This window comes from Astyanax mexicanus, chromosome 20, assembly GCF_023375975.1.
Source record: "Astyanax mexicanus isolate ESR-SI-001 chromosome 20, AstMex3_surface, whole genome shotgun sequence".
Classification (NCBI taxonomy): domain Eukaryota; kingdom Metazoa; phylum Chordata; class Actinopteri; order Characiformes; family Acestrorhamphidae; genus Astyanax; species Astyanax mexicanus.
This window is the reverse complement of record NC_064427.1, coordinates 19,053,058-19,189,621: the sequence shown is the minus strand read 5'-3', so window position 1 is coordinate 19,189,621 and position 136,564 is coordinate 19,053,058. Positions and strand designations below refer to the sequence as shown.

The window sequence follows — 136,564 nt, the reverse complement described above, 5'->3', positions numbered from 1 at the left end:
GTTTAAAGCAGTTTCTTAACCCTGGTCACTGCCCTAAAACGGATCAGCTAATTAACAATAGCAGTGTATTAAATCACCACTTACTTTATTAAGTGCCTTTAAAGCAGAGAAAGCTCTAGAATATGCAGAACAGTGGGAATATTCATGAACAGATTTGAGAAACACTGCTGTATCATGTCTTCTGTTCATTTGGGGGACATGCTGTCATGTCAGTAGTTTATAGAATGAAAAAAAAGGGTAATTACAATTGTAAACATGTAAATCATAAACATATAAATTCTATTATATACCTATAAATAGTACAATCTGAGAAATCAGATTTCTTACTTTGAATCGGTCTCTAATTTTATTTTTCGGAACTCTGGGTATGTAAACAACACATTTGGAAAATATTATTGGCATATAAATCAGCTAAAAAGTCAGTGTGTATTATTACATAGGTATATGTATTTAATGCAGACATATTAACCCTATATACCATTTAACACTTACTCTAACACCTGTGCACTGGTACATTTCTGTTTCTTGCAAATGGAGCCAAATATTATATACAGTTACATAGGAATGTGCCATATTGTATCGTATTGTACGGAATAATATTAAAATAATTTGGAATATGTTGAACGATATTATACCCTGAAATATCGAGCCCTATCACCCACCCCTAATTATCACATCAGGGTGCTACTTTTTTGCTGTTTTTATAAAAAAAAAATCACGCTGTTCTCATTTCCCATTATATATCTACTAGATATAGATTATATCTGTCCAGTATCATTTGCTTTACTTTAATACTGTATATATGGAGATATTTGGAGTGTGTAATTAGTTTTATTAGTATCATTACATTCTGGATCATTGACTTCTGTTACAAATCTGATCAAATTCTTGTATTTTATATTTATATTTTTTGTCCTGTATCATATTGTATGCAATAATAAAAGTACATTTTCATTTTGTTGCAGTGTTTTATAGCCATATCGCCCACCCCTACAGTTACCTACAGATGGTGTGTGTGTGTGTGTGTGTGTGTGTGTGTGTGCGCTCGCTATGCTGCGGTACCTGAACGCAGTGTTTTTTTGCAGATTTAAGGAGCAGCGCATCTTTAATTCATCAGCAGCACTTCAGCAGATTAGGCTGTTTTAAAGTGGGCCGCTCTGAAGAGTGGGAGCACGTAATGAATAGGAAAGGCATCAGGCTGGACGCTGAGAGGAGGATGGCGTGATGATGGAGTGATGATAGAGGAGAAGAACAGACAGGAGAGGCTTTCGTCTCATACGATTATCACTTAAGGCGGAGGTTAATAGTGTTTACGGTAAGAGGCAGCATCCCTATCATTACTGCAGCTCTTCCCACAATCATCAGCTCTACACTACTCACTACTACTCACTACTACTCACTACTACCACTACTACTGCTCTCACAAAACTTTCAGTACTTTCAGAGACTTACAGCTACAAAATACAGCCATGAAGAGTAACCATAGCAACCACCTAGCAACACCAAACACCAGCAACTACTTAGTAATAAGAGAGAAATAGTTTGGCATATCATAGTAACCACTTAGCAATGCCGACCACCTAGCAACCACTTTGTAATAAGAGTGAAACAAACTGGCATGTCATAGAAACCACCTAGCAACCAATTAGTAACAAGAAAGAAACTGCCTGACATATCTTAGCAACCATCTAGCAACACAAACCACCAGCAACTACTTAGTAATAAAACAGACATAGTTTGGCATATCATAGTAACCACTTAGCAACACTGTAGCAACCAACTAGCAATGCCAACCACCTAGCAACCACTTATTAACCAGAAAGAAACTGCTTGGCATGTCATAGAATCCACCTAGCAATGCCAACCACCTAGCAACCACTTTGTTATAAGAAACAAACAAACTGGCATGTCATAGAAACCATCTAGCAACCAATTAGTAACAAGAAAGAAACTGCCTGACATATCTTAGCAACCACCTAGCAACATTAACCACATAGAAACCACTTAATAAAAAGAAGGAAACAGCCTGACATATCATAGCAACCACCTGACAACCACTTAATAACAAGAGGGAAACAGCCTGGCATATCATATCAACCACCTAGCAACTACCTAATACCAAAAGGGAAACAGCCTGACATATCATAGCAACCACCTGCCAACTTTTCCAAACATCTAGCAACACCAATCATATATCAACCATGCAATAAAAAGAGGGAAACAGCCTGACATACAGTATTATATAAACCACCTAGCAACCACTTAATAACAAGAGGGAAACAGCCTGACATATCATAGCAACCACCTGCCAACTTTTCCAAACATCTAGCAACACCAATCGCATGTCAACCATGTAATACAAAGAGGGAAACAGCCAGACATATCATAAAAAACACCTAGCAACCACTTAATAACAAGAGGGAAATAGCCTGACACAGACATCACAAGTTGCAAAAGTTGATTTCAGGGAGGTTACCCCCCATTGCACAAACACCAGAGGATAAAGAAACTTTACTTTTATATTAATTAATTTTACTTTTTTTTAATTAAATTTAGAGTATTCAGAGGTGAAAAGATTTTTTTAAAAAGAGTTTTATCTTTTTTCTTTTAGGAAGGCCCTGCCTCTGCTTTCCTTTTTTTTGGGGGAAAAAAAACCTTTGACAAAAATTGACAGTTATAATATAAAAAAAAATTGCACAACATCAAAAACATTTCATACCATATTACAATATTTATTAATAATGCTTCCACCATGATCTGCTTTCTCTCACTCACTGAACAAATCCCGTTCGGGAAGGGGGGGAAACACTGCCCGCCCACACTAAAAACTGATTGGCTGTCTCACAGACTCTTTGCAGAGAACAGGCCAATCAGAACCCTCTCTGTTTTCTCTCTCTCCTTCCCACACGCGATTAGAGAAAAAAAGTCTGTGGCCCATGTGCGCTCGTTCTGAATTCCGGGAGATTATATGTGACTCGTGGACATCAGGGAGCCACTACCGAAATGCGTGAGACTCCCGCAGCTTCAGGGAGACTTGGTTTGTCTGCTGACACATCATAGCAACCACCCAGCAACCACTTAATAACAAGCAGGAAACAGCCTGACATATCATAGCAACCACCTGACAACTCTTCCAACTATCTAGCAACACCAACCACACAGCAACCACTTAATAAAAAAGGGAAACAGCCTGACATATTATAGAAACCACCTAAGAACCACCTAATTTCAAAGGGGAAACAGCCTGACATATCATAGCAACCACCTGGTAACTCTTCCAACCATCTAGCAACACCATAGCAACCACTTAGAAACACAAATCACATAGAAACCACTCAGTAACAAAAGAGAAACAACCTGCAATATCTGAGCAACCACTTAAAAACACCAGCCACCTGCCAATACTGCAGCCACTGGCTGGTAAAAAACCCTTTTACCCAGTTTTTAGATAATTCAGCATTTTGAGCTCACTTTCATCCCTTTAATGTTTTATTATAATATACTGACCACATTACAGACTGCCCACGGCGCTCCAGAGCCAGTCAGTGCAATAAATAAACCCAAACCGTCCAATCGGTTTAATTAAAACAGCTGGCCATGCTGCGTTAAAGTGGTGCTGACTCCTTCCTACACGCTGTAATGGATGTCTGCGGTCCAGACTGTGGAGTTATGTGTTGGTGTAGCTTTTGCTCCATAAGCAAACACTCTTAATAAATCCTACAAAAAGCCCGAAGCCTCCGGTTCAGTTCTCCTCCGTTCACACTCGTCTATCGGGTCCGGGCCTCGGCCGGGCGGAGACATGATGAAGCAGCAGATGGATTGTAGTGGGTTTCCTGGCGTCGGCTCTATAAACGGCTCTACACACAGGCGTAAATGAAACACGTCGACAGATTGAAGTGGGGTGAAGCCGAACGCGAGGGGGTCCGGCGGCTCCTGCAGACACAATCCACTGCCTTCAGAATCCACTGCCTTTAAAAATGACCTCTGAAATGAATCTGTGTTCAATAGTAACTTAGAACTGAATCTCTGAACGTAGTTCTGTTATACAGTTGCAATAAAAAGTATGTGAACCCTTTGGGATTGGATTCACTCTACTATAAAATGTCCAAAAGAAACTAGAAAAAAAATAAAATAAGAAACAAAATATGGTAGTGCAAGTGCTAATCTAAATAATGAGCTCAGACACTATAGCTCGAAAATGTCTGAAAATAAAGAAAAGTATGAAAGATAGCAGAGATAGCAGAGCTAAGCAGAGAAGCGTCTGAACGGCACAGAAGCAGGAAGCAGAATACAAACACAGTCTGCTTAAACTAATATCACACAAAAAAATATATATGTTTGCATGGTTTTATTGAACACAACATGTGAACATTTACAGTGAGGGAAAAACGTATGTGAAGCTTTGGATTTAATAACCGGTTGATCCTCTTTTGGCAGCAAAAACCTCGACCAAACCAAACGTTTCCTGTAGCTGCAGATCTTGCAGACTTGTGGTGTGAATTGATCGCTCTTTTGAGGTCATGATGCCATGGCATCTCGATTGGGTTGAAGTCAGGACTCTCCAGAAGGTGCTGTGTTTATTTTCTTCTGTTGAAGATGTTCAGTTGTTGATTTAATTCTATGTTTTGGGTTGTTGTCCTGTTGCATCATCCATCCTCTGTTGAGCTTCAGCTGGAGGACAGAAGGTCGTAATTTTTCCTGCAAAATGTCTTGGTAATCTTGGGAATTAAGTTTTCCATTAATGACGGCAATCCGTCCAGACCCTGAGGCAGCAAAGCAGCCCCAAACCATGATGCCCCCTCCACCATGTTTCACAGTTGGGATGAGGTTTTGATGATGGTGTGCTGTGCCTTTTTTCTCCATACATAGCTTTGTGTGTTCCTTCCAAACAACTCAATTTTGATTTCATCTGTCCACAGTATATTTAGCCAGTAGTGCTGTGTTTGTCTATTGTTGTGACTTAGATGAAGATCAGAACAAATTTAATGACCAATTTATGCAGAAATCCAAGTAATCCCAAACAATAAAGCAGATCAATCATACTGTTTTAATGAATGCAGCGTGTGGTTTAGCATTGTCTTGCTGAAATATGTAAAGCCTTGTCTGGATGGCAGCAAATGTTGCCCTTAAACCACTGTATGCTGTTTAGCATTTGCAAATATGCAAAATATGCTAACAGTTTTCCGTTTTTTCCATTTTGAGTTTTGGCACAGACACGGCAATGCTAGTACTGGATAGTGTTGACATATGGCTTCCTCTTTGCAAGATACAGATTCCACCTGCTTTAGTAAAATTGTTCCAGAAGTGTCTTACAGTACAGAATCAGTTCAGCCTGTTTTTGATGCAGTGCCACCTGAGGACGTGAAGAAGTTTTCTCAATTTTACAATTGTTCCACAATTTTTAGACACAGTTTTTTGCAGATTAGTGAACTTTTACCCTAAACATTTTATTCACATGATTTTCTGTCGATTTTCTCTCAATTTTGATGCTAAAGTTTTTTGCTTCCAAAATCACTTGTTTGCTTCTATTTGTGTACAATCTGCAAATTGGATTGCAGATTTTATATTTTTGTGTAAAAATATCAGTTTTACATGCATTTTATTGTACATAGACAAAATACATTTAACCACATAAAGCATGTGAGAGAATCCAGCATTTTATTATACTTATTTATCTAGTCCCCACACATTAGGTTCTCTTTGCCATGCCTTAATAAGTTGTGGCCTAGCCTTAGGATCTCATTCCCCTGCCCTTATAAGTCTTTGCCACGCATCAGGATCTTGTTTTGATGCCTTAATAAGTCATGGCCTAGTCTTAGGATCTCATTCCCACACCTTAATAAGTTATAGCCATGATTTAGGATCTCATTCCCATTCCTCAATAAGTCGTGGCCATGGTTTAGGATCTCATTCCCACACCTCAATAAGTCATGGCCATGATTTAGGATCTCATTTCCATGCTTTAATAAGTCGTGGCCTAGCCTTAGGATCTCATTCCCACGCCTTAATAAGTCATGGCCATGCCTTAGGAGCTCATTCTCACACCTTAATAAGTCGTGGCCCAGCTTTAGGATCTCATTCTCATGCCCTAATACGTCATGGACATGCTTTAGGATCTCATTCCCACACCTTAATAAGTCATGGCCCAGCCTTAGGATCTCATTCCCATGCCTTAATAAGTCATGGCCTAGCCTTAGGATCTCATTTCCACGCCTTAATAAGTCATGGCCATGCATTAGGATCTCATTCCCACACCTTAATAAGTCATGTTTATGCATTAGGATCTTGTTCCCACACCTTAATAAGTCATTACCATTCATTAGGATCTTGTTCCCTTGCATTAATAAGTCTTGGTCACGCATATTTTTTTTTTTAGCATGACGTCACCTTAGGGGCTACGTATATACAGCTCTGAAGAAAAATGTGAGTTTCTTTGATTTTACCAAATTGAAAACCTCTGGAATATAATCAAGAGGGAAATGGATGATCACAAACCATCAAACCAAGCTGAACTACTTGAATTTTTGCACCGGGAGAAAAGGCATAAAGTTATCTAAAAGCAGTGTGTAAGACTGGTGGAGGAGAACATGATGCCAAGATGCATAAAAACATTGATTAAAAATCATATTATTCAACCAAATATTGACTTCTTTCTGCATTATTTGAGGTCTGAACGCTTTGCAACGTTTTTTTTATTTCAGCCATTTTGTCATGTCTTGGCCCTGTCTCGTGTCTTTGTGTGCATTCCCCACGTGACCTGTGCTACCCTGTGTCTTCCGTCTCAGTACTTTTCCATGTGTTTCTCATTTGTAGCTCCGCCCCTGCCCCAGGTGTTTCTAATTATAGTGTTTCCTGTTTCCTTATATAGCCCTGGTCTACCACTTTGTCTCTGTCGGTCTTTGCACCTTCCACTGTTGTCTGTCTCTCTGCGTTTCTGTGTTTCTAAAGCCCTTATTCCGTGTTATTTCCTAGTTTGTTTCCCTTGCCCTGCTTAGTTTAGTTTCACCTTGTCTAGTTTAGCTTCTTGTTTATTTCCTTGTTTATTTATTATTATTATTATCTCTTGTTCGTTTATGTACTCTAGTTTCACTCGTTTGTTTTGATTTATGATTATTCGTTTATCTTTGTTACGTGTTTACTTGTTTCATTGTTTATTTGTTATTTATTTATTAAATCATTCATTTTTCCCTTACCTGCACCTGTGTCCGCCTCCTCGTCTCCGTGCCTGGGTCAATTCGTGACAGAAAGACCGACCGAACATGGACACAGCAGGTTCTGCCTGGGTGGGCACCAGGATGGCGATTCGCCGTGCTCCTTGCGGGACCCCGGCGCAGGACACCTCGAGGCCTCAAGGACGCCGCAGGCCTCGGGGTAGGCGCTCTAAGGGGTCCCGCCAGCCGGAAGAAGACCCCTTTTCCGGGGAGGATTTTCTTGGGGGGGCGATGAGGGTTGGTGCTTTGAGCCTCGGTACCTCCGTGTACCCGAGGCTCAAGGAGCGGGACCCGTGGGACTTTCTCGGGTGCGCTCCCAGCAGCTCAGAGGACGAAGAGGAGCTCTACCCCGCACCGGCCCGTGCTCCGTTACCGTTCCCCCCAGGGGCGGTGCTCTACCCGGCTCTCGGCCGCACAGCTCCAGAGGCCGTCCCGACTCACGTCCGTTCCCCTGCAGCCAAGGTGCGCTCCTCACCGGCGGTTCCAGAGCTAGCTTCCCCGGTGGCTAAGGCGTTAGCTTCCCCGGCGCCTCCAAAGCTAGCTCCTCCCGCGGCCAAGACACTCTCCTCTCCCGCGGCAAAGGCGCAAGCTGTGAAACCGCGCTCCGGGACTTCCGCGATGGCAGTCGAACCGCGCTCCGTGTTCCCCGCGGTTGCTGCCGAACCGCGTTATAGGACCTCCAACCCGGTGAGCCAGCCGCGAGCAGAGACTTTCCACGCGCTGGACTCAGCCGGAGAGAGTAAAAATCCGGTCCGGGTTTTTGCTCCACCCGCACTCTCAAGCCCTGCAGTTGCAGTGCCAGCACCTCAGGCTGAGGAGCTGGCTTTCATGGCGGCTGCAGAGCTGGATTTCGCCGCTGCAGTCCAGCCTCTCTCTGGGACTATCTCCGCGGCAACCCAGCCGTGCTCCGGGACTGTTTTGGAGACTTTTCCCGCGCCGGTTTCTACCGGCGGCCCCGCGCTGTTTGCAGTGGACTTTACCGGCGAGGCTGCAGATCCAGTCCGGGTTTTCGTTTCACCCGCAGTCTCAAGCCCTGCTGCTGCTCCGCTGGATCTGCACACACCCAGCTCTGAAATTCTCTCGGCGGCCACGCCCAGCTCCGAGGTGTCTTCGGCTGCTGAGCCACGCCCCCGGACTCCTGCCGTGTCTGCAGAAGCTGCTCCAGCCTCCGTCTCTGCAGAAGCTGCTCCAGCCTCAGTCTCTGCTCCAGTCTCCGTGTCTGCTGAAGCTGCTGAAGCCTCCGTGTCTGCAGAAGCTGCTCCAGCCTCCGTCTCTGCAGAAGCTGCTCCAGCCTCAGTCTCTGCTCCAGTCTCCGTGTCTGCTGAAGCTGCTGAAGCCTCCGTGTCTGCAGAAGCTGCTCCAGCCTCCGTCTCTGCTGAAGCTGTTGAAGCCTCCAAGTCTGCTCCAGCTGTTCAAGCCTTCAAGTCTGCCCCAGCTGTTCAAGCCTTCAAGTCTGCTCCAGCTGTTCCAGTCTCAGTGTCTGCTCCAGCAGTTCCAGTCTCCGTGCCAGAGCCAGCTGCCCAAGTCTCCGTGCCAGAGCCAGCTGCCCAAGTCTCCGTGCCAGAGCCAGCTGCCCAAGTCTCCGTGCCAGAGCCAGCTGCCCAAGTCTCCGTGCCAGAGCCAGCTGCCCAAGTCTCCGTGCCAGAGCCAGCTGCCCAAGTCTCCGTGCCAGAGCCAGCTGCCCAAGTCTCCGTGCCAGAGCCAGCTGCCCAAGTCTCCGTGCCAGCTCCCGCTGCCAGAGTCGCCGCGCCGCCAGCGCCAGCTCCCGCTGCCAGAGTCGCCGCGCCGCCAGCGCCAGCTCCCGCTGCCAGAGTCGCCGCGCCGCCAGCGCCAGCTCCCGCTGCCAGAGTCGCCGCGCCGCCAGCGCCAGCTCCCGCTGCCAGAGTCGCCGCGCCGCCAGCGCCAGCTCCCGCTGCCAGAGTCGCCGCGCCGCCAGCGCCAGCTCACGCTGCCAGAGTCGCCGCGCCGCCAGCGCCAGCTCCCGCTGCCCGAGTCGTCACCCCACCGGTTCCTACTCCCAGGACTTTGTTTCGTCCCAGGCCCCACGTACCCAGGCAGGCACCGAGGCCCCCGGACTTTCACCCCAGTACTGTGCCCAGGCTGGCTCCGTGGACTTCCCCTCAGACATTTGCCAGTCCTGGGCACCCACCCGTGTTTTTGGTCCCCATATCTCTCCCTGTTTTGGTCCCTGTCTCTGTTTACGTCCCTGTACCCGTGTCTGTCTCTGTCTCTGTTCCCGTCCCAGTTACTGTGTTCGTGTCAGTCCCTGTTAATGTCCTCGTCCCTGTTCCCATGTCTAGTCCTGTCCAGTCTCCGTCTCCTGTCCAGTCTCACGTCCAGTCTCCGTCTCCTGTCCAGTCTCACGTCCAGTCTCCGTCTCCTGTCCAGTTCCCTGCCCAGCCTGCGTCCCCTGTTCTGTCTCCGTCCACCGTCCAGTTCCCTGTCCAGTCTCCGTTCCCCGTCCAGTCTCCGTTCCCCGTCCAGTCTCCGTCTCCTGTCCGGTTCCCCGTCCAGTCTCCGTCTTCTGTCCAGTTCCCCGTCCAGTCTCCGTCTCCCGTTCAGTCTCCCGTCCAGTCTCTGTCCTCTGTCCTGTCTCCGTTTCAATCCCCGGTCTCGACTCCTGTTTTCCCTGGCCTCTCCCTGCCGCCAGCCCCCGGGATTCGTTTTTCCGCGCCTCGGGAGCTGCGCGTTTAGGGGGAGGCTTCTGTCATGTCTTGGCCCTGTCTCGTGTCTTTGTGTGCATTCCCCACGTGACCTGTGCTACCCTGTGTCTTCCGTCTCAGTACTTTTCCATGTGTTTCTCATTTGTAGCTCCGCCCCTGCCCCAGGTGTTTCTAATTATAGTGTTTCCTGTTTCCTTATATAGCCCTGGTCTACCACTTTGTCTCTGTCGGTCTTTGCACCTTCCACTGTTGTCTGTCTCTCTGCGTTTCTGTGTTTCTAAAGCCCTTATTCCGTGTTATTTCCTAGTTTGTTTCCCTTGCCCTGCTTAGTTTAGTTTCACCTTGTCTAGTTTAGCTTCTTGTTTATTTCCTTGTTTATTTATTATTATTATTATCTCTTGTTCGTTTATGTACTCTAGTTTCACTCGTTTGTTTTGATTTATGATTATTCGTTTATCTTTGTTACGTGTTTACTTGTTTCATTGTTTATTTGTTATTTATTTATTAAATCATTCATTTTTCCCTTACCTGCACCTGTGTCCGCCTCCTCGTCTCCGTGCCTGGGTCAATTCGTGACACATTTCTTATTTCCTGCAAACAAATGCTCTAAATGACAATACTTTTATTTGGAAATTGGGAGAAATGTTGTTTGTAGTTTATAGAATAAAACAACAATGTTCATTTTACTCAAACATAAACCTATAAATAGCAAAATCAGAGAAACTGATTTAGAAATTGATGTGGTCTCTTATTTTTTTGACTGTTGTTCTTTGGGTTAAATCTGGTTGGTTCGTAACTGCTGTGTTTATTCTGTCTGGTTTGGTCCAGATTAACCCAGAATTTACAGCCTTTTTTGCTAAACTAAAGGCTAGTGAAACCTCAGGCAGTAAGCATGTTTTGTCTGGTCGACTACGTTTTGGAATAAGGTTTTTTTTTAGGCTAAAGCATTCCATTAAATACTTCTGTGTCCTGCTTAAACTCGATTTTCCGACGAGCATCACTCACCCTGTCAGCCTGCACTCCTGCTGCCGCTTCACAAATGGACAGGAGATGTTTTATTTATCGGGCTGGAGCCCAAAGACGAGCGGATGCGAGCTCAGCCCGGTTTTTCCTTCAAATTACAAAGAATAACTTTATTCTCCAAAACAAACTCCGAGCTCTTTGTTATGTCTAATGTGAGTCAGAATGAGACGCCCACGCAGAGCAGAGTTCAACCTCCAGACAGTTTCTGAATTACCAGCAAAACAAAACCCTGCGCAGTAATAATACTGTAGAACTGTAGAGAGATAGAGAGTAATGCATTCTAATTCATTTGAGCTTATTACAATCAAATTTACACAGCAATTATTCTCCACAATCTGTGAACCAGTGGATGAGCAGGTATCCCAATACTGTTTCCATACAGTATACTGTATCTACATAAAGTGCCTTTTTATCATTGGATCATTCAGCTTGGGACCACAGCAACCACCTGGTACACCCTGCCAACCACTTAGCAATACCACAGCAACCTCCTAGGACAACATTTGACCCACCTAGCAACACCATATGAACCACCTAGCAGCCACTTAGCAACACCACAGCATCTAGTATAGCATTTGCCTATATTTTTCCATATATTAAATCTACATACAGTGCCTTGCATAAAATATTTAACCCTTTTTATCATCAGATCGTCCAGCTAGCGACAACAGCAACCACGTGGTATACCCTGCCAACCACTTAGCAACCACCTAGCAATACCACAGCAACCTTGTAGGAAAACATTTGACCCACCAACCTTGTAGGAGAACATTTGACCCACCTAGCAACACCATATGAACCACCTAGCAACCATTTATCAACACCACAGCATCTGGGATAGCATTCTTCATCTAGTTACATCACATCAACCACCTAGCAAGCTCCACCTAGCAACGCCATAGCAACCACTAAGCAACCTCATGGCAAATGCCTGACGTTTCATGGTCATCACTTTTCCATACTGTAGCATTGTAGCATTAATGTCCATTAAGCAACACCATGGCAGCCACCTAGGATACATTAGCAAGCACTTAGCAATATCACAACAGCCCACTTGGAAACAACACCATATAGTATAATCTAACAGAACAGCATCGGGCTTAGTGCATAGTGGCCACCTAGCAACACCACAACAACCACCTTGCATCCACCTAGAAACACCACATCATCTGGGTTAGTGCATACTGACCATCTAGTAACACCATATCTACAACTTAGCAACTTAGCATTTGGGATACCATAAAATGCTTTTAGTGATCACCTGGTAACACCACAGCTACCACTTGGGCAACCATATCAACCACCTAGCAATACCATATCAACCATTTAGCAAGCACTAAGCAATGCCACAGCATCCAGGACACATTTGACCATCTAGCAACAGTATTATATATATAGTATATAGCAACCCCCTAGAAACCACTTAGCAACACCATGGCAACCACTTAGGATGCCATAGCAATCACCAAACAATTGCCCTTTCTGTTTTTTGTTACTCTTTCATCTTAATCTTATTCCTGGATTTCTACAAAGCTCATTTTTGCTGCATCAGTAGTATAAAGTGTTATATTAGTATATTTTATTTGATTTTATATATTTTTTTCTCAGAATCTAATAAAATAAAACACTGTGTTTTTGTGTGCTGTCATCAGCGCACATATAAGATGCTCCTTGACCTTTTTTTCAGACAATAAAAAGTGCTAATATGAGTCAATAGACTAACGACGCTGTAATCACGCTGTCATTACTGGAGCGATGCTCTCTGAAAGACGTGATTAACGGATTTTCAGGAAAAGCTGAATACTGGTATTATTAGCGCGGGTTTTTTCAGGATATTACGCGGCTGTAGAGCGCGGTGCTGTTAAGGCCGGCTGAATCTGCAGTGGAGATCAGGAGATGATGAAAATGAGGAGTGATTGTAGTGCTCTCTATCAGATTTCAGCATTACTGGCCTTAACGCAATTACACATCCATTCTATTATGTGGAGCTGAGAAGCATTTTCTTTTCATATCCTGCCTCTGCGGATGCAGGGCGTGGCTCTGGCCTACTTACAACATGTTAGCTACGCTGAAGAACACGGAAAAAGCAGTGCACGCTCTGTATTGCATCTCAAAAAAAATAGATTATTATTTAAAAGTTCTTTTATTTCAGTAATTCAGTTCAAAATGTGAATCTCATATATTATATAGAGGTAATACACACAGAGTTATCTATTTTAAGCATTTATTTATTGTATTGTTGATAATTATGGCTTACAGCCAATGAAAAAAACAAAAATCAGTGTCTTGAATAAAAAAAATTGGAATATTATATAAGACCAATTGGTACTTTTCGCAGTCTTGGCAGTGTGCCAAGTCCTGCTGGAAAATGAAATCTGCATTTCTATAAAAGTTGTCACAAGTTGGACCAACACCAGCAGATGACATGTCTCTCCAAACCATCTCTGATTGTGGAAAACACTAGACATCAAGCAACCTAATATATATACTGTATATACCAAGCTGAACTGCTTAAATTTTTGCACCAGGAGTAAAGGCATAAATTATCCAAAAGCAGTGTGTAAGACTGGTGGAGGAGAACATGATGCTAAGATGTACGAAAACTGTGATTAAAAACCAGGGAAATTGCACCAAATATTGATTTCTGAACTCTTAAAACTTTATGAATATGAACTTGTTTTCTTTGCATTATTTGAGGTCTGAAACATTTTGGGAAAATCAAAGGATTTTAAGTGCACCTTATTGTCCGAAAAAAACAGTATACATATAAAGTTTTAATACAGATGACAAGGAGGACCAAGGACTTGTAGATATGCACAAGAGATATGTCAATAGTGGGAGATACTGGCACTTACAGTATAGCTTTTTTTTAGCCAATCACATTGCACAGCTATGCAATCACAAGAGATTTATCCTTTTCCTGCCCAGTTGTCCATTCCTGCTTTAACTGCTTTTTTCAGATAAGCAAAACAATGGGCAGCTAAAGCATCACTGCATGAAAAATGCGAAATAAATGAATGAAATTACACCAACAGAAGACTAACAGAAAATAATGGCACCACAGCTGCGGTATAAATGACGGACAGTCAGCCGTGCACCACTGCTCACTATTCACAGCCCTCAAACGAGCCTGAATGAAGCCTGAAGAAAGTGAGGCCACACCCACTGAGATTAAACACCCATTAAACAGCGCCATCTCCGTCGCTTTCACCACCGCCAACGAAAAAACAACACCAGCTCCTACTGAGAGGAAGAAGAGCAACAATCACACCATTTCTTTATGCCAAAAGCGTTGCCTAGCAACCGCATCCCTGTCTGATTTTAGCTCTGTCCCATTTGCAAAGCACTGTGAACTTCCAGCACCACGAACACTAACAACCACCTTCTACATCCTCCATACACCAATCTGCCATAACATTACAACCACCTTGTACATCCTCCATACAGCAATCAGCCATAACATTACAACCACCTTCTACATCCTCCATACACCAATCAGCCATAACATTACAACCACCTTCTACATCCTCCATACACCAATCAGCCATAACATTACAACCACCTTCTACATCCTCCATACACCAATCAGCCATAACATTACAACCACCTTCTACATCCTCCATACACCAATCAGCCATAACATTATAACCACCTTGTACATCCTCCATACACCAATCAGCCATAACATTACAACCACCTTCTACATCCTCCATACACCAATCAGCTATATCATTACAACCACCTTCTACATCCTCCATACACCAATCAGCCATAACATTACAACCACCTGCTACCTTCTACCATAGACTAATCAGCCATAACATTATAACCACCTTCTACATCCTCCATACACCAATCAGCCATAACATTATAACCACTTTCTACATCCTCCATACACCAATCAGCCATAACATTACAACCACCTTCTACATCCTCCATACACCAATCAGCCATAACATTATAGCCATCTTCTACATCCTCCATACATACAGCAATCAACCATAGCATTACAACCACCTTCTACATCCTCCATACACCAATCAGCCATAACATTACAACCACCTTCTACATCCTCCATACACCAATCAGCCATAACATTATAACTACCTTCTACATCCTCCATACACCAATCAGCCATAACATTATAGCCATCTTCTACATCCTCCATACATACAGCAATCAACCATAACATTACAACCACCTTCTACATCCTCCATACACCAATCAGCCATAACATTACAACCACCTTCTACATCCTCCATACACCAATCAGCCATAACATTACAACCACCTGCTACCTTCTACCATAGACTAATCAGCCATAACATTATAACCACCTTCTACATCCTCCATACACCAATCAGCCATAACATTATAACCACTTTCTACATCCTCCATACAGCAATCAGCCGTAACATTACAACCACCTTCTACATCCTCCATACATACAGCAATCAGCCATAACATTACAACCACCTTCTACATCCTCCATACACCAATCAGCCATAACATTACAACCACCTTCTACATCCTACATACACCAATCAGCCATAACATTATAACCACTTTCTACATCCTCCATACACCAATCAGCCATAACATTACAACCACCTTCTACATCCTCCATACACCAATCAGCCATAACATTACAACCACCTTCTACATCCTCCATACATACAGCAATCAGCCATAACATTACAACCACCTTCTACATCCTCCATACACCAATCAGCCATAACATTACAACCACCTTCTACATCCTCCATACACCAATCAGCCATAACATTATAACCACTTTTTACATCCTCCATACACCAATCAGCCATAACATTACAACCACCTTCTACATCCTCCATACACCAATCAGCCATAACATTACAACCACCTTCTACATCCTCCATACATACAGCAATCAGCCATAACATTACAACCACCTTCTACATCCTCCATACACCAATAAGCCATAACATTACAACCACCTTCTACATCCTCCATACACCAATCAGCCATAACATTATAACCACTTTTTACATCCTCCATACACCAATCAGCCATAACATTACAACCACCTTCTACATCCTCCATACACCAATCAGCCATAACATTACAACCACCTTCTACATCCTCCATACATACAGCAATCAGCCATAACATTACAACCACCTTCTACATCCTCCATACACCAATCAGCCATAACATTACAACCACCTTCTACATCCTCCATACAGCAATCAGCCGTAACATTACAACCACCTTCTACATCCTCCATACACCAATCAGCCATAACATTATAACCACCTTCTACGTCCTCCATACACCAATCAGCCATAACATTACAACCACCTTCTACCGTAGACTGTTTAGCGTCTTAGTTTTGAAAAATTTATACATTTGAGGCAAAGAATTAACTAAACAAATGATTTGAGTAGACTAAACTTATTGTTGTTTACAGTGCACATGAGTCCAAAATACTTAAATAAACTAACAATTACACTGTGAACAGGGTTAGCGCCTGTAAATAAGCATGAATAAGCATGAAGTTTGAAGAGTTCAGAAATTAATATTTAGTGGAATAACCCTGGATTTTAATCACAGTTTTTTATGCATCTTGGCATCATGTTCTCCTCCACCAGTTTTACACACTGCTTTTGGATAACTTTATGCTGCTTTACTCCTGGTGCAAAGATTCAAGCAGTTCAGTTTGGTTTGATGGCTTGTGATCATCCATCTTCCTCTTGATTATATTCCAGAGGTTTTCAATTTGGTAAGATTAAAGAAACTCATAATTTATTAGTGCTCTCTTATTTTTTGTAAGAGCTGTATATATAGTTTTAATACAGGTGACAAGGTGTACCAAAACATGCAGAAGAAAATAGAAAAGAATAGCTTTTTATCCAATCACATTGCACAGTTATGCAATCACAAGAGATTTTTCCCAGATAAGCAAAACAATGGGCAGCTAAACCATTACTGCATGAAAAAAGCAACATTTTAGAATCTAATTACAGAAACTGATGCACTTTTGCTATAAAAGCTATTGCACATTTCATTTTAAGGTGGATTTAGATTATTTTAATCTGATATTTATGAGCAATCATGCATATAGATATGATGCCTTATGTAAGCTGATGTGTAATCAGTACACAGGCTGAACAGGAGCTGCAGTATTACGGGCTCAGAGTCACTGGGCATCACCCGCTGAGCTCTACACTCACCCACCGATTCCCAGCAGCTTACCGTCTTCACCTCACCGCGCTACCGTTTACTCATCCAGCAGGTTTAGATATTCAAATCAACCAGACCTGGACTCCTCCTGAGATCATTGCCAGCAAATTGGATACAATCAGCTTGGAAAGCAGAGTAAAGACGCGGCTACATTCAGTTCACATTCAATACATTTCTTTATACTGTGGAACAGAAAGGTTTTTTTCCTATCAGACAGGGTGTTATACACTGAAAAAAATGATGAGTAAAATTTACTTTCTGCATTTGCTTTTTTTAAGTAAATTTAATAACTCGGTTTAAAGACTTAGAGTAACCTTTACTTCATTTCTGCATACAATATTACCTAGTTACAATTACTTAATTTATACAATATTACTCAAATAATTTATGATACATAATATATTATAATTCCTAAAGAAAATCCTAAAAATATTTTTGCTTAAAACACACATATTACACAGTCTCAACACATGGATGGCATGTATTATAGTATTTTAGTATACTGTAAAGAATGTATTACACGCCATCCATGTGTTGAGACAGTGAGGCTTGGTCTATTTACAAAATAAAGCTTTGCGATTATGTAAATATTTTAATGTGTGTTTTAACTAAAATTATTAAAATTTCAGGAATTATAATATATTATGTATCATAAATTATTTGAGTAATATTGTATAAATGAAGTAATTGTAATTAGGTAATATTGTATGCAGAAATGAAGTAAAGTTTACTAAAAGAAAGGATTGACTGAAGTTCAATTCAATTATTTACTGAAATTTACTATTTTATGTAACATTTAAGTCTTGAAACCGAGTTGAAGTTACTTAAATTTATCTGAAATTAAATGTACTTATAAAAAGCAAATGCAGAAAGTTGCTAAACTTTTTTTTTAAGTAAGTTTTACTCATCATTTTTTTTGTGTATAGTACTGAAAATGGCTTTTAAATTAAAATCCTGACACAACAACTGTCCAGTGTTGTTTGGTGCAACTGTATGTAGAACAATTGTTTCTACAAAGCAGTGGTTCTAAGTGGTTAATTAATAATTTATAGTGGTTACAGAATCATTCAGAGTTAGTCCTGAATAATTTATAGTGTATACAAAATAATTCATAATGGTTCATACTACTGAATCATTCAGACTTACTACTGAATCATTCATTCACTGTGGACACTGCATGTTTCAGTGCTAAAAAGCTAGTAGACATTGAATAATTCATAGTAGTATATACAGTATATGGAATCATTCATAGTACTTTCTGAATATTGTATAGTGTTTATTGAATCATTTGTAGCAAATCCTGAATCATTAATTACATACACTAAAAATATATATTTATTGTAATTATTGATTCATTGATAGTAGTTATTCATAGTAGTAATTCATAGTCATTTCTGAATAATTCATAATGGCCACTGAATCATTTCTAGCAGGTGTTAAATAGTCTTTAGTAATTACAGAGTAATTCATAATGGTTGCTAGGTGTTTAATAACATTTACTAAATTATTTATTTATAGAAGACTCTGAATCATTCATAGTAGATACAGACTACATTTAAAGCAGATACTGTATCATTAGTAGGAGATACAGAATAATTCATATTAGTATCATAATATTCATAATAATATTTTTGAGTAAAATTATTTGTTGCTGTTTTATTTTATAAGCTATGGACAACATTTCTCCCGAATTCCCCCAAAAAATTGTCATTTAGAGCATTTATTTGCAAAAAAATGAATTTAATAAGAGTTTAAATAAGAGCTCAGAAATCAATATTTGGTGGAATAGCCCTGGTTTTTAATCACAGTTTGTATGCATCTTGGCATCATGTTCTCCTCCACCAGTCTTACACACTGCTTTTGGATAACTTTACGCCTTTACTCCTGGTGCAAAAATTCAAGCAGTTCAGCTTCATTATTTTGATGGCTTGTGATCATCCATCTTCCTCTTGATTATATTCCAGAGGTTTTCACTTTGTTAAAACCAAAGAAACTCATCATTTTTAGGTGGTCTCTTATTTTGTTTTCAGAGCTGTATAATATTACAATAATTCATAATGTCGGCTTGATAATTCACTGTAATTACTGAGTTGTTTTTAATAGTTACTGAATAACTGAAAATAGATGCAGAACCAATCATAATGTTTCCTGGAAAATGAACAGTAGTTGCTCATTTGTAGCTGTCAGGGCCAGACAGGAAGGAGACTGGTGCAGATACAATAAAATAACTTTTATTAAAGTTATAGAGTAAACAGGGGTAGTCAACAGAAACAGGGTCAATACCAAAAATGCACAGTGTAGAGAAACCATACCATAAACGGAGGACAGTCCAGAGTTCATACACGGAAAGGCAGTATCACAGGTTAGGCAAAAATCCAAAGTACAATAAACAGTCCAGGTAATACACGGTAATCCAACACAAGGGAGCAGGCAAAAATCAAAGTCGGTAGAAAACAAAAACAGGATCATACACGGAAAATAGCAAGGGCAAGAGAAACGCTTTGTATTGTAGGATTTACCAAACAGATACTCGGCGAGGTGTGAGTGTGAGCATGGCCCTTAAATACACTGAGTAATCAGTACTCGGGACTTCCTGGTGGCGTCATGTGACGTGTCATGTGATCGGGAGTGTGTGTTGTGTCATGGAGTGGTGCGTTCTGGGTATTGTAGTTGTTATTGTGAGAATCGCAGATAGAGCTGGATGTGGGAGACACAGACGTGCTTTCAGCACCAGACATGACAGTACCCTCCCCCTGAGGGACCGGAGCGGAGGCAGAACGGGGCCGACCCCGGCGACGACCACCCGGCGGACAGGGAGTACCGGCGGGAGGTGCAGGTGTCGGAGCGGAGGTGCCAGACAGACGGGGCTCACCAGAGCGAGAAACCCGACGAGTTGGAGCAGAGGAGGTCGGAGGACGCTTGGGACGTCCACGGGGCCTAGGAGCAGGCTTACCAGGAAAACGAGCATGAAACTCCACGAGCAAGGCAGGGTCCAGCACGTCTTTGGCAGCCACCCAACAACGCTCCTCCGGACCATACCCCTCCCAATCGATAAGGTATTGGAGTACACCCCCACGTCTGCGTGAATCCAGCACCTCCCGGACAGCATACGTGGACGACCCCTCCCCCTCCACAGCCGCGGGTGGAACATCAGCCGGTGCAGCGTCAGCGAGCGGACCCGGGACCATAGGCTTGAGGAGAGATACATGAAAAGAATTATTAATACGATACTGAGGGGGTAACTCCACCTTGTAAGTAACTTCATTAATACGTGACAAAATCTTAAGAGGACCAATAAACTTAGGCAGGAGTTTTCTACAACTACCCTCAAACCTAAAGTCCCGGGTAGAAAGCCACACCCGATCTCCTGGTTGGTAGTCTGGGCTGTCACCACGGTGCTTGTCCGCACGCTCCTTGTACACGCGCAGTACCTCAGAGACTTTACGATGCGTGTCTTCCCACACCCGCTCACTGCGCTTCATCCATTCATCCACAGCCGGCACATCAGTGGACACCGCTGTCCAAGGAGCTAGAGGAGGCTGAAAACCCAGAACACACTGAAAGGGGGTGAGGCCAGAGGTAGTGTTAACTAGGGAGTTTTGTGCTATTTCAGCCCAGACGAGGTATTGTGACCAATCAGTGGGATGTTTGAAGCAGTATGTGCGGAGGAATTTCCCGAGTTCCTGATTAACCCTCTCACATTGACCGTTACATGTAGGGTGGAACCCAGAAGTGAGACTGACATGTACACCGAGATGTTCAAAAAATGCCTTCCACACACGAGAAGTAAATTGAGGACCACGGTCAGACAAAATATCTTCGGGGATACCAAAGTGTCTAAATACATGCATATAAATAGCTTGAGCAGTTTGGAAGGCAGTAGGCAGAGCTGGGAATGGAATAAATTTAACCCCTCTAGAGAAACGATCAACAATAGTGAGAACTGTAGTATAACCCTCAGATACAGGCAGATCAGTAACAAAATCAACCGCTATATGCGACCAAGGTCTCTCAGGTACAGGGAGAGGTAGTAGCTTACCGGCTGGAAGGGTTTTAGGCGTTTTACATTGCGCACAGACAGAGCAGGAGGTAACGAAAGAGTGAACATCAGCACGCATAGAATCCCACCAGTAACGGGCAGAGAGTAATTGTAACGTGCGTGTGACGCCAGGATGACCAGAGGTTAAAGCGGAATGAGCCCAGGTGATGAGCCTGTCTCGAAACTGAACGGGTACGAACGTTTTACCCTGAGGACAGTCCTCAGAATTGGGCTGATTAGCGTTACTTTGGCGAATCTGATCGTCTAACTCCCATTGAATGGTTGCGATCTGAACAGAGGGAGGAAGAATGCGTTCAGCCTCCTGGGGCTGGGATGCGCTGTCCACAGTGCTGTAAACCCTGGACAGCGCATCAGCTTTAGTATTACGGTTTCCCGGACGGAACGAGATCGAGAAGTTAAATCTAGAGAAAAAAAGAGACCAACGTGCTTGTCTCGGATTAAGTCGTTTAGCCGTGCGGAGGTATTCCAAATTCTTGTGATCAGTATACACAGTGAACGGATGAACGGACCCCTCCAGCCAGTGACGCCATTCTTCTAGAGCTAATTTCACAGCAAGAAGTTCCCTATCCCCTATCCCATAGTTACGCTCCGCAGGGGAAAGCTTGCGTGAGAAGAAGGCTACAGGAAACAATTTGGGTGGCGACCCACTACGCTGAGAGAGAACCGCGCCAACACCCGATTCGGAAGCGTCCACTTCCACTACGAAGGGAAACTCGGGATTAGGGTGCCTAAGTACAGGGGCTGAAGTGAACGCAGCTTTCAGCTCACTGAAAGCGCGATCTGCTTCGGTTGACCACTTCAGGATTTTAGCAGCCCCCTTAGTGAGAGCAGTCAGGGGCGCAGCAATGGAGCTAAAGTTACGGATGAACCGCCTATAAAAATTAGCGAAGCCAAGGAATCGCTGGAGTTCTTTAATGGTCTGGGGCACTGGCCAATTAGTAACGGCAGTTACTTTCTCATCGTCCATAAGGACACCGGAGGAACTGATAACGTAGCCGAGAAATGTGACCCTTTGAGTGTGGAACTCACATTTCTCGGCTTTGGCAAACAGACTATGTTCTCTCAGGCGTTGGAGAACTTGGCGGACATGCTGAATGTGTGTGGGGAGATCTGGTGAATAGATAAGGATATCGTCTATAAAAAGGACAACAGAGTGATTAATGAGATCGCGAAATATGTCATTCATAAACGACTGGAATATAGCTGGGGCGTTAGCGAGACCGTAGCTCATGACCAGGTATTCATAGTGGCCGTTGGTGGTGGAAAACGCCGTTTTCCATTCGTCACCTTCCCTGATGCGAATGAGATTATAAGCGCTACGGAGATCGAGTTTGGTGAAGTACACGGCATTACGTAACTGTTCGAGAGCTGCTGGGATTAACGGGAGCGGGTAAGCGAACTTTTTAGTAATGTCGTTTAAGCCTCTGTAATCTATGCAGGGTCTCAAACCCCCATCCTTCTTCTTCACGAAGAAGAAACCTGAACCAACTGGGGATTTGGATGGGCGAATGAAACCCTGCGCAAGAGCTTCACTAACATACTCTTCCATAGCCTTCTCCTCATCACGAGACAATGGGTACACACGAGCTTTAGGCAGTACAGAACCCTCTATTAAATCAATAGAGCAATCATAGGGGCGATGCGGAGGTAACTCAGTAGCTTTAGCTTTACTAAACACATCAGAAAAATCATAGTACTCGGAGGGAATATCAGGGGTATCTACAGAATTAGGGCTTTCGACAGAGGTAGATTGCAAAGAGAGTGAAATTAAAGATAAACAGTTCTCACGACAGAAAGGAGACCAGGCAGTGATGTCTCCCAGGCTCCATGAAATGACGGGGTCGTGTGTCTTTAGCCATGGCGCTCCCAAAACCAGTGGATGTTCTGTGCGTGGGAGCACATAGAGAGAGAGCTGTTCCACATGTAGAGCGCTGGCTTGAAGGGTGAGAGGAAGAGTCTGCAGGGTCACAGGTTTGGAGCGTACAGTCTCTCCATCGATGGCATGGATGGAGATCGACTTGGAGAGAACTTTCGTGGGTATGGCGTGCTCCTCCACCAAATCCAGGCTGATAAAGTTCCCCTCCGACCCAGAATCTACAAGCGCTGAGACACAAAAAACATCCGTTGGAGTGGTAATAATAACAGGCAACACGAAACATTTTTCTTTAAGTTTAGAAACGGGGGTACATACCACGTTAGCGCGTGGAGTACTCTCCACGCGCTGTCCCAGAGCAGACGCCTGAGCAGAATTGGGCCGGAGTTCACAGTTAGCCCTTAGATGATCTGGACCACCACAATAGAGGCACAGGTGAAGGCGTATGCGACGCTGCCTCTCAGCGACGGATAGTCTGGATCGTGTGATGTCCATGGGCTCAGGGCTGGGTGCAGGCGCAAATTCCGGAACTGGATTCCCGGACTGGAGTAGTGCAGGGCGAACCGCAGGAGTGTGGCTAACAGCTTTGGGCTTACGGGAAAGGAGCTGATCCAGACGGATAGACAGAGCGATCAGCTGATCCAGGGTGAGTGAGTCGTCCTTGCATGCAAGTTCTCTTTGAATCTCAGGGTTAAGTCCGTGTCGAAACATGGAGATGAGAGCAGGGTCGTTCCAACCGCTGCTAGCAGCTAACGTACGGAACTCCAGAGCAAAGGCTGCCACAGATAGTTTACCTTGCTTCAAGGTAATCAGAAGCTCTCCACTAGATTGCCCATAGCGTGTATGATCAAAAACGCTGCGAAAAATAGACAAAAAAGTGTCGTAGCTGGATTCAGAAATGTTCTCCCAAATAGCTGTAGCCCAGTACAAAGCCTTGCCAGACAGTCGAGAAATTATAAACCCGATTTTAGCTTTATCAGAAGCAGGAGGTGAGTTGCTAAAAAACACGGAGCACTGGAGCAGAAACCCATTACATTTCTCAGTGTTTCCGTCATAGACTTCGGGTTTACACACAGCGAAAAAGGGAGTAGTGGTTTTGTTAGGGCTGGCTACAGGACTAACCACTGGGCTAGGGTTCTGGGTGGACAAACCCCGGAGGTGACTCATAATCTCGGCTAGCTGCTGCTGTTGGTTAACCTGGTGGCGTGCTAGCTCGTCAACAGCTTGGGTCACACCAGCGAGCGTTTGCTGGTGCTGACCTAAAAGCCGACCCTGGTTAGCCAAACCAGACTTAATAGACTCTGTATCCGCAGTCTCTGTCATTACGGCCGAGTATCTTGTCAGGGCCAGACAGGAAGGAGACTGGTGCAGATACAATAAAATAACTTTTATTAAAGTTATAGAGTAAACAGGGGTAGTCAACAGAAACAGGGTCAATACCAAAAATGCACAGTGTAGAGAAACCATACCATAAACGGAGGACAGTCCAGAGTTCATACACGGAAAGGCAGTATCACAGGTTAGGCAAAAATCCAAAGTACAATAAACAGTCCAGGTAATACACGGTAATCCAACACAAGGGAGCAGGCAAAAATCAAAGTCGGTAGAAAACAAAAACAGGATCATACACGGAAAATAGCAAGGGCAAGAGAAACGCTTTGTATTGTAGGATTTACCAAACAGATACTCGGCGAGGTGTGAGTGTGAGCATGGCCCTTAAATACACTGAGTAATCAGTACTCGGGACTTCCTGGTGGCGTCATGTGACGTGTCATGTGATCGGGAGTGTGTGTTGTGTCATGGAGTGGTGCGTTCTGGGTATTGTAGTTGTTATTGTGAGAATCGCAGATAGAGCTGGATGTGGGAGACACAGACGTGCTTTCAGCACCAGACATGACAGTAGCAGATACTGAGTAATTTGTAATTAACTAACTAATTAATTCATAAAACTACTGAAAATTAATAATATAATAACTTAAAATTAAAATAATTACGGAAGTAAGTTATTTACTAGCACTTTTATACAGTTAATACTAAACTGATCTATAGTCAGTATTAACTTATTAGTGTCCACATTGAGAAGTTCAAATTGAGGGCTCTGAGTAGTCCATGACAGGGAGATTTCTGGTTTGAATTCCGGTTATGCAGCTTGCCATCAGTTGCCAGAGCCCTGAGAGAGCACAGTTGCCCTTCCTCTCACTGGGTGGGTACAGTAGATGGCACTCCTTCCCCTCATCACTCCTAGGGTGATGTGGATCAGCACAAGGCTGCGTCTGTGAGCTGATGTATCAGAACCGAGTCGCTGCGCTTTCCTCCGAGCGTTAGCGCTGTGATGCTACTCGGTCATGCTACAGCATCAGCAGCAGTTCAAAAAGAGGCGGAGTCTAACCTCACATTTGCATGTGCTGCACCCTCCTTGTGTTGTGGAAGTCAATAGAAGTCAGTGTATAAATGCATATATATATATATATATATATATATATATATATATATACAACCCCTGGCAAAAAGTATGGAATCACCAGTCTTGGATGAGCACTCCTTCAGACATTTCATTCTGTAAAACAAACTCTGATCAAAAACATGATACAATAATAAGGTCATTCCAAAGTGCAACTTGTTGGCTTTCAGGAACACTCAAAGAAATGAAGAAAAAACATTGTGGAAGTCAGTGAATGTTACTTTTATTGACCAACCACAGGGAAAAAAATATGGAATCACTCAATTCTGAGGAAAAAAGTATGGAATCACTCAAATTGAAGGTAGAAAATAAGGACACACCCAGTCAATTTCCTTTCCCTAAATGGACACCTGCCTCAGATTAGATCTGCTCGTTAGTCTGCAGTTAAAAACACCTGCAGTCATGACACCTTGGAGGGCTGCTGGACGAATTAGAGTGGCAAGAACCATGGCTCCAACAAGAGAAATGTCTCTTGAAACAAAAGAGAGGATTGTGAAACTTCTTGAAGAAGGTAACTCTTCACGCATGGTTGCTAAAGATGTGGGCTGTTCACAGTCAGCTGTATCCAAGACATGGACCAAATACAAACAGCATGGAATGGTTGTTAAAACCAAGCGTACTGGTAGACCGAGAAAGACATCAAAGCGTCAAGACAAGCAACTTAAGGCCATTTGTCTTGAATATCGAAAAAGTACAACTAAACAGATGAAGCATAAATGGGAAGAAGCTGGAGCCAATGTATGTGACCGAACCGTAAGAAATCGCCTAAAGGAAATGGGATTTCAATACAGGAAAGCTAAAAGAAAACCATCATTGACACCTAAACATAAAAGAACAAGACTGCAGTGGGCTAAGGAGAGGCAATCATGGACTGTGGATGACTGGATGAAAGTTATCTTCAGTGATGAGTCAAGAATCTGCATTGGACAAGGTGATGATGCTGGAACTTTTGTTTGGTGCCGTTCCAGTGAGATTTATGAAGAGGCCTGCCTGAAGAAAACAACCAAATTTCCACAGTCCTTGATGATATGGGGCTGCATGTCAGGCAAAGGCACTGGGGAGATGACTGTGGTTAATTCTTCTATCAATGCACAAGTTTACATTGACATTTTGGACAGTTTTCTCATCCCTTCAATTGAACAGATGTTTGGAGATAATGAAATAATTTTCCAAGATGACAATGCATCGTGCCATAGGGCAAAAACAGTGAAGGCATTCCTTGGAGAAAGACACATTCAGTCGATGTCATGGCCTGCAAATAGTCCATATCTCAACCCAATTGAAAACCTGTGGTGGAAATTGAAAAAAATGGTCCACAAGAAGGCTCCGACCTGCAAAGCTGATCTGGCAACTGCTATCAAAGAGAGTTGGCACCAAATTGATGCAGAATACTGTTTGTCACTCATCAAGTCCATGCCTCAGAGACTGAAAGCCGTTATAAAAGCCAAAGGTGGTGCAACTAAATACTAGTGATGTATTTTGAATCATCTTTTGTTTATCTGTTTTTCATGATTCCATACTTTTTTCCTCAGAATTGAGTGATTCCATATTTTTTTCCCTGTGGTTGGTCAATAAAAGTAACATTCACTGACTTCCACAATGTTTTTTTCTTCATTTCTTTGAGTGTTCCTGAAAGCCAACAAGTTGCACTTTGGAATGACCTTATTATTGTATCATGTTTTTGATCAGAGTTTGTTTTACAGAATGAAATGTCTGAAGGAGTGCTCATCCAAGACTGGTGATTCCATACTTTTTGCCAGGGGTTGTATATATATATATATGAAAATATATATTCTGAGTCAATTCTATTGGTTCATACATCAAATTATGATGTAATGTGAAATGATGAAAGTTGTGATCGTTCGGCGATTACAGTATTAGTACTGTAAGTAGTTGAGCAGAGTTATTGGCAGTAGTGGTGTAATAATAAGTGTACAGACTAACTGCAGGACTGTACAGTGTTGCTGCAGGTTGAGTGGAGGTCTGGCTCTGAAAGTCACGGTGCCTCCATCACCATTAGAGCTCCATCAGCCCAGCAAGAGCTCCACCATTAGTGTTCATTTGACCAAACCCAGGGGAGGAGGCAGAGCACATCAACCACTCTGTCCAGCCCTGTGATGAATGGGTGTGTTTCAGGGCCAGACACACACACACACACACACACACACGCGCACATTACACTCTAATCACACACACACCACTCCCGCTGTCACTGGCCAGGGGTTATACCAGGCTAAAGGATCCTCAACAACAAAAAAGTGATGAGTCACGTGCATGCATTGTTTTAACATGTCCACTGAAAGATAAACAAAGCTACACTGTGCTGTGGGAGCATTATCCTGCTGAAAACTCCCAGTTAAAAAACACCAAAGTTAAAAAGTCCAAAGCTTTGCCCAGTTTCAAAGGCCGCTTTTCCACAGCAGGACCAAACAATTACAGTTCTGTATCATTGTAAACTAGTCCACTTGGCCTTGGATTCTGTTTTCTTTTGTGGCATTACTTAATCAGGACCAAGAAGTGACGCTGATGCTGTGTTAGCAATGCCAGTGTCTGGGCTCATCCGACACTGCTAATGCCATGTCGGCCAATGCAGGACACCGGGCTCTTCCAACTTTACTAACGCAGTTTTGAAAATGTTGGCTACCAGGTTCATCTAATGGTGCTAACCCAGCCTTGGTAATGCCAGTGACCGGGCTCGTCCAATGTCACTAATTGCGTGTTAGGAATGTCAATGACTTGGCTTGTCCAAAGTCGCTAATGCCGTGCTAGCACACTGCCAATGCCAGTGACTGGGCTCATCCAACATCGCTAATCACATGTTACAAATGCCAGTAACCAGGCTCATCCAAAGTAACTAATGTTGTGTTAGCAATTCTGAGGACCACGCTCATCCAACAACCCTAATGTCGTGTTCAAACTTTGCTGTTTTAAAAACGCTGTTTTAAAAAATGTTGGCTACCTGGTTTATCTAATGGTGCTAACCCAGCCTTGGTGATGCCAGTGACCAGTCTCGTCCAATATCACTAATGCCCTGCTAGCACACTGCTAATGCTGGTGTCCGGCTCATCCCACATCACTAACGCCATATTACCAATGCCAGTGACCAGCCTTGTTCAACCATATGTTAGCAATGCTGGAGACAATGCAGGCTCATCGGATATTGCTAATGCTGCATTATTAATGTTGGTGACCGGGCTTATCCAACATCGTTAATGGCATGTTACCAATGCTAGTGACCAGCCTCGTATGTTAGCAGTTATGGAGACCAGGCTGTCGTGTTGGCTTCCAACTTTGCTTACGCGTTTTTGTCAGCTACCAGGTTCATCCAACATTGCTAATACAATGTGCTGGGGCTCTTGCAACATCACTAACACCATGTTAGTAATGCCAATGACCAGACTTGTCATTGACAAGTTAGTGACAAAGTCACTAACGCCATGTTACCAATGCCAGTGACTGAGGTTCCCCAAAGTCACTACTGCCCTGTTATCAATCCCAGTGACCAGGCCTGTCTAAAGTCACTAACGCCATGTTACCAATGCCAGTGACTGAGGTTCCCCAAAGTCACTACTGCCCTGTTACCAATCCCAGTGACCAGGCCTGTCTAAAGTCACTAACACCATGTTACCAATGCCAGCGACTAAGCTCGTCCAAATTCACTACTACCCTGTTACCAATGCCAGTGACCGGGCTTGTCCAAAGTCACTAATGCCATGCTAGCACACTGCCAATGCTGGTGTCCGGGCTCATCCCACACTGCTACCGATATGTTACCAATGCCAGTAACCAGACTCATCCAACATCTCCAATGACATGTTAGCAATGCCAGTGACCAGCCTCGTCCCACGACATGTTTCCTATCGTGATGAGACCCAGTGTCCAATCAGACACTTTGCAGCTATGTGGAATGTATTATTGTTTTAAATATGTTTCTATACCTAGAACGATGCTGCACTGAATGTACCTGAAGACAGAACTGTGTGTAAGATGGTAATGTAGCGTACATTATTCATGAATGTACAAACGCACTCAATACACCCACCCCTCACAGCAATCCTGAAATAATGCACTTCTAAATCAATATTATATATTATACCGCAAACCTCGCAGTGATACACTCCTCATCACAGCCTCTGCAGGAAGTTAGCAGCGGGTCGCATCCTGTTTCTGCGCTCGGGCCTCGTCCTGTGCTTTACTAATGCATGAAGGCGGTGTGGAAGCAGGGAATTAGAACAGAATCAACTCTAACTGCTGCTGACAGGCCTGCCGACAGCACCGAGGAGCACGCCCAGCGTCGTGGTGAGGACAGCCTGAGGACAGCAGATCAGCAGCATCTTCTGAACCTCAGCAGCTTAAGCAGCAGGCCTGTTAGCAGTGCGTACTGCACTGAAAAAAAATGATGAGTAAAATTTGCTTTTAAAAGATTTCGCAACTTTCTGCATTTGCTTTTTTTTTAAGTAAATTTGATTTAAGATAAATTGAAGTAACTTAAACTCTGTTACAAGACTTAAATGTTACATAGAGTAAATAAGTGAACTGAACTTCAGTCAATCCTTTCTTTTAGTAAACTTTACTTCATTTCTGCATTCAATTTTACCTAATTACAATTACTTAATTTATGCAATATTACTCAAATAATTTATGCTACATAATATATTATAATTCCTGAAATGTAAATATTTTTTTGTTAAAACACGCATATTACACTGTCTCAACACATGGATGACATGTAATACATTCCTTATACTAGTATACTAAAAAAAATGTATTACATACCATCCATGTGTTGAGACAGTGAGACTTGGTCTGTTTACAAAATAAATCTTTAAGATTATGTAAATATTTAAATGTGTGTTTTAACTAAAAATATGTAAATTTCAGTAGTGTTGCATAAATGAAGTAATTGTAATTAGGTAATATTGTATGCAGAAATTCGCATTGGCGAGCAAGAAAAACTGTGAATTCAAAAGGGATAAAAAAAACTCCTGAGAGGAGAAAAATGAAGCTCGAGAGCGATATTCTGTTCAGCTCACACATGATTGCCCTTTTTTTGCTTGCGAGCTTCACATTTTGTTCACATCGTGCAGATCACTAGAGCTGTATTAACATCCTGAAAAGCTTCTAGTGAACCCACTGTCTATTACCAGTGAGTAAGTTCGAGTTGAAATCCAATGAACAGTCCGACATCATCGCCTTACTTTTGACAGTAACTGGTGATGTGATATATTTTATTCATGTGGATATGACTTACGCATCTAAAACGAGTATGAATGGCAGAATCCAGGTCATATGTATGCAGAATGATGTGGATATCTGGTTTAAATTTAAAGCTAGTGTGGTAGGACTTTAAATTAACTTTTTAATTCAACTTTACTGTACACAACAGAAGCTTTATGTTCACCATGCTCCGCCCACTTCTTGGTCTCAGAGGAATCTGGAATGAACTCAACAGAAATAAGCAATGTTTCATTTCCAAAGACAAAACCAAAGACGAAAAAGACCATCCAGACTGTTATCAGCAACAAGTAAAACATTAGCATTATTGCAGAAAATTACAGTGCCTTGCAAAAGTTTTTGTCCCCCTTGAACTTTTCAACCTTTGGCCACATTTCAGGCTTCAAACATAAAGATATGAAACTGTAATTTTTTTTTTTAAAAATAAACAACAAGTGGGACACAATCGTGAAGTGGACCGAAATTTATTGGATATTTTAAACTTTTTTAAGACATAAAAAACTGCCTGGTGTGTTTTTCTTTGGTCTTAATGATACTCTCTGCGCTTTAAACAGAACTCTGAGACTCTGATCACAGAGCAGGTGCATTTATACGGAGACTTGATCACACACAGGTGGATGAATCTATTCGTCATCATCAGTCATTTAGATCAACATTGGATCATTCAGAGACCCTCACTGAACTTCTGGAGTGAGTTTGCTGCACTGAAAGTAAAGGGGCTGAATAATATTGCACGCCCCAATTTTTATATTTTTTATTTCTAAAAAAAGTTTAAAATATCCAATAAATTTCGTTCCACTTCACCATTGTGTCCCACTTGCTTTTGATTCTTCACAAAAATTTATTTAATTTAAATATCTTTATGTTTAAAGCCTGAAATGTATACTTTTGCAAGGCACTGTACATCTTTTGATATGCTTTAAGCAACATATGCTACCTTTAAGATGACACTGACCTTTTCAGGGGGCGTCTTTGTCATTTTTTTATAAAAGACAACGCAAAACCACATGCTGCACACTTTACAAAGGCATGGCTTTGGAATGAAAAAGGGTACAAATAGCGGACTGGCCTTGAAAAAGAGGTGAGGTCAAGGTCAGTCTCTGTAAAATGAGTGTACAGTCACTAAGCACAATTACCTGCAGACAATAAAGTGCTTTAACACAGAACCAGCCGAGATCATCTCAGGGTCATGTTAGTGATGTTTTTTCCTTTTTCCTTCAGAAACGGAATAATTGAAACAATAACAGCAGCCAGTAGCGAAGCAGAGGTCAACTGAAGTCAATGACATTCAGCAAAACAGCGTTCTTATTTAATTTCATTTCCAAAATGAAGTCCTCAATAACCCGAGAGGCGGAAACACAGAAAAAACGCTGGTGGAAACTCTATACAGATTTATAAGGTGCAAATTGATTCAGAGCTAACTCAATTCCCCCGTGCAGCGAAGCTCTTACCTCTGACACCTTCCCAGTAAAGTGAACTCTGTGATGAACCCTCCCCACAACCAGCATGACCTCATTCCAGTCCCAGTACACTCTCCCCCATAAGCCCTTAACCCACTGACCTGCACCAGCTGTCAGAAGAGAAATGGCAAAAATCTAATATTAAAGAGTATTAGACTTTTTTCGTTTCGTTCAAACCACAGTCTGAGCTTTATGGTGTAGCCAGGTGGTGAATTGAGTATACACCTTTAAAATGTGTGTCTGTAACTTTAAGAAACACAATCAGAAGTGTTGTCACCCTGAGAGAGGAAAGGGAGGAGCTAAGAGCATGGTAGAGAAGGAGGCTCAAGCTGCAGTGAATGGTGGTGCTCCATTTTAGGATCCATCCAGATCCATCCTAATGAAATAAGAGGTGAAAATCAGGAAATACTGAACAATATAAGGTTTAGTTGGCCTATAACAGTAGTAGATGCCTATATTGCCTTTCTAAACATGTATTTTGAATGAATCACAACCAGATGCGGGCAGATGGCATTGTTTCAGTGGGGTAGTGTGCTCCTTGTGTTCAAGCCTTGTATTTTTCTTGGTTACAGAAGCTGTTTATCCAAGTTCTCTTAAAGAAATGCTCAAATCTTGTTGAGTAAAGCTGAGTAAATCGAGGTGAGCTTAAAAACAAATATAAAAAGAGCTCTGTTAATGGTATTTATCTATTTTCTGTAATTAGTGCCACTACCAAATATGTACTGTGTTCTAAGTTAGGGTTTTACAGTGTATTAATTTTATTTTTATTGTTTTAAATTCATAAAAATCAGAATAAAATACCCGGAAAAAAAATTCTTTTGTCATTTGGTGTGCGTCCTTTCCCCGGTGACAATGGATTTGTATATTATGTTATTTTCAATAAAGTTTTATTGTAAGATGTCTCTGAATTGGTATGTTGGTCCCCAACTCACCCCATTGCCAACTCCTTAACTCATCTCAAACTCCTTAACTCTTCCCAAACTCCCCAACTCTTCGCAAACTCAACTCATCCCCAACCCCCTAAACTCATCTCAAACTCCCCAACTCATCCCCAACCCAGCTAACTCAATACAAACTCCCAACTGATCCCCATTATATATCAATCTCCCCAACTCATGTCCAACTCATCTCAAGCTCCTCAACTCATCCCAAGCTCCCCAACTCATCACAAGTTCCCCAACTCATCCCAAACTCCACAACTCATTCCAAACTCCTTAACTCATCCCAAACTCCCCAACCATGTCTCTGAGAGTGTTATAGAAGAACATCTTGCAGTTAATTACTGTATCTCTCACCAAACTCAGCAACTCATCCCAAAGTCCGAAACTCATCCCAAGGTCCCCAAATTATCCCAAACTCTGCAACTCAACCCCAACTCCCCATCTCATATCAAACTCCCCAACTCATCCCAAACTCCCCAACTCATCCCAAAGTCCCCAACTCCCCAACTCATCTAAAAACCCCAATTCCCCAACTCATCTCTGTCTAATCTTAAATTCCCCAAATTATTCCTAACTCCCTAACCCATCTCCATCTTATCTCAAACTCCTTAACTCATCTCAAACTGCCCAACCTATCCTCATCTCATCTTAACCTCCCTAACTCATCTCAAACTCCCCAACACTTCCCTAACTTCCCAACCCATTCCTATGTCATCTCAAACTCCCCACCCTTCCGTAACTTCCCAACTGATCCCAACCCCCCCAACCCCAACTCCCCAACTCTTCTCAAGACCCCATTTCCCCAACCAATTCCCATTTTATGTCAAACTCCATAACTAATCCCCAACTCATCCCCAAAATAAATGAAACATTTAATGAGTATTTTGTAAAACTATCACAAAAACTAATCAGAAAACACTGTAACATTCACATGATAGATTGCATTATTTAGATATCATTTTGATTGCATTATTAACTTCAGGATGTTGGATGATCTTCACCTCGCCTTCATTCAGTAAGTTTAGGGTAATGTACAGTATTTCCCTTTGACTTGCTTCATCACTTTTGGTACATTTGCTGTATAGTGAAGGTAACAGTAGAGAGCGTCAGTGTGAACAGGTTTTATTCTCGGCTCTGAACACCTGAACTCACTTTACGCTGTATGTGATTGAATAAATGGGCCTAGAGGACTGTTACTGTGTTTAGACCAGTTTAAACCACTCTGGTCTCACCAGTATATCCACTCGCTTAGGATGAGAGGCTCTTTATGAGAGCAGCTCTCCTGTACTCTTTTTATCTCTTATTAACATGTTCTGTTTTGAGCAGATTCTCTACTGACCTGATAATGCGTTCATACTGCAGCGTAGGACTAATGTGAATGCAGGTGATTATTTAAATAGGAACACTTTTCATCATCTGAACTGTTGAAATTTACGAAATACTATTAGCTGTTAATATGTTTTAATTATGTCAAGAATTATTACTAGATTTTAAAACATTGCTGTAAAGATTTGGTTGCATTCAGTGACAAGAGCTTTGGTGAGGTCAGGATATTGGATGGTCACCAAACTACCAACCAAAACTCATCCCAAACTCATCTCAAACTCCCCAATTCATCCCAAACTTTCCAACTCATCACAAACTCCTCAACTCATCCTAAAATCCCCAACTCATCCCAGACTACCAAAACTCATCCCAAACTTCCAAAACTCATCTCAAACTACCCAAACTCATCTCAAACTACACAACTCACCCCAAACTTCCCAAACTCATCTCAAACTACCCAAACTCATCTCAAACTCCCCAAACTCATTTCAAACTCCCCAACCCATCCCAAACTTTCCAACTCATCACAATCTCCCAAACTCATCCTAAAATCCCCAACTCATCCCAAACTACCCAAACTCATCCCAAACTTCCCAAACTCCTCTCAAACTACCCAAACTCATCTCAAACTCTCCAACTCATCCCAAACTTTCCAACTCATCACAAACTCCCCAACTCATCCTAAAATCCCTAACTCACCTCGAACTCCCCAACTCATTCCAAACTCACCAACTTATCTCAAAGTCCCCAACTCAACTCAAACTCCTCAAACTCATCTCAAACTCCCCAACTCATCTTAAACTCCCCAGATTATCTCAAACTCCTTAACTCATCCCAAACTTCCCAACTCATCCCAAAGTCCCTATCCCTAACTCATCCCAACCCCTTAACTCACGTTCAAACTCCCCAGCAAATGTCTACTACATTACTAACACTACTTAAGTACTAAAAATACTACAGCAAAAAAATATAATTTTAATTACAATTATTGATTATTACTCTTAGTCTCTCTCTCTGTCTTGAGAGACTGAATCTCTCTTTCATTCTTTCTTTCTTTCTTTTTTACTTTCTTTTCTTCTTCAAATGTCTCTCTTGCTCTCAATTTCCATCTTGCTCTTTGAATCACCTTCTTTCTTTCTTTCTTTCTTTCTTTCTTTCTTTCTTTCTTTCTTTCTTTCTTTCTTTCAATTTCCATATTGCTCTTTTCTCTGAACACCCCCCCCCCCTTCACCATCCCACACCAGCCAGCAGTCCATTAAGCCATTTGTCTTTACCATGAATGTGATGAAGATGATAATGACGATGAAGATGATGTTTACAAGCCTACAAGAAAGACAACTCCGCTGCTTCTTAACTCATCTCCTTTCTCAGATCAAGGCCATTGGCTGACGTTCACCAATGACGTTCAAGAGCCAATAGGAATGCGAAGCTTCTGCAAACGTCGATCAGAGTGGGAGGAGCCTCAATTTGTGCAGGTTGGTGAGTAGCCACGCCCCCAAGCCCCCTCCTCCGAACGGAAGGAGCTGAAAGAGCTCGGTGCCCCGCGAGGCGCGGCAATTAGAGGCAGAGGCGACTGCTGTCCATACAACTTTTACCGCGTTTTTCAGCACTGGCGCTGTCCAACATCTACTGACCTGGATGGACGGTCCACTTTGAAGTTCTCGCGCGTAGGCTACTGGTGGGACTGTAGTGCACTGTCACGACCAGCTACACACACGCATACACACACTCAGGGACTCGTGCACACACACACACACACACACACACACACACACACATCCCATTGCAAAAGGGAGCCTTGCAATGCTGGGCTACAACAACGCCTGATCGATCCAGCGAACACGAGGAGCACGCGCGACCAGCATCGCAAGACCACGATCTAGAACTGCTAGAACCCACTACTGGATCCACTAAATCCAGATCCACTGCAGGTACGTACCTCGCAACTCTTACGCAACTGGAAGCAATGTTTTTTGTGTTTGGGGTCCGGATTGGTGAAACTGTGCGCGTGCAAAAGCATGCACAAAAAAGGCGTTTTTTGTTGCAACCCTATTCCACTGCAAACTCGCAGGCAAACTCTCGCGCATTAAAGGTGGCGTTTAGAGGACGAAACTATGCAGGAGCTGCACGAGCGTCACGGTGACCGTGTGCAATCAGCGTGCATCCTCAATTCTTAGACATCTTAGATTTTTTTGTTTTGTTTATGGAATGACATTATTATACTGATAGCTTATGTTGTAATTATGTAATTATAAAGGGAATTATTAATTATTATGAGAAAGTGCTTTGTTATTATGAGATAGTATGTTTTATCTCATAATTACAACATAAAATGTAATTACTACAACATAATATCTTATAATAGATATAATGATACTTTCTAATAATTACAAGATACTGTATGTCATAATTACAATGTATGTCACGTTTATAACACAATATCTCATTATTATGATGCCTTTCTAGAATTATGAGATGTACTTAAAAATTAAAAAATGTTTTAAGACAAAGGATCTCAAATACAAAATACTTTCTCATAATTACAAAATATAGTATGAATCGGAAGCTTGCCAAATATATATTTTTTAAATCCTTAGCGTACTATTACTATCTGATGTCATGAAAAATTACATTGTACATTGTAATTATGCAAAAACATCTCATTATTGTAAAAATGTATGTCATTATTATGAGACCTGAGACATGACATGTAGTTTTATGGCATATTTCACTATTTTGAGAAGTTATTTCGTAAATAAAATACTATCGTCCTGTAATTTATAGTACTATAATTTAATAAAATCCTTAGTGTGTCATTATTATGACATATTACATCATATAAATGACATTGTATGTTGTAATTATAAAATCATGAGACATACATATTGTTTTATGACAAATCTTGATGTTATTACGTAATTTCTACGTTTTTCTGTTGTAAATATAAAATAAACATCTAGTTATTATGTGAAAGTACCTCATTATTATTGAGCTATTATTTTGTAAAATTACATTTTATGTCGTAGTTCTGAAAAAAATATTTTTTTTTCATTTAAACAATGATTTATGATATACAGCATCTACTTATTGTGCAAAAATGTAAAATGCCAAAGCGTTTATATTATCTTTAAATGTCACTTTTTTATTTCTCATTATTACAAGATACTTTTTCAAAATATTGACATGGTATGTCATATTATCATATTATGTATTTTTTTAGTTAGGTCCTGCCAAGTGTAATTAAAAAAAATCCTTAGTGTCATTATTATGACATATTACATTATGACAAATGACATGGTATGTTGTAATTAGGAAATAATGAGACACTATTACATAATTACACAGAACATATTGTTTTATGACAAATCTTGATGTTATTTAGTAATTTCTATGTTTTTCTGTTGTAAATATAAAATCAACACCTACTTATTATGTGAAAGTATCTCATTATTATGAGATATTATTTCCTAAACATTATTTCCTAAAAATATATTTTATGTTGTAGTTGTATATTTTTTCATTTAAACAATGATTTATGATATACAGCATCTTGTAATTATGTAAAAATAATGACATGTTATCTCTAAATGTAATTTTTTTTTACATCTCATTATTACAAAGTTACTTTCTAGAAAATTTACATATTATACATCAAATTACTATATTATGTCGATTTTAATGATATTTTTTAGTTTCTCATAGTTAAGTGATGTTTATATCTTGATTATAACATATGGACACAAGCCGTTTTTATGACATAATGCCTCATAATAATGAGCTTCTTATTGAGATGTTAATATCTCATTATTACGAGATGCTGTCATAATAATAATGATATAAAATCTCATAATAACAAGATATTTGTCAGCAATATAGAGTGGGGAGTTTTATTGGTTTGCATAAGTCTTAAAGCTGTGCAAATCTGTATTCTTTTTATGCAGCGAGGCAGCGAGTGTGTGTTAGTGTGTGTTTGTGTGTGTGTGCGCGTGTGAATTACTCATTTTCCTGCTTGTCCCACACTCGAGCGATGTAGGTCAGCATGCAGGCTTGAAGGGTGTGGATGAGACTGGTGCATTTTTTAGTGAAGAAAAAAAGGGAAATCGGCTCGTGCTTCACCTCCTCCTGCAGGAACACCTCACTAACTGAGTTACTGAACTACTTCTGCATGAACTCTAATATTGATTTGATGTTTTCTGGTGTTGTTGATCTTGCAGGGAAACACAGCTCAGGGACAGTTTCTGCTGGATCTGGAGGGTTTTTAAGCTGTTTTGTGGTGATGCAGGTGTTTGAAAAGATGTTGCATTTGATGTTGGTCATGCTTGGCCATGGTGCTCCACCATCTCAGTCTTGTTGACATGATGGTCGACCTGCTTGGTCATGCTGGTTTTGCTGGTCATGCTGGTTGGCCGGCTTTATCTTGCTGGTCATGCTTTTCATACTGGTGGTCTAGCTTGATCAGGCTGATCGTGGTTGTAGACCATATAATACAAAAATGTATGTTTAAGCTACTCAATCAGCTTGATTTTTCAGCTCATGCTGGTCAACAGTGTAGAACAGTCAGTCTATAGTGTAGCACAGTTAGTGGAAAGTGATGTAGAGCGGCCATTGTGTAATGTGGATCAGTGAGTCCGGAGTGTAGAACATGGTATGTTATGTAGAGCAGCCAGTATGTTATGTGAAGCAGTCATTCTGCCATATAGAGCAGTCATTCTAAGGCAGTCAGTGTGCAGTGTGGAGCAACCAGTCTGCATAGCAAGGCAGTCAGTGTTTAGTGTAGAGCAGCCATTGCAGGGTAGAGCACTGAGTCTATAGTGTACAGCAATCAGAAGTGTTGAGCAGTCATTGTGTAGTGCAGAACAGTCTGCAGTGTAAAGCACTGAATCTATAGAGTAGAGCAGTCAGTGTGTAGTGTACAGCAGTCAGTGTGTAGTTTGAGCAGTTACTGTGTAGTGTAGAGCCGTCAGTCTTGAGTATAGAGCAGTCATTATGCAGAGTAGGGCAGTCAGTGTGCAGTGTAGAGCAACCAGTCTGCAGAGAAGGGCAGTCATAGTGTAGTATAGAGCCGTCAGTCTGCAGTGTAGAACAGAGTCTAGAACAGAGTGTAGTGTAGAGCAGTCAGTGTATAGTGTAGAGCAGTCAGTATATAGTGTAGAGCAGTCAGTGTGTAGTGTAGAAGAGTGCAGTGTATAGTGTAGAGAAGCCAGTGTGTAGTGTAGAGCAGCCAGCGTGTAGTGTAGTGTAGTCTGCAGTGTATTATAGAATGGCCTGCAGTATAGAGCTGTTACTGTGTATTGTAAAGCAGTTATCGTGTAGTATAGAACAGTCTGCAGTGTATAGCAGTTGGTCTGTAATGTAGAGCAGTCATAAGTCATTTTGCAGCATAGAGCAGTCAGAACTATAGAGCAGTCTGCAGTGTTGTGTAGACTGCAGTGTAAAGCAGTTGGTCTGTAGTGTAGAGCAGACATTATGTTTTGTATTTCAGTCATTCTGCAGCATAGAGCAGTCTGAACTATAGAGCAGTCAGTGTGCAGAGTAGATCAGTCTTTCTGCAGTGTAAATCAATCTGCAGTATAGCAGCCTTTGTGTAGTGTAGGAAAGTTTGACGTTTTGAGCAGTTGGCCTGTAGTTTACAGCAATCAGTGTTTGTGTAGAGCAGACCTTTGTTATAGTGTAGAGTTGTCAGGGTGTACTATAGAGCAGTCAGTGTGTAGTGTAGAGCCGTTACTGTGTATTGTAGAACAGTCTGCAGTGTAGTGTAGAGCAGTCAGAATATTGTGTAGATCAGTCAGTGTGTAGTGTAGAGCAGTCAGTCTATAGTGTATAGCAGTTGGTCTGTAGTGTAGAGAAGTTGGTATATATTATAGAACAGTCTGCAGTATAGAGCAGTTAGTGTGTACTGTAGACCAGTCAGTGTGTAGTATAGAGCAGTCAGTGTATAGTGTACAGCGTAGAGACTCACAAATAAATACGGTTGAGATTAGGGCTGCAACGATTAATCGATTTGATCAACAATATCAATTATTTTAATTTGTCGACTACAAATTTCATTGTTGATTAATTGCTAACTTGTAACAGTACAGCATAACGTGGAAGAAAAGTCCCCAAACACAACGGATTATATATTTATTCACTAATTAATTTTTTAAAATCTTATGTCAAACTGTTTCTACTGTTCTGAGAGATGAAAGACATGGCAGAAATTGTCACTGACTAATCGACTAATCGTTGAAAAAATAATCATCAGATTAGTTGCAGCTCTAATTGAGATACAAGAATAATAGAGATACAATGATTTTTCTATCAGAATATATAGTATACAGTATATGGTGTATAATATATTGTATATGCATTGCATTGCATGCATTGCAATGGTTGGTTACAACGTAGACCTTCCATGTGTTAAACTGGGATTCAGTTCTCTGGTTGTGAAAAACTACTGCTATAATCCACTCAGAAAATACATTATTCATCCACACATCATACATGCACTGGAATGACCACTGCCTGACCAGCACCGGCTGCTCTATGAGTTCTTACTGGAATTGGAGTGTGTCCATTAAAGGTCCTGTGGGGTTTACTGGGTTTAAATGGCATCTGAAGCCCAGGGTGTCCTATATGGTCCACTGTGGTCAGTGATGTGCTATTAATATCTGGCTGTATGGTAAATGATACGGTGAACAGCAGGCTCTATTATTGTACAGTTGTATATTAATGTAAATAGGCTCCATCAGGTTGGACTATTTTTGTAAAATATGTGTACATTAGTGGCTCTAACACGTTTAAGCCTGTAAATCATGTGGGATCTGTAATTTCTAAGGGCTACTGAGCATCCTGATGGGGTTAGGAGAATAAAAAACAGTGTATATTGCCTACAGAAATATATTATGGGTTAATTTTAGCTCACAGTATCAGTGTTTATTAAGAACCCCCCTGGAGAATATCTGAATCTCTGTGTTCAGTGATGTGGCGTTAATGTTGATTAACTGATGAGAGGTGCAGTAAACCGTAGTGTATTATACAGCTCTGGAAAATATATAAATATATATAATAAGAGACCACTTAAAAATAACGATGAGTTTCTTTTATTTTACCAAATTGAAAACCTCTGGAATATAATCAAGAGGAAGATGGATGACCACGAGCCATCAAACCAAGCTGAACTGCTATAAATTTTTGCACCAGGAATAAATATATAAAGTTATCCAAAAGCAGTGTGTAAAACTGGTGGAGGAGAACATGATGCCAAGATGCATGAAAACTGTGATTAAAAACCAGGGTTATTCCACCAAATATTGATTTCGGAACTCTTAAAACTTGATGCAGACAATCAGAAATATAATGCATTTCTGCATTATGAGGGTCTCAGAAGATTAAAAAAGTAAAATAAATTGATGTGTGAGATGTGAGCATTCTATATAACCATAATCTACACTGAGGGACACTTTTATTAGGCTGGTTAAAAGGCAAGAATTGCAAAAAGATATATATTACAACAGATATCATAGTTAGATAATAAATACCTATCTGGATTAAAAGGCATTTCTACCCACACTGGACAGCCCAGTGGGAAATAGTGATAGTGATTGTGACCGGCAATGTCTGGCTGGAATTGCCCAAGCATCAGTGTATAGCATTATTATTACAGTACTGTATTGTTTTCTTGTTTATTTTCAAAGCTGTCAAATTTGCATTTAAAGGTCGTCTATAAACTTGTTGCCCAATTAATGTTTTCCTATTATGCTAATCTCAATTTTCTGACAGGGGATTTTTATTCAGGTTTATTCTGCTCACAGTTTAAATCTGTACGTTTCTTATGTTCCGGTTCCTTTTTAACGAGAGGTGACCTTCAGCTGGACGTCTGTTCTGTCATGTGGAGGTCAGATCCCCTGACCGTCTCCCTGCAGTAATCACCAGTTGTTGGCAGTGTTCCTGTACCAGTTCTCTCTTTTGCTCTCTCTCTCTCTCTCTCTCTCTCTCTCTCTCTCGTAACACTTCTTTTTCATGAAGAAATGACGTTCCGTGCGAGGCTCCCCTTTTTCGGCCTTCTGTTTGCTGACCATAAACCCAGGCTGTGTCGGTGTGTCTTTGGTATCATGAGGGCACAAAAAACCCATCTTGCACAGCTCGAAACGTGCAATAGGCATGTACTAATTCTCCTAATTATTCATGGGTTTGGTTAATTTTGGGCGTAACGTGAAGTAAACCAGTCAGTGTTTCTCTTGCTCATCATTCCCTTTAAGAGTCGGGTGAGCTCTGACTTTGGCGCATTCGTATCTTAACAGTGCGGCACTTTTGTGCTTCACAGCAGAAGATACTGACCTGCTCGTTCACACTGTGTTATTTTATTCTTTATTCTGTTTATTATTGAGTTAAAAGCTGACTGTTGACGGTTGTCAGGGTTTTAATCAGTCCGTGACGCACCTGATTTTCCTGTTTTCCGATGCCAAGATAGATACATGCCAGACATTGACCTAAACACACGTCACTTCCAGACCACCACAAATATCAACGTAAATATGTTCCTAAATTCCGATGCTATTTTAATGCAAGGCGTGACAACAGACTCTTGACGGGGTGTAAGATAGCAAAGAACATCATGACGCACCTTGCGCAGGGTGTACAATACGATAGAGCGCAAAGTGTTTTTTCTTCGTTATAGATCAGAAGTATCTCAGACTCACAAGTATCCTCACATATGTGGGGAATGTGAGCGGTTCTGCAGATTAAGGGGATGTCACTATGATCCTAGGATTGCTACTGTACATCAGCAGCTGGAGTCTGAGAGAACAGTATAGCTCATGCTGTTCTTTCTGAGTGGATACTGTAGGTTAAGATCTCTCCCCTCATCACTACTAGTGCAATGTTGGCAGGTACAGAGGTCTGTTAGGTTGGTTACACTTTTTTTTTTGGATGATCTATTTTAGATACGTCACAGATGCACTCCCAATGATGGGAGCATTACTACCAATAGGGTGAGTCTTAGAGAGTGAGGAACTTGCCACAGAGGTAGTTCTTGGTCTTGCTTTTCTGGGTCGGTCCAGATGAGGGTCGGATTCTGGTCTGAGTATTTCAGAAACTGCTGATCTACTGGGATTTTCACAATTTTCACACAACTCTAGAGTTTACAGAGAATGATCTGAAAAAGAGAAAATATCCAGTGAGCTGCAGTTCAGTTCTGTGGGAGCAAACGTGATGCCAGAGGTCAGAGGAGAACGGCCAGACTGGTTGCAGCTGATAGAACAACAGTAACTCAAATAATCTCTCGTTACAACCGAGGTCTGCAGAAGAGCATCTCTGAACAACAGCACAACACGTCCAACCTTGAGGCGGATGATCTACAGCAGCAGAAGATCACACTGGGTACAGCTTCTGCAGCTAAGAACAGGAAACTGAGGCTACAATTCACACAGAATCACAAAAACTGGACAATAGAAGATTATAGAAGAAAAACATTACCTCGTCTGATGAGTCTCTGGTGATTTCTGCTGCTACATTCGGACGGTAGGGTCAGAATTTGGCATCAACAACATGAAAGCATGGATCCATCCTGCCTTGTATCAGCGGTTCAGGGTAGTGGTGGTGGTGCTGAAATGGTTTGGGGGAGATTTTCCTGCCACACTTTGGGCTCATTAGTACCAATTGAGCATCGTGTCAACGCCACAGCCTACCTAAGTATTGCTGCTGACCATGTCCTCCATCCCTTTATAACCACAGTGTACCTGTATCTTCTGATGCTACTTCCAGCAGGATAATGCTCCATGTCATAAAGCGATAAAGAATCATCTCAGACTGCTTTCTTCAACACGACAATGAGAGAGTTCACTGTACTGGAATGTCCTCAACAGTCACCAGATCTCAGTTCAATAGAGCAGCTTTGGGATGTGGTGGAACTGGAGATTCACATCATGGATGTGCAGCTGATAAATCTGCAGTAACTGCGCGATGCTCTCATGTTTATATGGACCAGAGTTTTTGAGGAATGTTTCCAGTACCTTGTTGAATCTGTGCAATGAAGGATTAAGGCAGTTCTGAAGGTAAAAGGGGGTCTGACCTGGTACTAATAAAGTGGCCAGTGAGTGTATATTTATATTAGATTTTTGAACATTAGTGAGGTCAGGGTGTTGGATGATCACCACCCCAACACAGTTCCACTTCTGCACAATCTCGAAAATGGGAGCTTTAAAGCATGATACCCATTGGTTCATGTTTGATTGTTTAAACTTTCTGTGCAGCTTAAGGTAGCTGATTATTGCATTTTTAGAAGGGGTGTCCGCAAATATTTGGACAAATTCAATGAGAAAATTTGTTTTAGCCTAATTTTCAGTTTAGCATAGCATAATGCTAATTCCTGGCTGCTCACTTCCCATCACAGGTAGCAACACCAGCTATTCTGAGGGAGCTCTTCTGTAACGTTGGTTGAGCATCGCTCCTTTACCTCCATCTCTCTCTCTCTCTCCCTCTCTCTCTCTCTCTCTCTCTCTTTCTCTTTCTCTCGCTCTCATAATCTCTCTGATCTGCCTTCTGCCTCTAGAGCCCGACACACTCATCCTGTATTCACTTCTACAGCCAAGTGATCTGTTCACTTCTGCTGCTGGAGCTGCAGACTGCTCAATACACAGACAGACAGACAGACAAACAGACAGAGAGACAGATCATTTTCACAATAAAAAACAGTATATTTTTAATTTTCTTATTTTAATTTTGCATTTATTACAATATAATAGCAGAGATTTCATATAGTTTCTCAGTTCATCATGTAATTACTAAGGGTGGGAATCATCTCACAATACGATCAATCAATCAATCAATCAACCTTTATTTCCACTCGGAATACAATAATTGTAAAAGAGAATAAGTAGATGCCTGCATTTTGAACCATGCAAGGTGTACTTTTCCTGTGGTTATGAAAGCAAAGCCTAAATCAAGCTGCATGGTGCAGAGTTGACTGCTCCTCTATATATCACTAAAATGGGGACCTAGGTACTTCTATGTAACTCAAGTATTAGGTAAACATTCCTTTTTTAAAAAATCGCTACAAATTATCTTAATTGCTTAATTATTTAAGCAAATTTTGCAGATCCAGGCATACAGTATAGGCCTTTTTGCCTTTTGTATTCAGGTCTTCTATTACAGGATGAGATATTCACACTAACCCATATGTGACCAGGGGGTGTCTAAACTTTTGAATGGCACTGCAGGTGAATAATTAACATATTCTGGCACAGGAAGTGGGTCAGGTTAAAACTCTGTACAGCTTCTTTAGCCCAAGAACAGCTGCTGTGATGAGGGAGCAAATTTTTTTCTTTTCTTTTTTTTATTATTTGCACAAATAGAATGTAACATCAAGTAAGCAAATTAACAAACAAACAAAAAACTGTGCAGGGAAAGTAAAAAAAATAAATAAAGAGTCTTGTACAAACTTTCCCTCCAAGGAAATTATAAGAGAAACACAGACAAAAATAAAAGAACAATAATAGTAATAATAGTATGTAGTTACTCAATATACATAATCACAATAATATACACGGACACATATTTAGTATTTGGATTGTTTACAGTGAGAGTAAATACAATTTAAGCTGCTTAACTAATGATGCTAGTGCAGATTTGTAAATGAGTTGGTAGGCAGGTACAAATTAAAGTGCAAACTGTTTTACTCTAGTAAAAAGAAAGAGAAATTTAACAGTATTCACTGAATGAAAACATGAGATCTCTCTCTCTCTGTCTCTCTCTCTCTCTCTCTCTCTCTCTCTATTTCTTTCACTTGCCTGCTCACTCTCTGGAGCACTTTCATTGAAATTCCTGTGCGTACGTCACCAGACCAGCGTGAGAATCCACTCCCAGTGTTCCCAGTTTCCCTGTGTGCTGTTTGGCCACTCTTGTTGTGGAGCATCTAAAGGGCCCCAGGGTTACAAACAGAGAGAGAGAGAGAGAGAGAGAAAGAGAGAGAGAGAGAGAGAGAGAAAGAGAGAGAGAGAGAGAGAGAGAGAGAGAGGAACAGAGCAAGTGGTAGAAACATTAGAAAAATCTACACAGAATACAGGAGTTTTACCTCAATATATCACAAACCCATATTGATTGTCCAGATTAACTCTGTTGGTTTGTTGTTTTGTCTGTGTTATGCTGAATCACTTCCAAAATTTGTTTCTCTTTAATGTGAAACAAATCTGATTTTTTTTTCAGGGCTATGTGAACATGTCAAATCTAACCTTTTCAAATGAGATGTTTTTTTTTTTTTTCAGATCAGATTGTTTCAGGGCTGTGAGAACATATCCAATCTGACCTTTTTAAATTAGATTTTTTCAGATATGATTTTTTCAGATATGATTTTGTTCAGGGCTGTGTGGACACATAAAATCAGATTTTTTCATCTGATTTTTTTTCAGATCAGATTGTTTCATATATGATTTTTTCAGGGCCATGTAAACATGTCAACTCTGTTTTTTTAAATCATTTTTTTAGGGCTGTGTGGACATCAGATGTGTGTGTGGACAAATCAGATTTTTTAAGATCAGATTTTTTTCAGGTTTTGTGTGAACATGTCAAATCTGTTTTTTTTTTAGATATGATTTTGGTCATGGCTATGTGGACATGCCAATTTTTATTTTTTTCAGAACATATTTTTTTAGGGCTGTGTGGACGTGTCAAATCTGTGTTTTTTAAGATAAGATCTTTGTAGGGCTGTGAGAACACATCAAATATTATATCAGATTTCTTGAATCTTTTTTCTGTGTGTGAATGCTCTTATGCTGTGTTCACATTACCAGGCTGAAGTGACTCTATTTAGTTATTTGTTTATAATTTATTTTATTCTTAATGTGACACAGAGATGATCAGAGATCAGTGATGTGTAAAGATGTTAAAGCCAATCTTTTTCAAACCAGATTTAAGTCATTTTTATATGTCTCGAATTTGTGGGCGTTCAAATTTCTTGTGCTTAGTGCTTTTTTGTCATTCTGCCAAAGCCAGTGTTGTGCTGAATACTGGCTTCATGCCATGTTCTGCCTCCCCTTCACATTCATGCAAGTCCTGTAGCAATACACGTATGACACAATAATACACTACGCTCACAATAATAGTGAGATTTTAGAGATGGATAACACTGTGCTTTCAGTGTTAAAGAGCCACTAAACACTAAACCATATTTTTCCATCAATAGCTAAAATGTGTTAATTTAGCCCTGCTTAAAATTTTTATAAACATTTTCTAACCTTTAAAAAACCCTCACAGGTTCAACTGTGCTATAGGCATGGATATCCGCCAGTCAACTCTCCCTCCTGCCCTGCCCATAAACCCATACATCACCCAGTGCTCATTCCAAACTACCCCACCTATGTTTAGCCTTTTTTTTTTATTTGAGCTGAGAGTGTAGTCAGCTAAAATCAGAGGGTTTAGTGCCCCTTTAATGCAGATTTACACTGTAAAGGTATACAATATAGTCTGGAACACAGAACCTTCTTGTTGTATTACTTTCTTTAACTCTGACCAATCAGAGGAGAAAGGGTGCTCGCCTGATTTGTTAGGCCACATTTAGGTGCGTTTAGATTTGTGCCCGTGTGAAAACAAACCAAACCGAGGGGAAACGCTCCACATAAACATCATCCTAAACTCATCAACTGATTAAGACAAGAGAAACAATAGAACTACAGGTGTAAACATGTAGACTTGCATGTCGTTTAAAGGGAGGTGCGAGTATATTTTAGAGGTTATAAACATTTAAGATATAAGTTAATGTATATGGGTTTTATTTTATTTATTTATTTTTTGTTAAAAAATGATCACAAATGGTACATAAGATGTATACTTGTACGCTTTCAATAAAGAATTGATTGCAAAAAAGAACTACACGTGTGAAAATGACCTCAGCCACTATATGTACATGTTTGCTGCATGCCCACAGATCGGATTTGAAAAGATCAGATTTGCCTTGCCCATTTTATACATCACATTAAGACAAAACATCAGATTTGAGTCACTTTAGCATGGTGGTAGTCAGTGTTGGGAGTAACGGCGTTACTTTTTTTCAGTAACGAGTAATCTAACTAATTACTATGACTGTAACTATAACGCCGTTACCATTTCCGACACCCCGTTACTGCACGTTACTTTAGCAGCTCTATTAACTTTTTTTTTTTTACTTCGCTTTGCCCTGGTTAACCCCTCCTCTGTCCGGTGAACTTGAGCTTCTGGCCGCTGTGCCTGTGGGTTGGCGTGGTGAAGTGAGGCACAATTGTGACGATTTGCTGCTCTAATCAATTCAGTGATTGCCGTGGACAGGCCAAGTTCCGAATTAAGGACGTTAAGCTCTTTTTAGCTGCTCCGGTTTTTGTGGTGCTGCTGCTTTCTATTTTAGATCTTAGATTCTCTGCCCGAATCCCACCTGACCCGAGGACCGACCCGAAATCGGGCTCCTATTTTTATTTTATATAAAGCTCTGGTGTGATAATCACAATGTTGCTAAGTAACCAATTATTATTGTTCACTAAAGCGAACGAAATAGCGAAAACTGAAAGTGAAAAAACATTTGTGTTAACTGAATCCAATAAAAACGGTAATTAAAAGGAAAAAAAACATAACTATCTCGAACTGTATTTTGTGTTTATAAAACTAACTAAAACGAACTGAAATTACTGATAGAATACCCTCATTTTTGTGTTTAATTTATTTATAAGCGCTGTTGTACAGCGGAGTTGTACAGCGGGAGTTGTTGTGCCGAGCGCGCGGCACTCGTGGTCCGTTAGTTCTTGTGTAAAGCGCTCGCGCTAGCAAGCCCACCCTAAAATGAACAGAAAAAATAAAAACAAAATAAAATTAAACTATAATAAAAATGAAAACTGTAATCACGTAGCTCTGGGCGCACGTGAACGCCTCCGCGTTTGACTTGCAGCACTGTGTGTAGCTGTTCTTAAAAATCATTTAAATTAAATAATAGTTCTATGCTTCTATGTTACAGTGTTAATTAACATAATTCTGATTATATTTCGCTCATTCAATCAGCCCGAAAACAGACAGTTTATGGGGCGGATCGGGTCAGGCTCATAATGACAGTTTATGGTTCGGGCTTGGGCAGAATGTGCACGGGCTCCGGCTGGGTCGGATTTTTTGGGCACGATCTAAGCTCTATTCTCTTTTGGTGAAGCTGTTATATTAATACCATTTTAACGGGCATTAAATTGTTGTTTTTGTCCATTATTTTGTTTTATATATACATATTTCTTTTGAGTGTGGCTTGGTTTGTTAAATTTCATCCCCAGACGCATTTTTCCGCTTTTTTCAGTATTACAAGTTTTAGTAATTTTCTTTGGTTGTGTGGAGAATTTCGTTTTATTTTTTTGAAATTCGTTAGATTATATTTTTGTCAACATTTTGGGTTTATTTTCGTTTGTTATTTTTTGTTATTTTTCTAATAATAATAGTAAATGCATAATTGATTTCCTTTTTTTGACGGGCGAATAATAAAAAGTAACGCGATAGTTACTTTTACTGGTAACTAATTACTTTTATAGTGGAGTAACTCCGTTAGTAACTCAGTTACTTTTTTGGAGAAGTAACGAGTAACTATAACTAATTACGTTTTCAAAGTAACGTGCCCAACACTGGTGGTAGTGTGAACACAACCTGAGATACAGTGAGATCACTGGACCAGCGTGAGAATCCACTTGAGCCACTCTTGTTTGAAGCATCTAAAGAGGCCCAGGGCTGCAAAACTGAAAGAGAGAGAGCTAGAAAGAAGGAGGGAGAGAAAGAGAGAGGAAGTGAGAGATGTACAGCTCTGGAAAAAAAGAGAGCACTTAAAACTGATGAGTTTCTTTGATTTTACCAAATTGAAGGAAGATGGATGATCACAAGCCATCAAACCACGCTGAACTACTTGAATTTGTTGCACCAGGAGTAAAGGCATAAAGTTATCCAAAAGCAGTGTGTAAGACTGGTGGAGGGGTTATTCCACCAAATATTGATTTCTGAACTCTTAAAACTTTATGAATATGAACTTGTTTTCTTTGCATTATTTGAAGTCTGAAAGTTATTTCAGCCATTTCTCATTTTCTGCAAATAAATGCTTGTCCGTAGTTTATAGAATAAAATAGAATAAAAAAAACAATGTTCATTTTACTCAAACATAAACCTATAAATAGCAAAATCAGATAAACTGATTCAGAAACTGAAGTGCTCTCTTATTTTCAGAGCTGTACAGGATGTCTGGTTGTGATTTGAGCCTGGTAGAAATGATGGAAATGTATAGAATAGAAAAATCTGAAGAAAAATCCCAAAAGACACAGTAACCCAGCATCGTTATCTTATATTGTATTGTATATTCCGCTCAGGCTCGCCGGCGCTGCACAGTGCGGAGTGAAGAGATTACGCATTTATCACTGCGCCGCTCGTGCTGTGGTACAGCCTGCGTTGGCCGCGGCGCTGCTTTTGTTTGGCCGGGTGTTTTTTGGGTGGGTGTTTGTGATTCCGCTGGCGCGCTGGCAGAAGGTGGCCTTGCTGAACTCGTTAGAGTGATTAGTTCCAGGGCTTTTGCTCTGTGTGCCGAGGAGACGGGGGAGCAGAATCAATGGGAGAAGCGTTCCCATGCAGAGAATGGAAGCTTTGTAGCTCCTCGTTCACACGCCGTGTTCCTGCAGGAGCGGGAAATGAAAGACCGGGCTGGTTGGGATTCCAGTGAGTGAGGACTGGGAGAGACAGTGGGAAAATACAGGGAGGGAGGGAAGATAGTACAGTGGGCATGTTAAAGCTATGGCTGATTATAAGTAAGTGTGATAGACCAGAACACACGATTTGAATCGTATATTCGAAGTGTGAACAGACAAAGCTGTGTCCGAACTGGATTAGCTTCACCTGCAGAATTTACATTATAACATTGATCTGATTCCGATTCACTGTTTTGATTTTACAAGACAGACAATGACAATATGTCAATTCTGTTGTATATTTACAACGATGGCATCCTTTTATTTAAAAGAATGTGACTTTACATTTCATAAAGATATTTGGCTGTAGTTTAAACTTTAGATAACCCAAACCATTCTAGTCTATCATTCTAGTGTTGTGCCGAATTCAGCACCCAGTTCCTACGCCAATGATCATTTAATTAATTTGCGATAATGCTGTTGGACATCTTGATATTGATGTAAAACGCATTAAATTAAGATTGTAAATTAGTTAAATCTTCTCAAAGGTTTTTCGGCACTTGGTTTGGCTGCGCTCTTCCTTCCCAGGATAAGAAGTAGTTTAGTGTGAGCATGTACTGTGCACCTCTACCTCACTCTACCTCACTCTGCCTCAATCTGCCTCACTCTACATCTGTATATCTCATTCTACCTCACTCTTCCTTAAACTGCCTCAATGTACGTCTCTCTAAATTACACTTCATTTACTCTACCTCACTCTAACTTCTGCGTTCTGAGTGTTCACTGTGGACCTCACTCTACTTCACTCTAACCCAGTCTACCTCACTCCACCACACTCTGCCTCTACCTCATTCCACTACCTCCATCTACCTTGTTTTATTCTACCTCGCTCTACCCCATTTTTCCTCCCTAATCCTCGCTCTATTTCGCTCTACCCCACTCTGAGCGTTTACCGTTTACCTGTATAACACTGTACCTCCCTCTACCTCACTCTAACTGTACCTCATTTGACCTCCATCTTCCTTTCTCCACCTTGCTCTACCTCTTCCTCACTCTACCTTGATCTATCCCATTGTTCCTCACTCTTTCTTGCTCTACCTTGCTCTATTTTGCTCTACCTCACTCTACCTCACTCTGAGCGTTCACTGTGGACCTGTACATCAAAGTACCTCCTTGCTCCAACTCGCTCTACATCTGCTTTAGTCTTCCTCTGTCCAACTCCCTCTACCACTACCTTACACTACCTCACTCTTTTTCTACTTTGCTTTACCTCACTCTGCCTCTTTCTGTCCCACTCTACCTCCCTCAAATTGACTGTACCTCACTTTATTTTTCTCTTCCTCACACTACCTTGCTCCACCTCACTCTATGTCTACTTCAATCTAACTCGCTCCACATCACTCTACATTTACCTCACTCTACCTCCATCTACCTCTACTTCACACTACCTCACTCTGCCTTACTCTACCCCATTGTTCCTCGATCTTCCGAACTCTACCTCACTCTATTTTTCTCTACCTCACTCTGAGGATTCACTGTGGACCTGTACCTTACTCTACCTCCTTGCTCCACCTTGCTCTGCATCTACCTCACTCTTTTTGTACTTTGCTTTACCTCACTCTGCCTCTCTCTATCCCACACTACCTTGCTCTGCCTCACTCCACCTTCCTCTACCTCAACCTCACACTACTTCACTCTATTTCTACTTTGCTGTACCTCGCTTTACCCCACTCTGATTGACTGTACCTTATCTTACTTCACACTACCTCACTTTACCTTGCTCTGTCTCGCTCCACATCACTCTACTTCTATCTACCTCACTGTACCTTCAGCCTTGTCAGGGAAGATTTGGCTCAGTGATTAAAGTCCCATCTATCTGCCACCCACTATTAGACCTCACCTCTGAACTCTCATAATTTATAATTTACAGAATGTGAACTTGCCATGAGCACGTTGTCCAGGGTTCAACCTCACTTACAACCTATACTATTGCGACTTCTTTTCCCATGACTTTTGGTATACCATTGTAGATGCTTTGTCAAACTACTCCATATACTACACTAGTCCTCAGTGTTGTCTGTCCACATGCCAGACACGCACCCGACAGCATGTCCCGACAATCAGTCAGCAAAACCGAACGAAGCGGCGTCTACACGGAATAAACACTTCTGACATTCCACTGGAACACCTGAGCACCTGCTGAATACTAATTATACAGCATGACATCCCCCGTGTCTTCAGGTACACTGCAATAACCTCCAAATCCCAGACCCAATTAAGCAGAGTGAATAAAATCAGGGAGAAATATAATATAGTAATATAAACACTGACGTGGATTAAAGGGAACTATCTAACGGAGGAAATTACATCGTTAATACTGACGGGATCGTTCAGGCATCGCAATAATAGCGTCTGTTCTGTGGTAGTAAACACTGATAATGAGCGTCGGACGGGTGGTTTGCTTAAAAGTGAAAGGGTTCAACTGGAGAACGAAAGACGGGCACTGCTTCGTCTTTTAGACTCGATCAATATTTCATTTAACCCAGTAGGAGGCTGAGCTGCAGCTCCAGTGTTAGTCTTGTTTTAGGCTTTTTTTATGTACAGTGTGTCTGTGCTCTTATTTAACTCAAGGTTTTCCCCAGTGTTAAATTCTACTGTTTAGAGCTAGTTAAGAACTAGACTTCTTAAAACAGGCCTTATGTCTTTTTTTAGTTTAGAGAGTAGAGTGTTTTTTGCATTGGTTAAACTGCTCTTCAGTGTACAAGCTCAAGTCTAAAAAGGTTTAATGGCAATAGAATATCTCAAAAAAGTTGGGATGGGGCAATAACAGGTTGGTAGTAGTAGTAAGTGGTACTCTTAGAAGCAAATACGGACAAATATCAGCCAAAAAAATTGGAACAATAAAAAAAAAAAAAAATCCTCAACGTACAATTGTAAAGATGTTGGATATCTTCATCCCACAATATCATCAAAAGATTTAAAGCAACTGTAGAAATCCTTATGTGTACGGGACAAGACTGATGGTATTCAGTATTTTGGTGGATGCTGGTGATCTTCTGGCCCTCAGGTTGCACTGCATTAAAAACAGGCTGTACTGAAATATCTGTCTGTCAACACATTTCTTCGTGCAATGCACAGATGTTAAAGTCAAAGGCTACATTAAAGGCTAAATGGAGCTTTGGCCCAAAGAAGAAAATGGTGCGGTTTGTGGATGTTCAAAATTTCAAAAAATTTGGACACACCTTCACATCATTCACTGTCTTTTCGTTTTGTACATTGTATATTTAATATTGAAGATATTGCAGATATATACACATCCTTGCCCCGTTCCCTGTTTGTCGCTGCGTCCAATGTGCTCTTTCTGTGTTCATTCTGTGTAGCTCCGCCCCCTTGTTACTTGTCTTTAGGTGTTTCTTGTTTCCTTTTCCTTTTTTGTGTTTATAAATAGTTCCCTTCATTCCTGTCTCACTTGTCCATGGTTGTTCGTTCTTACATCAGTCAGGTTATGTGTTCTTTCGTTTTTTCTAGTCTTCATGTATTCCGTGTTTTATTGTTCCTTGAGTTATTTGTTTGTTTATTTTGTTTTTTCAATAAATTCTCGCACTTGCGTCTGCTCTCCACGTCTCATTGCTGCATTTTACATTTCTTCCTTTATTTACATTGAAATATCCACTATAAAAACGTGTGTCTTAAGAAGATCAAGTGCGATTATTAATCAGTTAATCACTGAATATTGTTGTGATTAATCGGATACATTTTTTTAATCAATTGACACCACAAGTATAAAATCAGACAGATCTGAACTGAGCATCAATAGCCAATTAGGAACTGGCAAACCCAGCTAATGCATTTCTAGAGCATCAGACAGCTCATTCACTTAAAAGTGAAAGGTTTTACCGTGAGTCAGACGTGATCAGACAGATCTACGTCACTGAGGTAGAAAGACTTGCAAACACTGCTACGTCTTTTAGACACGATCAATATTTCATTTAACCCAGTTGGAGGCTGAGCTCCAGCACCCGGTTTAGTCCGCAGGGAAATGCTGGAGGTTTGGATTCAGAGTTTTACTGCAGGCTCTTAAAAGAAAATAAGATTTTAATGTTTAACCAGAGTGCTCACGCCAAGGAGAATCACCTCAGAATTTTTTAACTCAGTATTTATGATTTTTTTTTTCAATTTTTCCACAGTAAAACAGACTCTGTTAGTCTTTGTTTCAACACAGCTCTGATATTTATACTGTTGAGGTACTCATTCTAATGCAGTGTTTTTTATAGACACTGATACAGGGGCTGTATACACTGTAAACCCAGAAGTTGTTTGAACTCAAACAAATTAAGTCTGTTTTACATAAAATTGGATATTTCTAAACAATACTCAACTATTTTGAGTTAGTTGAACATTCTTGGGCACATACACATTCAAACTGAGATCTCTGAGTTGAATCAACTTATAATAACTGAGTTTAGTCTGTTGCCATTAACAGCTTCTTTTCCATTGGCTTCTGTCACAATCGATTTGCATACTGGGTGTGTCCCCCAGTTTGTAGCACTCACCATCAGTGTGTAGTGATTCCCCCTGGGCTACCTTAGGTAAACTTGTAGATCATATATTACGATTAAATGCTTGGTCTCTGTGTTGTAGCTGTAGAACAAGCATCATTTACTGAGCTGCAGTGACTCTGTGTTCTCACTGTGCTCTCAGTTCTTTTAATTCGTTACTATTTTCTTTCATCTACTTTTCTAAGAGTATTTTAAAAAATGTTGAATGAAACCGGAAAGAAGACTAAATACAAGTTCAGGAAAATATGAATTTTAAATATATATGTATATGTATTTGTTAAGTTCATTGTACTTTAAAATTATATTACATGAACTTAAAATTTATTAGGTAATCGGTTACAACAAAAGTTTTGAGTTTAGTCAACTTATCGGGTTTTACAGTGTACAATAAGCATATGTTGAGTAAAAACAACTCTAGGTAATCATTGCAATAAACTTAAACAAATAAGTGTGCAAAAGTTACATTAATTTACAATGTTAAGTTTCAGCTACACCACATTTTGAGTGTCAAGTACTTTTGGTTTGTCTGTTGAACTTAAAAATTAAAGTTTGTTTAACTCCATACAGTAATTACAAATTACTAAAAAAAATGAGTTTTCAAAACTTAATTCATTTGAGGCAACGAATTACCTCAAATGATTTGAGTAGACTTAACTTATTAGGGTTTACAGTGTACATGCCTTACACTGGTGTTGGACGGGGAGGGGATGAGAGACACAGAGAAACAGCAGTCATCCCTCATGTCTAGTTTTTGATTTAAGGTTGTCATCTTTTTCCTCTCTCCTCCCCCTCAAATCCTTTTTTAAACCACAAGCGTTTACATTTTTAGAGCAGACGAGCTGCCCTGAGAGCAGCACTCGAGCTCCTGTGAGGAACACAAGGGTTTATTCTATTTCAAATTTAAATTCAAAATTTTAATTCAAAATGTTAATTAAAATTCAAAATTCAAAAATCCTGCAAGTACTCTGTCTCTGTGTGAACAGAATAAGGAATTGAAATGCATTTTTTTTTATATCTGGGTATGCGTCACTTTAGCCAAAGAAATCAGGTGTGTTCAGGTAAATATCTGGTGTATTGCTATCTTGGTGTTGGAAAACACAGATATGCCACAGCCTGATAAGGACCCTGACAACAGTCAACAGTCTGATGTTCATTGCTATCTTGGCAATGCAGGTGTGCCACGTGTTTATCTCCGCTTATTACACACACAAGGACATGCAGCAGTGCAAAAACCCAACTTTTACATCAACAATAAACAGAATATAAAGTAAAATAACATTACTGTTTCTGTAAATGAGCTGCACCTTTACAGCTTCACAAAATTCAAATTCAAATTTCATGCAAGCATTTTGTCTCTGTGTAAACAGAACAAGAAAGGGAAATCTCGTTTTTTTTTAAATACCTGGATACGTGTGGCTGTACCCAGAGATTCCCAAAAATCCTTTGCTAATATCAGCATCTATATAAAATGATAAAATATGAATCAGGTCTCCCAGTTGAGTCCATTAACTGTAGAACCCACACACAGTCTCTGGTTCTTTTAGTTTCCAATGAACTGACCAAGATTTTCCTCCAGGCATTTTATTTCCGAAGCTAAACTCCTGAAGTTTTTGGCATCAGAGTAATTAGAGTTTTCATTATAAATTCATAGGTTTGGCTGGGAATGTTCTGCCTGTCTCCCGGCTGACAGTGTTAGGAAGAGGGGGAGCGTGCAACGGTTCGGTAGCTGGAGGGAATATTCTGTGGGAAAAGTCAATTTACAGAGAGTTTAACTGAATTTCTGTCGTAATCTCAGAGCTGGCAGAACCGGACCAGTGAGCCTTATGATTCACTTTTGTTTTATTTCATAATCAAACACTCGTCCCACTGAGACCAAATTTTCCATTCGTGCTTCTACCCTCTGCCTATCCTCCTAACCTGGACTGACTAGTTCACACTGTAAACTTAGAGCTTTAATTACACTCCTCAGATCTTTATTTCAGTAATTCAGTTCAAAATGTAAAACTCATATATTATGTAGTCAAAGAAAACCCAAAAATCAGTGTCTCAGAAAATTAGAATATTATATAAGACCAATTGGTACTTTTGTCAGTGTGGGCAGTGTGCCACATCCTGCTGAAAAATTTAAATCTGCATCTTCATAAAAGATGTCAGAAGAGGGAACATGAAGTGCTGTAAGATTTTTCAGGAAAACACTGCACAAACTTTGATATAAACTTGATATCACACGGTGGACCAATACCTCCTGCTCTGCCTCTAAACCCATACATCACCCAGTGCCCCTCCCAAATTACGCCTCCCATTTTTTTAGCCTTTTTCATAATTGAGATGAGGGTGGAGTCAGCTAAAGTCAGGGGGCTTTAAAGTAAAGTAAAGTTCAGCCTATCTGAAACATCTTAAGAAATTTATAATCTTAAGTGCATTGGCAATGTTAACTGTTTTTCTTTTTTTCTTTTTTTTTTCTTTTTTTTATAAGGTAAGAATTCTGAAGGGAAGCTTAATTTGTTATGTTGGACAGGCATAATTGTTGGTGTAATGCTTTCCCCTGTGCCTTTTTAGCCATAATTTTGCTGTCAATGTTTGAAGTGTTTTTTGTATTATGTGATAACGGCTGAATAACTGGCTGAATAAAGAATTATCATCATCATCATCTTCATCATCATCATCATCATCATCATCATCGTCACCATCAAGAACGTTCCGATAAAACTGATGGCTCTCATCAGGACAGCTTCATGTATTGCTTTATAGTCTGAATAACTTCAGTAAGTTAATTTACTATGTAGAAAAAATAAAACTTTGTGTCCAAACTTTTAATTTGTACTTTAAAAGGGCATATATATCTGATTTTGTTTTTGGTATGTGTGTTTGTTGATTGCATTTGGGAAAACATGCATGAATTTGATTCCTCAGCTTCAACTCTCGTTTAATCCAGAGTTAGCCTTTAGCAAGAGCTGCCTGAGCTGCCCTGCCAGTAGCTAGCGTAAGCTAATTTGCGCTAAAGCATGACAAAATGCAGATTTCTCGCTATAAATCACTCAGCAGAGCAGATTCTACAACGGTTCCTCTACCCAGAATGCTTTAGGAGCGCCAGGCTGGGGCTATTCTTAGAAAGAGATGCAGCATTTTGCAATTTATTGATCGTGGCTTAAATCAAACATATTAATTCATAAATACGGGGAGACAGCAGCGGCAGGCGGGGACTCCAGATCACAGCGCTGCTCCCTTTTGTCCGTCTGAGAAGCCAGACAGCCGTCTGTCCGCTGGCCGATGATGAGGACTAGTTTGTGTGAGTGTGAGTGTGTGTGTGTGTGTTTCAGAGGAAAGCTTCACCACAGGACCTGCATTAATTACTGCAGCCGGCTCTGTCTCACACACATGTAGACTGGGTGAGGATCTGAGGCTCCAGAGTGCTTTCACATCTCCGCCGGTAATTAAAGCTGACCGCAGAACCAGCGCTTCTCAGGAAACTGTGCAGATAACAGAGCTGATTGGAGAGAAAAGCTGTATTAAAAAGGAAAACTGGATTGTGAAAATGGGCAAGATAGGCTTCCATGGATGGCAGATGCTTTACTGTCGTCATTTTATTCTTTCAAACTTTACTTTTTTTCTTTTTGCTACCATATCACACTCTTGAGCACATGGCGGGTTCTTTCCTGGCTTGGAAAAGGACAAACCTACATAGTGTTTAATTTCATTAACACTAGCTTTGTAGATTTAACACCATACCAACCAACTGGGATACAATAACAACCATGTAGCAGCACTATAGCAACCACCTATCATTTTCTCTTTTGTTTCTGATTACTACTACACACTCATGGTGTGTTAAAGGGTCTCATGCTTGGACAAATTGACAAGAAAATAGTTCAAGAAAAAATCTTGGTAACACCTGAGCAACCGCCTTATACACAACAGCAACTGGCTATAAGGACAACCTTTAAACGCCCTGGCAACCAATACACAACACAACAACATACACAGTGTTTCATTTTCATTAACATTAGCATTGTAGATTTAACATTAAACAAAACAACTGGGATGCAATAACAAGCACTCAGAAACCATCTAGCAGCTCTGTAGCAACCATAGCAACTAAAAACACTATAGCAAATTATCCTCTAGTTTATAAAATGTATTTTTTCCCTTGTTTTTAAGAATTTAATCCATTAGCGGGTATCTGGTGTTTCTTGAATTGAGCAAAATTATTATATTATGCCAATACAATAAGACATTTTTAGTAGATTAAATCACTTAAAATACAAGTACAAGGAAGTTACAAATAGAGCTTTTAATTTTTTTAATTATATAACACATATACATTTACACTAAGTATGGGAAAAAAAGCCTTTTGCTCATTTCAAGCTGGATTTTTTTTGTCCCGTGCGCTATAAATCGCTAAAATAGGGCCCTTAGTTTTTTTATGTTTTAGGTCTTTATAAGACAAAAATGAGCTCATACTTTACATATTATAACAGATTTCCATCAGTTCTAACATTCCTGAATAAATGCAGCTGATTTTTACGCCCCCACCAGGATAAATAGGGGTCCGGCTTGCTCAGCAGCCGTGCTGGTTTATGTGTTTTGTTCACAGGAAACTGGGAGGCAGACAGATGAGCATCCTATTCAGCTGGAGTTTCCCACAGATAGCTCATTTAACTGATTCAGATTGTGCAGCTGCAGCGAGAGCGGCGCAATTACGACTCCAGCGCAGGAGAACCCGAGAACCAGGCCAAGCAGAAATCTGCAGAGCAGAATCAGGGGCTTCTGAGATCGTTCTGATTGAAACGGGCCATGATGATGGCTCTTCAGCACAGACACTGAGCTTACTGAGACCAATCACATGACCAGAACCCAAAAGACATGGACTGGAGGATATATATGCACATACAGCTCTGGAAAAAAGTAAAAGAACACTTAAGAATGATGAGTTTCTTTGATTTTACCAATTTGAAAATAGCTAGAATGTAATCAAGAGGAAGATGGATGATCACAAGCCATCAAACCAAACTGTACTGCTTGAATTTCTGCACCAGGAGAAAAGGCATAAAGTTATCCAAAAGCAGAGTGTAAGACTGGTGGAGGAGAACATGATGCCAAGATGCATGAAAACTGTTATTCCACCAAATATTGATTTCTGAACTCTTAAAACTTTATAAATATGAACTTCTTTGCATTATTTGAGGTCTGAAAGCTCCACATCTTTTTTGTTATTTCAGCCATTTCTCATTTTCTGCAAATAAATGCTCTAAATGACAATATTTTTATTTGGAATTTGGGAGAAATGTTGTCTGTGGTTTATAGAATAAAACAAAACGTTCATTTTACTCAAACATAAACCTGTAAATAGCAAAATCAGATTCTGAATATGATTCAGAATGTATACTTTAGTATTATACTATAAAACACATAGAACGTTTATTATAGAATTATTATATTGTATATACTGTGGGAATGGTATATGATACACTGTTGGTAAAGTGATAAGTAAAAAGTAGTGGTCTGAGGAGGAGGAGGAGGAGGAGGAGGAGGAGAAAGAAATTCAATTACTGACCTGATGGCCAGAATGACTAGATTTTAGGCCCGTAGAGAATCTGTGGGACTGTAGTGGGAAATGTGTGGAGAATGGACGGTCTCTGAACAGCAGTGAGTGGGAAGCTGTTCCTTTAGATAATTAAAAACAAAAAACTTGAAAATAGGAAAATTTGACAGATCTGATGAATTGTGTAATAGTAGCTGGGATGTTTGAGGAGTATGTGTATTAAAATCTGTAAAATGACCTGGAACAAAAGTTGCATTGCAATTTTCCTAATGGCTCCTAATGGACTCCTGTGATAATCCATCAGATCCACCAGAGTGTGTGTTTTTCAGAAATGGTGGTACGCTACTGGTTACAGGACCTCATCATCAGAACATTGAGCGGTCAAACTGCCTGTAATGAACTTTTTAAAATGAATTATTACTTTTTTATTTCTAAAATTTCCCATTTTTCTCACAATTTAGATTTAGATTTTCCCATCAATTCAGCTGCTTCTCAGCTGTATATGCCCCATCACACAGAGGGTGAAGACTAGCACACGCCTTCTCTGACACATGTGAAGTCAGACTCCGCCTCTTTTTGAGCTGCTGCTGATAGCTGCAGCATTGTCGAGTAGCATCACAGCGCTAACGCTCGGAGGAAAGCGCAGCGACTCGGTTCTGATACATCAGCTCACAGACGCAGCCTTGTGCTGATCCACATCACAACATCTAGGAGCGATGAGGGGTACAGTAGCACCATCTACTGTACCCACCCAGAGAGAGCAAGGCTAATTGTGCTCTCTCAGAGCTCTGGCAGCTGATGGCAAGCTGCATGATCAGGATATGAACCAGCGATCTCATTCCAAACATAGTGGCAGCGGTTTAGACTGCTGAACTACTATTCCAACAGGACAATGCTCATCCACACACTGCTGTCATCTCAAGAGCTTTGAATACAGGAATAAAATCGATGTCATCTATTTAATCTACTTATTTTAGATAGGTGTTTGCTCAGGTGTTTCCAAGATTTGTGCTTGTACTGTACACCCATACATCCAATCCAAGCCTCATTACCCCTGCTTTTACACTGTTCTCCCATATAAACTACTCTTCTAAGCCGTACACACTGTCCTTGTCTTTCTTTGATGTGATCTGTGGTGTGAAGCTTTTATTTTTACTCCTCGTCTGACTTTATCTAATCTTTTTCGCTTCACGCTGTCTGGTGTCCTTTTGGTCGCATATGCTTTTGTACCTACACATCTCTCTGAAACAAGTCATCTCTAATAGACTCGCTTTTGTGGCTTCAAACACTGTCGGGCTCGCTGGTGTCTGAAAAATAGACAAAAGTACGGCTGCTACTACTGTGCAACTTAAACTACAATGTATAGTACCAGGCAAACGTTTAGATACACCTTATATTCAATGGGGTTTCCTTATTTTAAAATGTTCATCTTTGGAGGTTCTTCATGTATGTCAGCTTATTAATGTTACAGAATAGGAGCCAATCAGCCATGGATATTGGATAGTTTTTCTTCAGAGAGTAAAGAACCAGGTTGAGGTTTAGGTGAGACAGTAAGGTGAAAATAAATGATGGGATTTCATGATGGGGTAGTGCACAATAAGACTCTGTGGTGCGACCTAAGCTTTAGTTCTTCATGGCTTTATTTTTTCCTCTTGAATTACTTTAACTTTTATATTTTTCAGTAGTTTTGAAACCAGTACTTATACTGCAATCTTTTACTTAAATAGTAAAAAGCTTAAGTTGATACTTCTTCAACTTCTACAGAAATACAGAAGTATTTTATTAAACCCTACTATCTATAATATACTTCTACCTACAGACTCATGAATGGAGATGCTTTTGAGCCATATATAGTTTCCATTAGATTTGTAGCTTCAGAGCAAAACTAAAGAAGCACCAAGCAAGTCATGGCCAGATAACTGGAAAACTACATTTTGGGATGGTGGGAAACTGTGAAAATTAGATTTTTGCTGACCCAGGACTTCTAGCACTTCCTCCAGCTCTCGACGTCCAAGTGCTAAAGATTAGCTCCTTCAAAATTCAATCATCCAGCTCTATTTCCAGCACTGTTCTTTCCCAGTTAACAGGCTGGCACCATGGGCATGAAGCTCAGATAAAACAGGATTTTCTGCTGATTCTGATTCATATCACTCAATTCAAATCATCCCCATTTGTTCTCTCTTATTCTGTATTTCTCTCTCTTTCTGCAGTCATGGGTGTTCTGATGTCCAAGAAGCAGCAGGTGGAGAAAGTGCAGAAGTGCAGTGTGGTGGTCTCAGCTTTCCGCGAGGGTCTAAAGAACCAGCCTAGCTCCACCCAAAACGGTGCTGAAAATGCCGGAGACGAGGCTCCAGATCAGCCGGAGTCTGAAGACTCCGGACGTAAAGCAGAGGAGGGTAAACCCGGGCCTTCATTTGCCCAGTCCACATCAGCCCCGCCCAGAGAGGAGAACAAAGCCAATCAGGAGGCCTGGGGCCGCCTCCGCGACGGAAAAGGGGTGGAGCCTGAGGATTTAAAAAAAGCCCATCAGCTCACGCCCCCTGCGTTCGTTCGGCCGAAAAGACAACCGAACGACGACCAGCCGGTACAGATAGAGCTGGACCAGAGAGAGCAGGTAGGAATATAAAACAATCAAATTAAAGAGCTTATACTGTATATCCTGGAAAAATGTGGGCTCCGCCCACTCACAATGAAGTTATACAGAGTGTTTCAGCTTCAAACTGCTTTCTGAAGGAGGGCACCCAACATGCACTCAACAGTTTGACACCATTTTTCTCATAAAAATGTGAGAATATGATAAACAGGACCATACAGTCTGAAGTTATAAGGAGTGTTTCAGCTTGGAGCGCTTTCTAAATCAATTCCAACAAACTGCAGCCAATCAGATTATTTAATTAATTCATAATCATTCATTATCATAATTTAATTATGCACAATACAATCTTAAAGGCACCAAAACATAAACTGTTTATTTGAAGAAAAAGACAGATAATGTTGAATCATGAAAATGTATTGACTTTTTTTAGTGGGGTTAAAACCAACATTTAACATTTAAAACCTCTAATCAATGTTTTTAACCCCCCTCCAGCCTCATGTTTAATAGAATGTCAGTAGAGACAGATGATAAATATCACGTTCAAGCATGTTCAAGTGACAGAAGCTGTAAAGGGCTATGATAGTGATATTTGTTAGTTTACCAAAAAAAAAAAAATAACACACCTTGGCTGGATTTTCTCAGTCAGCTTTATGAGGTAGAGTCACCTGGAATTCAGGCTTTCAGTTAACAGCTGTGCTGAACTCATCAAGAGTTAATTACTTCAATTTCTTTTGAGAGCATCAGTTGTAAAAATTGTGAAATGTTTGAGGAAATGTTATGATGAAACTGGCTCTCATTAGGACGGCCCCAAGAAAGAAAGAGCAAAAGTTACATCTGTTGCACAGAAAAAGGATATATATATATATACTAAAATAAACACTAAAATAAATCAAGCATCTCATATAATTGTTCATAATCAAGGTAAAATATTAAATTGAATGATTTGAGGTCATACCTACAGGTACTATTTTTAGATTTTGAACCCACACTAGGTGGAGCTTCAACTAAATAACGTCAACATAAAATAATATGGGTCCTTTTAGGTCTGTGCTCTCCATTAATTATGAAGATACAGAGCCAGACGTTTACAAAACTTTCACTCGCCTTAATGTTTGAAAGTGTTATTTCACTAAAAATCCTCATTATTGAACGAATAAATGAACGAATGAATAAATAAATGCAATTAAAATTACATAAATGTTCTGGGGTCAGTCTAATGAAGCCTAAACAGCAGTAATTATAAAATAAACAGCAGACCAACAAACGCTCAGAATTCACACTCTAAACAAAGCCACTTGCACAGATGGGCTGCCATGGCAACCACCCGAGATCCTGCTCATCCTCCTTTTCACACTCCTGTCAGACTCATCCCTCTCTTAACCTGAGTAAATGCCACCCGGCGCACCGCTCCTCCGACCGGGCAGCGCTCAGGAGCCGTGATTCATATCACACCCAGACCAGACCTGCTCGCCATCACACACACACACTGATCCCAGACCTGTTTAGAGAGAGAGAGGGTGTGTTTGTGTGTGTGTGTGTAGTATAGGGGAAGTTCTGCTCCTTCAGGAGATACTGGTGACTTTTATCTCCTGCTGTTTATTTCCAAGCAGCTCGTGGGCAGAACCTGTACAGAAGCCCAGACTGAGAGAAAGAGAGAGAGAGAGAGAGAGAGGAGAGAGTGTGTATGAGAGAGAAAGAGAGAGAGAGAGAGAAAGGAGAGAGTGTGTAAGAGAGAGAAAGAGTGTGGAAGAGAAAGAGAGACAGAGAGAGATAGAGAGAGTGTGTATGAGAGAGAAAGAGAGAGAGATAAAGAATATACAGAACAAGGGACAGAATAAGGAGGATGCGCGAAAGTGTGTGTGAAAAACAAAGAGAGAGAGGGACAGGGTGCGAGAGATAGCGAGTGAGAGAAAAATAGAGTGAGAGATAGATAAAGATAAAGATAGAGATAGATAGAGAGATAAAGATTATATAGAACAAAATGTTTGTGTGAAAGAAAGAGAGAGAGAGATAGATAGATAAAGAATATAGAACAAGGGACAGAGAGGCTGAGAAAATGAGAGAGAGAGAGAAGCGAGATAGTGACAGAGTGATTAGAGAGAGAAAGGAAGAGGGAGAGAGAGAGAGAAATACATGAAGAATATAGAACAAGGGATAGAGAAGATGAGAAAGCGCAAGAGAGATTGAGAAGCGAGAGAGAAGTGAGAGAGAGAAGCGAGAGAGAGAGAAGCGAGAAACAGAAAGCGAGAGAGACAGAGAGAGATTGAGAGTGAGAGACATTGACAGTGTGTGTAAGGAAGAGCGAAAGACAAAGATGGGTGGAGAGATAAAGGTAAGAGATGAGAGAGAAAATGGAAGGAGGAAAGGGAAGAGACAGTGGATGTGAGAGGGTAAGAGAGAGAGAGTAGTAGAGTGAGAGAAATGAAGAATATATAAGAGGGATAAAGAATATAAAACAAGGGACAGAGAGGATGAGATGTGTGTCAGTAGGTGTGAGAAAGAGTGAGAGATAAAGATGGGTGGAGAGATAAAGGTCACTAACGGGAGAGATATAAACAAAATATAGTGAGAACAGTGTGGAAAAGGGAAAGATGTGGGCAGAGAGATGAAGGAGAGAATGAATATAGAGTAGGAAGGATAGCGAGAAGAGGAAGAGACACACTAGGAGAGATAAAGGTGAGAACAGCGAGAGGGAAAGGGACAGAGAGAGTGAATGAAAAGGAGGAAGGGAGGGAGGGAGGCAGAGAACCTATAGAACAAGGGAGAGAGTAGATAAGAGACATAAAAGAAAAATGGACAGATATAGCTAGTCGTTTACCTCCATTCGTTTTGGACTGTCATTTTCTTACAGGAAATATCTTGTCTCTCCATGAATTAGCTCTTATAATAAACATATAATATCTATATTTAACTCCTAATCCTGAAGAAGAGGCAGAAACAAGAGATGAACTGAGAGAAGAGAGAAAGAAAGAGGACAGATAGAGAGAGAGATAAAAGTGGGCGAGTTGTGCTAGCGTCCGGCTGATTAATACGGGTCAGTGAGGCTGACCGTGCGCTGCTGGTTGAGAACCCTCCACACTGAGGCTTTGTTTACTCAGCCGAGCTCTCTGTGGAAACGGGAGCGAGCGAGGGGCTCCTCGCCCTGCACTCCTTCACTGGGAGGGTGGTTATGAAACAGGTTGCACAAAAGTACAGTCGTAAGTACAGAAGTGTAAAAATACCAGGTGTTGTATTGTATTGTCTAGAGGGAGCTGGGACTGTTAGAGTTAGATTTTTATTTTAGTCCAAAAAATGTAAAAACCCACCTCACTAACACTCTAAACCACGTCTACAAAAATGCTAATCACTGATAGCCTCCATACGTAGAGTTGTTCATTTATTCACCTTTCATTACAGGCACTTTGAAAGCCTAGCGTTATGTTAATCAGGTCTTGCAACCAATGGTGGTACCTTTTCTGAATGCACACTCTGGTGTGCTACTTCAGCAGGACAATGCTCGTCCACAAACTGCTGATGCATCAAGAGCTTTAAGCCTTGAAGACACTAGAAGATGCTATATCTTGTCCAGTTGCATCACCAATAGACTTATTCCTGATTAAAAATGTGCAGAATGCTATTAAACACACTATCAACGCTCCCAACCAAACCCCACAATCTGCAGGAACTGTATGAGAATATTAATATTGGAGCTTTGTGAATCTCCATTAGGAACCTCTACAACTCTTTACAATGCTGATATGTACTAAGACATGTTGCAGCATTACACATGCATTACAGTGCGTGTGACTATATCTACACTGATGGGCGTGGTGGACTGGAACCGAGGTGTCTTTAGGAATATTTTGCCAATGCAAAACACAGGTGCACCACAACCTAGACAGACATCAACACTCAGACGTTCATTGCTGCCATGGCAGTGAATTGTCAACACAAGCGCATCCTCAACTCACATACACCCCCACTTGTTCCGCACACATGAACACATTGTGAACACAGTGCACAAACCCAACATTTACATCAACAAAAAAACAGGATAAACGAGCGTGAATGAGCAGGTCAGTTTCCTCTGATTATTTAAGAGAATTAGTACATGCCTTTTGTACATTTTGAGACGAGCAAGAAATACTTTTCCTGCCTATACAGCTCTGGAAAAAAATAAGAGAGATCACTTCAGTTTCTGAATCAGTTTCTCTGATTTTGCTATTTATAGGTATATGTTTGAAAAAAAAATATTGGCATTTAGACAAGTTTTAAGAGTTCAGAAATCAATATTTGGTGGAATAACCCTCTTTTTTAATCGCAGTTTTTGTGCATCTTGGCATCATGTTCTCCTCCACCAGTCTTCCACACTGCTTTTGGATAACTTTATGCTGCTTTACTCCTGGTGCAAAAATTCAAGCAGTTCAGTTTGGTTTGATGGCTTGTGATCATTCATCTTCCTCTTGATTATATTCCAGAGGTTTTCAATTTGGTAAAAGTAAAGAAACTCTTTGAAGCATTTTTTAAGTCGTCTCTTATTTTTTCCAGAGCTAGTCTCTCTGCCTGTTTAAATTAAAAGTTAAAAGTGCTAAAACTGAGAGTTAGAAGAGTTAGTTGGCCGTCTGTTCTATTTAGGACTCGGTCTGGTTCAGGGCTCAGGGGGAATCGGGGGTAATTACATCGGCAGGCTGACACTTCTCACCTCAGTGAAGGTGGGCCGCCGTTCTGGGACAAACAGGATCTCAGGACTCTGGCAGTGAGGATGATTCGGCGAGAATCAAGGTGACTGTGACCGTTTCAGGCAGCCGGATCAACCCAGAGTGGGAGGAACGTCTTTCAGACCCACATTTAGAGTCTGATCCTGCCCTGCTTTAGTGGCCGAGCCTGAGGGAGGGAGAAAATATGATCCTTAGACTCTACTGTCTTAAAAAATAACCGCTTTATAACGCTTTGTAACACAGCCCGTGTTTTAGAGGGTAAGTACTGTGTAGTTACAGGGTAAGAACAGTAAATCACTAGTGTACACTACGTAATACAGCCCCGCCTCTCCCTGTTGTTTCTGAGTACTTAGTGAGTAAGTACTGTGTACTTATAGAGTAAGAACAGTAAAAGTCAGAAGAGGTGTGGGTTCTTAACAATTAATATAAAACCTTGTGGTTTATGTGTATTAATTAATACATTTTCTTTAAAATCTCAGCATTCCTGATTGTGTTATTGAAGATATATAAATATTATTGTATTTTAGTCTTGACATTTCAAACTATACGTTTTCTTCCTGCTCCACCCTGACTGTTAATAGCTGCTCCACCCTGACTGTTTTAATAGCATAAATTAAAGGTAAATAAATTGAGGTAGTTTGAACTATAATGAACGTAATGAAAAAAATAAATAAGTAAAAAGCTTCTCTGGTGAGCTTTTGTTTACATACCTCCCCTGTCTCTCTCTCTTTATTTATATGTGGAATCAACCTGGAGCCCATGAACAAAACCTTCTTGTTAAGCATGACCATGTTATCTGAACAGTAACAAAAACCTATAGTAGCCTATAATAATGACACAAAAATAATTTAATCATGACCATTTTCTGTAAAATTATAACAATGTAACAAGTAGTATTACTCTAAGTAACAAATAAAAACAAATAACAGGATTCTGGTCCTTTAAAGAAGGTAATTCACTAATTATAAAGTTTAGACATAATGTTCAACTTCCTCTTACCCTTTTTTAGGAGAGTTTTTAAAGGTTTAATGACTGATATGTTTACTCTGTCTGCACTGACGTGACGAGACGCCGGGTGAATAGTTATTATTTATTGTATATTGCAGGCAGGATTAAACGATAAGGCATCTGAAATCCAGTCACACACTGTTTGACAGCAGTACAGCGAGTGTCAGGATTAGGGCAGAATGAGAAATGTTGGCTGTTTTGTGGGAGGCTAATTGGAATGCTGATTAAGCTGACATTAATGAGGTCAGCCAGTTCTGGCATGAAGAGCATAAAATAATATAAGCAGCCATTACACAAGTAGCAGTGAGTTTATTTTACAGGCTAAACGCTGCAGCTGAGCGTGCTCCGGGGACGAGGCCCGGGATAATGGTGGCAGGCCTTTGATCAGCCTGATCTCGCACTGTTTATTATTTATTACATCTGACTGCAGAGACGACGGAAGATATACATATTAAATGCCAATTAGTGAAGATATGAAAAATGCATAGGCGTGTTGTAATGCGGTGATCTGTCATTTTATTCAGAGCAGACCCGGTATCAACCAAACATAGTATACAGATCATAAACCAGTAAAACAAAATACATCAATAAAAGATTCATTCATTACTTTATCACAGCCTGTAATATAAAATACAGACTGATATAATAATCTGTAGATTTGGAATGCTGTTGGAGGCAATATATTTTTTCATAATCGTAAAGATATGTTCAGACAGACAGACATATGGATGGATGGATGGATGGATAGATAGATAGATAGATAGGGTGGGAAGGATGGTGGAAATAGATAAATAAGTACACGAAAAGATCAAAATTATAGACGAGTCAGTAGATAAATATGTGCATTGATTAACAGATTCTTTCTGTGGATTAATTCTGTGGAAAATATGAATAAAATATTACAACAAAAATGTAAAAAATATTGAAAAAGAGTTTATACTGATTTTTGTTGGAGTAACAGCCAAGCTAGATAGATAGATAGATAGATAGATAGATAGATAGATAGATAGATAGATAGATAGATAGATAGATAGATAGATAGATAGATAGATAGATAGATAGATAGATAGTGTGGGAAGGATGGTGAATGGATGGATGGATGGATGGTTGGGTGGATAGATGGATGGATGGATGGATGGACCTGATTGCTTGATAGATAAATTGACGGAAATAGATAAATAAGTAGATGAGAAGATCAAAATGATAGACAAATCAGTAGATAAATAGGTGCATTGAATAACAGATTGGGGAGAAGAGTGTTAGTGTGGTCAGGATGTTGGATGATGCTCAACTCCCCAACTCAGCTCCAGAGAGTCCTATTCTATTGGCAGTACTATTCTACCATTGTACCGCAGGGACAGTATAAGCTGTGCATGTGCAACCTGAAGTTAGAAGGGGTGTCCACAAACATCTGGACACATAAACACAGTGTACAGGCTCTTCTATTCATATTTTAGCCTATTTCTAAAAATATTTCTAAAGCAAATGATCAGAATAATACAAATTGCCCCAATTACAGATGGTACAGTACTCCAGCTCAGACTGTATAGAGTCACACTGCCGTGAAATTACTAACTTAAACTGAGCAGCAGCAGCAGATCCAGCACAGCGTAGCTCAGCTGAGAATATCTCTATATTTAAACCTCACCAAAGCAGGAGGGTTAATGGAGTTTATGAAAGTTTGATTATGGAAATACAAGTTCATATGAGGGTCAGAGAAGGCAGTGTGTACACTGCTCTTACTATACAGACATGGTGCATATTTCTGTCTGAAAAAGGAAGGCAGCAGGTTCAAGTGTTGGATTGCAATGATAAAATTTTCGCAATATAAGGCACACTGGATTATAAAGTGCACTGGATTTTAAAGCACACTGGATTATAAGGCGCACTATCAATAAACGTCTATTTTCTGTTTTGTTTGTTTTTTTCCTACATAAAACGCACTGGATTATAAGGCCCATTATGCAACACTAGTAAGGAACAAAGGTGTCGCCATGTTTTCCTTTTAATTCAGCTGGTCTCTCCACTGGGTGGAGCTAAGCTACTTAGCTAAGTTAAGTAAACACTGTAAAACTGTATTTCTTATATAAAACATTTTCTCTACTGAAAACTGTTTATTTGGGTCCATATAGCACATCTGTTTATTTACAGTAAGCTTAGATTTCCACTATGGCTGGGTGCAGCAGCATTAGCATTAGCAGCTAACTGCTAGCGCTAGTCATCATCATCATCAGCGGTCACTCGTAATCGAGTATGACTATCCTCCTTCTTAATCCTTGTGAGTCTTCAGATGGGCGTAGAGGCCGATTCTGGACCCAATTATTCTTGTACAATATGGACAAGGGAAAGTAGCAGTAGTAGGTTTGGGTCTGGCCTGCTTGGATGTTGCTCTCTCTTTTCTAAGTCTGTGTTTGACTTGTGCAGCCCGGCAGAGGTCATTGTTATACAGCGCAGCACCCTTTTGTACAAGATTTCTCCAGCTCACCCTGTCTTTTGCAGTGTCTTCCCAAGATTTGAGTTCTATGTGGCAATTTTTTTAGATTGGTTTTGATGTTGTCCTTAAATCTCTTTTTCTGGCCTCCAGGCTTCCGTTTCCCTTCAGCTAGCTGAGAATAGAGAACTTGTTTTGGGAGGCGAGAGTCAGGCATGCGAATAACATGCCCAACCCACCTGAGTTGGTTTTGAGCAATGGTGGCAGTGATGGTGGAGATATGTGCCTCCTCCAAAACGCTGGTGTTAGTGCGTCGGTCCTCCCATCTAATCCTCAGTATTTTACGGAGACATCTTTGATGATATGTCTCAAGTGCTTTTAAGTGCCTACTGTATGTGGTCCAGGCTTCTGACGCATACAGGAGGGTAGGTAGCACCACTGCTTTATAGACCAATATTTTGGTTTTTGATTGGAGGTCGCGATTCTCAAAGACTCTTTTCCTTAGTCTTGACAAAGCCCTACTTGCAGCTAGCGGTTATTGTGGTTAGCGGTTAATGCTTTTGTTGTAATTGAAAACCTAAGAAACAAAGAAAAGTTCATGTAATATAATTTTTAAGCACAGTGAACTTAACAAATGTACGTGTATATACTCATATATGTTTTAAATTAAGATTTTCCTGAATTTATATATTTTATTTACAAAATTATTTTTCTCAAGTACTTAATACTACATTGATTTTAGTCAGAATTGCATAATAATATAATTTCCGCCAACTTAACCAGAACACAAAATATAGTACAAATATAGAATATTATTATTTTTTTTGTTTTATCAATTGCTTTGCATTATAATTCTACTTTGAATTTCAAGGTATTGTATATTTAGTATTTAGTCTTCTCGTTGATTTCATTCAAGTATATTTTTTAAATACTTATAGAAAAGAAGATGAAGAAAGAAAATGCTATAGAGAGAACAGTACTGAGAGAATAGCTCAGAAAATTATGCTTGTTCTTACAGCATACAACACAGAGGCCAAACAGTTAATCATAATATATATGATCTACAAGTTTACCTAAGGTATCCCGGGGGGAGGGGGGGGATGACTACACACTGACGGCCAGTGTCAGAAAATGTTTGACACACCCAGTATGCAAATAGATTGTGCCAGAAACCAATGGAAAAGAAACTGCCGATGGCAAAACAAACAGTTGATTCAACTTCAAATGTAGCCAGAAATGTTAATTTTTTACATAAAACAGAGCAACATTTCCATATATAGTGGCTTTGTGGTCATTGTACAGATCTCCATCATTCTAGATAACCAATTTCCTCTGCTTTATATCGCTCTAAAGCACACACTTGGTATTGAGAATGGTGATCTTACGATTTGTAGTGTTTTTAGTTATTGATCTACAGTTTCTTTTCTTTACTTCTGACAGCCGGTGAATGATGAGATGTGTGAGGTGTGTGAGGTGTGGACGGCGGATGACCTGTTCCCGTGCCGGACGTGTACCAGGGTGTTTCACGACGGCTGCCTGAGGGAGATCGGGTACCTGCGGGCCGACGCTCTGCAGGAGATGAGGGAGACGGCGCACACCACCACGGGCTGGAGCTGCTACTACTGCGTAAGTCTGTGTAACAAATACACTGTGGAACTTAAAAATGATGAGTTTCTTTGATTTTACCAAATTGAAAACCTCTGGAATATAATCAAGAGGAAGATGGATGATCACAAGCCATCAAACCAAACTGAAATGCTTGTCTTTTTGCACCAGGCGTAAAGCAGCATAAAGTTATCCAAAAGCAGTGTGTAAGACTAGTGGAGGAGAACATAATGTCAAGATGCATGAAAACAACTGTGATTAAAAACCAGGGTTATTCCACCAAATATTGATTTCTGAACTCTTAAAACTTTATGAATATAAACTTGTTTTTTTTTCATTAAAAAAGCTCTGCATCTTTTTTGTTATTTCAGCCATGATTTAGGGCAGCTTGATTTAGGGCAGATTGAAAAAGTATAGATTGCACAGTTCGAAATGGGCAATAGGAATGTATTAATTCTATTAATTAATCATAACAATCGGTTTGGGTGTAACATGAAATAAACCAATCAATGTGTCACTTGCTCATCATTCCCTTTAAGAGCCAGGTGCGCTCTGTTCATCTTTGGCGGATTGCTATTTTAACAGCACAGCTACCTGCACGTGATCAACACTTCTCAGCAGAGTAAACTGACCTACTCGCTGCACTTGGTGCACCTGTTTTGCCAAGATAGCGATGAAGGTCAGTGGAGCACCTATGTTTTCCGCTGCCAAGATAGCAGTACGCCACGAATTTACCTGAACACACCTGATTTTCAGACCACCACGCCCGTCACAGTGTAGATACATATTCAGAAGCACCGTTGCTATTTAAACGCACAGACAGAAAAAAGTGAAAATAGACTGCTGGCCAGGTGTAAGATAGCAATGAGCATTGCAATGCGCCTTGTGCAGGGTGTAGACGTATTAGACTTACTAAAGTTTTTGCTTAATTGCTCCACATTTAAGGTAAACCTTAAATTCTGTAAAACTGACAAATCCAAAAAAATCTATTTGCTTCTTTTTAGGAGTGTTTTATCCTCTTCAGTAACACAGATGCTGTAAAGTATCGTAGAGAATTGTATTGTGATATATTGAATATTGCTGAATCATAGTATTGTGATATAATATCGTATCGTGAGATGCCTCTGAGAGAACACTGCTTCTGTTTTCTTCTCATTGTTATAGTGCTGTTGCTACAGTACAGCAGGTACAGCAGGTACAGTATATCTGAACCTTCTTCAGCAGCGCCAGACTCTCATGGTTTAAACCAGTGTTCCTCTGGAAGCGGAGGTTAAGGAGGAAGATGAGTGTGTGCTGGATTATGGTGTCATGTTGGAGGGTTTGTACGTGTCTGATGGAGTGGTCTCGCTGCTGCTGCCACTGCTGCTGCTGCTGGAGGTTTGTAAGCTGTGTGTGAGGAGTTGGGCTGTCAGACGCTGCCAGCGTCCTTCAGACTGAAGCACTGGGCTTATCTCGGGCTGGCAGGCTCAGGCTTAAACCCTTCCACAGCCTGCTGTAGAGCGTGCAGCTGGGTTTCATTGTGTGGAGGACTGGGAGGACGGGGAATTGGCCGCACTCGGTACAGGCGTGTCTTCAGTGTCTGCACATAAATTCACAGGAGCGTACACTGTTCTCTCAGAACCCCAGAGGGTCTAGATATAAAACAAAAGCCTGGGATGCGTGAGAATGTATTGCTTAGAAAAAGAACTGAGGACTGGTCTTCAAACAAATGGGCTTCCATTACCATTCCACTGTATCTGATTGTTAAGAGTCCCCATAATGTTTTCTCTGGATCACACAGTTCTAAAATGTTCTCCACCATTTCCACTGTTCTAGAACATCCTCACACTCACATTGTTCTTACATGTTCTCCTCTATTTACATTGTTCTAGAACACTCATCTAGAACATTCACTCTCATCTAGAACACTATCTCCCTTTTGCAAGGTTCCAGAATGTTCTCCACTTTTTGTTTTGTGTCAAACATTTTATTACATGCACACTGTTCTAAAATGCTCTTAACCATTTACACTGTTCTTAGATGTTCTAATCCATTTAAACTGTTCTAGAACATTCTCTCTTCCAAACACATTCTAGAATGTTCTTCACTTTTTGTTCTGCACTAAACACTTTATTACATGCACACTGTTCTAGAATTTTAGCAACCATTTCCACTGTTCTAGAACTGAGGACTGGTCTTCAAACAAATGGGCTTCCATTACCATTCCACTGTATCTGATTGTTAAGAGTCCCCATAATGTTTTCTCTGGATCACACAGTTCTAGAATGTTCTCCACCATCTACATTGTTGTAGAACAATCCGTTACATTGATAGAACAGTCTCTCCCCTTTAAGAACATTCTAGAATGTTCTTAACCATTTCCACTGTCCTAGAACATCCTGACACTCACAATGTTCTTACATGTTCTCCTCCATTTACATTGTTCTAGAACACTCTTCTAGAACATTCACTCTCATCTAGAACACTATCTCCCTTTTGCAAGGTTCCAGAATGTTCTCCACTTTTTGTTTTGTGTCAAACATTTTATTACATGCACACTGTTCTAAAATGCTCTTAACCATTTACACTGTTCTTAGATGTTCTAATCCATTTAAACTGTTCTAGAACATTCTCTCTTCCGAACACATTCTAGAATGTTCTTCACTTTTTGTTCTGCACTAAACACTTTATTACATGCACACTGTTCTAGAATTTTAGCAACCATTTCCACTGTTCTAGAATAGTATCTACTTTTTTCACTTTTCTTAGATGTTGTTCTAGGATGTTCTCCTCTATTTACATTGTCCTAGAACATTCTTTTATTAACGTTGTTCTAGAATTTTGTCCACCTTTTGTTTTATTTTTAATTAACATTTTATTACATACACACTCGTCTAAAACATTCTATATTATTTACCCTGTTCCAGAACATTCTCCATTTGCATTGTTCTCCATTTGCATTGTTTTAGAACACTCAATTACTTTCACACTCTTCTAGAACATTCTCTCCCTTTTACAAGGTTCCAGAATGTTCTCCACTTTTTGTTTTGTAGTGAACATTATTACATGCACACTTCTAGAATGTTATCAACCATATCCGCTGTTCTACAATATTTTCTACTATTTACGCTGTTCTTAGACTGTTGTCCTCCGTTTACATTGTGAATTTACATTCTAGAACACACTTCTAGAACATTATCTCCCTTTTGCAAGGTTCCAGAATGTTCTTCACTTTTTGTTTCGTATTGAACAATGTATTACATGCACAGTGTTCTAAAATGTTTCTAGAATTCTCTCCTTTTAAAACTAGAACACTCTTCTAGAACATTCACTCTCTTCTAGAACACTATCTCCCTTTTGCAAGGTTCCAGAATGTTCTCCACTTTTTGTTTTGTGTCAAACATTTTATTACATGCACACTGTTCTAAAATGCTCTTAACCATTTACACTGTTCTTAGATGTTCTAATCCATTTAAACTGTTCTAGAACATTCTCTCTTCCAAACACATTCTAGAATGTTCTTCACTAAACATTTTATTACTGGCACACTGTTCTAGAATTTTAGCAACCATTTCCACTGTTCTAGAATAGTATCTACTTTTTTCACTTTTCTTAGATGTTGTTCTAGGATGTTCTCCTCTATTTACAGTGTCCTAGAACATTCTTTTATTAACGCTGTTCTAGAATTTTGTCCACCTTTTGTTTTATTTTTAATTAACATTTTATTACATACACACTCGTCTAAAACATTCTATATTATTTACCCTGTTCCAGAACATTCTCACACTCACACTGCTCTTAGATGTTCTCCATTTGCATTGTTCTAGAACACTCCATTACTTTCACACTCTTCTAGAACATTCTCTCCCTTTTACAAGGTTCCAGAATGTTCTCCACTTTTTGTTTTGTATTGAACATTTTATAACATGCACACTTCTAGAATGTTATCAACCATATCCATTGTTTTAGAATATTTTCTACTATTTACATTGTTCTTAGACTGTTCTCCTCCGTTTACATTGTGAATTTACATTCTAGAACACTCTTCTAGAACATTATCTACCTTTTGCAAGGTTCCAGAATGTTCTTCACTTTTTGTTTCGTATTGAACATTGTATTACATGCACACTGTTTTAGAATGTTTCTAGAATTCTCTCCTTTTAAAATGTTCTAGAATGTTCTTAATTTTTTGTTCTGTTTTAAACATTTTATAACATACACACTGTTCTAGAATGTTTTCAACTACTTACACTGTTCTAGAACATTATCTCCCAGTAGCGTTTTTCTTGACTGTTCTCAATTACTTACACTGTTCTAGAACATTCTCACACTCACAGTGTTCTTAGATGTTCTTCTCTATTTACACTGGTCTAGAACACTCTCCCATTAACTATGTTATAGAATGTTCTCAACCATAAACACTGTTCTAGAACATTCTTTCCCATTTTCACTGTTCTAGAGCATTTTCTCTCCCATTAACACTGGTCTAGGTTGTTCTCAACTGTTTCTCTAGAATACTGTTCTAGAATGCCCCCCTCCATTTACACTGTTCTAGAATATTCTCAAACACACACTGTTCTATGCTGTTCTCTACATTTACACTGTTTGTATACCTACAGGTACACACTTTTTTTTTTACAATATTCTCTCACATTCACAATGTTCTAGAATGTTCTACAACATCCACACTGTTCTAGAAAACTTTTTTCTCATTCCTACTGTTCTTAGACATTCTTCTACATTCACATTCTTTTAGAATATTCTCTAGCTTTTCATTGTTCCTGAACACTCTTCTATGTTCACATTGTTCTAGAACACTTATCCTCTAATCACAGTATTCTTGGATGTTAAACTAAACCAATTAAACAAACATGGCCCCCTACTTGTCATTACGCAGAATAAGGTGGATACTCATTGATACTCAATAATTGGTTCGTAGAATTGCAGAATTCCTCTATAACCCTTTTGTGTGACATGCCTGACAACCAAGGGGAGTTGGATTTCGGCACAGCGCCACTTCCTTTTCTTCTTCTATTCTCAGAATGAATGCTCTCAAAGGCAACTTTTGGGTAGTGTACCTCCTGGTGAAAGATAAAATAATTAACTGCTATATGTTTTCCTACAACACTCTTCTTGGCACAACACCTGTTCTTTTTCTTCTATTATTGTTTAAGACCTGAATCAACTAAACAAAAAATTCACTCTGCAGATGAACCAAAACATGGTTAAAGTTCAGTAGATCCAGATCAAGACCATTTTTCTTTTGGTTGGACCATATGTTGGTGGTTGATGGTGCCATTCACACCTGCTACTTTAGTTTAGACCAAACATGGTAGATGTGAAAGCACCCTGAAAAGGTCTTTATTCACACACCTGTTCACGTTCCCCCAGTTCCCCTCAGCTTTTGCAGTTTTCAGGGCGCTTTCTCACCCACCAACATGCTGCTCCACATGTTCCACTACAAACAGCGATTAGCGGCTGTGAGGCGGCGCTGCTCGGCAGCGTGTGATTGTTATGTTAGAGGCGTCTGGCACGTGTTTCCTCCCAGGACTCATTTCACAGCTCATCTGTCTGCTTTTCTCACTCCATATTCAGCGCCTCCTAATCCCCTGAGTCTTCCCGCGTCGGCCTGAGGCTACATCATCGTTCGGCTGCAGCTCTCAGACATTGGTCCGGTCTTACACCCCGTTTTCCCTCGCGGCGTTCCGTGTTGTAGCTCTGCTGGCAGGAATTAGGTGAGCTTCACCTCGGATCGAGGCGGAATGACGTGTAATCGACGGGACTGCGGCAGAGCACCGGCCCCAGCGAAAGGACAGCCTCGGTCGGTAAATCAGGGGGAAAAGACTCTTATCGGAGTCGTCACATCGATTTCAGGCAGTAGGTGTTGTTCTGGCAGCTCTTTCCAGTCACGGATGATGTAACTGCTACCTTTAACACAAATTTAAGCGTGACTCGACTTCCTCAAAACACAGCCGCACCCTCTACACCGGCCGCACCACCGCGCACTTCATCTTCTTCATCTTACGCCTGTTAAACATTTCGCTGATATGCTCATCAGATATGCTTTTCGAGGCTTTCACGCATCAGCAGGTACTGCTCTCAATCTGGAGAAAAGTATAGAAAGCAGAAACACCCCAGGCTCTTAAAAGGGCAGGCTCTCATTTTAGATTTTCTTGTGTTTTTTTTTTTCTGTTTGTTTACTACATTGTATTACTAATTGCATTGTGTTCCTGTGGAGCCCCTGAAGGGACATGGAGTATTTTTTCATGTAAAAAGTGGTGAGCACCACATACTAACTGGTGAGAACTACATACTCAATGGTGAGCACCAGATAGTGAGTGATGAGCACCACATACTAACATATCATACTATACCATACCATACGACCCAATACCATACTATACCATACCATACGACCCAATACCATACCATACCATACCATACCATACCACCCAATACAATACCATACCATACCATACCACCCAATACCATACCATACCATACCATACCATACCACCCAATACCATACCATACCATACCATACCACCCAATACCATACAATACCATACCATACCACCCAATACCATACCATACCACCCAATACCATACCATACCACCCAATACCATACCATACCACCCAATACCATACCATAACATACCATACCACCCAATACCATACCATACCATATCATACCATACCACCCAATACCATACCATACCATACCACCCAACACCATACCATACCATACCACCCAATACCATACCATACCATACCACCCAATACCATACCATATCATACCATACCATACCATACCACCCAATACCATACCATAACATACCATACCACCCAATACCATACCATACCATATCATACCATACCATACCACCCAATACCATACCATACCATACCACCCAATACCATACCATACCACCCAATACCATACCATACCATACCACCCAACACCATACCATACCATACCACCCAATACCATACCATACCATACCACCCAATACCATACCATACCATACCACCCAATACCATACCATACCATACCACCCAACACCATACCATACCACCCAATACCATACCATACCATACCACCCAATACCATACCATACCACCCAACACCATACCATACCATTCCACACCATACCATACTATACCATACCACCCAATACCGTACCATACCATACCACCCAACACCATACCATACCACACCATACCATACTATACCACCCAATACCATACCATACCATACCACCCAACACCATACCATACCACACCATACCATACCATACCATACCACCCAATACCATACCATACCATACCATACCACCCAATACCATACCATACCATACCACACCATACCATACCATACCATACCATACCACCCAATACCATACCATACCATACCATACCACCCAATACCATACAATACCATACCATACCATACCACCCAATACCATACCATACCATACCATACCACCCAATACCATACCATACCATACCATACCACCCAATACCATACCATACCATACCATATCATTCCATACCACCCAATAACATACCATACCATGCAGGTTCAAAAGAGTGTTCCTCTCTGTATTAAACCCAGAGATAATTCTGCGCCTGAAGGCCTTCCCCTTCACTTCTGTACCCAGTGTCAAGAGGGTCCGGGCTGCTGCGATAAAACCGTGGATCCCCCAACACCCCCTCATAAACCCCCCGGCACTAAACTCTATAAAAGCCTCCATTAGCAGAATGAGCGCCCGGCTGAGGAGGAGCTTTTAATATCAAAGAGACCTGCCTACATTTGATCTTCACCATCCTCTCACCACAAACTCACCCGCCCTTTACCCCGGACCAATTAGCCGCCCTGATTATAGACCTGTCTTCATATCATATTCAACCACCTCTTTTAAAGAGAGAGAGAGAGAGCAGACGGGCGAGAGAGAAGTGAAGAGAAATATACAATAGCTTAAGATAATGTGCTTTTAAAAGCTGTTGAAATTATCTTTGGAAAATGATGGTTAATTATTCTTTTTGTCTCCGTTCAAGTTCAACATTGGTTTCCCTTAATGTTTGATCTCAAATCTCCTCCTGTTCTATTCGTTTTACGTATATTTAAATAAAATTTACCTTTTTAATATTTTGGACTCAAACTGAAAATATGAAAATTAAGTCCAGAGGTAAAACTGCCTGTAATATATATATATATATACATATATACGTATATATATATATATATATACGTATATATGTATATATATATATATATATATATATATATATATATATATATATATATATATATATATGTATATATGTATATATATAGCTAGCTCTGGAAAAAATAAGAGACCATGATAAGTTTCTTTGATTTTACCAAATTGAAAACCTCTGGAATATAATCAAGAGGAAGTTGAATAATCACAAGCCATCTAACCAAACTGAACTGCTTGAATTTTTGCACCAGGAGTGAAGGCATAAAGTTAACCAAAAGCAGTGTGTAAGACTGGTGGAGGATAACATATCAAGATGCATGAAAACTGTGATTAAAAACCAGGATTATTCCACCAAATATTGATTTCTGAACTCTTAAAACTTTATGAATATGAATTTGTTTTCTTTGCATTATTTGAGGCCTAAAAGCTCTGCATCTTTTTTTTTTTATCCATTTCTCATCTTCTGCAAATAAATACTCTAAATGATAATATTTTTACATGGAATTTGGGAGAAATGTTGTCTGTATTTTATAGAATAAAACAACAATGTTCATTTTACTCAAACATATACCTATAAATAGCAAAATCAGAGAAACTGAAGTGGTCTCTTAACTATTTTCAGTGCTGTAGATTGTACCCAGATTGTTTTTTAATAGTCTGGACAGTTAGAAACCACATGAAGTCGGATTTTTTTGCAAAATTGGATCAAAACCACATTTGGAGGTGGTTTAAACCCTAATTACAATCATATTACCAATAGTATTTGTACTTGAAAGTGTCTTGGGCTTGAGTGAATTTGCACGTATGTGCAGGCAATGGGTGCAGTATAAAGATGGATAACGTCTTCATTCGAAGGTTTATGTGATAAATTAGCCGGTGAGTTGAGTCAGAAATGTTGGGACTGGGAAAATATTGGGTTTTGATCAGTGAAGTGTGGAGAAGTGCTAAGCAGGGAATTAAACCCCAGGTTAAGATCATTATTTAGAAAGCTGTAATCAATATAAAAGGCCAGAGGTTGATTTAGAAGTGTCGCTAATTAAAGGCTAATTAATTAGACCGGGGTTAATGGGGTGGTTTTGAAGTGTTTGTTAGATTTGGGCTGATGAACGTTGCTTTTGTTCATCTAAGCTGTTGTTTTGCTTTGGTTTCTTCTTTTAATCAAAGGATTTATTGACTAGAATAGCAATTAAAATGCTTATTGCATCATCAATATTCATCAAACACAATTTTTCAACACTGACAAAATTAACCTCAATTCATTAAACAATGCTAACGATAGTATTTGTCCTCAAACTTGATCAAATTTGTGCTTTGACATAGTCTTTTTCTAGATTTTGATAGTATTTGTTCTCTGTCTTGACTTAGTATTGACATTACTTGTATTACTTACTCAAACGTATTTATACTTAGACTTGGACTTAAAGGAGAACTCTGGTGTAAAAGGGGCTTTTGTTGTAGTAAAACATGATAAAAAGTAGTTATCTTTGATGAATAGCACACCTCCTTTCTCCCACAGTGTTCTGAGATCCAGAAATTTTAACAGTTTCTCCAAACACCCTTCAGACTGGGTGATACGGGGCATAATTTGCTTCGATAAATCACTTTTTCCATCATTATCCAGCTCAAAGTAGCTCCACACCTCCTTTCTAGAATCCGGAGAGCCCTGACATTTAAAACAAGGCATTAATAACTTAAAAAGTGCACAAGAAGCTTATTAAAAACCACTGTTTACATCCTATAACACTAGCTTCAGCTCTGAGCGCCACTATCACTGTACTGATAATAACATAGATATATATATCCATAGACTCTGCCTAGCGTAGCAGCCGGCGCCAGGAGGCAGGCTATGCAGAGTTTATGTATATACATGTCTTTGTCTATGTTGGCTGGTTTTGGTCATAATAGTATTTGTATTTTGACTTGGCTTGGTCTTAATAGCATTTGTAATCTTAATTTTCTTGGTAGTATTGTTAGTATTTGAACTTGTTCTTGGCTTGGTATTAGAAAAATGTATAATGTACTGGTTTAGTTTGGTTATCTTAATTATTTTCATTCAATTGTGTCTGAGTTTTCTTGGTCATATTAATTTTTGAACTCAGATTTTCTAGATTGTCTAGATGTACTTAGACTTGTCTTGCTACCAATAGTATTTGAAGTTGGATTTTTCTTGGTCTCATCAATTTTTGTACTCAAATTTGTCTTGATTGTATTGATACTCTATAGCCTGGATCAGTAGTAATTGAACTTTTTTATCTTGTTTTTGATAGTATTTGTACCTTGACCTGTCTTGGGCTCATTAATGTTTGTACCTAGACTTGTCTTTTTATCAACAGCACTTTTTTTGGACTTGGCTTGATATTAACAGTACGCTATTATCCAGAGCAACTTACAAGGTTATACCTATTACACAGGTGGGGCAATACTAGGGTTAGGAGTCTTGCCCAAGGACTCTAACTGGTTCAGCACAGTATAGTCTTTCAGGCCGGGAATTGAACCCCAGTCACTCACATGATGTGGTAGCTCACAAGCAGGTGGTGGTGTTAACCACTGTGCAACAAGAACCACCATATTGGTTTTCTTGGTTCGCTTGATTGTATTTAAACTTGGGTTTGGCTTGGTATTGAAAAAATGCAAAACTCAGGCTTAGTATGGTGCTTAGTATGGTATTGTACTCAGACTTGGTCTCATTAATATTTGTACACTGTTTTTACCTGGTATCAGTAGTATTCGGTATTTGACTTGGTTTTGATAGTATTTGTACCTTAAATTGTGTTGGGCTCATCTATTATTGTATTCAGATTTGTTGTAGCATCAACAGTGGACGTGTCTTAATCTTCGTAATATTTGTACTCAACCTTGTCTTGGTATCAAAATTATTTGCACTTGGTTTTGTCTTGGAATGTACCATTTATTTTGTATTTTAGCATGAACTCAAACTCATAATGACACTGGAATTATTATTTTATTGTTATTTGAAGTTTTTTTCCTTATTTTCTTATTCAGGACAACGTGAACTTGCTGCTGACTGAAGAAGAAATGTACAGCCTGATGGAAACCTTCAAACAATGCAAAATCATTCCAGGTAAGTCCATCCTGATAATGTCTAAATACCCTTTAAATATCATTTAAAAATCTATATTTGAGAGCTGAACTGTGCTGAATCACAATTACACATCACACATGCTAATACTAACCTGCTTTGCTAGTGCAACAGATTAATTAGTGAGGAGATCAGTTAGCTGTGACTGATGATATCTGAGATTTTTATCATGCCTGTCTTTCAGAGTCCTGCCTCGTCTCGGATGAGCTCCTTCAGTACCGGCACTTTGTGTCGAAGCAGCTGTTTGAGAAGGATCTGACGGACGAGCAGGAGGAGGAGGTTCTGGCCCAGTTCGCCGCCCTCGACCCCGAGAAGAAGGGTCAGATAGAGTGGTCCGACTTCCTGTATCACGAGTCGCTGTCAGTGCTGCAGAAATTCAGGACGGAGGTAACGAGGCCGGGGGGAGGAGCTTGTTTCTCTCGATTCTCTCAGACAGGATCCCGCTAAAGCTAAAGCTAAAGCTAACACAGTTAATAAAGCTAATATTGGAGGGGCCTGTATGCAGGTTGTCACTGTCACAGAGTAACCTTGTATCTCAATGTTTAGCCTTCCGCTTTGTGCATGGCAGTGATGAAACACTATTCTTAAAAATAAAGGTACCCTGTTGGTTCTTAGCTTGAAAGTTAGCTTATATGTGAGCCTATACCATTAATAATAGTTCTTCTTGCTATTGCGATATTTGTTTTTGAAATATACACTTCGAAAAAGCTGTAATAGTAATGTGAGTAACAGCAAACTCAAACTGCATTACCCACGTGCAGCAACAGAGGGAGCTCTTCACACTGCAGACGGTGCTCATGACCAATAATGAGGCTGGAGGTAGAGTGAGGCATAAAAAGGTAAAGCGAGGAAGAAGGTTGAGTGTAGAGTGAGGTAGATCAAGGTAGAGTGTGTTGTAAAAAGAGGTAGAGTGAGGCATAGAAATGTATTGTAAGGGTAGAATGAGGTAGATCGAAGTAGAGTAAGGTAAATTAAGTTTGACCATGGGCCAGATATTTTCCAAACCATTAGGTGGCGGGTCACAAAAGAAATAATCTGTTTTGTAAATGAAGTGTAATGGGGTGGAATGCTGCTGCAGACTAGTAGCTCTCCAGCCAAGAGGGTTGTTGAACAGTTAATCTCAAAGCAGATAAACCCAAGAAGAAAGGGATAAATTAAATAAATAAACACACCGCTCTTCATGTGGGATCGAACCCTTGTCGTCAGGGTCGCGGTCCAATACACTACTGCTGCCCCGGCTAATGAATTGGAACACGGCCGGAAAAAAACGGCCTTATAAGTAGATGGGGAGCCCGAGAACAGGCTGAAAAATGAGAACGGGTGGAAACTAAAGTCACGCCGAGCGCGACAGAGAGAGAGACAGGGGAGGTATGTAAACAAAAGCTCTCCAGAGAAGTATTTTATTTATTTAATTTTATCATTATCGTTCATTGTAGTTCAAACAACCTCTCAGTCCAGATGTTTCATGCTTGCGGGCCACATCTGGCCCCCAGACCGCCTATTGTCGACCCCGGTCTAGAATAAGGTAGAGTAAGGCACAGTGAGGTAGAGATATAGGTAAAGTGAGGTGTAAAGTGAGGCATAGCAAACTAGAGCAAGTTAGGGTAAAGTGTAGAGTGAGGCATGGCAAGGTAAAGTCAGGTGGAGGGCTGCACATATCTGTATAATGTAATTAAATTAAGATACTCTATTATATACACTATATGGTAGATGGTTACTAAAAAGACTTTATCCTGCTTTTGTTGTAGTAACTGTCTCTACAGTCCAGGAACGGCTTTCTACAAGATTTAAGAGAATAGCATTCAGCCATAGGAGCATTAGTGAGTTTATGTACATCTTGAGTAAGAAAGAAACTTCCGACAAGTTGAGACTTTTAGGAGAAAATAAACTTTAATCAGCTGAAACAACTTTTACAGTAACAATTCATTAAAAAGTCACTTAAGCAAATGTAAATGTAAATGCAGCACATTATTATCCACTCCTGTTCTGCACAGACTCTTGGGAAGCTCTTTGGAAGATTTTTAGCTATTACGTTTTGATTTTAAATGGATAAAAAAAAGCCTTAAATGAATAATTCAATCTAATTTACACAATTTTCCACTTACCCACAAATACAGCTGATCAGTCAAGAGCCTTGTGTTTATGGGTTTGTAGTAGAGCTGCACTCTGCGGGTGAAATAAACTGTATTGCTGCTGCTGCTGTACAGTATATCGCAATATGTCCTGCAGGGTCGCGGTGATGAATCAGTGGTGTATTGTGGGTAAACACTGGCCTGCATTATTCTGACTAAAATCATTAGTGTTTGTTGGGTTCGAGTGAAAGCCGTGATTCATCCAGACACCCACAGAAACCCATCTGGACGAATTTTGCTCAGTTAGGAAACTCAATAAATCAGCACACAATAAATCAGTATACTGATTGGTTAAGGGCTCATTTACATATTGTGGCATTTTACTCCTAATAGCAAGAGGATATTAGGCCACTGTTGGTGGTCCACTGGTATTTTACGCTCTTTTTGGACACTTTCAACTAAATCTTTTTATTTCAGATTAAGTCATTATTATTTTACTCCCAGGGCTCTGTCACTTTTATGTAAATAAGATGTTGCTGGCCACATGTTAGTGTTAGCTTGTGCTAAATAACAAAACACACAAACAAGCTAGTGCATGCTTAACTGCCAAAAAAACACAAAACTCCATATTGGAAAGTTCTTACATCTTTCTCATCTGCTGACTTGCCATGGACAGCATGTACAGATCCCTCCCTCAGACAAAGTCTGCTGGTTAATCCTGCTGTGTACTGCCTGAAGTTCTCAACCAGCAGACTGAAACAGTGTTTTTTTAACTGATCCAGTGGGTGGGGCTCTGGTGGGGGGTGGAGCCAGGATGTTACTATGCCGGTTCTTTATTGTGACATCACAATAATGGGAGGAGCATCCAAACAGCTCATAGAAGCAAATGCTTCTTTCGTATGATTAACTTTTTCAGCTGTGTCAGGATAGATAATAACCCTGTAGTTTAAAGAGTTAAATATTCAAGTATAAGAAAAAGCAATCAATGGTGTGCCCACCTTATGAAGCCAACAGAACGACATAAGCTCCCTATCTGGGATTATATAAAGCCACATAAAAACAAGCCACTGACTGACCTCTTTATCAGTGGCTCTAGTGGTCCTACAGTTGAACCAGTAACAAAATTGAGATAAAAATTGCCTTGACATTTTATAATTCCATATAAAACTCAGAATACTAATGCAGGTTCACTCGTGGGTTTGTATAGTGAATATCATGGCTGTATTTGTGTTATGGTCATGGTAAATAAATGCATGAATTTGGGGGGGGGGGGTGGTGCACTATAGGACCTAACATTTTGTTCTTAATAGCTTTATTTTTTTTCCTTGCATTACTTTTACTTTTATAATTTAGGTAGTTTTGAAACCACTCTTAAAACATACCAAACTATAAATCAGTATGACCAAGCGTGACTAATAAAAAACCTAAAAACTCCAAAAACTCTGTTAAATAATAAATAATCTAACTTTATTCTACTTTATTGTCTTGTCTCCAGAACTCGCTGGTTCGTCTGCTCACGGCTAAAGAGCGAGACCGAGCGCGGGCCGTTTTCCAGGGCCTGGACCAGGATAAAGACGGGATCATCACTGGCGGAGAGAGCCGCCGCGCCCAGCCCTCCTGGTTCCACAAAATCAGCAAAGAGTCGCAGTCCTGCAACGTCAGGTGAGCCAAGAATCTGCCAATCATTCAGAGTAATCACTGTGCCAACCGGCTCTTCACACTGATCACTTACCGCCAATAACAGCCACTTAAATAATCAGAATAAGATGCAGTTAAATTAATGTACCAAATCAATCACAATCCCTCCTGCAGCCGACAGAGGCCGTCAGGATCCAGTAAATCTGCACATGGGCTTCAGATTAGCATGAAATAACAATGACAAAAGCAGAAACAGCTGAAAAAAATGCTAACTGCTGCTCGTTAGAAGATCCAGAACCACCTGAACTCAGATAGGACAGATGTTGGACTCTAACGACAGTCAGATGTTGAAGTTTGGTTGGAAATCAAATACATATCTGTCCAATTCCAACATTGGTTTGACACCACGGTGCAAATGGTAGACAGAAGTTCGATTTTGGTTAGAAGTCAAAGTCACAAATATATCAAAGCACAACATTGGGTTGGCATCAGGCTTACGTTTGAAATTCAAGTTAAATATGCATTAAAATCCAACATTAAGTTGACATCAAGCTACAATTTTGCACAGATGTTGAATTTTAAAAGTTCCTCATTGGACTGATCAAAACACAGAAAGGCTATGTATCAGCGACAAAGCAAGAATCAGCATCAAAAATACAAAAACAAGGTCAGTAAACGAGAGAGCAAACACAGGCAATGGTAGCTTTTTGTAAAGTTGGGCAACCAGAAAATACTTGGCATGGTGTGTGTCGAGCAAATGTGTATATATACTGAAGGGAACAGGTGAAACCAATACTCTGGTGATTGCCTTCCATCCAAACAGAGCTGTGTGCAGTGTCATGTGGTTGCGTGAGGTTTCTGTTCTTTTCTCTTAAGGGAAAGTCACAAGAAAGTGTCTTTTATTTCTGAACACGATTAATATCAGCATTTAATGTAGAAAGTTTTGGATTGGATTATACTTCAATTGTGTATATACCTTACCAGTCAAATGTTTAGACACACATTCTCATTTAATGTTTTTTTTTTATTTTTAATATTCACTACATTGAAATATTAAAAATTAATACTAAAGGAATCATGCCAGTTTCATCATTATAACGTTTTAATGGTCTTTGCAGTGACTGCAGCAAGAAATTCAAGTAATTAACTCATGCCGAGGCACAAAAACACAGTTTTAATTCCAAATGATTTTCTTCATAGTTTAGATGACTTTAGTATTAATCTACAATGCAGAACATTTAAAAATAATGTAAAAACACTTAAACATTTTAAGGTGTGTCCAAATATTTAACTGCTACTGTATGTGAGGAGCACTGAGGGATTTTAGGAATGCCAATGACATTAAAATATGTACTTAAATACATACTAAATATACTATTTTGGGACAACTTATGGGAACTTAAGTATATTTCAGTTGTAATTAAGCTATATTTAAATACCACATCAAAGCATTACATTGTGCTTTTGAGTGCTTTTATTGTGCAACTTCTGTGAACTTAAGTAGATTTAAGTTTGTGTTTTTAAACATCATTTTTAATACACTTGAAGTATATTGTAAATGTACTACTTTGCGTATTGATGCACATACTGTGTACACCTTAAGGCTACTGGAAATAAAAATACACTAAAGTGCACTTTAGGGAGTATTTAATGCCCCTATATATATTTTCTAGCAACACAACATATAATTTAAAGCATATAGCTTAAAAACACATTTTACGGAAATACAGAGAAAGCATATTTAATGTGTATTTTTTTTAATCAAGTGTATTAAATTAAAAATGCACTGTTAGCATTCTTTACCTAATTTAAACATATTTTACTGCTCTTAAGTACACTTCCTTTTCACAAGGGATATTAAATGTTGTAGAATTTTAGTTTAGCTGATCTGTAATGGAAAATTAAAAAGGAAAAAGCTGAAGTTTCAGGAGTGAGACTGAGGCAGAGATAAAAACTGTCATTACTGGAGCAATTTTTGGAGCAATGCTGTCATGTCAGGCTGCCTGAGAGAGCTAATAACTCAGAAATAATGCTGTCGGCATCACACAGAGCGTCTGGGAAGGTGCTGTCAGAGAGCTCACAGCCTCGGGGAAGGTTCGGCTCGGGTTGTGACGTGTGAATGACAGGGTTTTGGCTAATATCCACATTTTCACTTTTTTTGACAGATCAGTTTATATACATTCATATACGTGTGGAATTAGTTGAATTAGCAGTCCTGAGATTGATGGGGTTAGTGCTATATACACTCCTAAAACTCACTCATTGTTCAGATGGAAGTCTTATTGATGGAAGGATTATTTGAGGCTCTGTAGAGAAAAGTCTTTCAGCTGGAAGGTGCGTTGCATCATTACACAGTTAACGCTGTAGGAAACGACTGTCAGTCAGGCGTCTGTTAGAGAAGAGAAGAGTTGAGATGTTATTTTGTGTCAAGAGTGAAATTAAATTATTTCCAAGTAAAAAAAATATGTCAGTAAATCCGTTAATGGCGAAACTGTAGAGCACAATTTCTATTTATTGGCATAATTTAACACTAATGTAATTAAAAAAAAAAATAAGGTGCAACTTTAATTGGATGGTCCATTATGGATGCATTATAGATAGATATTTGCCTAATATTCAACTGCCATTTATCTAACATTAAACAGAATATGATTACCAATGCTTATGATAACCTTCTAAATATAAAGTCTAGACTTAAATCTAGCTCTTACAGGTTAAGGATAGGGTGCAGTTTTATGGACCATCCAAGTAAAGTGTTACCAAAAACAATACTAGTCTCCCATAATAAAAGCTTTGGAGATGTTTTAATTAACAAAGTGATGTAAAACCGTCACTTATTTCATGGATGTCAATTGTATTTGTTTTAATATTAGTGATTTATTGTTTAAATTTACACTTTCTACCAAGATTAGGAGATTTTTTATGTTATTTCCAATGCTCTGTTCAGACATATGCAGCTATTAAAAAAAAAGAGAGATTATATAAAGTTTAAATAAAGTAACTAATAACGTAACAAAACACAAAGACTGGAAAACAAACAACAAATAACTATTTAGACAAAAAAATACTAACAAAAACAGAAGTCAAACAAATGAAAAAAAGATAACAATAGTGATGGCAAACTCCTGCTGGAAAATAAAATCCACATCTCCATAAAATAAAAGTGTAAAAAACACTTCACTGACTTTGGACTTACTTTGGATAAAACACAGTAGACAAACACCAACAGATGACGGATTTCATTTTCCAGCAGGATTTGGCACACTGCCAAAAGTATCAACTAGTCTTATATAATATTCACATTTTCTGAGACACTGATTTTTGGATTTTCATTGGCTGTAAACCATAATCATTCACAATAAACGAAATAAACTCTTAGAATAGATCACTCTTTGTGTAATACATCTACAATATATAATATATGAGTTGAATTACTGAAATAAACTAACTTGTCAATGATATTTTAATGTATTGAGATGCATTAGTATGTATATACAGTATATCTGTTGTTTTGGAATCAGCCTGTTCTTCATTTCTTCATGTCTTTCTGCTGCTTTTTTGTCTTCCATGCTTATTCACTGCTGTCATCCATCCATCTACACATCCATCTATCTGTCTGTGCCTCCATCCCTTCATCCACATTCTGGCTACTGCATGTGTGTTCCCCCTGCAGCATCATGGGATTGTGTTCCCCTATAATGAATTTGGGGTAAGTCTAAATCAGCTCGAGCTTCTAGCTTATTCTTGTCTCCACAAGCCTCACAGATCTCTGTGGTGGTTATTATTGCACTATTATGAATAAATCATCATTTTTTGGAAATGTTCCAAAACCAGTATGTCTTCTTGGTCAGGTTGATCATGCTATTTTACCAGTTAAAGATTGAGCCATTCCAATAATAATAAAGAAAGATTTTATTTTGAGAGCTTTAATGAATATAGGAATGCACGTATTGATGCTCATTGCTATTTTACACCCAGCCTACAGTCTAGTTTCACTCTTTGAATAGTAGAAAAATATAATCTTTAAATAGCAACAGTGCTTCTGAACATATCTACACTGATGAGTGTGGTGGTCTGGAAATGAGGTGTGTTCAGATAAATGTCTGGTGTATTGCTATCTTCGCAATGGAAAACACAGGTGCACCAGTGACTGAATTTTGTTAATTGTCCACAAAGGTGGGCAGCTAATACTTTTATATCAACAATAAACACAACAGTAACTGGTCAGTTTCCTCTGCTGAGAAGCGTTGGACACGTCCAGGTAGCTGCGCTGTTAAAATTGCAACGTGCCAAAGTCAGAGCTCATCTGGCTCTTAAAGGGAATGGCAAAGGACACGCTGATTAGAGCGTTATTAGAACGTTCCTCACATAGCGTTCCCAGCGAGACGAATACTAACATTATGGAAACATTAGTAAGAAATGATATCCCCATAATTAAAAAAAAAACATAGATACAAGGAATGTTGCAGCAACGTTACCAAAATGTATAAAAACATTAAGTTTACCGTTAGCGGCGGTGGTTAGCAGCGCTGAGCCTAAAAGCACTAGACTAAGTAATCTTAATGTGTTCTGTTCCTCAGCTATCAGCTAGCAGTTCATCCCATGTACCTTGTTTTAACACCGTAAACACGCTACAGACTACAGTCTGATATACTTGCTTCTGAGCGGCGAAATAGCTAGCGCTTAGCGTGGTTAGAAGCTAATGCTGATGATGCTCCAGCAGTGCTAGCCGTGCTTAGCAGCAGACTACAGTCTGATATACTCACCTCTGAATGGTCAAAGAGCTAGCACTTAGCATGGTTAGCAGCTAATGCTAATACTGCTGCACCCAGCCTTAGTGCTGAAGAAAAGAAGACAAAAAGTGCTGTACTTCAGCGGAGTGGCTATACTGCTCCTTAATACCTGACTGGTAGAATTCATACATAAGGAGCACCGGATTATAAGGAGCACTGACCATTTTGGGGAAAATGAAAGGATTTTAAGTGGGCTTTAAAGTACAAATAATATAATAAAAATGTTACAAGGACATCCAGAAAACTTTAAAAACTGAATGTTCAACATTTTAATTCTAATAAGCATCACTATCATCTTTCACATCCTTCTCTTCTTCGTCACCACCCTCCTCCTCTTCCTCCTCCTTTCTGTAGGCTCTTACAGCTATATTAACTAAAGAACCCGAACCCGTTCATTATCAATCAATCAAACAGGAGGCGTGTCCGTCTCTCATCAGCTTTAATAGGCGCTGCAGGTTAAATGGCCGTGCTTGTGCTCGGCCTCCACTTGGTAAATAAGATTGCATTCTAATCTGAGCTCATTAAAATCAGCTCGAGGATGAAGATGAAAGCGGGGAGTCTGGAGAGGCTGTCTGAGGGTCTTTTCATTCTGGGAATTTTCAACATTTGGCTACAGGGTGACAGATTTACACTTAAGCGTCCTGCAGTAACCCTGCTCTGAACAGTTTGCGATATAAAGATCCAAGAAACAGTCCAAGAAAAAGCATTTCTCTGCAGCACTGAAATAATAGCAGTAAACTTTTTTTTCCCCTCATTTTGTGCTATTCTATTCAAACAACACAAAACTAACAATGCTATTGAGTTGTTTCTTTTAAAATTAAGGGTATTTAAAATAGTTTATCCTGCTTTTGTTGGAGTAACTGTCTCTACTGTCTAGATAAACCATTCAACCAATCAGTAAACCAATAAAATTTTATTTAAACTCGGATAAAAGGGATAAAGGAATAATAAAAAAAAAAGACCTAGCATTGTAATAAGATATATAAACAATATTATAAAATAAGACAGTAAAAACAGTAAGGAAAAGGTAAAAAAAAGAAAATAAAACATACAAAATAAAAAAGTTGAATAAAAAAACAATTAAGACCAAAAACAAAGATAAATAAAGAATGGTGAGAAAATTTAATTTTTGGTTATTGATTGGTTTCAGTGGTGGAAAAACAAGATAGCAGAACTCATGAATATTTAGACTGATTTGTTTCTTTTAAATAATTAGAATGCTTGTGTCTCAGCGATGCGGTGTTCCTAATGAACAATGAATTGGCTAAAGGCAGCTACAGATCCGATGCAGTTGCTGTATCAAAAATAGAAATACAAAATATAAACCTATATAAAGACTGTGGCTGAATATTGTGTCCTTTTCAGTGAGCTGGAGTGAATTCTCTGTGATGAGCTCAGCCTCAGTCTGATCTCATTCATAGCTCTCGAGATTCTGTCTGAAGGATTACAGGGAAACTTAACATGAAGCACTGCTTTTTTGCATTAAAACGACAGTGTGAACAGGCTGAAATAAATATCGTATTTGGTCAGAAAATCAGATATTGAGCACTTTTACATTATTTGTACAGGTCTATTCTATTTTATTCTAGATTATATTATTCCTGCTTCAAAAAACACATCAACTTCAAGAAACGACTGTTCACTAGGGGTGTGCCATATCATATCGTACAACATCGCCAGTGTTTTTCAAAATTTTGAGCGATATTATATGCTGAAATATCGAGCCATATTACCCACCCCTAATTATCACATCAGGGTACTTCTTGTTTGCTTTCACACTGCTCTTATTTCCCATTATATTTCTACTAGAGACAAATTATATCTATCCAGTGTCATTTATTTTACTTTAATCCTGGATATATGGAGATATTTGGAGGAGTGCATTATTATTAGTATCATGATATTCTGGATCATTGACTCAGTTAGGGGTGTGCCATATCATATAGTGTGAATTTTTATTTTGTTGCAATAGTGTATTCTTGATTTTTTTTTTCTCAGTGTTTTGTCATATCGCCAAGAGTATCGGTATCGCGAAAATATCATGACATATCGTGATATAACTTTAGAGCCATATTGCCCAGCCCTATTGTTTACTCACTGATATACCTAATATATACCACCTCGTTACAGGAGCCACATTTACCAGACTACCATTGTTATTTGCTTCACCTGGCGGTGGTTTTAATGTTATGGCTGAGTTGATACAGACAGTAAATGCACAGTAAACACTGTGTTTTGTAGTTGTGTGTAGGCTGATGTTGTGGCGGCGCTGTCACGTCTGCTAGCAAACAAAAGAATAACTGTCAGGAAATGAAGCTCAGTGCCGTGAATGGATTGTGTTCAGTGACCCAGCTTGTGTGTGTGTGTGTGTGTGTGTGTGTGTGTGTGAGAGAGAGAGACAGAGTGACAGAGCAGAATTGCAGAAGCGTTTCAAGGTGTTTTAACCTGTTTTATTTGTTTTTTTCAGTATCAGCCACGTGGGCCCGATATCAGAGAGCAGTCCAGCCAGCTCCAGCAGCGACAGGAGCAGAGATAAAGCCATGGAGAAATACGACAACAGGTGTGTGTGTGTGTGTGTGTGTGTGTGTGTGTGTACATAATGGTACGTGTCCACTAGCATTTAAGCCTCGACTATATATAAACTATAAACTACAGACAACATTTCTCCCAAATTCCAAATAAAAATATCGTCATTTAGAGCATTTATTTGCAGAAAATGAGAAATGGCTAAAATAAGTTCATATTCATAAAGTTTTAGGAGTTCAGAAATCAATATTTGGTGGAATAACCCTGGTTTTACATCACAGTTTTCATGCATCTTGGCATCATGTTCTCCTCCACCAGTCTTACACACTGATTTTGGATAACTTTGGATAACAATAAAAGCAGTTCAGTTTGGTTTGATGGTTTGTGATCATCCATCTTCCTCTTGATTATATTCCAGAGGTTTTCAATTTGGTACAATCAAAGAAACTCATCATTTTTAGATGGTCTCTTATTTTTTTCCAGAGCTGTGTAGGACACGTTGTAGTTCTATGATAATAATTACTACAGACTGTAGTCCTGTATCGGTTTCTCTGTATACTTTATTATTATTATCCTTCTTTCACTCTGTTCTTCAATACTCAGAACCACACTTGAAAAACATTGAAATATTAATAATTAATGTTAATTATAGTGTAAAAGTATGCAAAAAAAAACAGATACAGCACTACAGTATGTTGATATTGTTATACAGCTACAGAGTGTCCTACATGACTAGTGGAGCTGAAAAAAGGCAAATAATAGGTGTAGAAACAAGGTGGGGGTCATAATGTTGTGCCTGATCTATGTCTATACTTCTATTTGTAGCTTAAAACCTTTGTAATGGATGAAATGGTGTTTTACAGTGGACCTTAATACACACTTCTATTAATTTTACATAATTATGAAAAAAACTCTAAATTTTAGGTTGTTTATAGCTTGGATTTTAAGAGCTTGTTAGTCTGAATCATCTATGTTCCATTTTTGAGTCCAGTTCATCATACTTATAGAGATTGAGGATCCTGCGCAAGGTGTGTTGCAGTGCTCATCACTATCTTACACATTCCGCCTTCATTGTTTAAATAGCACCAGTGCTTCTGAATATATGTATGTTGATGGGAGTGGTGGTCTTGAAATGAGGTGTGTTCAAACTGTTCAGATTTCTGGTGTATTGCTATCTTGGCAACGTCAGGCACAAAAAAAGGTGCACCACTGACTAACTGAATACAACCTGGACATATGTCAACAGTCAGACGTTCATTGCTATCTTGGAAATAAATTGTCAACTTACACAGTAGTTCTTAAACCCATAATTCTTTTGAATGAATATGAAAAAGTAGGTCATTTTTTTTTCTTTTCGCTGAGAAGCGTTGGACACATCCAGGTAGCTGCGATGTTAAAATAACAATCCGCCAAAGTCAGAAGTCAGAGTGCACCTGACTCTTAAAAAGAATGATGAGCAAGAGGCACGTTGATTGGTTTATAATAGTAATACATTTTATATGTAATGCACTTTACATTTCAAAGAAATCCCAAAGTGCTTAAAAGGCAATAAGGCATAAAAGGCAATAAAATCAGAAGCAAAGATTAAGATAGAAAGTAGATAGAAAATAACAAAATTACACACATCACTAGAGATGCATAAAAATGTCCTAGTAGGCATTTAGTTTAGGTATTTAATTTAGGTTTATTTCACATTATGCCTTTTTGCAAGTTTTGAGATGTGCAAGGTGTACTTTTCCTGTCGTTATGATAGCAAAGACACACTGACACGCCCTAAATCAAGCTTCACGGTGCACAAATGAATACTTCTAGCATGTATTCTGACCATTTGACACATTTTTCTTTCTTTTTTGGCTGTTTTTCAGGCCGGTGACGTGGGATGCATTCCTGCGCGAGAGCGCCCTCTACATTCTGGCCGCTCGACCCAACAGTGCCGCCATGCACATCCGCCTGCCGCTCTAATCTCGGATAAAGCTCTCTGGAGCTCACGCACACAGAGCAGTGAAGGACACGCAGCGGAGAGGTGCTGGTGTGTGGGATAAGCCCTGGCAACCCGAGGGCATCGAACTGAACGCCAACGAAACACTCAGAGACAGTAAAAGCCATCGACACACCTTTTCTCAGAAAAAAAAAAAACGCTGTCAATCAAACTGCATACCGTCCTCGCTCTTACTCCAACTTCAGCACGCCAGTGTGGCTGAAAAAAAAAAGAAAAAGAATATATAAAAAGAGATTTTAGGATTATCGTGAGATGTTGAGATGTTTTATCTGCAGATAAATGTAACACTACTACTGATCACATGGATATTCAGTGGTTGTTGGTCAGGCTGGGAGATGGGCGGCTGATTCTGTATGTAAAGCTATACGAAGCACCACAACCCACTGCATTTATATAAACCAGAGCAGAAGCATAGTATCGTACAGTACTGTCAGCCTTTACTTTTACAGTTTTAAAGTCACTCGTGATCACGGGAGTTCATGCGGGGTATCTGCGGACCACCACAGACTCCCATGTTAAAAACAGGAAGAGGAAAGAATTACCGTATGTGTCCACTTGCACTTTTCTTTAATGCATTTCACCATAGGTTTACTTGGAAACTTACTGAGCTTTAAAACACAGCAGAACAGTTATTTCCAGTCATATGAGACCAGGCTCCGATCTCTATGATTGTTAAGAGACCGAAATACACAAAACTAAAGATGCTCATGAATATTGTTCTAGTCTTTAGTTGTTTTAGGCTAAACAACGACTAAAAATCGTGATTTCTTTGGCTCGTTTCGGCTACTGTGCTTATACAGATCTCCAAATCAAGGGGGCGGGGCTTCTCCACTAGCATGCTGACTGGATCTTTTTGTTGGAGGGCAAGACTTCATGCCGTATAATCGACCTGAGCTATGTAACCAATGCCCATATTATACACAGCAACAAGGTTGTTTAAACAAGAAGCTTGGATTGATTGCCATATTATACTTGGCAACCGGGGAGCTGGCACAAGAAGCTTGAGTTGATTCCCATATTATACTCAGCAAATGGGGTGTTGGTAAATGTGGCTCAAATTGATTCTCATATTATACTTGGCAACCTAGCTCTTTGAACAAGCAGCTCAAACAGATTTCCATATTATACGCAGCAAAATGGGTGCTGCAACTCAAATCGATTCCCACAATATACATGGTAACCGGGCTGTTGGTAAATGTGGCTCAAATCGATTCTCATATTATATTTGCCAACCGGGGTGTATGCACAGCCAGCTCAAATGATACTCATATTATATGCAGCAAACGGGGTGTTGGTAAATGCAACTCAAATCGATTCCCATAACATACTTGGCAACCGGGCTGTTGGTAAATGTGGCTCAAATCGATTCTCATATTATATTTGGCAACCGGGGTGTAGGCACAGCCAGCTCAAATGATACTCATATTATACGCATCAAACGGGGTGCTGGCACATGTGGCTCAAACCGATTCCCAAATTATACTTGGCAACCGCGGTGTTGGTAAATGTGGCTCAAATCGATTCTCATATTATACTTGACAACCGGGGTGTGCTGGCACAAGCGGCTCGAGTTGATTCCCATATAATACTTGGCAACCGGGTTGTTGGTACAAGGGACCCTGGTTCATTGCCATATTACACTCTGCAAACAGGGTGTTGGTAATTGCGGCTCAAACTGATTTCCATATTATACTTGGCAAATGGGGTGTTGGCACAAGCAGCTCGAGTTGATTCCCATATTATATTTGGCAACCGGGTTGCTGGTACAAGCAGCCCTGGTTCATTGGCATATTATACTCTGCAAACGGGGTGTTGGTAACTGATTTTCATATTATACTTGGCAACCGGGTGGTTTGCACAAGCAGCTTAAGCCAAGAATGTTATCCCGATGCTACTCCTGGAAGTCCAAGTGATTTTTCTACATGGAAGGAGACCAGGCTCTGTTCTACTCGAAACAATCAAAAATTAATGTTAAATTAATGTTTTAAAATCATATATTAAATTTGTGTTGAGACCTGATAAAAACTTCATTAGCTTTGTCTACTGAGCTTGCGCAGATCTCCACATATCTCCACATATACATTTGAATGCAGATAAAGCAAAAAGATGCATTAAAGAGAAAATGCAAGTGGACATGTACCGTTAGGCCATAAAAAAGTGGTGCATAAATCAGGAACTAAACTGGAATTAAAGCTATCTGCATATATTATATATAATATATCAAAGTAACATATAAATATAATATATATATAAACAGTATATATTGATATGTATTATATTATATGAGTGTATTTATTCCCAAACCTTTCAAATGACCTGCTGTTTTTCAGATTTACTGGTTGATTTTAGATGCGATGTATTTGCTTGTTTTTTAAAGGGTAAGACTAGGGGTTAAATGAATCAGGCCCAGTGTCAAACACTAACAGATTGGCATGTAATTTAAATTAACTAGTCTCCTAATTATTGGCTTAGCCTCTCCCGAACTTTCCCAGAATGTCTGAATGTGTTTTAATGATAATTTCTGGAGGTTAGAAATGGAGGAAAATCATCAAAAATCAAACTGTGTCACAATGTTAGATTGTTGTTAGAGGCGGCAAAACTGTGCACACTCCTAAATCCAATAAAAACACTTCTGTTTACACTCTGTCTATCAGTTTCTTTGATATTAAGTTGTACTTGTCTGATACAATGTTTTATGCACCATATGAACATGCTGATTTATTGTTTTATCTGAAGTTAAGGGTATTAAAAGCAGTTTTTCCTGCTTTTGTTGGAGTAATTGTTTGTACTGTCCAGGAAACGTTTTCTATTAAATTTTGGTAGAAAGCATTGCTCTGAAGCTTTGTTAGTATTCAGCAACAAGAGTATATAGGCATATACATTTTGTCTTGGTGGAAACAACCGATGAATCCATGTGTAAAAGAAGCGTGGTTAGCATTGCATATACAGCTCTGGAAAAAATGAATAATTGAAAACCTCTGGAATATAATCAAGAGGAAGATGGATGATCACAAGCCATCAAACCAAACTGAACTACTTACATTTTTGCACCAGGAGTGGTAGCATGAAAACTGTGCACCAGATGCACCAAATATTGATTGATTTCTGAACTCTTAAAACTTTATGAGAAAAACTGATTTAGAAACTGAAGTGGTCTCTTCATTTTTTCAGAGCTGTATATATATATATATATTTTTTTTTTTGTTTGTTTGTTTGTTTGTTTTTTTTTCATGGCTAAATTGGAGCAGCCTGGTGGCCATTCTTCATTAATTGCACATTGCACCAGTAAGAGCAGAGTGTGAAGGTTCAATTAGCAGGGTAAGAGCACAGTTTTGCTCAAAATATTGCAATGCACACAACATTATGGGTGACATACCAGAGTTCAAAAGAGGACAAATTGTTGGTGCACGTCTTGCTGGCGCAAGACAGCAAGTCTTTGTGATGCATCAAGAGCCACAGTATCCAGGGAAATGTCAGCATATCACCAAGAAGGAACAACCACATCCAACAGGATTAACTGTGGACGCTGTAAGAGGAAGCTGTCTGAAAGGGATGTTCTGGTGCTAACCCGGATTGTATTCAAAAAACATAAAACCACGGCTGATCAAATCACGGCAGAATTCAGTGTGCACCTCAACTCTCCTGTTTCCACCAGAACTGTCTGTCATCACAATAAATTATTGTGCTTTAAAACCAGGTGTATCTACATAAATATATATATATATATATATATATTGTGGTAGGCCCCTGGGGTTAGGGGCGTGACCACTGTGACCCGGAAGGAGGAAGCACACAGAGATACACAGACACATGGAGTAAATGAACTCAAATCATACCTTTATTAGCTCGAAAATGCCCTCCACCACACCCAGAATAAACTTAAACAAACATAGCTCGCCCAATGGGGCTCTAGAGTCCGTAGAAATTAACTTCAGCTTCGTTTTAAAGGTCCGTGCAGCCTCAGCCCTCAGCTCCCCAGTCCAAGTCCCCTTTTAAATGATGGTGGAGGCTGAGTATATATATGCCTGTCTTTGCATGGCATGGCTTTGCGCTCTGGCGTGGGGTGGACCCACAACTCCCCCGCCTCCTCACGCCACAATATATATATATATATATATATATATATATATATATAGAAAATGATGCTTGCTTCTACAGCCAGTTAATCATAATAGAGGTGAGTGTCAGAAACTAAGAAACCCAACCCCAGTACTGTATAACAGATTGTGCCAAAAGCCAATAGATGCTTTAACTCAAAGATCCCTGTTTCAGTGTTTGATGTGATCATAATGGTTCAACCTTTTGTGAAAATATATGATTTTATGTAAAAAAAAAAAAAGACTGGGTTCACCATGTGTGCTCTGGCCACGGGCATCTGCTGAGTCAGGCCACGGGCATCTGCTGATCTTTCTTGTTGTATCGCTGGATGTGATATTCTAAATGGCGATCTGGTATTTTGCGTTAGAATGTCAGATGGTGGAGTCATCTCCAGAGAACACACACACACTCACAAACACTGTATAAAATCACCCTGCCTGAGGGCCCTGTTTCACTGCCATTAACCGCAGCCTCAGCCCGGCTCCCTCAGGAGATCATTGCAGAGCTCTGTTTGAGCTCATCACCCTCCACATCACTTGCAGCATCCGGATTTCCCAGTCCTGTATTTCCAGTACGTTGATATTTTTTCCTCAAATATTGAGAATCTCATATACTGTGCTCTAATTAGTGTCCGGATGAAAAGGCATTTTTCATTACTTGAATGGAACACAAAACGCACACTGTGTACAATTTCAGATTGAGTTTCTTCCTGATATAAGAAGAAACTTTGCTAAGCTAATCACAAAACTCTTCATAAGCTGATTTTGGGGTGTGATGGAACAAGAGCTTGGCATTTTATATCTAGCAGCCCTACAGAATTACAGTATTAAAGCTGCTAGAGTGGCTACAGGGCTTCCAATTGTTCCAGTTGAGTCAGCATCAAAGGCGTAGGAGCGGGTTTGATTTTTTTTTTTTACATTTTTGCTAAAATGAATCAAAGCATTTTTTTTTCTGTACTTCTGTTTATTATTAGTTAAATCCATCTAAAGGTGACTTTACGACCTAAAGATTTTACTGTGCATTAGAGTCATATGAAAAAGTTTGGGCACCCCTATTAATCTTAATAATTTTTAGTTCTAAATATTTGGGTGTTTGCAACAGCCATTTCAGTTTGATCTGAAAGTGGCAGGCCAAGAAAAATATCAGAAAGGCAGAGAAGAAGAATGGTGAGAACAGTCAAGGACAATCCACAGACCACCTCCAAAGAGCTGCAGCATCATCTTGCTGCAGATGGTGTCACTGTGCATCGGTCAACAATACAGCGCACTTTGCACAAGGAGAAGCTGTATGGGAGAGTGATGCGAAAGAAGCCATTTCTGCAAGCACGCCACAAACAGAGTCACCTGAGGTATGCTTTTGCATTTTGTAGATTGTCCTTGACTGTTCTCACCATTCTTCTTCTCTGCCTTTCTGATATTTTTCCTGGCCTGCCACTTCTGGGCTTAACAAGAACTGTCCCTGTGGTCTTCCATTTCCTTACTGTGTTCCTCACAGTGGAAACTGACAGGTTAAATCTCTGAGACAACTTTTTGTATCCTTCCCCTGAACAACTATGTTGAACAATCTTTGTTTTTAGATCATTTGAGAGTTGTTTTGATGAGCCCATGATGCCACTCTTCAGAGGAGATTCAAATAGGAGAACAACTTGCAATTGGCCACCTTAAATACCTTTTCTCATGATTGGATACACCTGGCTATGAAGTTCAAAGCTCAATGAGGTTACCAAACCAATTTTGTGCTTCAGTGAGTCAGTAAAAAGTATTCAAATCAATAAAATGATAAGGGTGCCCATACTTTTGCACCAGTCAAATTTTGGTTTAATGTATATTGCACATTTTCTGTACAATAAACCTCATTTCAATCCTGAAATATTACTGTGTCCATCAGTTATTAGATATATCAAACTGAAATGGCTGTTGCAAACACCCAAATATTTAGAACTAAAAATTATTAAGATTAATTGGGGTGCCCAAACTTTTTCATATGACTGTACATTTACTGTTAGAAAATAAATATGCATGCAATGTGAATTACATATACATATACAAATACACATATGACAAAAAAAACTGATCAGTTATCCCCTAATATTTAAAATAATACACAACAGATATTATTATTATTATTATTATTATTATTATTATTATTATTATTATTATTATTATTATTATTATTATTGTTGTTGTTATTATTATTATTATTATTATTATTATTATTTATTGGCATGTCAATTCTGTTGTATGTCCTGTGATTTTCAATTTTTCTACTGAAAACCCTTCTTACAATGGTGATATTTTATAAAAGGAATGTAACTTTTCAACATTTTATAGAGATTTTTTGCAGCAGTTCATTTAAACGTTGGATAACCCAAACCCTTCCAGTCTGTTAGCAGAACAAGAAATTACCTGGAAGTATTTTTTTTAATTGCAATTTATCGTTAATGTTGCGATTTATTGCTCTCATCACTGCCCTCGCGTGTAAAGTCGCTGTTGTGCCGAATTCAGCACCCCCGCCATTAAAAGCACCCGGGAGCGCGCACTCATGTATGCTTGATAAAAGCTAACTTTAAATAGAAATGTGTTCCCAAGAGAGGGGCGCTTTTCATTGCAAGGGTACAGATTTTGGTGTGCAGATGTTTTGCGATATCATTTCTGATATCCCCCCCTGGTTCTTACGCCAATGATCAGCATGATCAGGTTATCCAATACTTCTGTTACATAATGTACATAATCATGTTTTTAGAGTTAGTTAATGATAAGTAGACAAAGCTCTTACGATATAATTGGGTCTGTGTGTCACGGGGAGGTTGCTGTCCAAGTTGGTTAATGGTCACTGTGGAGTGGTAAATAAAAGCTGGGGTGTAAGTTCAACAAAGTGGTAAAAAAATAAGCACTTTTCCTCTACCTCTTGACTTTTCCATTTCGCTACATTGGTGTCAGAAGTGGGATCTCAAGTTTTGTTGAAAAAAGGAATTAAAAAACACTCAACAAAATGAAAAGAAGTGAAAGAAAAATCAGATGTAGAACCCAATGGGCCCTATTTAAGTTATCATAAGGTGAGCCATCAACCATGCACCATGCAGCTTGATTTAGGGCAAGTCAGTGAGTCTTTTCTATCGTAACGACGGGAAAAGTATGCTTTGGCTGGCTCAAAACACGCAAAACACGTAATGATCAGAGAGTCACTTGCCATTCCCTTTAAGAGGCAGTGTGCTCTGATGTTACGCACCTTTGTTGACAATTCACTGCTAAGATAGCAATGAACGTCTAACTGTTGACATCTGTCTAGGTAGAATTGAGTCACACCTGTGTGCCAAGATAGCAGTACACTAGAAATTTACCTGAACTCTACTCATATTAAGACCACCATGCCCATCAGCATATACTATACATTCAGAATCATCATTGCTATTTAAATGTCACAGATGGAAAGCATAAATATAAACTGCTGGAAGAGTATAAGATAGTAATGAGCATCACAACACGATTTAGAGAGCGACTCCCGTATTATACCTTGCGACTGGTGTGTAGGCACATGTGGTTTGGGCTGATTGCTGTATTATACTCAGCAGCCGGGGTATTGACAAGAGCAGCTCAGGATGATTTTATTAGCCTTATATTCGAACCAAAACCAGGTTAGCATGGGGTATTTTTGCAATCTGGGTGAGCTATGAAACGCAGCTACAGCCATGAAAAGGCGATGGTGATGGGGAGGGAGGCTGGATGTGAAGTCCAGCAGAAAGGTCATGACATGAGCATCGTGTTGGAGAACAATTAGCCTTTAAATCCACCCACTGAACTTAGAGCATATGAGGACATGGGCTAATTAGTGTCAGCAGGGAAAATTCTAACCTGGATGACCAGCTTTTTAAAACATCCTGACCTTCAAAGACTAGCATCGGCATTCCAAAACCACGCAGCTTCGTTAGGACTCTCCCAAGTGACCATGCAACCAGTAGACAATAGTTGCTCGTTGCTATCTTACACCCAATCAACAGTCTAATTTCACGCCTTGAACCCGCGTAGTTAAATTAGGAATTTAAGTGTGTTCAGGAAATTTTCTAGCATGTTTCTATCTTGGCGATGGGAAACACAGGTACACCACTGACTGATTAAAACCCTGACAACAGTCAACTGTCAGCCACCTATTCCAAAAATATCCATGCAGAAGTCCCGTTGTGCACTGTGCATTCTTAGTGAACATACACCCCCGCTTGTTAAACACACACACACACACACAGATGCACTGCAGAGCGCAAACCTGACCTTTAACTCAATAAATACAATAAACAGAATAAAGAATAAAATAACTTTTTTTGTTCCCTTAAATTCCCTTAAACGTGCAGGTCAGTATCTGTCTCTGCTGAGACGAGTAAAAGCACCACGCTGCTAAGATACGAATGCGCCAAAGTCAGAGCTCACCCGACTCTTAAAGAGAATGACTACTGGCACACTGATTGGTTTATGACATGTCCTAAAAGCCAGCTGTGCGATGCACAACTGACCAGTGAACTACAGATCACTAAAATAGGGCTCTAAATCTTCATAGGACAGTTCCATTAAGGATCCGCCCCACCTCGGCTGGATATGAAGCCTGACAGAAAGGTCACGACACGGTCTTGATGTTGGCGCTCAACTAAGGCCTTCAGATCCACCCAGTTGCCCATAGCCAGTGCCAATTAGTCTCAGCAGAGCCAATTCTACCACACAAATGAGCTGAAAAGGGCGTTCGGGTTGTTTATTTTTTTTAAACGCTGTTTTTTCTAAGGATTTTGGGGAGTTTATTTGTGTCCTTCATTAACGAGGAGAGCAGAAGAGCGGTGTGAGTTATAGCGCAGGATCTGCAGCAGGAATAGATGTTATAGGGAATATAAGACTCACCCACACACAAGCAGAACCAATGTCATCACCAAACGACCACCCACACACACACACACACACACACACACACATATATACACACACACTGAAATACTGGTGAATGCTTACAAAAGCATTACACCTTCCACATCTTCCAGTACAGGTTACCGGTCTCAAAATACACCCATACACACATGCAGTGAGACGGGCAGGGCTGGTGGAGTCGTAGCCTGAGGGAAATCCTGTCTGCTGCTTTACTTTGTCTTCAGCTTTTTTTTTTTTCAGCTGAAACATTTTCATGAAAAATTAACGTTCCTCTGAAAGCCTCCTCCGACGTAATGCAGCACCTCTAACGGCCCTCGCCACTGCACTAAATATACACCACAGCAGAGGAGGAGGAGGAACACGAGCGCTGGCAGGAATATATACACTGCTTTGTGGGTCATACACTAACTGTCCAAATATAAGTGGACATAAACAGTGTTTATCCACCCTACCGAATAAAAAAAGTAGAAAAAGTAGATCAAAGTATACTAAGCAAGTTTTTTTGTAGCCACATTATTAATCAGCATATTTAAAGAGTGCTAAAAGTACTTTTCTTGTACTTATTATACTTTAATTTAAATAGTTTTAATAGTAGCAGTGCGTGTGAATATATCTACACTGATGGGCGTGGTGGTTTAGAAGTGTTCGGTTAGTAGTGTGTTCGGGCAAATTTATGGTGTATTGCTATCTTGGCAATTGAAAACACATGTGCGCCACTGACTAAAAAGCTTTGGGCATGTTCAGGACGCTGCGCTGTTAAATTAACAATCTGCAAAAATCAGGGCGCATCTGGCTCTTAAAGCGAATGATGAGCGAGAGACGCCCTTATTGGTTTATTTCATGTTACGCGCAAAATTAACCACATCCATGAATAATTAAGAGAGTTAGTACATGCCTTTTATGCGTTTTGAACCACGCAAGGCATACTTTTCCCATCGTTACGATTACTTACATGCCTTAAATCAAGCTGCACGGTACACGGTTGTCGACTCGCCTAAAGATCCCTAAAATAGTTCACCAAGTGTGTGGGGTCATGATTTGCATTAAATCTTTTTATTTGTGTTATTTAATGTAGTTTTATGTTGATCTGTGGAGGGGTGAAGTGTTGTGGGGTGGAGCGTGTCATCTATTTCTTGTTGCTCTTTGTTCTAATGCAGTTTTTCAGTGGGAGGATGGTGGCTCCAACCCCCGTGACACTTCAGTCTTTTTTTTTTTTTTGTAATCAACGCTGCGATTTTAAATGAGTAAAGGTCTTATCAACTCAGGAATTTGGGTAACAAACCAAAATCTTGTGTTACAGAGGTGGTCCGATCCCCTGTTTTGAGCGTTTTGCCAACAGACTCCTAGTTATTGGTGTAATCAATAAAGAGAGCTGAATACTTTTTCACATCACTCTTTTCAGATTTTTTTTATAAAAAAACTCAAACAGCAGTGACCTCCCTGTGGGGCAGATCTCATCTCAGGATCTTTACGTTTACTCATTCATGCAAACAGCAGGCAGGAAATGAAGGCCAGAGCAAGGCAGCGAAGCGCATCTGGACGATAAAAGCTTTTTCTGTGGATTTAGAAGAAGAACAGTGATGATGATGATGATGATGATGATGGTGATGATGATGATGGTGATGGTGACCCTCCCCTTTATTCTCTCTACAGCTGAAAGAATGAAACTGTAGATACAGAGAGCCATACACTAATTTACAGTCATAATGCAATAGCAGTCAGTTTAGCCTGAAGGAGAGCTTCTCTTCACCTTTTTGAGGCAGTTTTACTTTCTTACCTTTATCTCTTTCCGACCTGAATTATATTCCAGTGATGGGAAAATATAAGAATAGAAGATTGCTGTTTTTATTGTAAACTCTATATTCAAAATAAAACCTGAATAACTAAAATATTGAACTGCTTTTTAATGTCCATTTAGCTGTTTAGCTTTTTTTTATATTGACCTTTCAGTTTCAAATCCAAACAAAAAAAAAAACAGTAAAATAAACATAAAAGTGTTAAAAAGTGTTCTAAACCACATCAAATTTGTAAAAATTAGCTCCGACATTGCAGAAGTGTATTGAAACAATGCTGCAATCAAAGCTTAAGGCTAAAGGTCCAATTGAAAAATGTATTAGAGTGTGTGAACTATTTTTTGGTGGTGACTTGAGTGTGTATACGAGTGTGAGACTAAATAAAAGTGTTGTATATCTCCTGTATAGGAATGTATACTTATAAACATACTAAATAAAACCCATACAGTCGTAAAAAGAAAAAAGAATGAATGAGAAGAGGTGTGTCCAAACTTTTGACTGGTACTGTATATATAGAATAAGAGCTGAAGCGAGTCAGATCTGACCCACTGAGCACACACTCCCCCAGTGTGTGATATTCTACTGCAGTATCCTCATACACTCCATACACACTGCCTGGAGTTACAGTGAGGGGGGTTGGGGAAGAGAGAGAGAGACAGAGAGAGAGAGAGATGCCTGCTTTTAATGAGACAGTGTGTAAAACTCAGTAGATAGCAGGAATGTGTATGTGTGTGTTTGTGTGTGTGTGTGTAAAACTCAGTAGATAGCAGGAATGTGTATGTGTGTGTGTGTGTGTGAGTGTGTGTGTGTGTAAAACTCAGTAGATAGCAGGAATGTGTGTGTGTGTGTGTGTGCAGTGGCGGACTTAGCAATGTGGGGGCTCAAGGCGAATTTAGCTAGGGGGCCCATCAACATTAATATGCAAGAAATACGTTTCAGATATAACACCATTGTATGTCAAAATGGAAAATATTTATTTAAAAAAAATAGTTAAAAAAGAACATTGAAGCTTTCAATGCTAATTGTACTTTTTTATATGTGCAATCAATAAACATATCTTTAAATAAAATATACATCCGAATGCCAAAAAAAGTAAAGCAGTGTGACTGAGAGCATTTGTGTGAGTCAATCAGTAATTTTTATCTAGAATTGTAACTGAACTTAATGATAAAGAATAATTATCAATCACATCAAAATGTACAGTGAAAATATGAGAGGAGGCAGAGTTTGTGTAAGGGTGTTTGATCAATAAAATACTAAAAAGATTTAAAATGAATAAAAAATAATTAATATAAAATACAAACTCATTTAAAACACAATCAAAATCTATAGATAGATATATATATAGATATATCTAGTGCGCAGAATAATATCAGTTTCAGTTAGTTTCAGTTTCAAATAATTGAAACAGCTCCCCAAACGCTAAACTGTTTGATCCAGCTGTTATATTATATTATGTTATATCAATACCATTTTAACGTTTTTCGTTTCTATGTTTTGAAATTCGTTAGATTATATTTTTGTCAACATTGGGTTTATTTTCGTTTGTTATTTTTCTAAAAAGAATAGAATTTACCCTACCTACACAACCCTAGTAAAGCACCTCCTAGTCCTCCTCCTCCACCAAAACATTTGGGTTAGGTGGTGCTGACACACTAAAAAAGCTTATCAGTTTTGGAGCATCTGTTTTTAGTTTAGCCTCTTCCTTCTTTTTTCTTTTTGTAGCGCCACTTATAGTGGCGCTTCATGGCTTCTCACGACCCACTTGTACACTTAATTTCACCTTAATTCCGTCTTTCACAAGCAGCGCGTTCGCAGTTCACCGGCATGGATGGAATATTCCATTTTAACGCGAAAGAGAGGGGGTGTGGACGGAATCTGTATTCCTTTGTAATTTATTGTGTTGTCTTTGTTTCCATTTTAAACATACAAGAATCACCATTTCTGAATCTGTGAATTACTGTCCAAAGGGCCCCAATTACCAGCTGTAGGTCTGTGGGAAGTTTGCAGCTAGTCAGGGGGCCCCTACAGTGGGCTGCCGTGGGAGGGGCCCAAGGCAGTTGCCTAGCAATGCCTCTATGCAAAGACCGCCTCTGTGTGTGTGTGAAAAGCCTGTCAGGAGAATAATTTCTCCTTGTAAGAAAACCACTATGAAAAAATTACATGCATGAAGAATTTAGTGCTCTCTCTCTTCCTCTTGCTCTCTTTTCCTGTCTTTCTCTTCCTTTCTTACTCTCTCTTCCTCTTTCCTTTCCTCTTTTTCCCTGTCTTTCTCTTCCTATTCCTCTCCTTCTCTTGCTCCCTCTCTTACTTTACCTCTCTTTATCTCTCTCTCTTTTCCTCTATTCCTCTGTCTCTCTCTCTCTTCCATTCACTGTCTTCCTCTCACTTTCTCTCTCCATCTCGCTTTCTTTTCCTCTCTTACTCTCTTTCCCTGTTTTTCTCTTCCTCTCTCTCTCTGCTTTTCCTTCTTTCTTCTCTCTCCCCTCTTTCCCTCTCTTTTCCTGTCGCTCTTCTCTCTCCCTCTTCCTTCCTTTTTTCTCTCCCTCTGTATCGATTCCCCGCCCCCTCTCTCTCTTTACTGAGAGTAGCAGTAGTGGATGAAGGCTGTGTGACATTTCAGCAGTGAAAGGGTGGCGTGTGTGTTACTGTATAACAGTAATGCTGCTGTTTTGCTATTCACACACACTCACACAACCCCCCCCCCCCACACACACACACACAAAGCAAACCACACACCACCCCCAACACACCCACACAGCACAGCACTGATGGTTCCTTATACTTGTTTAAGTGCCATTTTAAAGCCTTACACAGTACATGCTACATGTCATATTTTAGCTATATATTTATCCATATAAAAAGAGCTATATGCACTGCATCACAAAGAGTGACGGCTTTCGCTGGCCAATCAGGGGCCGGTTTCACCAATGCAAGCACGCAAGTTCAATTGTAGGCTAGTTGTAATGCAAGTGTTTAATAAATTCAGATTCATTCATTACTAAATCAAAACAAGTTGCAATACACAAACTAGTATATATAAGCCATTTTGCCCCAATCCCATTTAACCCTCCTCAGTTCCTCTTCACTTTTACATTTTTTGATGTAAGTCTCCATCTACTGGCCAACATTAGCCATAACCACAGATGCATGCTGGGAGATGGTCTATTGGGGCAAAAAAGTATGGACTAAAACAAACAGATTTAGCCTAGTCTAAACTATATTTTCCCAAAATACAGAACATATTACCCCACAGACAGCTTTCAACGTAATGATAAGGATGCAAACAGACACAGGTCTCTCAAAAAGTTTATTTAAATTTATTTAGTATAAAAAACAAGTAATGATTAGTTTTATTAGAACACCATTAAAGCATCTTTATTTATTTCTGGTATCCACCTAAAACAAGAAAAGGCACCACTCAGACACCTACACAAAAAAAAGGGAGAGAGAAAATGCACAACAGGTTAGTCTATTTAGTAAAAGAAACCACACCACATCAAATAGCAAATTAAATGCAGTATTACTCAGTTTTGCTAGGAGCAAATTTTTAAATAACCATATATATATATATATATATATATATATATATATATATATATATATATATATATATATATATATTAGTTTTTTTATATTATTATATTTTTTTGGGTGGTTATGATTATTTAAAAATTAGCTCCTGGCAAACAAATCTAGGCTTAAGCCCTGTCTGCGAGACTGTACCAAAGAGCGTGCTAAAGTCAGACTTTTGGCTCAAATGTAAAGTGCCAAAACTTTCGCCCAGGTAGCTGTAATTGCAACAACAACTATGGTTTTGTGATACCTGAGTATCTCCAATGTGGTTACCTCCATAGTTCCAGCTACAGGTTTAGGAAACACTTGTATAGCAAATGCTTTGTTCAAAGTACGTAAGTTGCTAATACTTAGAAACTGTCCATTTGGAAAACACACCCCAGAACAATTTCACGCTAATCTTATTAATCTAATCCTAGAATAATTGACCTACAGAATTTGCAAGCATTAGTAACTGCAGCTTTCAACAAAATGCCTTTTGAAAGCAGGTCATTCATTACTAAAACTAAATTAGCCTCAGCTGAAGGTTGATTAAAGAAATCATGTGACATGGGTCATGTGACCAGCCTGGATGCCTTATAAGGAGTCAAAGAGGAGTTGGAGGTATGTTTGCTTACTTTGTGGTTTGTATTTGTTTGGGAAGGAAGTTTGGCGATTGTGCGGCTCCTGGGACACACTCAGCTTTTGAGACACAATGGTTTCTGGGAACAGGTATTTATCCAATTTTGATAATACTTTTGTGTTTTTTTTTTTATTTTTTTTATGTGGTTCTCTAGTATGGTTGTTTACTGTGGTTCTTTTGTTTTTTAGGATCCTGTTCCTTTGCTTGGCATTATTTCTTTGGAGAAATGCTAATGGACTTGGAGGTAAGACTGTGCACTGCTTAGACAACAGCTCATTGTTGCAAGTCTAAAAATTGAAACCTAATACCTGTTTGTTTTCTAGTCTGGCAAAACAGACCTGCTAACTACTGGCAAAGTGGTGGTGTTTCCAAAAGCTTTGGAGATGCAGTCCTTTCCCCTGCCCAGCAAGGCTTCAGCAGCTCTGCAAGTGGAGTACAAACTGCAGTGGGTGACGTTGGTTCTGCTCAGCCTCTGACTACTTCTGGTAGGGGAGACTCTGTTGCTAATGTTCCTGGATTCCTAAGGCAGTACACAATTTCCCAAGCCCAGAATGTCCTCAGCCCTCAGAGCACTGCTAACCAGGCTTCCTGTGGATTTCAGAACCAATTAGTGAGTAGTCCAGTCTCTTCAGCCCCAAGTTCAGCTAGCCAGTCTCTTTCCTCTCAGCAGAGCAGCTTGCAGTTTGCATCTCCAGGCCAAGCAACTTCTTCTCTGCCTCAGAGCTTTACAGCTAATTATGTCTTTGGCACCCAGACCCAGCCATCAAGCCCTGGCACAGTATCCCTGAGTGTGGCAAGTGACTTCCCAACCACCTCCCAGCAAGCTAGCTCTGGTTCCCAGTCAGCAGTAGGTACACTGTATGCTCAACCTTCAAACTGGTATTCCTTTACACTGGGTCAGGCACCTTCCCAATCTGCTACTGCCTCATACAAGCCTGTGTCTCAATCCCAGAGTTCAGCCAGCCAGTCTTCTGCCTTGCAGCAAAGCAGCTTAAGCTCCTCAAGTCAGGTCACTACTTCTGTAAGTCAGAGCCTTCCATCTAGTTATGTCTCTGGAATTCAGGCACAATATTCAAGCCCAGTGACCTCAACCCTGAGTTTAGCAAGCAACCTGCCCACAAGCTCCCAACAAGCTAGCTCTGGTTCACAGTTAGCAACAGGTACACTGTATGGTCAGCCATCTAGTTGGTTTTCCTCTACACAGGGTCAAAGTTTTCAGACTGCTTCCCAGTTTGGTGCTTCCCCAGACAGATCTGCATCCTCCTCACAAGGTTCAGTAAGTCTGTCTAGTTCTACACTTCAAACGCCTTCCCAGTTTCAGGCTACCCCATACAAACCTGTATTTACATCCCAGGGTTCAGCTAGTCAATCCCTTACATCACAGCAGAGCAGCTTGCAAGTAACCTCTCCAAGCCAGGGAGTTTCTTCTCAGCCTTTGACCCAGACCCAGCCATCAAGACCTGTGACCGTACCCCTGAGTGTAGCAAGTGAGTTCCCCACAACCTCCCAGCAAGCTAGTTCTGTTTCTCAATCAGCAGCAGGTACACTATATGGTCAGCCCTCTAGCTGGTATTCCTTTACTCAGGGTCAGACACCTTCCCAATCTGTTACCACCTCATACAAACCTGTGTCTCTGCCCCAGGGTTCAGCTAGCCAGTCTTTTGCCTCACAGCAAAGCAGCTTGCAGTTAGGCTCTCCAAGCCTGGGCACTGCTTCTGTTCCTGCAATCCAGATGCAATCTTCAAGCCCAGTGACCTCAACCCTGAGTTTGACAAGCAACCTTCCCACAAGCTCCCAGGCCCAAACTAGCTATGTGTCCCAGTCAGCAACAGATCCACTCCATGGACATGCCTCTAGCTTGTATTCCTCTACGCAAGGCCAGGGTGTTCAGATTGCATCCCGGTCTGCAGATGCCCCAAACACCCTTGGAGTAGCTGTAATTGGTGTGTATACTGCCGGACCAGCTCAGTGGTATAGGGTAGATCCTTTTGGCCGGACTAGCCAAATCAACGTGCTGCCGTCCCCATCTCAGGCCACAGGGAGTCTAGGTAGCCAGGCAGCATCAAGCAGCTCTACCACTACATCTCAAAGCCAAAGCACCACAGGGTCTGTTGGGTTTGGCTTCCAAAGCCAGAGTGCACCAGCTTCAACTGTATCTCTGACCCAGGGTGCTGCCCAGCTTCCAACCTTGACCCAGGGTGCTGCCCAGCTTCCAACCTTGACCCAGGGTGCTGCCCAGCTTCCAACCTTGACCCAGGGTGCTGCCCAGCTTCCAACCTTGACCCAGGGTGCTGCCCAGCTTCCAACCTTGACCCAGGGTGCTGCCCAGCTTCCAACCTTGACCCAGGGTGCTGCCCAGCTTCCAACCTTGACCCAGGGTGCTGCCCAGCTTCCAACCTTGACCCAGGGTGCTGCCCAGCTTCCAACCTTGACCCAGGGTGCTGCCCAGCTTCCAACCTTGACCCAGGGTGCTGCCCAGCTTCCAACCTTGACCCAGGGTGCTGCCCAGCTTCCAACCTTGACCCAGGGTGCTGCCCAGCTTCCAACCTTGACCCAGGGTGCTGCCCAGCTTCCAACCTTGACCCAGGGTGCTGCCCAGCTTCCAACCTTGACCCAGGGTGCTGCCCAGCTTCCAACCTTGACCCAGGGTGCTGCCCAGCTTCCAACCTTGACCCAGGGTGCTGCCCAGCTTCCAACCTTGACCCAGGGTGCTGCCCAGCTTCCATCCTTCACTGCTGCCAACCCCTCTGCCTCTGTGTCTCAGCCATCCCAGGGGGAGCAGAGCTCATGGAGATCTTCAGGTGTGTCTACATCCTTTGGCCAAAGCTCTTCTGGACAGGTTGCCCCTGTAGCCACTACACAACAGTTCTCCTCTGGATGGCAAGGCCCTGTCTTTTCTGGCACTTTCCCCTCCCAATCTGCAAGCACCTCGCCAAGCTCTGGCAGCTATGGATCTACATTTCAAAGCAGAGCAACCCAGGTAGGAAGCTTTGACCAGTTCAGCCAAGTAAGCAGCCCTCTATCTGTAGCCTCCACATTCACTAAAGGTATCCCAACCAGCTTTGGACTTCTGCAAGGCTACAGCAGCCAGCCTATTGACTTCAGACCTGCCACCCAGAGAGGCAGTGACTTTTTGGTCAATTAATAATTGATGGCATGTGTGTATGCAAGTTTAACTTTTGTATGAAGAATTTGTAATAAAAAATATATTGTCATTTAAATTAATGTTTTACGTCTTTAATTCACTTCATTGCATGTGTTCTTCAAATGTAATTTTGGTTGCTATCTTTCTGATTAATGCACTGGTTAGACAAGGTAAAGCTAGTGGCTTTAGTACTGGTTAAAATTCACTAACTTAATAGTGAGCCTTTTTGCAGTAGATATTGGTCTGGCTATGACTTTTGTTGGCAAAAAAGTGGACTCCAGATTAATGTCTGGCAAATTATGCTCAAGTCTTTCACTTTAAGTGGCCATTAAATGCCATTTTTCTCTGAGGGTATTTTTCCCCTTGGCTGTTATTGGCTCATGTGAAATACTTGTGCTCAAACTGAAAGCATTGGTATTTGTTGCATATTTAAAATATTTGAATAAATTTTACCTTAACATTTTTAAATTGCTGCCTCAGTGTCAGGATTAAAAATCTAACTTTTTAATTTTTTTAATTAGGGTCTGTTAGTTTACAGCTAAAAGGCAGATTTTTGTCTCCATCTCGTGGCCAGCGCTGGGCATTACAACATACCACATAACCACGCATGCGCAGTGGGGCAGGCTCTGTAGGGGGCGGATTGGCGGACAGCTATAGATAAAAACGGCGTGGAATAAAATTAAAAACAGGATATTTGGAGCTTTATGAAGACTGGAGACATGCGGGTGTGTGTGTTACTGTATAACAGTAATGCTGCTGTTTTGCTATTCACACACACACTCACAAACCCCCCCAAACACACCCACACAGCACAGCACTGATGGTTCCTTATCCTTGTTTAAGTGCCATTTTAAAGCCTTACACAGTACATGCTACATGTCATGGCAAGGCAGAAACTAAGTGTGTCCCATGACTTTTGGCACGCCGTTCAGGAACCCTCTTTAAAAGACGTTCATAATTTTAGCTATATATTTATCCATATAGAACGAGCTATATGTGTCTGCTTTCGCTGGCCAATCAGGGGCCGGTTGCACCAATGCAAGCACGCAAGTTCAAACGTAATGCAAGTGTTTAATAAATTCGGAATAATTTATTACCAAATCAAAACAAGTTGCAATACACAAACTAATTTATACGTAGGAGCTTTTCATTGTGTCCAGGTCTGAGGTTATTAGTTTCTCTAATAAGCCATTTTGCCCCAATCCCATTTATCCCTCCTCAGTGTATCTCTCCACTTTTACATTTTTTGATGTAAGTCTCCATCTACTGGCCAACATTAGACATAACCACAGATGCATGCTGGGAGATGGTCTATTGGGGCAAAAAAAAGGTATGCACTAAAACAAACAGATTTAGCCTAGTCTAAACTATATTTTCCCAGAATACAGAACATATTCCCCCGCAGACAGCTTTCAACGTAATGTATTGTGTTTTTGTCATTTGGCGACACTTAGTGGCGATGCATTGAAACTACAACTATTAAGATATCCTTTATGCACACATTGAAGTAAGCATTATTGGGTAAAATAAAGTAAATTAATCAGACAGTTTCATTGTCTTACAGAAATAATCGTTTAATGTGTTTCCACTTAGCCTAGATTATGGGTTTTAGCCTAGATTAGGTTTGCGCTGGAGTGGTTGGAGATGCAGCGTTGGCATTACTGGAAAATATTGCTAATGGCCGAATTCATTGAGCGCGCATTTTCCGTGACCATTATGTTTTTTTGGCCCATGATGATGACTGGCTTATAAGCCGTTTTAGATTTCCAAGAGGATAAGAGTATAAGAAAACAAGCTGAGTGCGTGACGTGTGGCTTTTTGGTAGGCAACTCATTTAAAGCATTTAAATGAAAGCATTTATCTTAGAATAATAAAACTTAAAACATGGGTAATTATACGCTATGCGTATATAATATTAATATTATTATTATTATTATTATTGTTATTATTATTATTGTTATTATTATTATTATTATCATAACATTACACTCTGCGTAATTGAGGGAGGAGTCGTGGCAGGTGTGATGCTTTCGTGCATTTGCGCTTGATTTTAAGTTGATTGCGATGTACTAAGAGAAAGTACGTGGGTTTGATAAATCTGGATTTTTTTGTGCGTACGGAACTTTTTAGATCTGAGCGTACGGAACATTTTAGTAGGAAGTCCACGCAAGTCTTAATACATGAGGCCCCTGAGTACCTGAGTATCTCCAATGTGGTTACCTCCATAGTTCCAGCTACAGGTTTAGGGAACACCGGTATAGCAACTGCTTTTTCAGACTACGTAAGTTGCTAATACTTAGAAACTGTCCATTTGGAAAACACACCCCAGAACAATTTCACGCTAATCTTATTAATCTAATCCTAGAATAATTGACCTACAGAATTTGCAAACATTAGTAACTGCAGATTTCAACAAAATGCCTTTTGAAAGCAGGTCATTCATTAACTAATTAGACTCAGCAGAAGGTTGATTAAAGAAATCATGTGACATGGGTCATGTGACCAGCCTGGATGTCTTATAAGGAGTCAAAGAGGAGTTGGAGGTATGTCTGCTTACTTTGTGGTTTGTATTTGTTTGGGAAGGAAGTTTGGCGGTTGTGTGGCTCCTGGGACACACTCAGCTTTTGAGACACAATGGTTTCTGGGAACAGGTTTTTATCCAATTTTGATTATACTTTTGTGATTTTTTTTTTTTTTATGTGGTTCTCTAGTATGGTTGTTTACTGTGGTTCTTTTGTTTTGTAGGATCCTGTTCCTTTGCTTGGCATTATTTATTTGGAGAAATGCTAATGGACTTGGAGGTAAGACTGTGCACTGCTTAGACAACAGCTCATTGTTGTAAGTCTAAAAATTGAAACCTAATACCTGTTTGTTTTCTAGTCTGGCAAAACAGACCTGCTAACTACTGGCAAAGTGGTGGTGTTTCCAAAAGCTTTGGAGATACAGCTCTGTCCCCTGCCCAGCAAGGCTTCAGCAGCTCTGCAAGTGGAGTACAAACTGCAGTGGGTGATGTTGGTTCTGCTCAGCCTCTGAGTACTTCTGGTAGGGGAGACTCTGTTGCTAATGTTCCTGGATTCCTAAGGCAGTACACAATTTCCAGACCAGACCAGAATGTCCTCAGCCCATTCGGTTCCTTTCCCCAGTCTCAGGCTGGCTACACAGCTCTGTCTTCAGTTTCATCAGGGGGATTAAGTTTGCCACTTCAGAGCACTGCTAACCAGGCTGCCCTTGGATTTCAGAACCAATTAGTGAGTAGTCCAGTCTCTTCAGCCCCAAGTTCAGCTAGCCAGTCTCTTTCCTCTCAGCAGAGCAGCTTGCAGTTTGCATCTCCAGGCCAAGCAACTTCTTCTCTGCCTCAGAGCTTTACAGCTAATTATGTCTTTGGCACCCAGACCCAGCCATCAAGCCCTGGCACAGTATCCCTGAGTGTGGCAAGTGACTTCCCAACCACCTCCCAGCAAGCTAGCTCTGGTTCCCAGTCAGCAGTAGGTACACTGTATGCTCAACCTTCAAACTGGTATTCCTTTACACTGGGTCAGGCACCTTCCCAATCTGCTACTGCCTCATACAAGCCTGTGTCTCAATCCCAGAGTTCAGCCAGCCAGTCTTCTGCCTTGCAGCAAAGCAGCTTAAGCTCCTCAAGTCAGGTCACTACTTCTGTAAGTCAGAGCCTTCCATCTAGTTATGTCTCTGGAATTCAGGCACAATATTCAAGCCCAGTGACCTCAACCCTGAGTTTAGCAAGCAACCTGCCCACAAGCTCCCAACAAGCTAGCTCTGGTTCACAGTTAGCAACAGGTACACTGTATGGTCAGCCATCTAGTTGGTTTTCCTCTACACAGGGTCAAAGTTTTCAGACTGCTTCCCAGTTTGGTGCTTCCCCAGACAGATCTGCATCCTCCTCACAAGGTTCAGTAAGTCTGTCTAGTTCTACACTTCAAACGCCTTCCCAGTTTCAGGCTACCCCATACAAACCTGTATTTACATCCCAGGGTTCAGCTAGTCAATCCCTTACATCACAGCAGAGCAGCTTGCAAGTAACCTCTCCAAGCCAGGGAGTTTCTTCTCAGCCTTTGACCCAGACCCAGCCATCAAGACCTGTGACCGTACCCCTGAGTGTAGCAAGTGAGTTCCCCACAACCTCCCAGCAAGCTAGTTCTGTTTCTCAATCAGCAGCAGGTACACTATATGGTCAGCCCTCTAGCTGGTATTCCTTTACTCAGGGTCAGACACCTTCCCAATCTGTTACCACCTCATACAAACCTGTGTCTCTGCCCCAGGGTTCAGCTAGCCAGTCTTTTGCCTCACAGCAAAGCAGCTTGCAGTTAGGCTCTCCAAGCCTGGGCACTGCTTCTGTTCCTGCAATCCAGATGCAATCTTCAAGCCCAGTGACCTCCACCCTGAGTTTGACAAGCAACCTTCCCACAAGCTCCCAGGCCCAAAATAGCTATGTGTCCCAGTCAGCAACAGATCCACTCCATGGACATGCCTCTAGCTTGTATTCCTCTATGCAAGGCCAGGGTGTTCAGATTGCATCCCGGTCTGCAGATGCCCCAAACACCCTTGGAGTAGCTGTAATTGGTGTGTATACTGCCGGACCAGCTCAGTGGTATAGGGTAGATCCTTTTGGCCGGACTAGCCAAATCAACGTGCTGCCGTCCCCATCTCAGGCCACAGGGAGTCTAGGTAGCCAGGCAGCATCAAGCAGCTCTACCACTACATCTCAAAGCCAAAGCACCACAGGGTCTGTTGGGTTTGGCTTCCAAAGCCAGAGTGCACCAGCTTCAACTGTATCTCTGACCCAGGGTGCTGCCCAGCTTCCAACCTTGACCCAGGGTGCTGCCCAGCTTCCAACCTTGACCCAGGGTGCTGCCCAGCTTCCATCCTTCACTGCTGCCAACCCCTCTGCCTCTGTGTCTCAGCCATCCCAGGGGGAGCAGAGCTCATGGAGATCTTCAGGTGTGTCTACATCCTTTGGCCAAAGCTCTTCTGGACAGGTTGCCCCTGTAGCCACTACACAACAGTTCTCCTCTGGATGGCAAGGCCCTGTCTTTTCTGGCACTTTCCCCTCCCAATCTGCAAGCACCTCGCCAAGCTCTGGCAGCTATGGATCTACATTTCAAAGCAGAGCAACCCAGGTAGGAAGCTTTGACCAGTTCAGCCAAGTAAGCAGCCCTCTATCTGTAGCCTCCACATTCACTAAAGGTATCCCAACCAGCTTTGGACTTCTGCAAGGCTACAGCAGCCAGCCTATTGACTTCAGACCTGCCACCCAGAGAGGCAGTGACTTTTTGGTCAATTAATAATTGATGGCATGTGTGTATGCAAGTTTAACTTTTGTATGAAGAATTTGTAATAAAAAATATATTGTCATTTAAATTAATGTTTTACGTCTTTAATTCACTTCATTGCATGTGTTCTTCAAATGTAATTTTGGTTGCTATCTTTCTGATTAATGCACTGGTTAGACAAGGTAAAGCTAGTGGCTTTAGTACTGGTTAAAATTCACTAACTTAATAGTGAGCCTTTTTGCAGTAGATATTGGTCTGGCTATGACTTTTGTTGGCAAAAAAGTGGACTCCAGATTAATGTCTGGCAAATTATGCTCAGGTCTTTCACTTTAAGTGGCCATTAAATGCCATTTTTCTCTGAGGGTATTTTTCCCCTTGGAAACTGAAAGCATTGGTATTTGTTGCATATTTAAAATATTTGAATAAATTTTACCTTAACATTTTTAAATTGCTGCCTCAGTGTCAGGATTAAAAATCTAACTTTTTAATTTTTTTAATTAGGGTCTGTTAGTTTACAGCTAAAAGGCAGATTTTTGTCTCCATCTCGTGGCCAGCGCTGGGCATTACAACATACCACATAACCACGCATGCGCAGTGGGGCAGGCTCTGTAGGGGGCGGATTGGCGGACAGCTATAGATAAAAACGGCGTGGAATAAAATTAAAAACAGGATATTTGGAGCTTTATGAAGACTGGAGACATGCGGGTGTGTGTGTTACTGTATAACAGTAATGCTGCTGTTTTGCTATTCACACACACACTCACAAAACCCCCCCCAAACACACCCACACAGCACAGCACTGATGGTTCCTTATCCTTGTTTAAGTGCCATTTTAAAGCCTTACACAGTACATGCTACATGTCATGGCAAGGCAGAAACTAAGTGTGTCCCATGACTTTTGGCACGCAGTTTAGGAACCCTCTTTAAAAGACGTTCATAATTTTAGCTATATATTTACTAACATTTCAAGCCTAAAGATTGGTTTACTTAATATTAGATCTCTAAATTCAAAAGCAGTTCTAGTGAATGAAATGATAACTGATCAGAAATTCGATGTTCTGTGTCTGACAGAAACCTGGATTAGGCCAAATGAATATGTAGCATTAAATGAAGCCACCCCTGCAGGCTATAATTATATACACAATCCGAGATTGTCCGGTAGAGGAGGTGGGGTCTGCATATTTTTCCAAAGTACCTTAGTTAGCAATCAGAAACACTATGAAAATTTTACTTCTTTTGAGCTTCTTTACACCAGTATAATTAATCCAGTTACAAAAAAGAATGCATTTTCTTTAATTAACATCTACCGACCACCAGGGCCCTATTTAGAATTTTTAAAAGAATTTAGTGATTTTGTCACAGACTTAGCAGTAAGTAATGATAAAGTGATTATAGTTGGAGACTTCAACATTCATTTCGAAAAATTGGATGATCCATTAAAAAAGGCATTCACATCGATTTTAGACTCAGTTGGTATTATTCAAAATATAACAGGACCTACTCATTACTGTAATCATACTCTGGATTTAGTTTTGACCCTGGGTGTGAGCATAGATAACCCGAATATTCGTTCTCAAACCTCCGCAATTTCAGATCATTACCTTCTTTCATTTAAATTACATCTTAGTCATAATATACGTACATCCCCTAGCTACTCTGTAAAATGTTCAATTACGCCTTTTACAGCCCAACAATTTACAGATAAGCTTCCAGACTTATCAACTCTAATGTACTCTCCTGTAGACCCAGTAGAACTAGACAAACTAACCGAAGGTTTAGAAAATACCTTTCGCTCTACCTTAGATGTTGTAGCACCCCTTAAACACAAAATAGAGAGACAGAAAAAGCTCGCACCGTGGTACAATGATCAAACTCGTACCTTAAAGCAGTTAGTACGAAATTTAGAGCGTAAATATCGATCAACTAAACTGGAAGTGTTTCACTCTGCGTGGAAAGACAGTCTTGTTAAATATAGAAAAGAACTAAATAAAGCCCGCTCAGCGTATCTGGCCTCACAGATCGAGATAAATAAAAATAATCCTAGAGTTCTCTTTAGTGTTATTTCCAAATTAACTAAAAACCAGGCAAGTACTGAACCTCAGATTCCAGCCATTCACACCAGCAACGATTTTATGGACTTCTTCAATAGTAAAATTGAAAACATTCGGGATAAAATTAAACAGATAAATATTACATCCTCTCTGTCATCTGGTCTGGCTGATCTAGAACAAAACCCTGTTACTGAAGTTAGGTTGGAAGTCTTTAACACACTTCCACAGCTAGAACTAGAGAAAATTATCTCCTCTTCAAACAGCACAACCTGCACACTTGATGCTGTTCCCACAAAATTACTAAAACAGGTACTGCCAGATATAATTAAACCTCTGTTAATGATAGTAAACTCATCGCTCGCCCTGGGCCAAGTACCCAAAGCCTTTAAAACAGCTGTAATTAAACCTCTGATCAAGAAACCAAATCTTGATCCTAGTGTACTGTCTAACTATAGACCTATTTCAAACTTACCCTTTATTTCTAAGATTTTAGAAAAAGCTGTAGCCCAACAACTTTGCTCTTACCTGCAAAGAAACCAGATCTATGAAAAATTTCAATCTGGATTTAGGCCTTATCATAGCACTGAGACAGCTTTAGTTAGAATAACAAACGATCTACTTATAGCCGCCGACCAAGGCTGTGTTTCCTTACTCGTACTTCTCGATCTGAGCGCAGCCTTTGATACAATAGATCATACTATCCTTTTAGAAAGACTAGAGAACATGGTCGGTGTAACCGGAACTGCCTTAGCATGGTTTAAATCGTACTTAACCGATCGCTATCAGTTTGTGAGGATAAATAATATGTCTTCCAGTTATACCAAGTTAAGATATGGAATTCCACAAGGCTCTATATTAGGACCGTTATTATTTACATTATATATGCTCCCACTGGGCAAAGTTATTAGAAAACACAATGTGAATTTTCATTGTTATGCGGATGACACGCAGCTCTTCATATCAGCCAAACCTGATGACAGAGTGAGATTAAAGAAAATCGAGGATTGTGTAGAAGATGTAAAATCATGGATGTCGCACAACTTCCTCCTATTAAATAGTGATAAAACAGAAGTTCTCCTATTAGGCCCCAAAGCTGCTAGAAATAAATGATCAGACTTAATGCTAAATTTGGCTGACTTCTCAGCCACCCCTGGTTCAGCAGCTAAAAACCTTGGAGTTATCATAGATTCAGATCTAGCATTCGATAAACACATATCTAATGTTACTAGAACAGCTTTTCTACACCTCCGTAATATTGCCAAGCTAAGAAATGCCCTATCACTGCATGACGCAGAAAAATTAGTACATGCCTTTATTACCTCAAGGCTAGATTATTGTAATGCGCTACTGTCTGGATGTTCCGGCAGTAACTTAAATAAACTTCAGCTAGTTCAAAATGCTGCAGCCAGGGTCCTTACTAAAACTAGAAAATTTGACCATATTAGTCCAGTACTATCAGCACTGGCTTCCAGTCAAATTCCGCATAGACTATAAAATTCTCCTGTTAACGTATAAAGCCCTACACGGACTCGCTCCTGAGTATTTACAAGACCTCATCTCCTGTTATGAACCACCGCAATTACTCAGATCTCAGGGTGCTGGTTTATTAGTAGTTCCTAAAATTCAGAGGAGCTCTGCAGGAGGAAGAGCTTTCTCTTATAAAGCGCCTCAACTCTGGAATAATCTCCCCGAATATGTTCGGGACTCAGACACAGTCTCAATCTTTAAGTCTAGACTGAAAACTTACTTTAGTTTAGTTTAGCTTTTGGTAATTAATGTTTTTCCCTTTAGATAAGGCTGCAGATTCAGGGGTTCATGGACAGAGGAAATTGTGGTAAACTGAGATGCTGGTGCTGTTGTTCTCCCACTGCACACGGTCACTCAGGTTTGTGGACGGTGGAGTGGGTGGATGCCAGTGTTTCAGGGAGCCTCCATGTCTATGTTACCTTCTGGCTCTCTGCCTTTAGTTAGGCTGTTTTATTCAGTTCTGCCGGAGTCATTTGCAACACTCTGATAATGTTTTAATATTCTCAGTTTTGCATAAATCCAGTCAAAACTAATTCCATCTCTCTGCTTTCCTCCGAGTTACTGACTGCCCACCTGTCTGACCCGATACCGATGTTGGACCCTCAGGCTCTCGCGTCTCCTGTCCGGCCAGACTGATGGAAGTTTCTGAAGTCAGCTCTTCTCCACCACCACCACCACAGATCAGCTGCTCATCGACCATCTTACTCTCCACTACAGATTACATCCAAGCCATTAGTGGCGCTATTACACTCCTGAGAAAACCTATATGGATGTATAAAAGACTTTTTAAATTTTAATTTAAAAGCCGTTTGACCAGTGGTAGGATGGTCCCCCCTCAAATGTGAGTCTTGGTCCTCCCAAGGTTTCTTCCTCCTCCTGCAGCTCTGAGGGAGTTTTTCCTTGCCTCCGCGCTCACTGGGGGTTCTGTATCTTGTATATTCTATGTTTAATGTTTTGCCTGATTCTTTGTCCTGTAATCATGTTTCTGTAAAGCTGCTTTGTGCCAACACCTGTTGTAAAAAGCGCTATACAAATAAATTTGATTTGATTTGATTTGATATTTATCCATATAGAACGAGCTATATGTGACTGCTTTCGCTGGCCAATCAGGGGCCGGTTGCACCAATGCAAGCACGCAAGTTCAAACGTATTGCAAGTGTTTAATAAATTCTGAATAATTTATTACCAAATCAAAACAAGTTGCAATACACAAACTAATTTATACGTAGGAGCTTTTCATTGTGTCCAGGTCTGAGGTTATTAGTTTCTCTAATAAGCCATTTTGCCCCAATCCCATTTATCCCTCCTCAGTGTATCTCTCCACTTTTACATTTTTTGATGTAAGTCTCCATCTACTGGCCAACATTAGACATAACCACAGATGCATGCTGGGAGATGGCCTATTGGGGCAAAAAAAGGTATGCACTAAAACAAACAGATTTAGCCTAGTCTAAACTATATTTTCCCAGAATACAGAACATATTCCCCCGCAGACAGCTTTCAACGTAATGATAAGGATGCAAACAGACACAGGTCTCTCAAAACGTTTATTTAAGTTTATTTAGTATAAAAAACAAGTAATGATTAGTTTTATTAGAAAACCATTAAAACATCTTTATTCATTTCAGGGGCCTCATGTATTAAGACTTGCGTGGACTTCCTACTAAAATGTTCCGTACACTCAGATCTGAAAAGTTCCGTACGCACAAAAAAAATCCGGATTTATCAAACCGTGCGTAGGCACAATCCCACGTACTTTCTCTTAGTACATCGCAATCAACTTAAAATCAAGCGCAAATGCACGAAAGCATCACACCTGCCACGACTCCTCCCTCAATTACGCAGAGTATAATGTTATGATAATAATAATAATAATAACAATAATAATAACAATAACAATAATAATAATAATAATAATTATTATTATTATTATTATTATTATTATTATTAAGAATATTATATACGCATAGCGTATAATTACCCATGTTTTAAGTTTTATTATTCTAAGATAAATGCTTTCATTTAAATGCTTTAAATGAGTTGCCTACCAAAAAGCCACACGTCACGCACTCAGCTTGTTTTCTTATACTCTTATCCTCTTGGAAATCTAAAACCTGATCTAGGCTAAGTGGAAACACGTTAAACGATTATTTCTGTAAGACAATGAAACTGTCTGATTAATTTACTTTATTTTACCCAATAATGCTTACTTCAATGTGTGCATAAAGGATATCTTAATAGTTGTAGTTTCAATGCATCGTCACTAAGTGTCGCCAAATGACAAAAACACAATACATGCGCACAAAAAAAAGGCGTACGCACAAAAGTGCCGTGGGGGAACGCACTTTCACACGTTCAAGTCAAATTTAGTACATCTGACCGTGAGCGTGAAATATGGCGTACGCAATGTTTTTGTGCGTACGCACCTTTAGTACATGAGGCCCCAGATGTCTAAACAGGCCCTAAAGTAGTCCTCTCTCCCACGAGAAAGCTAGACAGGTGAAGGTCAGGTTTTTAAAAAAAAACATACCATATTGATTTGTCCACGATTAACTCCACATATGGGAATACGGCATGATGCCAAAAGATGGGACCAGAAGTATCCTCCCAACCGATGTATAGTTATATAATGTTAAAAGGTGGAGCCTAAAGCCCCCACCTTTGTTCACCCAAATACTGTATAAAAGTGTGTGTATTCCTTTGTATTATCAGAAGACTGAATCCTCCTGACTGAATCTGGCTGACTTCAAGAACAATAAAGAATCAACTTAGAACTTCGGAACAATTCGCCTTCTCCTTTCTTTAAACTTAAGGTTCTCGTCTGTTTTTACCTTCTTTCTTTTGAACTTAGAACTTTTGTAGTGATGCATGACTAGATAAGTTTTTAGAGCTCATTTTAGCTAGCCCAGGCTTCCCTTTCTGGGAGGCCTAGAAGAGTCGTGAAATAACGCACGACAGCGTACGCCTTTTTTGTGCGTATGTATTGTGTTTTTGTCATTTGGCGACACTTAGTGGCGATGCACTGAAATATTGAAATAACTATTAAGATATCCTTTATGCACACATTGAAGTAAGCATTATTGGGTAAAATAAAGTAAATTAATCAGACAGTTTCATTGTCTTACAGAAATAATCGTTTAACGTGTTTCCACTTAGCCTAGATTATGGGTTTTAGCCTAGATTAGGTTTGCGCTGGAGTGGTTGGAGATGCAGCGTTGGCATTACTGGAAAATATTGCTAATGGCCGAATTCATTGAGCGCGCATTTTCCGTGACCATTATGTTTTTTTGGCCCATGATGATGACTGGCTTATAAGCCGTTTTAGATTTCCAAGAGGATAAGAGTATAAGAAAACAAGCTGAGTGCGTGACGTGTGGCTTTTTGGTAGGCAACTCATTTAAAGCATTTAAATGAAAGCATTTATCTTAGAATAATAAAACTTAAAACATGGGTAATTATACGCTATGCGTATATAATATTCTTAATAATAATAATAATAATAATTTTTATTATTATTATTATTGTTATTGTTATTATTATTATTATTATTATTATTATTATTATTATTATTATTATTATTATTATTATTATTATCATAACATTATACTCTGCGTAATTGAGGGAGGAGTCGTGGCAGGTGTGATGCTTTCGTGCATTTGCGCTTGATTTTAAGTTGATTGCGATGTACTAAGAGAAAGTACGTGGGATTGTGCCTACGCACGGTTTGATAAATCTGGATTTTTTTGTGCGTACGGAACTTTTCAGATCTGAGCGTACGGAACATTTTAGTAGGAAGTCCACGCAAGTCTTAATACATGAGGCCCCTGAGTACCTGAGTATCTCCAATCTGGTTACCTCCATAGTTCCAGCTACAGGTTTAGGGAACACCTGTATAGCAACTGCTTTTTCAGACTACGTAAGTTGCTAATACTTAGAAACTGTCCATTTGAAAAACACACCCCAGAACAATTTCACGCTAATCTTATTAATCTAATCCTAGAATAATTGACCTACAGAATTTGCAAACATTAGTAACTGCAGATTTCAACAAAATGCCTTTTGAAAGCAGGTCATTCATTAACTAATTAGACTCAGCAGAAGGTTGATTAAAGAAATCATGTGACATGGGTCATGTGACCAGCCTGGATGCCTTATAAGGAGTCAAAGAGGAGTTGGAGGTATGTCTGCTTACTTTGTGATTTGCATTTGTTTGGGAAGGAAGTTTGGCGATTGTGCGGCTCCTGGGACACACTCAGCTTTTGAGACACGATGTTTTCTGGGAACAGGTATTTATCCAATTTTGATAATACTTGTGATTTTTTTTATGTGGTTCTCTAGTATGGTTGTTTACTGTGGTTCTTTTGTTTTGTAGGATCCTGTTCCTTTGCTTGGCATTATTTATTTGGAGAAATGCTAGTGGACTTGGAGGTAAGAGTGTGCACTGCTTAGACAACAGCTCATTGTTGTAAGTCTAAAAATTGAAACCTAATACCTGTTTGTTTTCTAGTCTGGCAAAACAGACCTGCTAACTACTGGCAAAGTGGTGGTGTTTCCAAAAGCTTTGGAGATACAGCTCTGTCCCCTGCCCAGCAAGGCTTCAGCAGCTCTGCAAGTGGAGTACAAACTGCAGTGGGTGATGTTGGTTCTGCTCAGCCTCTGAGTACTTCTGGTAGTGGAGACTCTGTTGCTAATGTTCCTGGATTCCTAAGGCAGTACACAATTTCCCGAGACCAGAATGTCCTCAGCCCATTCGGTTCCTTTCCCCAGTCTCAGGCTGGCTACACAGCTCTGTCTTCAGTTTCATCAGGGGGATTAAGTTTGCCACTTCAGAGCACTGCTAACCAGGCTGCCCTTGGATTTCAGAACCAATTAGTGAGTAGTCCAGTCTCTTCAGCCCCAAGTTCAGCTAGCCAGTCTCTTTCCTCTCAGCAGAGCAGCTTGCAGTTTGCATCTCCAGGCCAAGCAACTTCTTCTCTGCCTCAGAGCTTTACAGCTAATTATGTCTTTGGCACCCAGACCCAGCCATCAAGCCCTGGCACAGTATCCCTGAGTGTGGCAAGTGACTTCCCAACCACCTCCCAGCAAGCTAGCTCTGGTTCCCAGTCAGCAGTAGGTACACTGTATGCTCAACCTTCAAACTGGTATTCCTTTACACTGGGTCAGGCACCTTCCCAATCTGCTACTGCCTCATACAAGCCTGTGTCTCAATCCCAGAGTTCAACCAGCCAGAGTTCAGCCAGCCAGTCTTCTGCCTTGCAGCAAAGCAGCTTGCAGTTAGCATCTCCAAGCCAGGGCACTGCTACTGTTCCTGGAATCCAGGTGCAAACTTCAAGCCCAGTGACCTCAACCCTGAGTTTAGCAAGCAACCTGCCCACAACTTCCCAACAAGCTACATCTGGTTCCCAGTTAGCAACAGGTACACTGTATGGTCAACCCTCTAGCTGGTTTTCCTCTACACAGGGTCAAAGTTTTCAGACTGCTTCCCAGTTTGGTGCTTCCCAAGACCGATCTGCATCTTCCTCACAAGGTTCAGTAAGTCTGTCTAGTTCTACACTTCAAACGCCTTCCCAGTTTCAGGCTACCCCATACAAACCTGTACTTACATCCCAGGGTTCAGCTAGTCAATCCCTTACATCACAGCAGAGTAGCTTGCAAGTAACCTCTCCAAGCCAGGGAGTTTCTTCTCAGCCTTTGACCCTTTCAGGTAGTTATGCCTTTGGGACCCAGACCCAGCCATCAAGACCTGTGACCGTACCCCTGAGTGTAGCAAGTGATTTCCCCACAACCTCCCAGCAAGCTAGTTCTGTTTCTCAATCAGCAGCAGGTACACTATATGGTCAGCCCTCTAGCTGGTATTCCTTTACACAGGGTCAGACACCTTCCCAATCTGTTACCACCTCATACAAACCTGTGTCTCTGCCCCAGGGTTCAGCTAGCCAGTCTTTTGCCTCACAGCAAAGCAGCTTGCAGTTAGGCTCTCCAAGCCTGGGCACTGCTTCTGTTCCTGCAATCCAGATGCAATCTTCAAGCCCAGTGACCTCAACCCTGAGTTTGACAAGCAACCTTCCCACAAGCTCCCAGGCCCAAACTAGCTATGTGTTCCAGTCAGCAACAGATCCACTCCATGGACAGGCCTCTAGCTTGTATTCCTCTACACAAGGCCAGGGTGTTCAGATTGCATCCCGGTCTGCAGATGCCCCAAACACCCTTGGAGTAGCTGTAATTGGTGTGTATACTGCCGGACCAGCTCAGTGGTATAGGGTAGATCCTTTTGGCCGGACTAGCCAAATCAATGTGCTGCAGTCCCCATCTCAGGCCACAGGGAGTCTAGGTAGCCAGGCAGCATCAAGCAGCTCTACCACTACATCTCAAAGCCAAAGCACCACAGGGTCTGTTGGGTTTGGCTTCCAAAGCCAGAGTGCACCAGCTTCAACCAGCTTCAAGCTTCCAACCTTGACCCAGGGTGCTGCCCAGCTTCCAACCTTGACCCAGGGTGCTGCCCAGCTTCCAACCTTGACCCAGGGTGCTGCCCAGCTTCCAACCTTGACCCAGGGTGCTGCCCAGCTTCCAACCTTGACCCAGGGTGCTGCCCAGCTTCCATCCTTCACTGCTGCCAACCCCTCTGCCTCTGTGTCTCAGCCATCCCAGGGGGAGCAGAGCTCATGGAGATCTTCAGGTGTGTCTACATCCTTTGGCCAAAGCTCTTCTGGACAGGTTGCCCCTGTAGCCACTACACAACAGTTCTCCTCTGGATGGCAAGGCCCTGTCTTTTCTGGCACTTTCCCCTCCCAATCTGCAAGCACCTCGCCAAGCTCTGGCAGCTATGGATCTACATTTCAAAGCAGAACAACCCAGGTAGGAAGCTTTGACCAGTTCAGCCAAGTAAGCAGCCCTCTATCTGTAGCCTCCACATTCACTAAAGGTATCCCAACCAGCTTTGGACTTCTGCAAGGCTACAGAAGCCAGCCTATTGACTTCAGACCTGCCACCCAGAGAGGCAGTGACTTTTTGGTCAATTAATAATTGATGGCATGTGTGTATGCAAGTTTAACTTTTGTATGAAGAATTTGTAATAAAAAATATATTGTCATTTAAATTAATGTTTTACGTCTTTAATTCACTTCATTGCATGTGTTCTTCAAATGTAATTTTGGTTGCTATCTTTCTGATTAATGCACTGGTTAGACAAGGTAAAGCTAGTGGCTTTAGTACTGGTTAAAATTCACTAACTTAACCCTTTCAGACCCTGCATCCATTACAATTATCATCGTATATTATATTATATATATATCATTATATATTATAATTATCATGTATTTTCTCTTTATTTAAAATGTTCTGTCGCACAACATTATTTGATATGCTGTTCATCAAAATAGACAATAAATCACGTTTTTGGTCTATTGAACAAGTTTATAAACCAATGAAGCTAGTTTATAAACCAATAAAACAGTAACCTTGCCCCGCCCACTGTACTGAAAAAAAAAAACAGCAGTACTAGAGCCATTAGGGCAAAGTAACAGCTTTTTTTTTTTTTTTTTTTTTTTACAAATTCAATGTGATTTAGAACATTTATGTTTTTACTGTTTAGGTATGGTTTCTAAAAATGCAATGCAATAGAAAAAACATTAAGTATTTTAGTTAAATGTATTAGCTTAATTGATTTTATAGTAGAATATTAGTCTTCTTTTTTGCGCATTACAGACAGGAAACAGCATTCTTACATTTTTTTTCATAGCTGGAGATAATTCAGGTCTGAAAGGGTTAATAGTGAGCCTTTTTGCAGTAGATATTGGTCTGGCTATGACTTTTGTTGGCAAAAAAGTGGACTCCAGATTAATATCTGGCAAATTATGCTCAGGTCTATCACTTTCAGTGGCCATTAAATGCCATTTTTCTCTGAGGGTATTTTTTCCCCCTTGGCTGTTATTGGCTCATGTGAAATACTTGTGCTCAAACTGAAAGCATTGGTATTTGTTGCATATTTAAAATATTTCTAAAAATATTAACGTTTTTAAATTGCTGCCTCAGTGTCAGGATTTAAAATCTCCCTTTTTTTTAATTAAGGTCTGTTAAGGTCTGTTAATTGTCTTTAATTGTTAGTTTTCAACAGATTGCCTGTACTAGCTACCACAATTCCAAATGAAGTAAAAGCTTTGTCCTTTTGGTAACATGATAACTTATCAAAAGTGAGTGTATTTATTTAATTTGAATCACACACTTTGTTTTCTAGTTTACACTGGCTAGGACACTCTAAAGCACAGTATTACACAGTTTTGGGCATTAAAGGCAGTAGCATTTACTGTGAACTGATGCTGAAGTTACAGCCAGAGCTTTCAAGATTTTAAAAGCTTTAATAATATGTCTTTTGATGCTGAAACATTAGATACTGTTCTCTGAAGGGATTAGTACAATTTCCAGTATAAAAGTGATCAATCATTTATAAAATCAGATTGTCCTCAGTTGAGCATTTTGGCGAAATCGGTTTATAAATCAAATTTTCATGCTAACGCTTATAGTCCAGTTATAAACCTTTAAAACTGAGTCAGTGCTCTGGCTGTATCTTCAGCATCAGCCCACCAACAGCTTGCAGTAGCAGTAATGCTAGCATCCCTACTGCATAAAACCTATTTACTGTAGAAAAATGGAAGTATACAGGTACATTTTCTTTAATTTTCTAGCCAAATACTTTATTCTACTTTCTGAAATAAAAAATCTCAGACAATTAAACACTATTTTAATTAGTTTTTAGCCTTTTAGCTCCATTCAAAACCATTTATTTTGGGCTCCCTCGCCGGCGCCCTCTAGCGGTTGAAGTCATTTACTGATATAACGGGAGAGATGGGCAGAGGGCAGACTCTCCATAAACCTGCTGTTTTTTATTTATACAGTCCATCCATCCATCTTTTTTTCAGTTCCAGTGCCTGACAATTCTTAACTACTTAAACCCTGAACACTGGCCCACACTTTACACTTTCTCCCTTCTATTCTCAATCATAAACTCTAAAATAGAACCCTGTGGGACTCCACAAACCATACTAAAACAATAGGTTGCCAAACAATGCATAGTTATTTCTGCATTATGATTTATAGCAGAATTTAAAAAAAGTAAAAGTTCGACTTATTATTTAAAAAAAAAAAAAAAGAGTTTACTGCTAAAAGGCAGATTTTTGTCTCCATCTCGTGGCCAGCGCTGGGCAATACAACATACCACATAACCGCGCATGCGCAGTGGGGCAGGCTCTGTAGGGGGCGGGATGGCGGTGATGTAGCTATCGATAAAAACAGCGTGGAATAAAATATGAAATAAAATTAAAAACAGGGTATTTGGAGCTTTATGAAGACTGGATACACGCGCAGCTGGGATAACGATAAGGTAGGAGATGCAGTAGCGCAGATTAGGGTTGATAGGAGTAATAAATACTGTATTAAAACTGTTTTATTAGGATTAGCAAGCAGTGTGTTCGGTCTGAGTGCAGGAGGGAGGAACAGATAAATAAATAAACAGCTGATTATCCTTAATATTTATACATTTCAATACTAATATTAATAATGACCTGCTTCAACGAAAGGTTAATGCAGTAAAAACACGCACGGGGTGTAATATTTGGGTATCGTAACTTAGCTAACACCGGTAACGTTGATTTATTTACTAACCTGGTTAGCTATAGCTGTATATATGTATTTACTGTATATATGTCAGGCTTAAATCACTAAATACCTGTATTAAACTTGTTACAAACGTTTGGGCAACATGTAGCTAACGTTAGCCGGCTGGTTAAGTTGTAGTTAGCTTGGCTGTTGACTGCAGGCTGTATATATATATATATATATATATATATATATATATATATATATATATATATATATATATATATATATATATATATTAGGGATGCAAATTATCGATTAATTCGTTAATCATTAGTTGATTGATCTTATCGATCGACTTTCGATTAATTGATAAGCGGCGTTTTTACCTGAATTTTAGTGTTTCAATAGGGCCTTTAAAAATACCAGCTAAATAGTTAAAACACTGAGCTCAAAAAGTATATATTATATTATGATAATTATATTGTATTATATTATATTATATATTCCTCAAGTAATTATGCATTAGGAAAAGAAAGCAGACTTTTTATGGTATAAGAAAATACATTCTTTAATTTAAAAAGAGAAATAAATTAAGGACTGGCTCAGTTTTTGCGTTTTTGTAACATTAGACATATTAAAAAAAAAAAAAAAAAAAAGAATAGAAGAAATTAAATAGAGAGCCAAACAGATTATTATTGAGCCTATAGATTATGAAGAAACTGCATCTAGGCTATTAATTAGGAAATCCTCAACAATCCTCAATGCAATGAGATCCTGAAACCCTGTACCGTCAACTGTCTTGATTGGCATCAAATCTCTCTTGATCATGCTGCATATCCTCTCTGTAATGTCCTCCGCCCTTCTCTCATCACACGCTCGCGCTCTCAGTGAAACTGTGACGGTGTTCAAATGATAACTGAGTGAGCTAGTGGAACTGTTGTATTTCAATACCGCATTACACAGAGAACATTTGACTTCTTTGCCTAAATTAACACTGTTGAAATGGTCCCACACCGCACTTATTTTCGCCCGCTTCATTTTGTTTTCAACCCTGGTCTCTCGCGAGTCGTGTTCACCTCTCGTTCTCACGCTCTGTTCAAGTTGCTACAGTAGCGCCCTCTAGCGATTAATCGCGAGTAATACATTTTGTTCGAGCAACCTCTTGATCGACAATTAATCTAAAGTCGATTAATCATTTGCATCCCTAATATATATATATATATATATATATATATATATATATATATATACATATATATATATATATATATATATATATATATATATATATATATATATATACATATATATATATACACACACACCACTGCATATATATATATATATATATATATATATACACACACTGCATATCTGCATATATATATATATATATATACACGTTCAAGGTGTCGTGGCAAGGACAGCTGTCCTCAGCCCGCTCCTTATCCACTGGGGTTCCGCAAGGTTCTGTACTGGGACCCCTTCTCTTCTCCATATACACCACCTCTCTTGGTCAGGTTGTCCGCTCACACGGATTTTCCTACCATTGCTTTGCTGATGACACCCAGCTATACCTGTCGTTCTCACCTGAAGATCACTCAATCTCTGCACGGATTTCGCAGTGTCTCTCTGACATATCCTCATGGATGAAGGAGCATCACCTTCAATTAAATCTCTCAAAGACTGAACTTCTGGTTATACCAGCAAAACCATCTTTTCAACACAACTTCTCTATAAGTATCGACTCTCTCTCTCACCGACAAAGGTTGCTAGGAACCTGGGTGTTCTGGTTGATGACCAACTCTCCTTCACGCACCATGTGGCCTCAGTTGCTCGGTCCTGCCGCTTTGCGCTCTATAACATCCGAAAAATTAGACCGTTCTTGACGCAACAGGCCACCCAACTCCTGGTGCAAGCGGTCGTCATCTCACGCCTCGACTACTGCAATGCCCTGCTAACTGGCCTCCCGGCCTGTGTAGTAAAACCACTCCAGATGATCCAGAACGCAGCAGCACGTCTGGTCTTCAACCAGCCAAAACGGGCACATGTCACCCCGCTGCTCATTGAGCTCCAT

At 40.1% G+C, this 136,564-nt stretch overlaps 4 protein-coding genes and 1 long non-coding RNA gene across 9 annotated transcripts in view; 4 read left to right on the top strand and 1 right to left on the bottom strand.

Moving 5' to 3' along the window:
* Nucleotides 1–36,015: 36,015 nt before the first annotated feature.
* Nucleotides 36,016–100,527, top strand: phf24 (PHD finger protein 24). Of its 2 annotated transcripts, XM_022681113.2 has the most exons (9): nt 36,016–36,409; nt 63,427–63,830; nt 73,389–73,574; nt 84,762–84,840; nt 85,043–85,245; nt 88,426–88,592; nt 92,242–92,277; nt 95,829–95,921; nt 97,753–100,527. In XM_022681113.2, exons 2-9 carry the CDS (start codon nt 63,429–63,431, stop codon nt 97,847–97,849), a joined length of 1,263 nt encoding a protein of 420 aa, XP_022536834.2. In that variant the 5' UTR covers nt 36,016–36,409; nt 63,427–63,428; the 3' UTR covers nt 97,850–100,527. The 2 variants fall into 2 exon arrangements, with proteins under 2 accessions (XP_022536834.2, XP_022536835.2); XM_022681114.2 differs by lacking the exon at nt 92,242–92,277 and having other exon boundaries at nt 36,018–36,409.
* A 12,338-nt stretch (nt 100,528–112,865) lies between these two features.
* On the top strand, nt 112,866–116,100 carry LOC125784829 (mucin-19-like). Its single transcript, XM_049468629.1, has 3 exons — nt 112,866–112,968; nt 113,068–113,123; nt 113,203–116,100. The coding sequence occupies exons 1-3, from the start codon at nt 112,952–112,954 to the stop codon at nt 116,022–116,024; spliced, it is 2,895 nt and encodes a 964-aa protein (XP_049324586.1). The 5' UTR covers nt 112,866–112,951; the 3' UTR covers nt 116,025–116,100.
* A 2,467-nt stretch (nt 116,101–118,567) lies between these two features.
* LOC125784830 (mucin-5AC-like) lies at nt 118,568–131,989 on the top strand. Of its 4 annotated transcripts, XM_049468634.1 has the most exons (4): nt 118,568–118,675; nt 118,770–118,825; nt 129,401–130,309; nt 130,718–131,989. In XM_049468634.1, the coding sequence occupies exons 1-4, from the start codon at nt 118,659–118,661 to the stop codon at nt 131,911–131,913; spliced, it is 2,178 nt and encodes a 725-aa protein (XP_049324591.1). In that variant the 5' UTR covers nt 118,568–118,658; the 3' UTR covers nt 131,914–131,989. The 4 variants fall into 4 exon arrangements, with proteins under 4 accessions (XP_049324591.1, XP_049324590.1, XP_049324587.1 ...); XM_049468633.1 differs by lacking the exons at nt 129,401–130,309; nt 130,718–131,989 and adding an exon at nt 118,905–121,403; XM_049468630.1 differs by lacking the exon at nt 118,770–118,825 and adding an exon at nt 129,266–129,321 and having other exon boundaries at nt 118,569–118,675; nt 129,401–131,989.
* On the bottom strand, nt 119,526–130,892 carry LOC125784838 (uncharacterized). Its single transcript, XR_007427433.1, has 2 exons — nt 130,802–130,892; nt 119,526–119,597 (listed from the first exon to the last, which is right to left on the bottom strand). It is a non-coding gene; the product is annotated as an uncharacterized LOC125784838 (long non-coding RNA).
* Nucleotides 131,990–134,137: 2,148 nt separating the features above from the next.
* Nucleotides 134,138–136,564, top strand: part of prkab1a (protein kinase, AMP-activated, beta 1 non-catalytic subunit, a) — a 15,053-nt gene continuing 12,626 nt past the window's right edge. Inside the window, exon 1 of the mRNA XM_022681112.2 lies at nt 134,138–134,269. The gene's annotated coding sequence lies outside the window, so the exon portion shown is untranslated. The remainder of the gene's footprint in view (nt 134,270–136,564) is intronic.

Coding starts and splice junctions, on each gene's coding strand:
- phf24 (XM_022681113.2), top strand. CDS start 63,429: ATGGGTGTTCTGATGTCCAAGAAGCAGCAGGTGGAGAAAGTGCAGAAG. Junction 63,831..73,388: donor AGCTGGACCAGAGAGAGCAG/GTAGGAATATAA, acceptor TACTTCTGACAG/CCGGTGAATGATGAGATGTG. Junction 95,922..97,752: donor ATGGAGAAATACGACAACAG/GTGTGTGTGTGT, acceptor GCTGTTTTTCAG/GCCGGTGACGTGGGATGCAT.
- LOC125784829 (XM_049468629.1), top strand. Junction 113,124..113,202: donor AAATGCTAATGGACTTGGAG/GTAAGACTGTGC, acceptor TTTGTTTTCTAG/TCTGGCAAAACAGACCTGCT.
- LOC125784830 (XM_049468630.1), top strand. Junction 129,322..129,400: donor AAATGCTAGTGGACTTGGAG/GTAAGAGTGTGC, acceptor TTTGTTTTCTAG/TCTGGCAAAACAGACCTGCT.